The sequence below is a fragment of the Coregonus lavaretus genome (assembly GCF_964263955.1).
Source record: "Coregonus lavaretus genome assembly, contig: HAP1_SCAFFOLD_454, whole genome shotgun sequence".
Taxonomy (NCBI): domain Eukaryota; kingdom Metazoa; phylum Chordata; class Actinopteri; order Salmoniformes; family Salmonidae; genus Coregonus; species Coregonus lavaretus.
Genome location: NW_028167164.1, coordinates 165,306 through 309,484, shown reverse-complemented (window position 1 = coordinate 309,484; position 144,179 = coordinate 165,306). Strand labels below are relative to the sequence as shown.

The following is a 144,179-nucleotide window of genomic DNA, read 5'->3' as shown; positions in this document are numbered from 1 at the left end:
AGGTCTGAGCCATGATCAGAATTTGTCTCTGTGTCTATTTCCAGCCCTGCCATTTCTACCTGTCCTGATCTAGTGTTTCACCCCTGACCTCCTCACACCGTCTCACTGTCCATGTCTGCTTTTAGCTCCCACCTCTACTTCACTGTGTTATAATGGACCTTATGCTTGTTATGTCACCTCTGTAACCAGTTATCAAACATACTGACCTTTCTGACCCTATCCCATGGCCCTACTTTCTACAACTGAACATTTAAATTCCTCTATGAGTTTTGTTTAGTGTCCATTTACTTATCTATGTATTTGTTGTATATTGGGGTTGTGCCGCAGAGCATTATGGGGGTTTGTATGTGTTGAGATGATCATGTTCCAGATAAATGGTTGAATTGATTCCTGTCTCCTGTCTCATCATTATTGAATTGTTATACAGACGTGGTTATAAAACCCACGAGACATAACAAAAGATTGGTGATGAGTAAGTCTTAATCTACAGGAACTATTCTGTCTGGAAGAAGTGGGTTTTTACAACTGTTTAAAACTGTTATTTTCTGTGGTCCAGTCTAGGCTAATGTTAGCACAGTGTATTGCTAGCAGAGGCAAGTGCATAGTCCAGCTAGCTAAGAGAGAGAGTTAACATCGTCATGGACGGCAGAAAAGGACTGGAGACGGACATCGGAGCGGGAAAACAAAATGATTAAAAAGGGAGGAATATACATTGATTGAAGGAAAGGACATTTATTCAACTGTGAAGATGAACTTTGGGGAAAAAAATTGCTAAATGAGCGAACTTAGGAGGAAACGTCAGTGAGTGAAGTGAATGAAGTTCACGTGACTGAGGAAAATATTGCTGTGGTTGAGGACAATATTGAAGTGAGTGACAATCAGGAGCTTATTGAGAAATTAACAATTATTGGAATTGTTGGAAACATTGGACAGTTTGATAAAAGTATTGAGCAGTGGAGCTCATATACAGAACGGTTTGAATATTTTGTTCTTGTAAATGACATGGATGAGGACAACATTGTGCCTACATGTTTTAGTGTAATGGGGCCAAATACATTTAATTTACTAGGCAGCCTGCTACAGCCAGACAGAACAGGTAATAAGACGTATGGGGATATTGTGGAGATACTTAAAGGACATTTTTCACCACAACTACTAGTTAATGCTGAAAGGTTCAGGTTCCACAGGAGACATCAGGAAGAGGGAGAATCAGTAACAATGTTTGCTGCTGCATTAAAGAAACTACCAGAACACTGTGAGTTTAATGCTGTTCTAAATGACATCATTAGAGACAGACTAGTATGTGGGCTACGGAGTGAAGCTACACAAAAGAGACTGTTGACTGAAAGTCATCTGACCTTGGCAAAGGACATTGAAATCTGTGTGTCCATGGAACTAGCTGCTAAAGAGGCTCACCAGTTGAGTTCATCAGGAACTTAGTGGGTTCATCTAACAATCCTAATCATCAGCTGATACATTTTAATCTCATACACAGGGTAAACCTTCCACCTAGAAAACATCATTTAATAGAAATCACAACCGCTCCTCTGTGTGATCTATGTAATCAAGGTGCCTTGGGCTCCTTTAATCATATGTACTGGGAGTGACCAGGGGACCCATCTGTCTATCTCCTCATTTGAATTCCATGCTGTCACAGTCACTAGCCCATTTAAGCTTAATATCCTTGTCATCTATCGCCCTCCAGGTTCCCTTGGAGAGTTCATCAATGAGCTTGACGCCTTGATAAGTTCCTTTCCTGAGGATGGCTCACCCCTCACAGTTTTGGGGGATTTCAACCTCCCTATGTCCACATTTGACTCATTTCTCTCTGCCTCCTTCTTTCCACTTCTCTCCTCTTTTGACCTCACCCTCTCACCGTCCCCCCCTACTCACAAGGCAGGCAATACGCTTGACCTCATCTTTACTAGATGCTGCTCCTCTACTAATCTCACTGCAACTCCCCTCCATGTCTCTGACCACTACTTTGTTTCCTTTTCTCTCTCGCTCTCCTCCCACACTACTCACTCTGCCCCTACACAGATGGTAATGCGCCGCCGCAACCTTCGCTCTCTCTCTCCCACTACTCTCTCCTCTTCCATCCTATCATCTCTTCCCTCTGCTCAATCCTTCTCCCTCCAATCTCCTGATTCTGCCTCCTCAACCCTCCTCTCCTCCCTTTCTGCATCCTTTGACTCTCTGTGTCCCCTATCCTCCCGGCCGGCTCGGTCCTCCCCTCCAGCTCCGTGGCTTGATGACTCATTGCGAGCTCACAGAACAGAGCTCCGGGCAGCGGAGCGGAAATGGAAGAAAACTAAACTCCCTGCCGACCTGGCATCTTTTCACTCCCTCCTCTCTACATTTTCTTCATCTGTTTCCGCTGCTAAGGCCACTTTCTACCACTCTAAATTCCAAGCATCTGCCTCTAACCCTAGGAAGCTCTTTGCCACATTTTCCTCCCTCCTGAATCCTCCCCCCCCCCGCCCCCCCTCCTCTCTCTCTGTGGATGACTTCGTCAACCACTTTGAAAAGAAGGTTGACGACATTCGATCCTCGTTTGTTAAGTCTAATGACACTGCTGGTCCTACTCACACTGCCCTACCCTATGCTTCGACTTCTTTCTCCCCTCTCTCTCCAGATAAAATCCTGCGACTTGTGACTGCAGGCCGCCCAACAACCTGCCCGCTTGACCCTATCCCCTCCTCTCTTCTCCAGACCATCTCCGGTGACCTTCTCCCCTACCTCACCTCGCTGATCAACTCATCCTTGACCGCTGGCCATGTCCCTTCCGTCTTCAAGAGAGCGAGAGTTGCTCCCCTTCTCAAGAAACCAACACTCGATCCCACTGATGTCAACAACTACAGACCAGTATCCCTTCTTTCTTTTCTTTCCAAAACTATTGAGCGTGCCGTCTTTAGCCAACTCTCTTGCTATCTCTCTCAGAATGACCTTCTTGATCCAAACCAGTCAGGTTTCAGGACTGGTCATTCAACTGAGACTGCTCTTCTATGTGTCACAGAGGCTCTCCGCACTGCTAAAGCTAACTCTCTCTCCTCTGCTCTTGTCCTTCTAGACCTGTCTGCTGCCTTTGATACTGTGAACCATCAGATCCTCCTCTCCACCCTCTCCGAGCTGGGCATCTCCGGCGCGGCTCACTCCTGGATTGCGTCCTACCTGACCGGTCGCTCCTACCAAGTTGCGTGGCGAGAAGCTGTCTCAGCACCACGTGCTCTCACCACTGGTGTCCCCCAGGGCTCAGTTCTAGGCCCTCTCCTTTTCTCCCTATACACCAAGTCACTTGGCTCTGTCATATCCTCACATGGCCTCTCCTATCAATGCTACGCTGACGATACACAACTAATCTTCTCCTTTCCCCCTTCTGATAACCAGGTGGCGAATCGCATCTCTGCATGTCTGGCAGACATATCAGTATGGATGACGGATCACCACCTCAAGCTGAACCCTGGCAAGACGGAGCTGCTCTTCCTCCCGGGGAAGGACTGCCCGTTCCATGATCTCGCCATCACGGTTGACAACTCCGCTGTGTCCTCCTCCCAGAGTGCGAAGAGCCTAGGCGTGACCCTGGACAACACCCTGTCGTTCTCCGCCAACATCAAGGCGGTGACCCGATCCTGCAGGTTCATGCTCTACAACATTCGGAGAGTACGACCCTGCCTTACACAGGAAGCGGCACAGGTCCTAATCCAGGCACTTGTCATCTCCCGTCTGGACTACTGCAACTCGCTGTTGGCTGGCCTCCCTGCCTGTGCCATTAAACCCCTACAACTCATCCAGAATGCCGCAGCCCGTCTGGTGTTCAACCTTCCCAAGTTCTCTCACGTCACCCCCCTCCTCCGCACACTCCACTGGCTTCCAGTTGAAGCTCGCATCCGCTACAAGACCATGGTGCTTGCCTATGGAGCAGTGAGGGGAACGGCACCTCTGTACCTTCGGGCTCTGATCAGTCCCTACACCCAAACGAGGGCATTGCGTTCATCCACCTCTGGCCTGCTGGCTCCCCTTCCTCTGCGGAAGCATAGTTCCCGCTCAGCCCAGTCAAAACTGTTCGCTGCTCTGGCACCCCAATGGTGGAACAAGCTCCCTCACGACGCCAGGACAGCGGAGTCACTCACCACCTTCCGGAGGCATTTGAAACCCCACCTCTTTAAGGAATACCTGGGATAGGATAAAGTAATCCTTCTACCCCCCCCCCCCCCCCCCCCCCCCCCAAAATTGTAAAGTGGTTATCCCACTGGCTATAGGGTGAACGCACCAATTGGTGAGTCGCTCTGGATAAGAGCGTCTGCTAAATGACGTAAATGTGCCCTTGAGCAAGGCACCTAACCCTAATTGCTCCTGTAAGTCGCTCTGGATAAGAGCGTCTGCTAAATGACTAAAATGTAAATGTAAATGTATGTTTTGGGAAGAGGTATCCTCATACCTTGTTCCCCCAAACTGTTAATACTGAATGATAATTCACCATTGTCATTACAGCAAAGACGTATAATGTTGTCAGGTTGGACAGCAGCTAAAAATATGTTTTAACTAAGATGGCAACCACCACACCTCATTGGATCAGCACTTTTATATATATATAATGTATTTAGAACTATCCACTGCTAGGATCCATGGGGCTAGCCAAACAACAATTGCAGCTGAAACCATAAAATAACTCCTGTAGTGGGTTTTACCCAACAGATTGACCGTTAATGATCATTTTTGTGCAAATGTGTACCTTGATTTAGTATTTCATTTAATGGAGATCAGGTTGGGTGTGTTGGAGTGGTCCCAGGAGGGGTTGGAGGGTGGGTTGGGTTGGTCCCAGGAGGGGTTGGAGGGTGGGGTGGGGTGGTCCCAGGAGGGGTTGGAGGATGGGTTGGGGTGGTCCCAGGAGGGGTTGGATGGTGGGTTGGGGTGGTCCCAGGAGGGGTTGGAGGGTGGGTTGGGGTGGTCCCAGGAGGGGTTGGAGGGTGGGTTGGGTGGTCCCAGGAGGGGTTGGAGGGTGGGTTGGGGTGGTCCCAGGAGGGGTTGGAGGGTGGGGTGGGGTGGTCCCAGGAGGGGTTGGAGGGTGGGTTGGGGTGGTCCCAGGAGGGGTTGGAGGGTGGGTTGGGGTGGTCCCAGGAGGGGTTGGAGGGTGGGTTGATGCAGCTGAGGTGGGTGATTGTATATGTGGTTTATTATAATTGTATTTATCTGCAATAACTAGTTTCCATAATATACTGATATATATATTTTAACAGTATTGTGTCTCTAGCTGTAAAACCATTCCTGGTGCTATTTGTTCTGATATATATTTTAACAGTATTGTGTCTCTAGCTGTATAACCATTCCTGCTGCTATTTGTTCTTGTCTGTGTTCCTTTAAAATAAATAAAAAGTTCATCACAAAAAAAGTGCACAGAGTTTCAACTGAAAATCAGAGACAGGGAAATCAAGTCACATGTCGCAAGGTGGGACATCAAGTATCTACATGCTGGTGTATGAACATGGATTGTCCAGAGACATTCCAACAAATGAAAAAGAGATGTTCACACTGTTGAGCAGGAGAACACTGAGGTGAGTGACTCATCAGACCAAGAGAACACTTAGGTGAGTGACTCATCAGACCAGGAGAACACTGAGGTGAGTGACTCATCAGACCAAGAGAACACTTAGGTGAGTGACTCATCAGACCAGGAGAACACTGAGGTGAGTGACTCATCAGACCAGGAGAACACTGAGGTGAGTGACTCATCAGACCAGGAGAACACTGAGGTGAGTGACTCATCAGACCAGGAGAACACTGAGGTGAGTGACTCATCAGACCAGGAGAACAATGAGGTGAGTGACTCATTAGACCAGGAGAGAACACTGAGGTGAGTGAGTCATCAGACCAGGAAGTCACACTGAAAATCCTGACTGTTGCTGGGAGGCCGCACGGCTACTATGTCTCCCTTGCTAGAGGGACAGCTGGTGAGTATGGAGATTAACACAGGGCCAGCTGGTGAGTATGGAGATTGACACAGGGCCCGCTGGTGAGGATGGAGATTGACACAGGGCCAGCTGGTGCGTATGGAGATTGACACAGGGCCCGCTGGTGAGGATGGAGATTGACACAGGGCCAGCTGGTGCGTATGGAGATTGACACAGGGCCAGCTGGTGAGTATGGAGATTAACACAGGGCCAGCCGGTGAGGATGGAGATTGACACAGGGACAGCTGGTGCGTATGGAGATTGACACAGGGCCAGCTGGTGAGTATGCAGATTGACACAGGGCCAGCTGGTGAGTATGGAGATTGACACAGGGCCAGCTGGTGAGTATGGAGATTGACACAGGGACAGCTGGTGAGTATGGAGATTGACACAGGGCCAGCCGGTGAGTATGGAGATTGACACAGGGCCAGCTGGTGCGTATGGAGATTGTATCTTAGGCTATCAGACCAAAAGTCAAGGCTGACTTGGAGGCTTTAGTCAGAACAAAGTACTGGAGCTGGTCAGCGTGAGTCTCTATGGTGTGGAAGCAGTCTTGTCCCATATCATGCCTTCTGGTGAAGAAAATACTTTCACACCAAGGACATTGAACGAAGCAGAAAGTAACTAATGCACAGATAGAATGAGAAGCCCTAGGTCACCCTTCTTACAAATCATTGTTCGCTGACGAGCATCTTTGGACCTCATGCTAGGATTCTGTCACTTGCTGCCAGCAGAACGTAAAGGCAGGCTTTGTTGTCAGCACACACCTACGACATCAAGTACCGCAAGTCAGAACTGCACTGCAATGCAGATCAGTGGAGGCTGGTGAGGGGAGGACGGCTCATAATAATGTCTGGAATGGAGCCAATAGAATGGCATCAAACACATGGAAACCATGGAAACCATGTGTTTGATGTATTTGATACCATTCCCCTAATTCCGCTCCAGCCATTACCACGAGCCCGTCCTCCCCAATTAAGGTGCCACCAAACCCCTGTGATGCAGATGGACTCCAGGTTACCACTACCTGTGGTCAAGACAGAGTCAGATGGACTCCAGGTTACCACTACCTGTGGTCAAGACAGAGTCAGATGGACTCCAGGTTACCACTACCTGTGGTCAAGACAGAGTCAGATGGACTCCAGGTTACCACTACCTGTGGTCAAGATAGAGTCTGATGGACTCCAGGTTACCACTACCTGTGGTCAAGACAGAGTCAGATGGACTCCAGGTTACCACTACCTGTGGTCAAGACAGAGTCAGATGGACTCCAGGTTACCACTACCTGTGGTCAAGACAGAGTCAGATGGACTCCAGGTTACCACTACCTGTGGTCAAGACAGAGTCAGATGGACTCCAGGTTACCACTACCTGTGGTCAAGACAGAGTCACGCCAAGTAGACATCTTCTACAGTCACTTCAGCACAAGTGTGGAGAAACACCAGAAACGACCCAGTTTCATCTGAAGTGATGGACATCATCATCATCATCAAAGGTAAAGCCGCAGGAGATGCTCTGGAACTGAGATATCAATACAGTCCGTTGTCTGCTGTGGGAGAGGAGAGTTATCATTGCACCTTCACTGAGGAAACCGGTGTTGCAACAGTTACACTCAGGTCATTGTGGAATGGTTCACATGAAGTAAATCACACAAAGCTACTTCTGGTGGATTGGATTCTATGGAAGCATTGAGGAGAAAGAGAAAACGTGTTCCTCATGGCAGGAGGTTCTCAACGTACCTCAACTTGGAGAGAGAGAGGGGTGGAGACAGGGGGAGGAGGAGGAGAGAGAGGGGTGGAGACAGGGGGAGGAGGAGGAGAGAGGGGTGGAGACAGGGGGAGGAGGAGGAGAGAGAGGGATGAGACAGGGGGAGGAGGAGGAGAGAGAGGGGTGGAGACAGGGGGAGGAGGAGGAGAGAGAGGGGTGGAGACAGGGGGAGGAGGAGGAGAGAGAGGGATGGAGACAGGGGGAGGAGGAGGAGAGAGAGGGGTGGAGACAGGGAGAGGAGGAGGAGACAGGGGTGGAGACAGGGGGAGGAGGAGGATAGAGAGGGGTGGAGACAGGGGGAGGAGGAGGAGAGAGGGGTGGAGACAGGGGGAGGAGGAGGAGAGAGAGGGGTGGAGACAGGGGGAGGAAGAGGAGAGAGAGGGGTGGAGACAGGGGGAGGAGGAGGAGAGAGAGGGGTGGAGACAGGGGGAGGAGGAGGAGAGAGAGGGGTGGAGACAGGGGGAGGAGGAGAGAGAGGGGTGGAGACAGGGGGAGGAGGAGGAGAGAGAGGGATGGAGACAGGGGGAGGAGGAGGAGAGAGAGGGATGGAGACAGGGGGAGGAGGAGGAGAGAGAGGGGTGGAGACAGGGGGAGGAGGAGGAGAGAGAGGGGTGGAGACAGGGGGAGGCGGAGGAGAGAGAGGGATGGAGACAGGGGGAGGAGGAGGAGAGAGAGGGATGGAGACAGGGGGAGGAGGAGGAGAGAGAGGGATGGAGACAGGGGGAGGAGGAGGAGAGAGAGGGGTGGAGACAGGGGGAGGAGGAGGAGAGAGAGGGGTGGAGACAGGGGGAGGAGGAGGAGAGAGAGGGGTGGAGACAGGGGGAGGAGGAGGAGAGAGAGGGGTGGAGAGTGAAAACTCCAGACTATGAGGGGTCCAAACAAGCCAACTCTTAACAGAGATGGAGCCTAATGGTTTATGACAAGTCTCTACTTTTCATTTAAAATGTGTTTTGTTCAGAATTGTTTCCTTAAAGGACCAGTGCTGTCAAAAATGTGATTTTCCTGTTTTTTTAAAATACATATTTCAAGCTGAGGTTGGAATAATACTGTGAAATTGTGAAAATTATGATAATGCCCTTTTAGTGTAAAAGCTGTTTGAAAAGACCTCCTGAAAAATCAGCGTGTTTTGGTCGGCACCAACGATGTTAGGATGAAACAGTCAGAGGTCACCAAGTGCAACATAGCTTCAGCGTGTAAATCAGCTAGAAAGATGTGTCGGCATCGAGTAATTGTCTCTGGCCCCCTCCCAGGTAGGGGGAGTGACGAGCTCTACAGCAGAGTCTCAGCACTCAATCGCTGGTTGAAAACTGTTTTCTGCCCCTCCCAAAAGATAGAATTTGTAGATAATTGGCCCTCTTTCTGGGACTCACCCACAAACAGGACCAAGCCTGACCTGCTGAGGAGTGACGGACTCCATCCTAGCTGGAGGGGTGCTCTCATCTTATCTACCAACATAGATAGGGCTCTAACTCCTCTAGCCCCACAGTGAAATAGGGTGAAGGCCAGGCAGCAGGCTGTTAGCCAACCTGCCAGCTTAGTGGAGTCTGCCAATAGCACAGTCAGTGTACCCATTGAGACTGTGTCTGTGCCTCGACCTAGGTTGGGCAAACTGTGTCTGTGCCTCATCTTATCTACCAACATAGATAGGGCTCTAACTCCTCTAGCCCCACAGTGAAATAGGGTGAAGGCCAGGCAGCAGGCTGTTAGCCAACCTGCCAGCTTAGTGGAGTCTGCCAATAGCACAGCTCAGCCATACCCATTGAGACTGTGTCTGTGCCTCGACCTAGGTTGGGCAAAACTAAACATGGCGGTGTTCGCCTTAGCAATCTTATTAGGATAAAGACCTCCTCCATTCCTGACATTATTGAAAGAGATCGTGATACCTCACATCTCAAAATAGGGTTACTTAATGTTAGATCCCTCACTTCAAAGGCAGTCATAGTCAATGAACTAATCACTGATCATAATCTTGATGTGATTGGCCTGACTGAAACATGGCTTAAGCCTGATGAATTTACTGTGTTAAATGAGGCCTCACCTCCTGGTTACACTAGTGACCATATTCCCCGTGCATCCCGCAAAGGCGGAGGTGTTGCTAACATTTACGATAGCAAATTTCAATTTACAAAAAAAAAAATGGCGTTTTCGTCTTTTGAGCTTCTAGTCATGAAATCTATGCAGCCTACTCAATCAATTTTTATAGCTACTGTTTACAGGCCTCCTGGGCCATATACAGCGTTCCTCTCTGAGTTTCCTGAATTCCTATCAGACCTTGTAGTCATAGCAGATCATATTCTAATTTTTGGTGATTTTAATATTCACATGGAGAAGTCCACAGACCCACTCCAAAAGTATTTCGGAGCCATCATCGACTCAGTGGGTTTTGTCCAACATGTCTCTGGACCTACTCACTGCCACAGTCATACTCTGGACCTAGTTTTGTCCCATGGAATAAATGTTGTAGATCTTAATGTTTTTCCACAAAATCCTGGACTATCGGACCACCATTTTATTACGTTTGCAATCGCAACAAATAATCTGCTCAGACCCCAACCAAGGAGCATCAAAAGTCGTGCTATAAATTCTCAGACAACACAAAAATTCCTTGATGCCCTTCCAGACTCCTTCTGCCTACCCAAGGACGTCAGAGGACAAAAATCAGTTAACCACTTAACTGAGGAACTCAATTTAACCTTGCGCAATACCCTAGATGCAGTTGCACCCCTAAAAACGAAAAACATTTGTCATAAGAAACTAGCTCCCTGGTATACAGAAAATACCCGAGCTTTGAAGCAAGCTTCCAGGAAATTGGAACGGAAATGGCGCCACACCAAACTGGAAGTCTTCCGACTAGCTTGGAAAGACAGTACCGTGCAGTACCGAAGAGCCCTCACTGCTGCTCGATCATCCTACTTTTCCAACTTAATCGAGGAAAATAACAACAATCCAAAATGTATTTTTGATACTGTTGCAAAGCTAACTAAAAAGCAGCATTCCCCAAGAGAGGATGGCTTTCACTTCAGCAGTAATAAATTCATGAACTTCTTTGAGGAAAAGATCATGACCATTAGAAAGCAAATTACGGACTCCTCTTTGAATCTGCGTATTCCTCCAGGGCTTAGCTGTCCTGGATCTGCACAGCTCTGCGAGGGCCTGGGATCGGGAGAGACACTTAAGTGTTTTAGTACTATATCTCTTGACACAATGATGAAAATAATCATGGCCTCTAAACCTTCAAGCTGCATACTGGATCCTATTCCTACTAAACTGCTGAAGGAGCTGCTTCCTGTGCTTGGCCCTCCTATGTTGAACATAATAAACAGCTCTCTATCCACCGGATGTGTACCAAACTCACTAAAAGTGGCAGTGATAAAGCCTCTCTTGAAAAAGCCAAACCTTGACCCGGAAAATATAAAAAACTATCGGCCTATATCGAATCTTCCATTCCTCTCAAAAATTTTAGAAAAAGCTGTTGCGCAGCAACTCACTGCCTTTCTGAAGACAAACAATGTATACGAAATGCTTCAGTCTGGTTTTAGACCCCATCATAGCACTGAGACTGCACTTGTGAAAGTGGTAAATGACCTTTTAAAGGCGTCAGACCGAGGCTCTGCATCTGTCCTCGTGCTACTAGACCTTAGTGCTGCCTTTGACACCATCGATCACCACATTCTTTTGGAGAGACTGGAAACCCAAATTGGTCTACACGGACAAGTTCTGGCCTGGTTTAGATCTTACCTGTCGGAAAGATATCAGTTTGTCTCTGTGAATGGTCTGTCCTCCGACAAATCAACTGTACATTTCGGTGTTCCTCAAGGTTCCGTTTTAGGACCACTATTGTTTTCACTATATATTTTACCTCTTGGGGATGTTATTCGAAAACATAATGTTAACTTTCACTGCTATGCAGATGACACACAGCTGTACATTTCAATGAAACATGGTGAAGCCCCAAAATTGCCCTCTCTAGAAGCCTGTGTTTCAGACATAAGGAAGTTGATGGCTGAAAACTTTCTACTTTTAAACTCGGACAAAACAGAGATGCTTGTTCTAGGTCCCAAGAAACAAAGAGATCTTCTGTTAAATCTGACAATTCATCTTGATGGTTGTAAAGTCGTCTCAAATAAAACTGTGAAGGACCTCGGCGTTACTCTTGACCCTGATCTCTCTTTTGACGAACATATCAAGACTGTTTCAAGGACAGCTTTTTTCCATCTACGTAACATTGCAAAAATCAGAAATTTTCTGTCCAAAAATGATGCAGAAAAATTTATCCATGCATTTGTTACTTCTAGGTTAGACTACTGCAATGCTCTACTTTCCGGCTACCCGGATAAAGCACTAAATAAACTTCAGTTAGTGCTAAATACGGCTGCTAGAATCCTGACTAGAACCAAGAAATTTGATCATATTACTCCAGTGCTAGCTTCCCTACACTGGCTTCCTGTTAAGGCAAGGGCTGATTTCAAGGTTGTACTGTTAACCTATAAAGCGTTACATGGGCTTGCTCCTACCTATCTTTCCGAGTTGGTCCTGCCGTACATACCAATACGTACGCTACGGTCACAAGACGCAGGCCTCCTAATTGTCCCTAGAATTTCTAAGCAAACAGCGGGAGGCAGGGCTTTCTCCTATAGATCTCCATTTTTATGGAACAGTCTGCCTACCCATGTGAGAGACGCAGACTCGGTCTCAACCTTTAAGTCTTTACTGAAGACTTATCTCTTCAGTAGGTCATATGATTGAGTGTAGTCTGGCCCAGGAGTGTGAAGGTGAACGGAAAGGCTCTGGAGCAACGAACAGCCCTTGCTGTCTCTGCCAGGCCGGTTCCCCTCTCTCCACTGGGGTTCTCTGCCTCTAACCCTGTTACAGGGGCTGAGTCACTGGCTTGCTGGTGCTCTTTCATGCCGTCCCTAGGAGGGGTGCGTCACTTGAGTGGGTTGAGTTACTGACGTGATCTTCCTGTCTGGGTTGGCGCCCCCCCTTGGTTTGTGCTGTGGTGGAGACCTCTGTGGGCTATACTCGGCCTTGTCTCAGGATTGTAAGTTGGTGGTTGAGGATATCCCTCTAGTGGTGTGGGGGCTGTGCTTTGGCAGAGTGGGTGGGGTTATATCCTTCCTGTTTGGCCCTGTCCGGGGGTTTCTTCGGATGGGGCCACAGTGTCTCCGGACCGCTCCTGTCTCAGCCTCCAGTATTTATGCTGCAGTAGTTTATGTGTCGGGGGGCTGGGGTCAGTTGGTTATACCTGGAGTACTTCTCCTGTCTTATCCAGTGTCCTGTGTGAATTTAAGTATGCTCTCTCTAATTCTCTCGTTCTCTCTTTCTCTCTGAGAACCTGAGCCCTAGGACCATACGTCAGGACTACCGGGCATGCTGACACCTTGCTGTCCCCAGTCCGCCTGGCCTTGCTGCTATTCCAGTTTCAACTGTTCTGCCTGCGGTTACGAAACCCCTACCTGTCCCAGACCTGCTGTTTTCAACTCTTAATGATCGGCTATGAAAAGCCAACTGAGAGACCTGAGCCCTAGGACCATACGTCGGGACTACCGGCCGTGGTGACTCCTTGCTGTCCCCAGTCCGCCTGGCCTTGCTGCTATTCCAGTTTCAACTGTTCTGTCTGCGGTTATGGAACCCCTACCTGTCCCAGACCTGCTGTTTTCAACTCTTAATGATCGGCTATGAAAAGCCAACTGAGATTTATTCCTGATTATTATTTGACCATGCTTGTCACTTATGAACATTTTTGAACATCTTGGCATGGTTCTGTTATAATCTCCACCCGGCACAGCCAGAAGAGGACTGGCCACCCCTCATAGCCTGGTTCCTCTCTAGGTTTCTTCCTAGGTTTTGGCCTTTCTAGGGAGTTTTTCCTAGCCACCGTGCTTCTACACCTGCATTACTAGCTGTTTGGGGTTTTAGGCTGGGTTTCTGTACAGCACTTCGAGATATTAGCTGATGTACGAAGGGCTATATAAAATAAAATTGATTGATTGATTGATTGGTGGGATGGAGTTAATAGCCAATAGCCAATAACAACTCGTTTTCAGTTTTCCCCTTCCCACTCAGACCACTCCCAGACAGTCCTAGCAAAACACTTGCTTGACAAATTGCTCTTTGCTAATAGAAGTTATTTTTAAAAACCATTTTAATTCAAACCAATCACAGTAAGGTACTTAATTGTTACGCTGAAATTATTTGATATTGATATAAAAATGGCTGCATTAGTTTTTTTATATATACTGTATATAATTTACCTCCACAGCGACATGGACACCAGCATACTGGCACGTACACACCAGAGGAGGCTGGTGGAGGAGCTATAGGAGGATGGGCTCATTGTAAAGACTGGAATGGAATAATGGAATGGTATTTAACGCATTGTTTATTTATTCCATTCCAGCCATTACAATTAACCTGTTCTCCTATAGCTCTTCCCAACAGTCTCCTCTCGGAAACTTCTCGGTTCTGGTAAAAGAGAAGTTGAGAGTATCACATCATGTTTTATCTCAGCGAAGCTGTACAACAGCATATTTAAGAAGCATAAACTGCAACCATGTGATGTTGTTTTGAGAACTTACTCAGCTCAGCCTATTCAGTTATTGGGAAAGCTGGAGGTTAAAGTGAAATGTGGTGCTCAGGTGTTACCACTACCCCTATTAGTGTCAATAGGGAAGGGTTCTACGATAATGGGGAGAAACTGGATTCAGCACCTAAAATCAGATTGGTCAAGAGTGAACCATGTGTCAGACCCAGTTGCACAGCTGGGCGATAAATATGCTGAGGTGTTTAGTGGTGAAATGGGTGGGGTAAAGGGAGTTAAAGGTGTTTAGTGGTGAAATGGGTGGGGTAAAGGGAGTTAAAGGTGTTTAGTGGTGAAATGGGTGGGGTAAAGGGAGTTAAAGGTGTTTAGTGGTGAAATGGGTGTGGTAAAGGGAGTTAAAGGTGTTTAGTGGTGAAATGGGTGTGGTAAAGGGAGTTAAAGGTGTTTAGTGGTGAAATGGGTGTGGTAAAGGGAGTTAAAGGTGTTTAGTGGTGAAATGGGTGGGGTAAAGGGAGTTAAAGGTGTTTAGTGGTGAAATGGGTGTGGTAAAGGGAGTTAAAGGTGTTTAGTGGTGAAATGGGTGTGGTAAAGGGAGTTAAAGGTGTTTAGTGGTGAAATGGGTGTGGTAAAGGGAGTTAAAGGGGTTTAGTGGTGAAATGGGTGTGGTAAAGGGAGTTAAAGGTGTTTAGTGGTGAAATGGGTGTGGTAAAGGGAGTTAAAGGTGTTTAGTGGTGAAATGGGTGTGGTAAAGGGAGTTAAAGGTGTTTAGTGGTGAAATGGGTGTGGTAAAGGGAGTTAAAGGTGTTTAGTGGTGAAATGGGTGTGGTAAAGGGAGTTAAATGTGTTTAGTGGTGAAATGGGTGTGGTAAAGGGAGTTAAAGCCAACATTCAAGCGTCAGAGAAAGCCGTTCCACTGTGTTATAAGGCTAGACCTTATGCACTCAGAGAGGCAGTAGACAAACAGCTTACAGAGATAGAAAAACAAGGAGGGATCACACCATTAGAATATAGTGAATGGGCAGCACCTATAGTTTGCCTTCCAAAGACAAAACGGGGGTGTCAGAATATGTCATGATTACAAGGTGACTTTAAATGCATGGGTGGATGTGGACCAGTACCCCTTACCAAAGACCCAGGACTTGTTTGCTACTCTAGCCGGGAGGTAAACAGTTCACAGAGTTAGACCTTACACAGGAACTACCAGCAAGTGGAGGTAGATCAAGAGTCAAAGCATTTCCTGACTATAAACAAGGGTTTCTACCAGATGAATAGACTGCTTTATGGAGTATCAAGCGCTCCAGCTATATTCCAACGTATTATGGACCAGGTCTTACAGGGTTGACCTGGGGTTGGGTGCTTTCTGGATCCCATTCTTATCACAGGGAAATCGGCAGAGGACCACTTCCAGAACGTAGAAGCAGCAGTGTTACAGAGACTGCAAGAGCCTGGGTTAAGAGTAAAACGGGAAGTTTATGGAGAATCTCTCTACTCTCATCAAACCTGTGACAGAGCTCTTCCAGAGAGATAGACCTTGGGTGGGGTCAGAACAATGTCAGCGGGCATTTGAAACAACGAGGACGCAGCTGTCTTCCTCCTCAGTGTTAGTGCACTACGACCCTCACATGCCAGTAATATTGGCTTGTGATGCCTCACCATATGGGGTGGGTGCTGTCATCTCACATACAATAACCCACGGTAGTGAGAGGCGTACTGCATATACTTCACCTACACTCACATAGAGAAGACAGAGGTGAAGTATGCCCCAATAGAGAAGACAGAGGTGAAGTATGCCCCAATAGAAAAGACAGAGGTGAAGTATGCCCCAATAGAGAAGACAGAGGTGAAGTATGCCCCAATAGAGAAGACAGAGGTGAAGTATGCCCCAATAGAGAAGACAGAGGTGAAGTATGCCCCAATAGAGAAGACAGAGGTGAAGTATGTCCCAATAGAGAAGACAGAGGTGAAGTATGCCCCAATATTGAAGACAGAGGTGAAGTATGCCCCAATAGAGAAGACAGAGGTGAAGTATGCCCCAATAGAGAAGACAGAGGTGAAGTATGCCCCAATAGAGAAGACAGAGGTGAAATATGCCCCAATAGAGAAGACAGAGGTGAAGTATGCCCCAATAGAGAAGACAGAGGTGAAGTATGCCCCAATAGAGAAGACAGAGGTGAGGCATGCCCCAATAGAGAAGACAGAGGTGAAGTATGCCCCAATAGAGAAGACAGAGGTGAAGTATGCCCAAATAGAGAAGACAGAGGTGAAGTATGCACCAATAGAGAAGACAGAGGTGAAGTATGCCCAAATAGAGAAGACAGAGGTGAAGTATGCCCCAATAGAGAAGACAGAGGAGAAGTATGCCCCAATAGAGAAGACAGAGGTGAAGTATGCCCCAATAGAGAAGACAGAGGTGAAGTATGCCCCAATAGAGAAGACAGAGGTGAAGTATGCCCCAATATTGAAGACAGAGGTGAAGTATGCCCCAATAGAGAAGACAGAGGTGAAGTATGCCCCAATAGAGAAGACAGAGGTGAAGTATGTCCCAATATAGAAGACAGAGGTGAAGTATGCCCCAATAGAGAAGACAGAGGTGAAGTATGCCGAATAGAGAAGACAGAGGTGAAGTATGCCCCAATAGAGAAGACAGAGGTGAAGTATGCCCCAATAGAGAAGACAGAGGTGAAGTATGCCCCAATAGAGAAGACAGAGGTGAAGTATGCCCAAATAGAGAAGACAGAGGTGAAGTATGCCCCAATAGAGAAGTTAGATGTGAAGATGTACTTCCCATTTCAGAGCAATCCAAACTATCCAGTGTCATTTGTAGATGTACTTCCCATTGTAGCTAAGGACACAGCCAGGGAAAATACCAAGGACAAAGGGTTTGGCTAAAGTGAAGCACTTCCCACTTACAGGGTGACCTAACCACGTTACTGATCCTGAACTAAAGCCTGATTGGGTGAGAAGGGATGAGCTCACTGTAGACAGTGTGTTATGGGGTATGAGAGCGGTGGTGCCGGCTACTCTACAGAGGAACCTACTGAAGGAGCAACATGAAAACCACTGGAGCATGGTTCAAATGGAAGCTCTGGCAAGGAGACACTTTTAGTGGCCCAGGTTAGACTCAGACATAGAAGACATGGTAAGGAGATGGCCCAGGTTAGACTCAGACATAGAAGACATGGTAAGGAGATGGCCCAGGTTAGACTCAGACATAGAAGACATGGTAAGGAGATGGCCCAGGTTAGACTCAGACATAGAAGACATGGTAAGGAGATGGCCCAGGTTAGACTCAGACATAGAAGACATGGTAATGAGATGGCCCAGGTTAGACTCAGACATAGAAGACATGGTAAGGAGATGGGCCCAGGTTAGACTCAGACATAGAAGTCATGGTAAGGGGATGGCCCAGGTTAGACTCAGACATAGAAGACATGGTAAGGAGATGGCCCAGGTTAGACTCAGACATAGAAGACATGGTAAGGAGATGGCCCAGGTTAGACTCAGACATAGAAGTCATGGTAAGGAGATGACCCAGGTTAGACTCAGACATTGAAGACATGGTAAGGAGATGGCCCAGGTTAGACTCAGACATAGAAGTCATGGTAAGGAGATGGCCCAGGTTAGACTCAGACATAGAAGACATGGTAAGGAGATGGCCCAGGTTAGACTCAGACATAGAAGACATGGTAAGGAGATGGCCCAGGTTAGACTCAGACATAGAAGTCATGGTAAGGAGATGACCCAGGTTAGACTCAGACATTGAAGACATGGTAAGGAGATGGCCCAGGTTAGACTCAGACAGAGAAGACATGGTAAGGAGCTGGCCCGGGTTAGACTCAGACATAGAAGACATGGTAAGGAGATGGCCCAGGTTAGACTCAGACATAGAAGACATGGTAAGGAGATGGCCCAGGTTAGACTCAGACATAGAAGACATGGTAAGGAGATGGCCCAGGTTAGACTCAGACATAGAAGACATGGTAAGGAGATGGCCCAGGTCAGACTCAGACATAGAAGACATGGTAAGGAGATGGCCCAGGTTAGACTCAGACATAGAAGACATGGTAAGGAGATGGCCCAGGTTAGACTCAGACATAGAAGACATGGTAAGGAGATGGCCCAGGTTAGACTCAGACATAGAAGACATGGTAAGGAGATGGCCCAGGTTAGACTCAGACATAGAAGTCATGGTAAGGAGATGGCCCAGGTTAGACTCAGACATAGAAGTCATGGTAAGGAGATGACCCAGGTTAGACTCAGACATTGAAGACATGGTAAGGAGATGGCCCAGGTTAGACTCAGACAGAGAAGACATGGTAAGGAGATGGCCCAGGTTAGACTCAGACATAGAAGACATGGTAAGGAGATGGCCCAGGTTAGACTCAGACATAGAAGACATGGTAAGGAGATGGCCCAGGTCAGACTCAGACATAGAAGACATGGTAAGGAGATGGCCCAGGTTAGACTCAGACATAGAAGACATGGTAAGGAGATGGCCCAGGTTAGACTCAGACATAGAAGACATGGTAAGGAGATGGCCCAGGTTAGACTCAGACATAGAAGACATGGTAAGGAGCTGGCCCGGGTTAGACTCAGACATAGAAGACATGGTAAGGAGATGGCCCAGGTTAGACTCAGACATAGAATACATGGTAAGGAGATGGCCCAGGTTAGACTCAGACATAGAAGACATGGTAAGGAGATGGCCCAGGTTAGACTCAGACATAGAAGACATGGTAAGGAGATGGCCCAGGTTAGACTCAGACATAGAAGACATGGTAAGGAGATGGCCCAGGTTAGACTCAGACATAGAAGACATGGTAAGGAGCTGGCCCGGGTTAGACTCAGACATAGAAGACATGGTAAGGAGATGGCCCAGGTTAGACTCAGACATAGAAGACATGGTAAGGAGCTGGCCCGGGTTAGACTCAGACATAGAAGACATGGTAAGGAGATGGCCCAGGTTAGACTCAGACATAGAATACATGGTAAGGAGATGGCCCAGGTTAGACTCAGACATAGAAGACATGGTAAGGAGATGGCCCAGGTTAGACTCAGACATAGAAGACATGGTAAGGAGATGGCCCAGGTTAGACTCAGACATAGAAGACATGGTAAGGAGATGGCCCAGGTTAGACTCAGACATAGAAGTCATGGTAAGGAGATGGCCCAGGTTAGACTCAGACATTGAAGACATGGTAAGGAGATGGCCCAGGTTAGACTCAGACAGAGAAGACATGGTAAGGAGCTGGCCCGGGTTAGACTCAGACATAGAAGACATGGTAAGGAGATGGCCCAGGTTAGACTCAGACATAGAAGACATGGTAAGGAGATGGCCCAGGTTAGACTCAGACATAGAAGACATGGTAAGGAGATGGCCCAGGTTAGACTCAGACATAGAAGACATGGTAAGGAGATGGCCCAGGTTAGACTCAGACATAGAAGACATGGTAAGGAGATGGCCCAGGTTAGACTCAGACATACAAGGTTATCACTGGTTAAACCCAGCTTTTCAGCTGACATGCAGTCTAAGATACAGGACAAGGGGTTGGGCAAGAGGCTTCGTTTTTTACAGTCGGAACAAACAGTGCTTGTCCCAGATTACCGGGGAGGAGAGAGAGAGAGAAATGGAGACCCGGGGTTGTGAAAAGGCTACTTGGTCCTATAACCTACTTAGTGCAGACTGAGGGAAATACTGTGTAAGAAGCATGTGGATCAAATGATGATGCAACCCAATGAAAGAGAAGAGCTGAATGTGTCAGAGTGGAACATCTCTGATTGGGACTTGGACACTACGACTGGGACGGGTACCAATAGAGACACACAGATGGTTCCAGGCCGTGAGCCTGAGGGTCCAGAGCATCATGAGAGGCCAAAAAGGGTCAGAAGGCCTCCGGACCGATTGGATCTGTAAACAGGTTGTATATGAGTTGAGAAGTGAAAAACTGTTTTGGAAAACTCATGATGTTCGTCAAAGATGTTTTCAGAGAAAGTGAGAATTTCCTGAGGAGGAGTGTGGTGTATTGAGAAATGTATTATGTGTTAATGAGTTTAGATTTAAAATGGTTGCAAATAGCCAATGGGATTTGTATGCAGGAGTTTATTTGAATTAACAAATGACATTGGGTTTTCCATTCTTGCATTGAAGTGATTGGATTACGAGATGCAAGGGCGGTAAAAAGTTTAATGATGTATTGGTTGGGCTGAATACACTTTAGAGAGTGGTCCACTGGAATGTGTTAAGGAGAACATGAAATAAATCTGTTCAGTTTATTATAAGTACGCTTCGGAGTCTTCAGTAAAAGAACACAGCATCTTAGGATGCAACAATGATCCTTTATCATGTTTAGAAAATAACAGATTGAAAGACAACAAATAGCCTACTTTTATTTAATAAAAAATATGTTAGAGACATGGGACATGGCCTTGTGTTGCTGCACTGTCTAAATATGTTAGAGACATGGGACATGGCCTTGTGTTGCTGCACTGTCTAAATATGTTAGAGACATGGGACATGACCTTGTGTTGCTGCACTGTCTAAATATGTTAGAGACATGGGACATGGCCTTGTGTTGCTGCACTGTCTAAATATGTTAGAGACATGGGACATGGCCTTGTGTTGCTGCACTGTCTAAATATGTTAGAGACATGGGACATGGCCTTGTGTTGCTGCACTGTCTAAATATGTTAGAGACATGGTACATGGCCTTGTGTTGCTGCACTGTCTAAATATGTTAGAGACATGGGACATGGCCTTGTGTCTAACTACCTTAACAAACAGTGACACATTATGTTATTATTAATATTATTATTGACATTTAACATGGAAAACATGTGACCCCTTGACTTTTTACACATTTTGTTATGTTACGGCCTTATTATAAAATGGATTAAATAAAATAATGTCCTCATCAATCTACACACAATACCCCATAATGACAAAGCGAAAAACTGGTTTATAGAAAATTTTGCAATTGTATAAAAATTCCAAATGAAAAAAACGTAGTACATAAGTATTCAGACCCTTTGTTATGAGACACTAAATGGAGCCCAGGTGCATCCTGTTTCCATTGATCATCCTTGAGCTGTTTCTATCATCCTTGAGCTGTTTCTGAGTCCACCTGTGGTACATTCAATTGTTAGGACATGATTTGTAAAGGCACACACCTGTCTATATAAGGTCCCACAGTTGACACACCCCTCACTATAGTCATTTGTCTACATAACCTGGTTCAATCATTCATGACATCAGTTGATATACAGAGTGTGATACTCTCTCTCTATATATTTATAGCTTCCAGTTTATTCTCCGTTAGTCAGCACCTCTACACTAAATAATGTTCTCTGGGGGTGCGCCAGCTCATGCTTTTTATTAGAGACTTTAGTCCCCAGAGGTCTTAACCTGGAAAAGGACTATAGTATGTTTTAGAGACTTTAGTCCCCAGAGGTCTTAACCTGGAAAAGGACTATATTATGTTTTAGAGACTTTAGTCCCCAGAGGTCATAACCTGGAAAAGGACTATAATATGTTTTAGAGACTTTAGTCCCCAGAGGTCTTAACCTGGAAAAGGACTATAGTATGTTTTAGAGACTTTAGTCCCCAGAGGTCTTAACCTGGAAAAGGACTATAGTATGTTTTAGAGACTTTAGTCCCCAGAGGTCTTAACCTGGAAAAGGACTATAGTATGTTTTAGAGACTTTAGTCCCCAGAGGTCTTAACCTGGAAAAGGACTATAGTATGTTTTAGAGACTTTAGTCCCCAGAGGTCTTAACCTGGAAAAGGACTATAGTATGTTTTAGAGACTTTAGTCCCCAGAGGTCTTAACCTGGAAAAGGACTATAGTATGTTTTAGAGACTTTAGTCCCCAGAGGTCTTAACCTGGAAAAGGACTATAGTATGTTTTAGAGACTTTAGTCCCCAGAGGTCTTAACCTGGAAAAGGACTATAGTATGTTTTAGAGACTTTAGTCCCCAGAGGTCTTAACCTGGAAAAGGACTATAGTATGTTTTAGAGACTTTAGTCCCCAGAGGTCTTAACCTGGAAAAGGACTATAGTATGTTTTAGAGACTTTAGTCCCCAGAGGTCTTAACCTGGAAAAGGACTATAGTATGTTTTAGAGACTTTAGTCCCCAGAGGTCTTAACCTGGAAAAGGACTATAGTATGTTTTAGAGACTTTAGTCCCCAGAGGTCTTAACCTGGAAAAGGACTATAGTATGTTTTAGAGACTTTAGTCCCCAGAGGTCTTAGCCTGGAAAAGGACTATAGTATGTTTTAGAGACTTTAGTCCCCAGAGGTCTTAGCCTGGAAAAGGACTATAGTATGTTTTAGAGACTTTAGTCCCCAGAGGTCTTAACCTGGAAAAGGACTATAGTATGTTTTAGAGACTTTAGTCCCCAGAGGTCTTAACCTGGAAAAGGACTATAGTATGTTTTAGAGACTTTAGTCCCCAGAGGTCTTAACCTGGAAAAGGACTATAGTATGTTTTAGAGACTTTAGTCCCCAGAGGTCTTAGCCTGGAAAAGGACTATAGTATGTTTTAGAGACTTTAGTCCCCAGAGGTCTTAACCTGGAAAAGGACTATAGTATGTTTTAGATACTTTAGTCCCCAGAGGTCTTAACCTGGAAAAGGACTATAGTATGTTTTAGAGACATTAGTCCCCAGAGGTCTTAACCTGGAAAAGGACTATAGTATGTTTTAGAGACTTTAGTCCCCAGAGGTCTTAACCTGGAAAAGGACTATAGTATGTTTTAGAGACTTTAGTCCCCAGAGGTCTTAACCTGGAAAAGGACTATAGTATGTTTTAGAGACTTTAGTCCCCAGAGGTCTTAACCTGGAAAAGGACTATAGTATGTTTTAGAGACTTTAGTCCCCAGAGGTCTTAACCTGGAAAAGGACTATAGTATGTTTTAGATACTTTAGTCCCTAGAGGTCTTAACCTGGAAAAGGACTACAGTATGTTTTAGAGACTTTAGTCCCCAGAGGTCTTAACCTGGAAAAGGACTATAGTATGTTTTAGAGACTTTAGTCCCCAGAGGTCTTAACCTGGAAAAGGACTATAGTATGTTTTAGAGACTTTAGTCCCCAGAGGTCTTAACCTGGAAAAGGACTATAGTATATTTTAGAGACTTTAGTCCCCAGAGGTCTTAACCTGGAAAAGGACTATAGTATGTTTTAGAGACTTTAGTCCCCAGAGGTCTTAACCTGGAAAAGGACTATAGTATGTTTTAGAGACTTTAGTCCCCAGAGGTCTTAACCTGGAAAAGGACTATAGTATGTTGTAGAGACTTTAGTCCCCAGAGGTCTTAACCTGGAAAAGGACTATAGTATGTTTTAGAGACTTTAGTCCCCAGAGGTCTTAACCTGGAAAAGGACTATAGTATGTTTTAGAGACTTTAGTCCCCAGAGGTCTTAACCTGGAAAAGGACTATAGTATATTTTAGAGACTTTAGTCCCCAGAGGTCTTAACCTGGAAAATGACTATAGTATGTTTTAGAGACTTTAGTCCCCAGAGGTCTTAACCTGGAAAAGGACTATAGTATGTTTTAGAGACTTTAGTCCCCAGAGGTCTTAACCTGGAAAAGGACTATAGTATGTTTTAGAGACTTTAGTCCCCAGAGGTCTTAACCTGGAAAAGGACTATAGTATGTTTTAGAGACTTTAGTCCCCAGAGGTCTTAACCTGGAAAAGGACTATAGTATGTTTTAGAGACTTTAGTCCCCAGAGATCTTAACCTGGAAAAGGACTATAGTATGTTTTAGAGACTTTAGTCCCCAGAGGTCTTAACCTGGAAAAGGACTATAGTATGTTTTAGAGACTTTAGTCCCCAGAGGTCTTAGCCTGGAAAAGGACTATAGTATGTTTTAGAGACTTTAGTCCCCAGAGGTCTTAACCTGGAAAAGGACTATAGTATGTTTTAGAGACTTTAGTCCCCAGAGGTCTTAACCTGGAAAAGGACTATAGTATGTTTTAGAGACTTTAGTCCCCAGAGGTCTCAACCTGGAAAAGGACTATAGTATGTTTTAGAGACTTTAGTCCCCAGAGGTCTTAACCTGGAAAAGGACTATAGTATGTTTTAGAGACTTTAGTCCCCAGAGGTCTTAACCTGGAAAAGGACTATAGTATGTTTTAGAGACTTTAGTCCCCAGAGGTCTTAACCTGGAAAAGGACTATAGTATGTTTTAGAGACTTTAGTCCACAGAGGTCTTAACCGGGAAAAGGACTATAGTATGTTTTAGAGACTTTAGTCCCCAGAGGTCTTAACCTGGAAAAGGACTATAGTATGTTTTAGAGACTTTAGTCCCCAGAGGTCTTAACCTGGAAAAGGACTATAGTATGTTTTAGAGACTTTAGTCCCCAGAGGTCTTAACCTGGAAAAGGACTATAGTATGTTTTGTGAAGAATCCATTCCCTTGGTAGTCCAGTCCCCCCCCCCCAACTTGTTGTTGTTTATTTTCCAATACCTAACATATTGAACATGTGTTATATAGCAATGGTTTTACATCAATGATATCAACTGCAGTTGAAATATGTTTGCTCTTTCTCCCAAATTGTTTTAGTGGTTCCATTTGTGTAATTGACCACTAGGTGGAGACATTGACCACAGTACCGCTCACCCTGAGGACCAACCTGTATAGTCCACCACACCCTCTCTTATTAGCACCACCAGCTGAAGAGAGTTTCTCCCTCATTGAGTTCCCCATGCAGGCCCTGCGCCACGCGGGTGCAAAAGGGGGAAATGGCATTGTGTGCATGGAGCACTTTAACAATTCCATGTCCAAGGAGGTCTGGGTGCAGTGTTGGGAATGATGGGCTCACCAAGCCTGAACCCCAGGACAGCCATACCACTGTCACCAAGCCTGAACCCCAGGACAGCCATACCACTGTCACCAAGCCTGAACCCCAGGACAGCCATACCACTGTCACAACTGTGACTCTGATTAAATGAACATGTCCAACATTCAGTCACAGACACACACACACCCAGACACACACACACAGACACGCACATACAGACACACACACATACACAGACACACACATACAGACACACACACACACACACCACAAACGTTCAGGTGTTTAGTTTTGCCTTGATGTTGTTTGGTTGAGAAAGACCATTTAGTGGAGGGGAAAATAATAAAACATTTATTTTTTATATTTATTATTATTTCTGCCAAATGAAATGTTGAACATGGCAATGTTGCTCTCATGGTCTCAATAAAAGTGTACAATATTTAGTTGCATCTCATGATTTATGCACTTTTTCATTCTGTTCCAATTCAGCCCAAGCACTGTTACAATTAAGCCAGACCATGGGGAAAACTGGAACACTTCAATCCTTGTAGTTAAGACAACACCATTCATTTGCAGTTTGATTTACATATATAATAACCACACAAATTTGTAAAGGACAGATGTAGGTTGTTTGTATCAAGTTTTGGACACACCACCATAAAGGATCTCTGAGAAACTGACCAAAAGGTGAAAAGTGTAACAACCATCTCCGGTCTCCCCTACATGTTCAACTTAATAGACATGTTTTCCATCTCAAGAGGTCAAATAAAACACATGTCTATAGTGCCTGTTAAGCGCCACCAGGGGGCAGAAGGGGGCAATGCCCCCTTAGTTGGAATATTGTGCCTCCTCAGTTCTGTATCCATATTCTGTCCCACAATCTGCCCCCTCCGTCATGCCCAACCCATTTGTTGTGTATGCTTCGTTCATGCAACTCCCTTGCACGCATCATACCTACGTCATACACATTTTACCGGTTAGAGGGGCGGGGTCAATTTGACCATTTAGGTTTACTTCCAAAGTTACGTACTACAAAAAAAAAAAACATTCACTGCGCAGCTGGATGGAATGTAGCTAATGTTAACAGTTTGGTAGGTAGCTGATAGTATGATGGATATTAGAAAGTGGCTTCTCCAGGGCACAATGGCAGCATCGGATCAAAGCGGCGGGGAGGAGGAGAAGCCTGCCACAGTGGCCAAAGGCAAGGCCGCTGAGCCGACGCTAATCACCGAGGCCAAGGCTGCTGAGCCGACGCTAATCACCGAGGCCAAGGCTGCTGAGCCGACGCTAATCACCGAGGCCAAGGCCGCTGAGCCGACGCTAATCACCGAGGCCAAGGCTGCTGAGCCGACGCTAATCACCGAGGCCAAGGCTGCTGAGCCGACGCTAATCACCGAGGCCAAGGCTGCTGAGCCGACGCTAATCACCGAGGCCAAGGCTGCTGAGCCGACGCTAATCACCGAGGCCAAGGCCGCTGAGCCGACGCTAATCACCAAGGCCAAGGCCGCTGAGCCGACGCTAATCACCAAGGCCAAGGCCGCTGGTCGACGCTAATCACAGAGGCCAAGGCCGCTGGTCGACGCTAATCACAGAGGCCAAGGCCGCTGAGCCCAGCAGCAAAGACACCTGCTGAACCGTTTTGCAGCCTGGTGACATAGGAGGTAATCAACCCGGCCTGCAGCCTGGTGACATAGGAGGTAACCAACCCGGCCTGCAGCCTGGTGACATAGGAGGTAACCAACCCGGCCTGCAGCCTGGTGACATAGGAGGTAACCAACCCGGCCTGCAGCCTGGTGACATAGGAGGTAACCAACCCGGCCTGCAGCCGCCAAGACCGAACCTAGCAGCAGCACCTCCAGTATATTACAAGCACCGACGCCTCCGTTAGTGCCTGACGACCTCGGTGATGAGGAGCCAGCGCAGGTTTGTCTGGGGAAATACCCAACCCGCCTGTACTGTGGGAGAAAACAGACATTTTGTAGCACGTGGTTCAAAGGCAGAGAGTGACTGCTGCAAGGCAGATGCAGTTTGATGAGTTATGGGAGAAATACAAGCACACGGACACCCCCGCTCCATGCAAACGGCCAAGAGTAGTGAGTAGTAATCTGAAAGAATATGTGGTGGAAACACCAATGGGCCAGCTAGAAGAGGACAATGAGAGGGAGTGTAACAGACTGTCTTTCAGCACTCTGGATGCTGTACTGGGAGAAATGTCAGCAAGATTTAACCAACGAAACAGCCAACTTGCCTTGCACCCAGAGAATGAAACCTTTATGGATGTGGAAAAAGTGGAACCACTGCTGGACTGTGTTTACTGTCACACGCCAGTTTCTACAGACTGAAATCGCCCGATCTGGAGAAGAAAAATGGACAACGCAGAGCATTTTGGAGAGATTCTCAAGGCCTCTAACAGCAATGTCTACTGTGATGATGGCATTGAAGCTGGGATTAACATTTGGAGCATCCACGGCAACTTGCCAAAACTCCTTTTCAACATAGAAAAACGTATTCAGTGAGCACAGACGGAGCATGTTGCACAGGAGGAAAGAGCAGCTGATTCAACTGACATTTGAGAGGGATCTTACAAGCAAATTCTGTGGGGAGTGGAAGGAGAGACTGCTGAGGAGGTTCAACACAGCATCAAGGCGGCTGCAACTCTTTTGAATCTGGGTGAGAACAGGCAGCCTGGCTGGGCTTGGAGTATTTAGTTATTTGCTAGCTTTTGGAAATGCGTGGCAAATGTCAGAAATAGGCGTAGACGTGATTTTCTTTATTGGCCTTGCTGCCAAGTCTGCTGCTTGATTTCTGTGATTGGATTGGAAAAGTTTGGTTTATAATATATTCGGATTGTTTTTAATGTTGTTTTATAATGTAGAAGAGGTGCTTTGCATTACATTGATGAAGGTGGGCAGACCTTGACCAATGGTTGAGTAACGATGTAGCTATAGTGTTGCCATTAACAACTCGTTGCTATGGAATACTAATGTCTCTGTTATCATACGCAGCGTAGGACGGCACTCTTGTGGGAAGACAGCTTGGTAGCTGCGTCCAAGCTGCATTGTACCGATAAGTCCTGGTAGTGCATTGTACATTATTGTTTGCTTTCCGCGATTGGAAATGCATTGTATTGGCATGAGGAAGTGTTATTACGGTAATTAGCAACTGTTTTGCATAGGATTGATGGGTATTTTGCATGTAGCTGTGTAGCGTTGTCATAACTTGCAATTTCTCGAGCCGGTTATGAATTGTCAACGTTTGTAAAGCGGTGCAGTAGCCTGTATTCTTGCGGCAAGACAGCCGTGCGTGGCTGCAAATACATTGTGTGTAATTGTACTATCGATTATAATCCATCCTGTGTTATCAGCAAGCGAAAATAGTTGTGCCCCCGTAGTAATTTCTGATGCCCCCTTGCCGAGTTAATCCTACCGCCGGGCCTGGGTTACAGGTGAAATAAATTATGGTGAACGTGCAAGATGATGAGATTGATGCTCCTTTCCAATAAATATCGAGGGTCTTATTCTGGTGACATGTTGATCGATGCTTGGCTGCTAATGAAGGTAGTTATGTGGCACTACATTAGATCACTCAAATATGGTATCCTTCCGCGCTGCAGGATACATTCAGAGTAAGAATTAGTGATTAGTCCGGAGTCCCGGCTAGTGCTGCGGCTGACCCCCTTAAATACCTGCCGCCTCAGTACATCCACCTCTTCCTTTTCTCACCTCATTCATTCGTCTTGGAGATGAGAGGCTGGTGGTTGACAGAGGAAAAGGAAACCAGGTAGAAAGAGGAGGATACAGGGCATTCATAAAGCATTCTGACCCCTTGACTTTTTACACATTTTGTTACGTTACAGCATTCTACAATTGATTAAATAAATAACAGTCCTCATCAAATAAAATAAAATGTTATTTGTCACATACACGTGTTTAGCAGATGTTATAGCGGGTGTAGCGAAATGCTTGTGCTTCTAGCTCCGACAGTGCCGTAATATCTAACAAGTAATATCTAACAATTTCACAACATATACCCAATACACACAAAACTAGTAAGGAATGGGATTTAAGAATATATACATATATGGACAAGCAATGAAAGAGCAGCATGGACTAAGATACAGTAGAATATTATAGAATAGAATACAGTATATACATATGAGATGAGTAGTGCAAGATATGGAAACATTATTCATGGTTAACTAGTCTGTTTATTCCACTGATTCATATTGATACCAGTCCATTCATTGGCTGTAAAAGTGGGTAAAAACAAGACAAGCATATAACTGTAGCTATGTGGTCTTTACTTGAGTGTGTTTCATCAGGGTGAGGTCAGAGAGATGCTTCCAAGTCAGTATTTTTCTGAACTCATAAAATCCTTTATACAATCTGATGGGATGAATGTTCAACCCCATTAAAATAACCATAAGGTCTATATAGTACCTTTAAGTTAAGACCTCACAGATCTGTTCATGGCAAAGCAGTTCATTTAATTATATTAATTCATTCTTGAAGAATATAACTTATAAATCATGAGCCTCATCTTGAGGAGTCACCTGTGACAGTATTCATAAAGAGTAGGAGTACTGATCTGGGATCAGTTTAGCCTTTTAGATCATAATGAAACAGATTAGATGGACAGGGGGGACCTGATCCTAGATCAGCACTCCTCCTCTGAGACACTGCCTTTATGAATAAGGGCCCAGGAGTCACCAGGACCAAGAAACCGGACACATACTGTTGCAGTCTAGCTACAGCAGGTGTTTACTGCCATCTAGTGGAAGATACCAATAAAACACTTTATTATCAGGGTGGGGAGACCGCTGAGCTGAACGTAAAGACGCAGGGAAAGGAGCATCTCTTTATCAAATCCTCCTTCAGAGTCACATGCAGGTAAAACATTGTGATTTCTATATAGTGCTGTATCTGAAAGAGCTTATTCTGCAGTTTCTATGACACTTACCTTTATCAAATAACTCTCAACATTCAAGAGGTGCAGCTCTATTTCCAAATATCACTATTTTCAACAATATCTGTGCTGTCAATGTATTTTGCACATGACCACTCCAGCGTCAGCATTGCTCTGGCAACTAAGCAAAAACTAGTAACATAATCAAATTAAAATATGCTATTCTGTGGTAAAGCAACACTCACGGTGTGATGGAGAGTGGTAAAGCAACACTCACGGTGTGATGGAGAGTGGTAAAGCAACACTCACGGTGTGATGGAGAGTGGTAAAGCAACACTCACGGTGTGATGGAGAGTGGTAAAGCAACACTCACGGTGTGATGGAGAGTGGTAAAGCAACACTCACGGTGTGATGGAGGGTGGTAAAGCAACACTCACGGTGTGATGGAGAGTGGTAAAGCAACACTCACGGTGTGATGGAGAGTGGTAAAGCAACACTCACGGTGTGATGGAGAGTGGTAAAGCAACACTCACGGTGTGATGGTGTGTGTGTGTTCAGTGTGTGTGTGTGTGTTCAGTTTGTGTGTGTGTGTGTGTGTGTGTGTGTGTGTGTCCAGTGTGTTTGTGTGTGTGTCCAGTGTGTTTGTGTGTGTGTCCAGTGTGTGTGTTCAGTGTGTGTGTGTCCAGTGTGTGTGTGTGTGTGTGTGTTTGTGTGTGTCCAGTGTGTGTGTGTGTCCAGTGTGTGTGTGTGTGTGTCCAGTGTGTGTGTGTGTGTGTCCAGTGTGTGTGTGTGTGTGTTTGTGTGTGTCCAGTGTGTGTGTGTCCAGTGTGTGTGTGTCCAGTGTGTGTGTTCAGTGTGTGTGTTTGTGTCTAGTGTGTGTGTGTGTGTGTGTGTGTTTAGTGTGTGTGTGTGTGTTCCCAGTGTGTGTGTGTGTGTGTGTGTGTGTTTAGTGTGTGTGTGTGTGTTGTGTTTGACACAGAGACACTGAGGAGTGATTGTTACCATTGTTATTATTTACAGGGACACTGAGGTGTCAACAACATAAACCCTAAACCCTGGATAGAGGGGCTCAGTGAATGTGGAGTGGAATGTGTTCAGGTGGGTCAGTGTGTCAGAGGAGACTCTGTAGAAGGACAGAGTGCCGGCTGGCCAGTCCAGATACACTCCTACTCTGTGGGAGCTGGAGGAGGGGACGTCTATGGTAGTGGGGTTATTATTGTGAAAGGCAGAGTATCTGTTGTAGAAGCAGATCAGACTCCAGGACTTGTCATTGTATCCAATCCTACAGTCATTACCCCATCCTCTCCTGCTGATTCCTTTATATGTCACTCCTATACCAGCCCTTCTCCCACTCCACTCTACCTCCCAGTAACAGCGCCCAGTCAGACCCTCTCTACACAGCACCTGTGGACAGAACTCAAATCTCTCTGGGTGATCAGGATACGGCTGCTTCTCTCTCCTCCATGTCACCTTTCTGTTCTCCTCAGACAGAGAGAGGAATCTGTTTACTGTGTTTAGGTCCAGTGTGAGATCACAGACATCTGATGGATGAAACCAGACACAATATTAGAAATCATCATCATTCACATTAGAACGTTAACTCACTTTTCACTAATTCATTTAATGTAGATGTTTCTAGGTATCAAAAGGAGAAGTTAAGGTAACTTGAGACTTGTTGAATGATCATATGTTATACTGTATGGTAATATAAAACACACTTATTCCCATTAATTACACACACACACACACACACACACACACACACACACACACACACACACACACACACACAGGACACACACACACACACACACACTGGACACACACACACACACACACACACATCCTGAACACACACACACACTGAACACACACCCTGAACACACACACACACACACTGGACACACACACACACACACACACATTGGACATACACACACACACACACACACTGGACACACACACACACACACACACACACATCCTGAACACACACACACACTGAACACACACACACACAAACACACACATCCTGAACACACACACACACACACACACACACACACACACACACACACACACACACACACACACACACACACACACACACACAGGACACACACACACACACACACACACACACACACACACACACACTCACACACACACACACACACACACACACACACACACACACACACACATCCTGAACACACACCCTGAACACACACACACACACACTGGACACACACACACACACACACACTGGACATACACACACACACACACACACACTGGACACACACACACACACACACACATCCTGAACACACACACACACTGAACACACACACACAAACACACACATCCTGAACACACACACACACACACACACACACACACACACATTGTCAAAGCAACTCTTTGTAAACTTTGGTGTCCCTGATTTGTGCTTCTGTAGAACTACAGCTGATATTTAATATGACCAAGTAAGTAATGATGGTGGTCTTTGACTTTGACTTCACTTGAATTAAGACTTATTCTTAGTCATATTCTTCACAGCAGTCAACACTCACATTTTCTAAGTCCAGGTTTCATTGTGTTCTCTCCACCATGTTCCACACTGTAGCGGTAAGCAGAAGAACAGACAGTCATTGAGGGATACACCTGAACTCACACACAAAGTCAGCATATAACTTTGTCCAAGTGTGTGTGTGTCCAGTGTGTGTGTGTGTGTGTCTGTGTCCAGTGTGTGTGTGTGTGTTTCCTTTTTGTGTGTGTGTGTGAGTGTGTGTGTGTCCAGTGTTTGTGTGTGTGTGTGTTTCCTTTTTGTGTGCGTGTGTGTCCAGTGTGAGTGTGTGTGTGTGTCAACTCTGTGTGTGTGTGTGTGTGTTTCCTTTGTGTGTATGTTTCCAGTGTGTGTGTGTGTGTGTGTGTCTGTGTGAGTTTGTGTGTCCATTGTGTGTGTATGTGTGTGTGTGTGTGTGTCCAGTGTGAGTGTGTGTGTGTCCAGTGTGAGTGTGTGTGTGTGTGTCCAGTGTGAGTATGTGTGTGTGTGTCCAGTGTGTGTGTGTGTCTGTGTGTGTGTCCAGTTTGAGTGTGTGTGTGTGTTCACTCTGTGTGTGTGTCTGTCCAGTGTGTGTGTGTCCAGTGTGTGTTTGTGTGTGTGTGTGTTCACTCTGTGTGTGTGTCTGTCCAGTGTGTGTGTGTCCAGTGTGTGTTTGTGTGTGTGTGTGTGTGAGTCCAGTGTGTGTGTGTCCAGTGTGTGTGTGTGTCCAGTGTGTGTGTGTGTGTGTGTCCAGTGTGTGTGTGTGTCCATTGTGTGTGTGTGTGTGTCCAGTGTGTGTGTGTGTATCCAGTGTGTGTGTGTGTGTCCAGTGTGTGTGTGTGTGTCCAGTGTGTGTGTGTATGTGTGTGTCAAGTGTGTGTGTGTGTCCAGTGTGTGTGTGTGTGTGTCCAGTGTGTGTGTGTGTGTCCAGTGTGTGTTTGTGTGTGTGTGTGTGTGTGTGTGTGTGTTTGAGTCCAGTGTGTGTGTCTCCAGTGTGTGTGTGTGTGTGTGTGTCCAGTGTGTGTGTGTGTGTGTGTGTGTGTGTGTCCAGTGTGTGTGTGTGTCCAGTGTGTGTGTGGGTGTGTCCAGTGTGTGTGTGTGTGTATCCAGTGTGTGTGTGTGTGTCCAGTGTGTGTGTGTGTGTGTGTGTGTCCAGTGTGTGTGTGTGTGTGTCCAGTGTGTGTTTGTGTGTGTGTGTGTGTGTGTGAGTCAAGTGTGTGTGTGTCCAGTGTGTGTGTGTGTGTGTCCAGTGTGTGTGTGTGTGTGTGTCCAGTGTGTGTGTGTGTGTGTCCAGTGTGTGTGTGTGTGTATCCAGTGTGTGTGTGTGTGTCCAGTGTGTGTGTGTGTGTATCCAGTGTGTGTGTGTGGTTGTGTGTGTGTGTGTCCAGTGTGTTTGTGTGTCCAGTGTGTTTGTGTGTGTCCAGTGTGTGTGTGTGTGTGTTTGTCCAGTGTGTGTGTGTGTGTGTGTCCAGTGTGTGTGTGTGAGTCCAGTATGTGTGTGTCCAGTGTGTGTCCAATGTGTGTGTGTGTGTGTGTCCAGTGTGTTTGTGTGTGTGTCCAGTGTGTGTACTGATACACGTGCACACACACACACACACACACACACACCGGACACACACACACACACACACACACACATACACTGGACACACACACACACACACACAGGACCCACGCACTAGACACACACGCACACACACACACACACACACACACACACACACACACACACACACACACACACACACACACACAGTCAGCATATAACTTAGTCCAAGTGGTGGTCAGAATGTTTGTCTTAACTAGCCTGATAACTCCAACATGTCTGATATGAACATTGACATAAACCCTCTACATACTTGAGTTTCTCCAGTCTGCAGTGTGGATCCTCCAGTCCAGCAGAGAGCAGTCTGACTCCTGAGTCTCCTGGGTGATTGTAGCTCAGGTCCAGCTCTCTCAGGTGTGAGGGGTTTGACTTCAGAGCTGAGACCAGAGAAGCACAGCCTTCCTCTGTGACTAGACAGCCTGACAGCCTGCAAAGAGTCAAATCAAATTAAAACCACACTGCTGTTCTTTGGTGGTGAAAATATATTTTTTCAACATTTTCAGATAAATCAGAGTCCTGAAACCTGCCATATCTATTCATATATTTATGACCCTAAACCCTGTCTGTGTTTTATTTAGAATTCAAGGCACACTTAACCAGCATGGCTACCACAGCATTCTGCAGCGATACGCCATCCCATCTGGTTTGGGCTTAGTGGGACTATCATTTGTTTTTCAACAGGACAATGACCCAACACACCTCCAGGCTGTGTAAGGGCTATTTTACCAAGAAGGAGAGTGATGGAGTGCTGCACCAGATGACCTGGCCTCCACAATCACCCGACATCAACCCAATTGAAATGGTTTGGGATGAGTTGGATCGCAGAGTGAAGGGAAAGCAGCCAACAAGTGCTCAGCATATGTGGGAACTCCTTCAAGACTGTTGGAAAAGCATTCCAGGTGAAGCTGGTTGAGAGAATGCCAAGAGTGTGCAAAGCTGTCATCAAGGCAAACGGTGGCTATTTGAAGAATTTCGTTTAACACTTTCTTGGTTACTACATGATTCCAGATGTGTTATTTCATAGTTTTGATGTCTTCACTATTATTCTACAAAGTAAAAAATAGTAAAAATAAAGAAAAACCCTTGAATGAGTAGGTGTGTCCAAACTTTTGACTGGTACTGTATATACATGAATGAATGCATCATTATTAACAGTAGATAACATGTTTCTAAACACTACTAAATTAATCCTTGTGTGTGTGTGTCTGTGTGTCCAGTGTGTGTGTGTCCATTGTGTGTGTGTGTGTCCAGTGTGTGTGTGTCCTGTATGTGTGTCCAGTGTGTGTGTGTTCATTGTGTGATACAGGAATACTGACCTCAGAGTCTCCAGTTTACAATGGGGATTCCCCAGTCCAGCAGAGAGCAGCTTCACTCCTGAATCCTTCAGGTCATTGTTACTCAGATCCAGCTCTCTCAGGTGTGAGGGGTTTGACTTCAGAGCTGAGACCAGAGAAGAACAGCCTTCCTCTGTGACCAGACAGCCTGACAGCCTGCAAAGAGTCAAATCATATTAAAACCACACTGCTATTCTTTGGTGGTGAAAATAGTGGCAGTATATTTTTTCAACATTTTCAGATACATCAGTGTCCTGAAACTTAACATATCTATTAATAAATGAATGTATCACTATTAGAAATGACAAATTTTCAAAGTATTTCTTGTAGATAGAAACATGTATAGTACAAATATTTGAGTAGACTGACCAGAGCAGTTTAAAAAGCAGTATCAGTCAAAATACAGACAGTGAGGTATCAGATTTAGATTGTATTGAGTATACAGTCACACTATATCTATTTTGACAGTGAAGCTAACATTTTAAATGTGTCTCTGTACTCCAGCATTTAGGATTTGAGATCAGATGTTTCATATGAGGTGACAGTATATAATGTCACCTTTTATTTGAGGGTATTTTCATACATATCTGTTTCACCATTTAGAAATGAAAGCACTTTATGAATCTAGTTCCCCTATTTTAAGAATTCATAAGTATTCTGACAAATTCACTTATAGTGTATTAAAGTAGCCAAAAGTTTAGTATTTGGTCTCAAACTCGTTGGTTGCATTTGCAGTTTGTTTTGGTTGTGTTTTGGGTTATGTTTTGCCCAATAGTAACTGAATGGTGGATGATGACTGGATTCATCTTCTGTCTAAGAGAGTAGATAACATGTTTCTAAACACTACTAAAATAATCCTAGTGTGTGTGTGTGTGTGTGTGTGTGTGTGTCCAGTTTGTGTGTGTGTCCAGTGTGTGTGTGTGTCCAGTGTGTGTGTCCAGTGTGTGAGTGTTTCCAGTGTGTGTGTGTGTGTGTGTGTGTGTGTGTGTGTGTCCTGTGTGTGTGTCCAGCGTGTGTGAGTCAAGTGTGTGTTTGTGTGTCCAGTGTGTGTGTGTGTCCAGTGTGTGTGTGTGTGTGTGTGTGTGTGTGTGTGTGTGTGTGTGTGTGTGTGTGTGTGTGGTGTATCGGGTGTTTGGTGTTTGTGTGTCCAGTGTGTGTGTGTGTGTCCAGTGTGTGTGTGTGTGCATATGTGTGTGTGTGTTCTGTGTGTGTACTGATACACGTGCACACACAGAACACAAACACACACACACACTGGACACACACACACACACACAGTCAGCATATAACTTAGTCCAAGTGGTGGTCAGAATGTTTGTCTTAACTAGCCTGATAACTCCAACATGTCTGATATGAACATTGACATAAACCCTCTACATACTTGAGTTTCTCCAGTCTGCAGTGTGGATCCTCCAGTCCAGCAGAGAGCAGTCTGACTCCTGAGTCTCCTGGGTGATTGTAGCTCAGGTCCAGCTCTCTCAGGTGTGAGGGGTTTGACTTCAGAGCTGAGACCAGAGAAGCACAGCCTTCCTCTGTGACTAGACAGCCTGACAGCCTGCAAAGAGTCAAATCATATTAAAACCACACTGCTATTCTTTGGTGGTGAAAATAGTGGCAGTATATTTTTTCAACATATTCAGATATATCAGTGTCCTGAAACCTGCCATATCTATTCATAAATGAATGTATCATTATTACAAATTATCAAAGTATTGCTTGTAGAGAGAAAAATATAAAGTACAAATAATTGAGTAGACTGACCAGAGCAGTTTAAAAAGCAGTATCAGTCAAAAGACAGACAGTGAGGTATCATATTTAGATTGTATTGAGTATACAGTCCACACCACATCTAGTTTGACAGTGAAGCTAACATTTGAAATGTGGCTCTATACTCCAGCATTTTGGATTTTAAAACAAATGTTTCATATGAGGTGACAGTATATAATGTCACCTTTTATTTGAGGGTATTTTCAAAAATAAATGCACTTTATGTATCTAGTCCCCCTATTTGAAGAAGTCATAAGTATTCTGACCAATTCACTTATTGTGTTTTAAAGTAGTCAAATGTTTAGTATTTGGTCCCATATTCCTTGCCGACAACGAGGTGAACAATGAGTGCATTATTAATACATTTGAATGAATGTTAGGTTTAGGGTTTATATGGCAAAAAACAGTATGGGTTTATGGCACTCTTGCTCCTCCTTGTGGCCGTCTGTGGGTGCTACATAACTCATTCATGACACTTGCTAGGCTCATAATCTGAGGTAGCAACTGCCTCAGATCTACAAATCCATTAGCTAGACCACCCGATTAGACAACAATCACCCCATTATACCCATTTGGTTTGCAACTCAGTGAACCTGCGCAGCATTCGCTCAATTTGATGCCTACTAACAAAGATTTCGATGCATATCAAATTACCCAGCAGTCATTTAGAAACAACAAGTCGTCAAATAAATTGTTATTACTTAATTAAAAAATGTCTTCTGGCTGTTTAAATCGGCCACATCTTGAAAAAGTGGACAGGGACATGCGTTTTGTTTAGATTGTACACTTCTTTCTTAAAACAAATATGGTTAACCATGACCAAAATTTTTTTAATGTTTGATGGCTATCCGCCAGCCATCGCCTCTTAAACTGTGTCTCACCTCACTATTGGTGACCACAACATGTACTCAGGTGAACAGTGTGCGCACTCACCAAATAGCTGTAACCTTGTTAATAATCAGTTACCAGAGGTACACCTACAGGGTTAACACTCACCAAGTAGCCGTAACCTTGTTAATAATACGTTACCTGAGGTGAACCTACAGGGTTAATGCTCACCAAGTAGCCGAAACCTTGTTAATAATCAGTTACCTGAGGTAAACCTACAGGGGTAACGCAGGCAGGTCTCATTGATAACAATAGTGAAGCTGGCATTGTGACGCAGAACAATGGACTGGGAATAGAACGTTCTGAAGGCGAGTCGGTGTCACGGAGCTCAATAGAACTAATAGGAGCTGGTAGGGTGAAAAATGACCAAACATAAGGCCTGTTTTTTCGCGATTACTTCATAACTAGGGACAGAAGGTAATATTATGAAACTGGGCTCCATGGCGGATGCAATGAACTAATTTTATCAGAAATAAACGTTGTAAAAAATGTCACTTGAGGCTCCCCGAAAATAATATTCAAAAGTTCAGTCCTTGGACACAGAGGGGTTAAACACTAAAGTTACCGTCCATCTAGTGAAGAGAGGAGAACCGGACAGAGGGAGCGTAGGAAGCCAGCATCCGTCAACGAGAGAGGGAGAAGCCCTCCACGGTATTTAACAGGTGGAAGAAACAACCCGGGAGCTCCAATGGTCCACAAGAAATGCAGGCAGCCGGTGATGATGTAGTGGTAGCTAGGATAACTAGGATGCTGCTGGTAGAGTAGCTAGCTTAGCTAGCTGTACCGACTAGCTTGGCTAACTAGCAGGTCGTTTGTCTGTCCCTCGAGGATGATGACGAATCCGGTGAACCACACAATTAAACAAGAATAGCGAGTGAAAAGGATCTGGCTACACTCATACTGTCACTGACCAAAAAGGAAATTGAACAATAAACTTTGGCGTCTCAACACTGTAACAAACTACGTCGTTATTCCCCAACATCACCTCAGTCCACTCAGCGCGTAACTGGACAATATGCTTGGCGCCACACCGTACGTGGACGCGGACAGTTCTGGGCGTGGACGCGGACAGTTCCAGAACACGGACATGAGCAGAGCAACACAATACATTTACATTTACATTTTAATCACATAGCAGACGCTCTTATCCAGAGCGACTTACAGTTAGTGAGTGCATACATCACCCAGTCTTTACACTGGCTTACATTAGTAATATTCATTTATTTATTTTTATATGTAAAACAAACATTCAAAGTTTTTTTTATAACAATATTTTGAGATCTGTCTGGGCCCATATCCACAAAGTATTTTAGAGTAGAAAATTGGTCGTATAAGTGCTGAGAATTAAGACATTTTACTCTTATGGGTATAAATGAATGCATAGAATTTTGTCTTCATTTTGGCAGATTAACTCATGCTTATTTCTGAAGATAAACTCAGGTTTTCACCCAGCGGCTAAGGAGTTGGAGCAGTGGCAGGAGTTGGACCTATGGCAGAAAGGTGGCTGGTTCGAATCCCGGGCCGGGCGCTGGAAAAAACGGGCGGGCTTGATCTGACCACTGGAAGGCTGCTGGGTTCACATCCTCAAAACATTCACCTATCGTTGATCAGAACTCTAGAGGTTCTTCTTCACTGAACCCAAAAATATATCTAACTTTTAGTGGTTCCATATATTAAGGAAGTGATAGAAGCCTTTTTGGTTCTATAAGGAACCTTCTTTTCTAAGTGTATAATAAACACATTTTTCTTATGATTATTTAATTACATACATCATGTTTTTTCATGTTATCCCTTTGGAGCGCAACATCACGTTGTTAAAAATTGAATCATAAATTGGCCATGGCTATAAATTGGGCAATTGAAGGCATCTAGGGCGAAATATGTGTTCGATGAAAATGAACATTGTATGCAAAGTTGTATGCAACATTATTGACAAGGGACCATGATGCCTACGATGCCAAAGCTATTTAGAGTTGTTAAACGGGTGTGAAGAGTGTGTTGGTATAATGGTAATATTGTCAACATTCTGCTTGTAACAACCATCAGAATTGGTTAAAGAAATATGCATTCCATTATATTAGGCAATAATTAAGAGTAGGCAAAGTGGTCGTGTCGTATTAAAATTCTATCAAATGTCTTCCATTGCAACGAGTCCAGTCAGGGTGCTGCAGAACCCCTGCAGTACCTCCACTGACCCGGATTGAGAACTCCTGATTTAGCAGATGCTCTTATCCAGAGCGATTTACAGTAAGTGCATTCATCTTAAGATAGCTATTTATTTTGGAAATAAATGTAAATAAAATTGTCATCTCACCTCTTAGCTTTGGTGTCATGTTCCCCAGAGAGACTCATTTTAGAGGCAGGGCCCCCCTCCTCTCTCTCCCCAGAGAGACTCATTTTAGAGGCAGGGCCCCCCTCCTCTCTCTCCCCAGACAGACTCATTTTAGAGGCAGGGACCCCCTCCTCTCTCTCCCCAGAGAGACTAATTTTAGAGGCAGGGCTCCCCTCCTCTCTCTCCCCAGAGAGACTCATTTTAGACCACTGACCCCTAAACAGAGACGCAGCATGTTGGTTGTGGTGAACACAGTGACAACTAATTCTAGAATGTCAATTGTTCTCTTTTATCCATGATCTCTTAGAAATAAAACGTTTACTAACAGACATATCGAAACAGTCAGGTTATTTAATGCAATCAGATAAACATCTCTTAGAAATCTAAAATCTATTAACTTAAAATCTGAGATCAGTAACACTTTGAACACACCGACTGCGTCTTTGGATTTTGGTACACCAGAAGTATATTCATTTCCAATGGAACGCTGTGTTTGCCTTGCAGCATTGCGTTGCAGAGGCAGTTGCAGTGCGTTCTGTGTGGTGCATAAATTGGATTAATCGAAAGTATGCGTCAAACTGTATGCGTAAACAGGTTGACAGAAATGGTAGCAGAAGGTGAAAGTTTAACTTTTGCTGCACACATATTTAAATGATGCTGCATACTATTTTATCAATGACACAGTCGGTGTGTTCAAAGCGTAATATTGAAGGTACCCAGAATAAATAATTTCTGATGAAAAAACGAATGTAAAAAAATTGTCGACAAACTCACCTCTTAGTTTTGGTGTCAGGTTCCCCAGAGAGAGTTATTTTAGAGGCAGGGACCCCCTCCTCTCTCTCCCCAGACACACTCATTTTAGACCACTGACCCCTAAACAGAGATGCAGCATGTTGGTTGTAGTTAACACAATGACAACTCATTCTAGAATGTCCATTGTTCTCATTTAATAATTATCTCTTAGAAATAAAACATTTACTAACAGACATATCGAAACAGTCAGGTGATTTAATGCAATCAGATGAACATCTGGTTGTGACATCTCTTCTCCATGTTAACTGTCAATAATAATAATAAGTCACTGTTTGTTAAGGTAGTTATAGACAGTGCAGCAACACAAGGCCATGTCTCACACTTATTTGTATTCATTAAAAGTCGGCCATTTGTTGTCTTTGATTCTGAGAATGTAGACAGAAGGGCTAAAACAGGCATGATTGATCTGAGGGGAAATCATTGATCCATTCAGAAAGTATTTTTGCATCAAGTAAGATATGTTATATTATGTAAAGTAGGCTAGGTTATAATATATAACAGAGGTTTGTTAGTGATATGCAGATGGAGGTCTATACCTCAGCTATAGCCTACAGATGACCAGCCTAAACCTGTTCAGATCAGTTCCCATAACGTTACAGGCCTACCAGTAGCAGGACAGAGCATGTAGCCTTGGCATGACATGTTTCACATTTCCAACAGAGACCATCAGGTTGGTCATAATGATGAGTGATCATATATCTAACCTACTCTGACTATTGAATGTCTGTAAACAACCTAACTTTCTAATATAATAGTTCTATGTAGCCTAGACTTACCAGAGTCTGCCCGTCTTTCCTTCAAATCAACACATTTATCCTAATTTTAATGTTGCAGAGAAATGTGTCCCACAGTTTCAACAGCCATTTTGTAAGTGCGTAGGCTACACACTTACTTTTAATTTCATATGAGGAAACTGGTGCAAATATGTAAATAAATAAATAAAATATGTAAAATGGTCAAGAAACAATGGTCTAAAGAGAATCATGTCCTCCTAATATAGCAATGTACATTAAAGACAGGTATATTGCTACAGATGTAGGATCTTAATTTGAGCCCGTTTGCTACAGCAGGAAAATAATCCTGAAGCAACACGACATTTTGAATTATTATGTGGATTATAATGAATTGACATTTTTCAAAAGGGAAAGGTGGAAAAGTGGAAATTACAAACGTCAGAAGCCTTTTTAACCCTCAAATACACAACAAGTTTTAGTTCTCCTGCAACAGGCTGATTAAATTAAGATCCTTCATCTGTACAAAGCTTGTCTTTATCTAAACCAAGGCAGTTTGCATTATTAGCAATGACGTTGCAACTGTCAGCTGCTGTAAACCTATGTGATTGGATGTTATAGACCCCCATCTGAACAGTTTCTTTCCCCATGCTGTAGCCCTCACCAACTGGCCATCTGGCCCATAGAGACTAAAGGACAATGCACTCTATGGGAAAGTATTGGGAAGGTAGAAAGATAGCAGTGAATATGAGACATGGGGGAAGGTATTGGGAAGGTTGAAAGATAACAGTGAATATGAGACATGGGGGAAGGTATTGGGAAGGTAGAAAGATAACAGTGAATATGAGACATGGGGAAGGTATTGGGAAGGTAGAAAGATAACAGTGAATATAAGACATGGGGGGAAGGTAATGGGAAGGTAGAAAGATAACAGTGAATTTCTCCCAAGTATCTCAAACAGGAAGTAAAATTAGTCACAAGGTTGTGCTAACTAAAGTAGTGTTGCAAAAGCCTTTCCACCCCACTCTTCCCCATCAGTCACAAGAACAGGACCTGTGGTTTAATGTAGATACATGTAGATACAACATGTGATACTATCTACTTCTCTTTTACCAGAACAGAGACATTTCCCAGAGGATGCTGGTGGGAAGGGCTATAGGAGGACGGGTTCATTTTTATGGCTGAAATTGAATAAATAAATTAAGTGTTTGATACCGCTCCATTAATTCCATTCCAGTCCTTACAATGAGCCTGTCCTCCTATAGCTCCTCCACCAGCCTCCTCTGGTTATGTGACAGTATGCAGGTGTCCATGTTGCTGTGGAGGCAAACTATATATATATATATATTTTAAAAAAAAACTACCTTTAAAGGTCCAATGCAGCCGTAAAAATAAAAGAAGATCATATGTGAAAATTGATATGTGAAAAATGTTGCATTTCTAAGTTTTGTAGAAAAAAATAAAAAGTTAAAAAGTAATCCTCGAAGACCTAATTTAAAAGTTTAAACATTTTAAAACCAGAAATGTTCAAACCCAATCAGATTTGCAGTGGTGTGGGGAGCAATAAAATCCCCTCCATTGGACTGGAAACTAGAAACTCACTGCAGGTGGAAATCACTGGGTTTACTCCATTGGGCTGGAAACTAGAAACTCACTGCAGGTGGAAATCACTGGGTTTACTCCATTGGGCTGGAAACTAGAAACTCACTGCAGGTGGAAATCACTGGGTTTACTCCATTGGGCTGGAAACTAGAAACTCACTGCAGGTGGAAATCACTGGTTTTACTTTTATGTCACATTTTGTAAAGACTTTTCTTCTTGTCTTTTTAACTACAGATCATAGAAACGTGCTGTTTTCACAAATATAGACACTGTTTTGGTGCTGGAGAGGATGAATATGAGGTTGAAAAGTGGAGGAATTGCCTTTTAACACTAGAATCAGACCCTAAAAAAACCTATGTCCTGCTCCCTGACTTTTCCTCAATGTTTGTATTTTACACTGCTCATTTGTCCGAATTTTTTAACCACAAACAGAAAAGTATTCTATGCCCTGTTACCCGTTGTTTTCACACCTATTCCCAACTTAATCTGCCAAGACAATGCGCCACTAATGAGTCTCTCTTTCCTCACTGAATAAATGACAAATGGATGAATGGGCGATAGTTGTGCACCTTACTTCACAATTGAATTTAAATTAGGCCTAACTGAATGATAAGGAGGGTGCAGATGTTGAATTCATTTAGAACAATAGTGTAATGATGAGTTTGTGTTATGCCTGTTTATCAGCAGCAAATCATTTGACCACACGCCTTGTGGGTTGATACATTTCTCTTTTATGTTTTACTTTGTAAAAATAAGCGGTTATGTGACTGTTTTATATACTATAATTCTATTACTAATCAAATGTATTGGAAGGGAAATGAAAACATGCTACATGTTGCAGAATGCCTTTAGAATAATGCAAAACATATACTTGAGTCTATCAAAGTTGATGAGCGGGAAACGAACTGATGCCAGTCAGCCTCACAGCCGGCCCATCAAAACTACACCTGAACTATACCTCAACTCATTTCACACATGATAAGAGTTAGCCTATAGACCAGATTACATTGACAATAATCTGATGAGTGACAATATTATCAGTGGTCAAATTGTACATGAAGAGATGGACGCATCTTATAATTGACAGATGCAGGGAAAGGAGCATCTCTTTATCAAATCCTCCTTCAGAGTCACATGCAGGTAAAACATTGTGATTTCTATATAGTGCTGTATCTGAAAGAGCATATTCTGCAGTTTCTATGACACTTACCTTTATCAAATAACTCTCAACATTCAAGAGGTGAAGCTCTATTTCCAAATGTCACTTTTTCACCAACATCCCTGCTGTTCATTCATTTAGCACTTGACCACTCCAGTGCCAGCATTGCTCTGGCTACTAAGCAACAACTAGTAACATAATATTCTGTCGTCAATGGATGAATGGCCAATAGAAACCAGATAGAAACTGATAATGATGCATGTAACTTTAGTTTTGGTTAGCCGTGGATGTCGAAACCAACTTACTCAGTGTCTTTCCATATCTGGGGAAAGATGAAACCAGACCAGCCGAGTGGGAGACTGTCTGAGACTGTGGTTTTGAGACACGTGGAACCCCCAAAAATAATACACAATGTCAAGTCAGCAGGTCCTGCTCTCCCTCTTCCCCAAGCACCACAGCTCCCACTGGGGAAAAAGGAGACACAATGTCAAGACAGCAGGTCCTGCTCTCCCTCTTCCCCAAGAACCACAGCTCCCACTGGGGAAAAATACACAATGTCAAGACAGCAGGTCCTGCTCTCCCTCTTCCCCAAGCACCACAGCTCCCACTGGGGAAAAATACACAATGTCAAGACAGCAGGTCCTGCTCTCCCTCTTCCCCAAGCACCACAGCTCCCACTGGGGAAAAATACACAATGTCAAGTCGGCAGGTGCACACCGAACAAGGCCAATGAAAACTGTGTGCAGGGAACCGATTTGATTTGTTTGTGGAACCGAAGCATAAAGAGAAGACGTAATTGGTTCATGTGTAAAGGCTCGGTACAGTGTCTGAAACAATCAACACATTATTGTTTTTATATCTTGTCATCAATATATTTCCACAAATATTTATTTATGCAATTCATCCTTTACAATTGTTCATGCACTGGTGCTTTTGTTTAGGAATACAGCAAATCATTTCAACTGAACACCTGGCTGGTTATATTATTATTATACTTTTTTCATTTGTACTTTGTCAAAATAAACTATAAATCGGCTTTATTAACTCTATTACTAATTGAATCTACAAATAAAGTTGATTAAATGGTTTACACTGTAATGCTTTTATTGTAAGGGAAACAGAAATAGGCTATAGGCCTATTTTGTTTAATTAACTATTGTTGTTATTTTTTTATTGATATATTTTCACAAATATTTCTTCATGCAATTAATCCTTTACAATATATGATGCACTATTTATCAAGCGTTTATTTAACAAACCATGTTTGCACACCTTGCACCTTGCTGGTTGATATGCATCTGATGCATATGCTAAAGTGGACGCCTGGTAACTTTCTCTAGCGGGTTCTTATATGCTGAAAGAACAGGCGGTTCTAGTGTTAAGGACTGGTAGATGGGTGTTGCTCATGCATTCACTCATGCTGACCGGCCCCAGTACTTTGTTCTTGACTAAAGCCTCCAAGTCAGCCTTGACCTTTGGTCTGATAGCATAAGGTACAGGTCCTGCTTTCAGAAACGTTGGTTTGCTGTCTGGCTTAATGCTAAGCTTCCATGTAATGTCGTTCATACTACCCAGCTGTCCATTAAAGACTTCTCCATGTTTCTTTAAGATGGCAGGTAGGTCTGTGTCTCCATGTGTCATTGTATGCACTGATGGCCAGTCCAGTGTGATTTTCTCCAACTATGAACATCCCAGTAGTGATGCATAGTCTCCTTTCACAACATAGAGTGGCAGCTTTTCAGTTTGTCTGTTTACCTGAACTGTGACATCAGTGATGCCTCTCACAGCGACAGATTCACCTGTGTAAGTCTTTAACACGAGGTGCGCTGGTTGAAGTGGAAGATGTTTCAGTGTATTTTTTCTGACAAAAGAGATACAGCTGCCCCTGTGTCAATCTCCATGCCCACCGGCTCTCCCTCTAGCAAGGGGGAAACATAGTAGCCGTGCGGCCCGCCAGGAAAAAGTCAGGATTTTCAGTGTGACTTCCTGGTCTGATGAGTCACTCACCTCAGTGTTCTCTTACTCAACAGTGTGAACATGTCTATGTGTCTTTCGTTGGAATGCCTGTTTCTTGTTTCCCGTTTTTGTGATTTCTCTGTTCTCTTTTTGTTTCTGGAGACTTGTCCGATGTTGACCTTTTTACCACAGGCTGAACAATCCATGTCCTTACACCAGCATGTGACTTGATTTCCCGGTCTCTGATTTTCAGTTGAAACTCTGTTGAAACATTTTATTTATTTGAAAGGAACACAGACAAGAACAAATAGCAGCAGGAATGGTTATACAGCTAAAAACACAATACTGTTAAAACATATATCAGAACAAATAGCAGCAGGAATGGTTATACAGCTAGAGACACAATACTGTTAAAATATATATCAGTATATTATGGAAACGAGTTATTGCAGATAAATACAATTATAATAAACCACAGATACAATCACCCACCTCAGCTGCATCAACACACCCTCCAACCACTCCTGGGACCACCCCAACCCACCCTCCAACCCCTCCTGGGACCACCCCAACCCACCCTCCAACCCCTCCTGGGACCACCCCAACCCACCCTCCAACCCCTCCTGGGACCACCCTAACCCACCCAACCTGATCTCCATTAAATGAAATACTAAATAAAGGTACACATTTGCACTAAAATGATAATTAACGGTCAATCTGTTGGGTATAACCCACTACAGGAGTTATTTTATGGTTTCAGCTGCAATTGTTGTTTGGCTAGCCCCATGGATCCTAGCAGTGGATAGTTCTAAATAAATGATATCTATAAAAGTGCTGATCCAATGAGGTGTGGTGGTTGCCATCTTAGTTCCAACATCTTTTTAGCTGCTGTCCAACCTGACAACATTAAACGTCTTTGCTGTAATGACAGTGGTGAATTATCATTCAGTAATAACAGTTTGGGGGAACAAGGTATGAGGATACCTCTTTCCAAAACATGTCCCCTGGTCACTCCCAGTACATATAATTAAAGGAGTCCAAGGCACCTTTATTACATAGATCACACAGAGGAGTGGTTGTGATTTCTATTAAATGATGTTTTCTAGGTGGAAGGTATGAGATTAAAATGTATCAGCTGGTGATAATGATTGTTAGATGAACCCACTAAGTTCCTGATGAACTCAACTGGTGAGCCTCTTTAGCAGCTAGTTCCATGGACACACTGATTTCAATGTCCTTTGCCAAGGTCAGATGACTTTCAGTCAACAGTCTCTTTTGTGTAGCTTCACTCCGTAGCCCAGATACTAGTCTTTCTCTAATGATGTCATTTAGAACAGCATTAAACTCACAGTGTTCTAGTAGTTTCTTTAATGCAGCAGCAAACATTGTTACTGATTCTCCCTCTTCCTGATGTCTCCTGTGGAACCTGAACCTTTCAGCATTAACTAGTGGTTCTGGTGAAAAATGTCCTTTAAGTATCTCCACAATATCCCCATACGTCATATTACCTGTTCTGACTGGCTGTAGCAGGCTGCCTAGTAAATTAAATGTCTTTGGCCCCATTACACTAAAACATGTAGGCACAATGTTGTCCTCATCCATGTCATTTACAAGAACAAAATATTCAAACCATTCTGTATATGAACTCCACTGTTCAATACTTTTATCAAACTGTCCAACGTTTCCATCAATTCCAATAATTGTTCATTTCTCAATAAGCTCCTGATTGTCACTCACTTCATTATTGTCCTCAACCAAAGCAATATTTTCCTCAGTCATGTGATCTTCATTCACTTCACTCACTGACGTTTCCTCCTAAGTTCACTCATTTAGCAGATTTAATTAAAAGGTTTGTCTTCACAGTTGAATAAATGTCCTTTCCTTTAATCACTGTATATTCCTCCTTTTTAATCACGTTGTTTTCCCACTCCGATGTCCGTATCCAGTCCTTTTCTGCCGTCCATGACGATGTTAACTCCAGTGGTGGAAAAAGTCCCCAATTGTCATACTTGAGTAACAGTAAAGATACCTTAACAGAAAATGACTCAACTAAAAGTGAAAGTCACCCAGTAAAATACTACTTGAGTAAAAGTCTAAAAGTATTTGGTTTTAAATATACTTCAGTATCAAAAGTAAATGTAATTGCTAAAATATACTAAAGTATCAAAAGTAAAAGTACAAGTATAAATCATTTCAAATTCCTTACATAAAGCAAACCAGACAATTTTCTTGTTTTTAAAATATACGTTCAGCCAAGGCACACTCCAACACTCAGACAATTTACAAACAAAGCATTTGTGTTTAGTGAGTCCCCCAGATCAGAGGCAGTAGGGATGTTCTCTTGATAAGTGTGTGAATTAGACCATTTTCTGTCCTGCTAAGCATTCAAAATGTAACGAGTACTTTTGGGTGTCAGGGAAAATGTATGGAGTAAAAAGTATATAATTTTTTTTACGAATGTAGTGAAGTAAAAGTAAAAGTACTCAAAAATATAAATAGTAAAGTCAAGTACAGATACCCCAAAAAACGACTTAAGTAGTACTTTAAAGTATTTTTACTTAAGTACTTTACACCACTGGTTAACGCTCTTTCTTAGCTAGCTCGACTATGCACTTGCCTCTGCTAGCAATACACTGTGCTAACATTAGCCTAGAATGTACCACAGAAAATAACAGTTTTAAACAGTTGTAAAAACCCACTTCTTCCAGACAGAATAGTTCCTGTAGATTCAGACTTACTCATCACCAATCTTTTGTTATGTCTCGTGGGTTTCATAACCACGTCTGTATAACAATTCAATAATGATGAGACGGGAGACAGGAATCAGTTCAACCATTTATCTGGAACGTGATCATCTCAACACATACAAACCCCCATGATGCTCTGCAGCACAACCCCAATATACAACAAATACATAAATAAGTAAATGGACACGAAACAAAACTCATAGAGGAATTAAAATGTTCAGTTGTAGAAAGTAGGGCCATGGGATAGGGTCAGAAAGGTCAGTATGTTTGATAACTGGTTCCAGAGGTGACATAACAAGCATAAGGTCCATTATAACACAGTGAAGTAGAGGTGGGAGCTAAAAGCAGACATGGACAGTGAGACGGTGTGAGGAGGTCAGGGGTGAAACACTAGATCAGGACAGGTAGAAATGGCAGGGCTGGAAATAGACACAGAGACACATTCTGATCATGGCTCAGACCTGACCTGAGACACCCAAACAGAAGATGCCATAACAAAGTCCTGTCCAGAATGCTATATGGGATTTCCTTTCATCAAAATCCAGAACTTGGACATGAGGCATTTGTCAATTAAAAGTTACTTTAAAGCTTTAGTGAAAGGATGGAATGACTTAGTGTTACTAACATTTAGTGAAAGGAAGGAATGACTTATTGTTAGTAACATCATGTCAAACATAAAACATTTAGAACTGCTATTTTTTATTATACTGAACTAAAATATAAACACAACATGCAACAATTTCTAAGATTTTACTGAGTTACAGTTCATATAAATTGAAATACTAAATTCATTAGGCCCTAATCTCTGGATTTCACATGACTGACAGGAATACAGATATGCATCTGTTGGTCACAGACACTTTAAAAAAAGGTAGGGTCATGGATCAGAAAACCAGTCAGTATCTGGAGTGACCACCATTTGCCTCATGCAGCGCAACACATCTCCTTCGCATAGAGTTGATCAGGCTGTTGATTGTGGCCTGTGGAATGTTGTCCCACTCATCTTCAATGGCTCTGTGAAGTTGCTGGATATTGGCCGGAACTGGAACATGCTGTCGTACACGTCTATCCAGAGCATCCCAAACATGCTCAATGGGTGACATGTCTGGTGAGTACTCAGGCCAAGGAATAACTGTTTTTTTTTTTCAGCTTCCAGGAATTGTGAACAGATCCTTTCGAAATGGGGCTGTGCATTATCATGCTGAAACATGAGGTGATGGCGGCGGATGAATTTACAGCAATAAACTGGCCCAAACGTGTGTATGTGTGTGTGTGTGTGTCCAGTGTGTGTGTGTGTCTAGTGTGTGTGTGTGTGTGTGTGTGTGTCCAGTGTGTGTGTGTGTGTCCAGTGTGTGTGTGTGTCCAGTGTGTGTGTGTGTGTGTCCAGTGTGTGTGTATGTGTCCAGTGTGTGTGTGTGTGTGTGTGTGTGTGTGTGTGTGTGTGTGTGTGTGTGTGTGTGTGTGTGTGTGTGTGTGTGTGTGTGTGTGTGTGTGTGTCCAGTGTGTGTGTGTGTCCAGTGTGTGTGTGTGTGTGTGTGTCCAGTGTGTGTGTATGTGTCCAGTGTGTGTGTGTGTGTGTGTGTGTGTGTGTGTGTGTGTGTGTGTGTGTGTGTGTGTGTGTACTGAGTGTGTGTGTGTGTGTGTGTGTGTGTGTGTGTGTGTGTGTGTCTAGTGTGTGTGTGTGTCCAGTGTGTGTGTGTGTCTAGTGTGTGTGTGTGTGTGTGTGTCCAGTGTGTGTGTATGTGTCCAGTGTGTGTGTGTGTGTCTCCAGTGTGTGTGTGTGTCCAGTGTGTGTGTGTGTGTGTCCAGTGTGTGTTTGTGTGTGTGTGTGTGTGTGTGTGTGTGTGTGTGTGTCCAGTGTGTGTGTACTGAGTGTGTGTGTGTGTGTGTGTGTGTGTGTATGTCCAGTGTGTGTTTGTGTGTGTGTCCAGTTTGTTTGTGTCCATTGTGTGTGTGTGTGTGTGTGTCCAGTGTGTGTGCCCAGTGTGTGTGTGTCCAGTTTGTGTATGTCCATTGTGTGTGTGTGTCTCTAGTGTGTGTGTCCAGTGGGTGTGAGTGTCCAGTGTGTGTGTGTGTGTGTGTGTGTCCAGTGTGTGTGTGTCCAGTGTGTGTCCGGTGTGTGTGTGTCCAGTGTGTGTGTGTCCAGTGTGTGTGTGTGTGTGTGTGTGTGTGTTTGTCCAGTGTGTGTGTGTTTGTGAGTCCTGTGTGTGTGTGTGTGTGTGTGTCCAGTGTGTGTGTGTGTGTGTGTGTGTGTGTGTGTGTGTGTGTGTGTGTGTGTGTGTGTCCAGTGTGTGTGTGTGTGTGTGTGTGTGTGTGTGTGTGTGTGTGTGTGTGTGTGTGTGTGTGTGTTTGTGTGTGTCCAGTTGGTGTGTCCAGTGTGTGTGTGAGTGTGTGTCCAGTGTGTGTGTGTGTGTCCAGTGTGTGTGTGTGTGTCCAGCATGTGTGTGTCCAGTTGGTGTGTCCAGTGTGTGTGTGTGTGTGTGTCCAGTGTGTGTGTGTGTGTCCAGTGTGTGAGAGTGTGTATGTGGTTTATCTGACAGGATCACGGATAGAGACAGACACAGAGTTACCATGGTAATTATTTACAGGAATAAACTGGCCCAAACTGGTGTGTTACTCTGTGTATGTAAATGCCATATTCTAATCAAACATAAAAAACATGATTAGAGTGAAACATCATGATGTGTTTGACACAGAGACACTGAGGCGCCATCATACCAAAGATGAAACCCTGGATAGAGGGGCTCAGTGAATGTGGAGTGGAATGTGTTCAGGTGGGTCAGTGTGTCAGAGGAGACTCTGTAGAAGGACAGAGTGCCGGCTGGCCAGTCCAGATACACTCCTACTCTGTGGGAGCTGGAGGAGGGGACGTCTAAGGTAGTGGACTTATTATTGTGCCAGGCAGAGTAACTGTTGTCAGAGCAGTTCAGACTCCAGGACTTGTCATTACATCCAATCACACAGTCATAACCCCCTCCTCTCCTGCTGATTCCTTTATATGCCACTCCTATACCAGCCCAACTCCCACTCCACTCTACTTCCCAGTAACAGCGCCCAGTCACACCCTTTCTACACAGCACCTGTCCACAGTCCTCAAATCTCTCTGGGTGATCAGGATACGGATGCTCTTCTCTCCTCCATGTCACCTTTCTGTTCTCCTCAGACAGAGAGAGGAATCTGTTTACTGTGTTTGGGTCCAGTGTGAGATCACAGACATCTGATGGATGAAACCAGACACAATATTAGAAATCATCATCATTCACATTAGAATGTTAACTCACTTTTCACTAATTCATTTAATGTAGATGTTTCTAGGTATCAAAATGAGAAGTTAGGGTATTTTGAGACTTGTTGAATGATCATATGTTATACTGTAAGGTAATATAAAACACACTTATTCCCATTAATTACACACACACACACACAGACACACACAAACACACACCTGTATGCATGCATGAACACACACACACATTTCTAACGTAACACGAACACGCCACACAGACACAGACACACACATTGTCAAAGCAACTCTTTGTAAATGTTGGTGTCCCTGATTTGTGCTTCTGTAGAACTACAGCTGATATTTAATATGACCAAGTAAGTAATGATGGTGGTCTTTGACTTTGACTTCACTTGAATTAAGACTTATTCTTAGTCATATTCTTCACAGCAGTCAACACTCACATTTTCTATGTCCAGGTTTCATTGTGTTCTCTCCACCATGTTCCACACTGTAGCGGTAAGCAGAAGAACAGACAGTCATTGAGGGATACACCTGAACTTACACACACACTCACACACACACACACACACACGGTCAGCATATAACTTTGTAGAATGTTTGTCTTAACTGAACATGTCTGATATGAATGTGTGTCCAGTGTGTGTGTGTGTGTTTCCTTTTGTGTGTGTGTGTGTGGGTCCAGTGTTTGTGGTGTGTGTGTGTGTGTGTGTGTGTGTGTGTGTGTGTGTGTGTGTGTGAGTGTGTAGTGTGTGTGTGTGTGTGTCCACTGTGTGTATGTGTGTCCAGTGTGTGTGTGTCTAGTGTGTGTGACTTGTGTGTGTGTGTCCAGTTTGTGTGTGTGTGTGTCCAGTGTGTGTGTGTGTCTTGTGTGTGTGTGTGTGGGTCCAGTGTTTGTGGTGTGTGTGTGTGTGTGTGTGTGTGTGAGTGTTTAGTGTGTGTGTGTGTGTGTCCACTGTGTGTATGTGTGTCCAGTGTGTGTGTGTCTAGTGTGTGTGACTTGTGTGTGTGTGTCCAGTTTGTGTGTGTGTGTGTCCAGTGTGTGTGTGTGTCCAGTGTGTGTGTGTCTTGTGTGTGTGTGTGTGTCCAGTGTGTGTGTGTGTGTCCATTGTGTGTGTGTCCAGTGTGTGTGTGTGTGTGTCCAGTGTGTGTCCAGTGTTTGTGTGTGTGTGTCCAGTGAGTGTGTGTCCAGTGTGTGTGTGTGTCCAGTGTGTGTGTCCAGTGTGTGTGTCCAGTGTGTGTGTGTGTCCAGTGTTTGTGTGTGTGTGTGTGTATGTGTGTATCCTGTGTGTGTGTGTCAAGTTTGTGTTTGTCCTGTGTGTGAGTGTGTGTGTGTGTCCTGTGTGTGTGTGTTTCCAGTGTTTTTGTGTCCAGTGTTTTTGTGTCCAGTGTGTGTGTGTATCCAGTGTGTGTGTGTATCCAGTGTGTGTGTGTGTGTCCAGTGTGTGTGTGTGTTCAGTGTGTGTCCAGTGTGTGTGTCCAGTGTGTGTTCAGTGTTTGAACACACACACACACACACACATACACACACACACACACACACACACACACAATGTCAGCATATAACTTAGTCCAAGTGGTGGTCAGAATGTTTGTCTTAACTAGCCTGATAACTCCAACATGTCTGATATGAACATTGACATAAACCCTCTACATACTTGAGTTTCTCCAGTCTGCAGTGTGGATCCTCCAGTCCAGCAGAGAGCAGTCTGACTCCTGAGTCGCCTGGGTGATTGTAGCTCAGGTCCAGCTCTCTCAGGTGTGAGGGGTTTGACTTCAGAGCTGAGACCAGAGCAGCACAGCCTTCCTCTGTGACTAGACAGCCTGACAGCCTGCAAAGAGTCAAATCATATTAAAACCACACTGCTATTCTTTGGTGGTGAAAATAGTGGCAGTATATTTTTTCAACATATTCAGATATATCAGTGTCCTGAAACTTTACATATCTTTTCATATATTAATGTATCATTATTAGAAATGACAAATTCCAAAGTATTGCTTGTAGGGAGAAAAATGCATATTACAAATATTTGAGTAGACTGACCAGAGCAGTTTAAAAAGCAGTATCAGTCAAAAGACAGACAGTGAGGTATCAGATTTAGATTGTATTGAGTATACAGTCCACACCATATCTATTTTGACATTGAAGCTAACATTTTAAATGTGGCTCTATACTCCAGCATTTTGGATTTGAGACCAAATGTTTCATATGAGATGACAGTATATAATGTCACCTTTTATTTGAAGGTATTTTCATACATATCTGTTTCACCGTTTAGAAAAATGAAAGCACTTTATGTATCAAGTCCTCCTATTTGAAGAAGTCATAAGTATTCTGACCAATTCACTTATAGTGTATTAAAGTAGTCAAAAGTTTAGCATTTGGTCCCAAACCCGTTGGTTGCATTTGCAGTTTGTTTTGGTTGTGTTTTGGGTTATGTTTTGCCCAATAGTAACTGAATGGTGGATGATGACTGGAGTAATTTTCTGTCTAAGTGAGTAGATAACATGTTTCTAAACACTACTAAATTAATCCTAATGATGCCATGATTAATAAAAATAATGAATGAATCATGAATAATAATGAGTGAGAAAGTTACAGAGGCTACAACAAAACATGCTAACCTCTCACCATTAACCTCAAATAAAAGGTGATATTCTGTTCTGTTGCCTAATATGAAACATTATATCTCAAATCCAAAATGCTGGAGCATAGCACCAAATTTAAAACTGTAAGCTTCACTGTCCAAACACATATGGTGTGGACTATGTGTGCCTGGTAAACACATGTGGATCTGGTGAACAGTTATCACTTGTTGACCAACTACAGGAATACTGACCTCAGAGTCTCCAGTTTACAGTGGGGATTCCCCAGTCCAGCAGAGAGCAGCTTCACTCCTGAATCCTTTAGGTCATTGTTACTCAGATCCAGCTCTCTCAGATGTGAAGGGTTTGACTTCAGAGCTGAGACCAGAGAAGCACAGCCTTCCTCTGTGACTAGACAGCCTGACAGCCTGCAAAGAGTCAAATCATATTAAAACCACACTGCTATTCTTTGGTGGTGAAAATAGTGGCAGTATATTTTTTCAACATATTCAGACATATCAGTGTCCTGAAACCTGCCATATCTATTCATAAATGAATGTATCATTATTAGAAATGACAAATTATCGAAGTATTGCTTGTAGAGAGAAAAATGTATAGTACAAATATTTGAGTAGACTGACTAGAGCTGTTTAAAAAGCAGTATCAATCAAAAGACAGACAGTGAGGTATCAGATTTAGATTGTATTGAGTATCCAGTCCACATTATATCTATTTTGACAGTGAAGCTAACATTTTAAATGTGGCTCTGTACTCCAGCATTTTCGATTTGAGATCAAATGTTTCAAATGAGGTGACAGTGTATAATGTCACCTTTTATTTGAGGGTATTTTCATACATATATCTTTCACCATTAGAAAAATAAAAGCAGTTTACGTATCTAGTCCCCCTATTATAAACAAATATAAAAGTACAAATACAGTGGTGTGAAAAAGTGTTTGCCCCCTTCCTGATTTGTTATTTGTTTGCATGTTTGTCACACTTAAATGTTTCAGATCATCAAACACATTTAAATATTAGTCAAAGATAACACAAGTAAACACAAAATGCAGTTTTGAAATGAAGGTTGTTATTATTAAGGGAAAACAAAATCCAAACCTACATGGCCCTGTGTGAAAAAGTGTTTGCCCCCACTGTTATAACACAACTCAACTGTGGTTTATCACACCTGAGTTCAATTCCTCTAGCCACACCTAGGCCTGATTACTGCCATACCTGTTCTCAATCAAGGAATCACTTAAATAGGACCTGCCTGACAAAGTTAAGTAGACCAAAAGATCCTCAAAAGCTAGACATCATGCCGAGATCCAAAGAAATTCAGGAACAAATGAGAAAGAAAGTAATTGAGATCCATCAGTCTGGAAAAGGTTATAAAGCCATTTCTAAAGCTTTGGGACTCCAGCGAACCACAGTGAGAGCCATTATCCACAAATGGCGAAAACATGGAACAGTGGTGAACCTTCCCAGGAGTGACCGGCCGACCAAAATGACCCCAAGAGCGTAGCAACGACTCATCCAAGAGGTCACAAAAGACCCCACAACAACATCCAAAGAGCTGCAGGCCTCACTTACTCAGTTAAAGTCAGTGTTCATGACTCCACCATAAGAAAGAGACTGGGCAAAAATGGCCTGATGGCAGAGTTCCAAGAGGAAAACCACTGCTGAGCAAAAAAAACATTAAGGCTCGTCTCGTTTTTGCCAGAAAACATCTTGATGATCCCCAAGACCTTTGGGAAAATACTCTGTGGACTGACGAGACAAAAGTTGAACTTTTTAGAAGGTGTGTGTCCCATTACATCTGGCGTAAAAGTAACACCGCATTTCAGAAAAAGAACATCATACCAACAGTAAAATATGGTGGTGGTAGTGTGATGGTCTGGGCCTGTTTTGCTGCTTCAGGACCTGGAAGACTTGCTGTGATAAATGGAACCATGAATTCTGCTGTCTACCAAAAAATCCTGAAGGAGAATGTCCGGCCATCTGTTTGTGACCTCAAGCTGAAGCAAACTTGGATTCTGCAGCAGGACAATGATCCAAAACACACCAGCAAGTTCACCTCTGAATTGCTGAAGAAAAACAATATGAAGACTTTGGAATGGCCTAGTCAAAGTCCTGACCTGAATCCTATTGAGATGCTGTGGCATGACCTTAAAAAGGCAGTTCATGCTCGAAAACCCTACAAGGTGGCTGAATTACAACAAATCTGCAAAGACGAGTGGGCCAGAATTCCTCCACAGCGCTGTAAAAGACTCATTGCAAGTTATCGCAAACGCTTGATTGCAGTTGTTGCTGCTAAGGGTGGCCCAACCAGTTATTAGGTTGTAGGGGGCAATCACTTTTTCACACAGGGCCATGTGGGTTTGGATTTTGTTTTCCCTTAATAATATCAACCTTCATTTCAAAACTGCATTTTGTGTTTACTTGTTTTATCTTTGACTAATATTTAAATTTGTTTGATGATCTGAATCATTTAAGTGTGACAAACATGCAAACAAATGAGAAATCAGAAAGGGGGCAAACACTTTTTCACACCACTGCAAAATTGTAAGCTTCACTGTCCAAACACATATGGTGTGGACTATGTGTGCCTGGTAAACACACGTGGATCTGGTGAACAGTTATCACTTGTTGACCAACTACAGGAATACTGACCTCAGAGTCTCCAGTTTACAGTGGGGATACCCCAGACCATAAGAGAGCAGCTTCACTCCTGAATCCTTCAGGTCATTGTTACTCAGGTCCAGCTCTCTCAGGTGTGAGGGGTTTGACTTCAGAGCTGAGACCAGAGAAGCACAACCTTCCTCTGTGACTAGACAGCCTGACAGCCTGCAATAGTAAATTAATATTAAAACCACAGTGCTATTCTTTGATGGTGAAAATAGTGGCAGTATATTTTTTCAACATTTTCAGTTATACCAGTGTCCTGAAACCTGCCATATCTATTCATAAATTAATGTATCATTATTAGAAAAAATCATAATATTGTGTGTAGAGAGAAAAATGCATATTACAAATATTTGAGTAGACTGACCAGAGCAGTTTAAAAAGCAGTATCAGTCAAAAGACAGACAGTGAGGTATCAGATTTAGATTGTATTGAGTATACAGTCCACACCATATCTATTTTGACAGTGAAGCTAACATTTTAAATTTGGCTCTGTACTCCAGCATTTTGGATTTTAGATCAAATGTTTCATATGAGGTGACAGTATATAATGTTACCTTTTATTTGAGGATATTTTTATACAAGTCTCTTTCACCTTTTAGAAAAATAAAAGCACTTTACGTGTCTAGTCCCTGTAGTATATTAAGATTATGACTATTCTAGAGGAACAAAGAGGGGATGTTTATCTTAGTTCAAAAGTAGCCATTTGTAGGGTGACGCCCCAGGGGAGACAGGTGATTGGACAGCAGAGGGAGCAACCCATATTTTTACATTGTTTATAAGTATATGCTGGAGGCAGGGGGTGTTAGAAACAGACAGATTATTTTGGGACGCTGTTTCTCCAGACACTGCGGGTCTGTAAACTTATGCTGACATCTTGTGATATGAATAAAACTTCTAATCAAAGTGCAGCCTAAGCGGACTCTTTGTTTGACAGCAATGAGCACCAGCAGCGACAAGATACATTACAAACGGGGGCTCGTCCGGGATCTGTACGCATCGTTCTTTGTCCCATTCCTGAATCTCGAGGTGACTACCGCTCAAGCCGGCTATAAGGTGAGATTTCTCACAAAATTTGGGCATTAGTTGTTCCGCTGATTTATGAGAGGGCATTGAAGGGTGTACAGTGTAAATTACTTGGGTTTGTGCTGATGTGGTGTTATTGCTGTCGACTAAGGGTCTGTAATAATTATTCTAAAATTTGGTTGCATTGGTAAACGGCACAAATAATAGGAAGTCTAGAACAATTGATTGGTAGTGAATAAAGGCAGATATACGTATACATTAGGGCACTGCACCGTGTAAGACCCCGGGGTGGGCCATCCAGGATGGGCCTAAAATCCTCTTGCGCGTTAGATGTGTATTAGGTGTGTTTTAAAAACTCGGGTTGATGGAATTTATTGGATTGTGATTATTGCTCATCTTTAGTCCGACGGGATGTCTGCTTGGGGTAATCTCTCTGTAGATGGTCATTGAACTCACGGCATCACAAACGGTAGAGAATAAGACAAAGGAAAGGGCAGTGCAGGTTTCTTGTTACATGTTGCACGCCACATGATAAATGCTAATGCTAAATGCTGGTTGTGTTTCATTCCACATTGTACATAAAGGCTAAATGCTAATGCTAATGCTAAATGCTGGTTGTGTTTTATGCCACATTGTACATGACGGCTAATGCTAAATGCTAATGCTAATTGTGTTGCGTGCTACAGGCTAACGTGTGACCTAAGAGGGCCATTGCGATGGAATAAAGCCTCTTAAATTATGTCTGTGTGTGTAGAATTCAGGGTTCTATGCGATTGTGAGCTCTGTTAAGTGTTATTGTTTGATTATAAGGGGTAAAATAGAGGGGCTGTAGCGGAATGCTAACGTTCTATTGTCTGGGAATCGTATCGTTGAATGTATTGCGCATGCGTTTAATTTTACGACACTACACTACAAAACGTGGGAGTTTATGGCACGAGATTATGAGACGTTTGTTTTACGGTACTAAACTACAACACGTTGTTTACTAAAACTAACAAGGGGAATTTTGGGTAAATGGGTCATTCTTCTGTTACACTGCAGGGGGAGACAGAAACACAGACGAGGGAACAAAGAGGAGAGATTTTAACACGAATGGAATCTTCTAGTTGTTAAAGCGGCTGTTGTTTGAAAATGAAACTATTTCTTGAGACATATTGAATTGATAAATGAGAGAGATATGTTGACGGATTAAAAATAAAAATAATTAAATAAAATAAAATGACGGATTAAAATAAATAAAAATGTTATTGAGCTATATATATTTATTCCTGAGTTGATTCTTAGAGCGAATGTGAACGAAGAAATATTGAATGCTGGAATTAACTCAGTGATTGCATTAACTACTAAAACCTTTTTCTGTATCTCTGTTCTTTTGTCATATGAGAGGAACGATAGGACGAGACGAGAGGAGAGAGAGGGAGAAAGAAAGAGAGGTGCTGACGTGACATCACGTGACAAGGGGAGGATCGAGTCAAAAGGTTTTGAGGCTGGTTCTGTTTGCAAAATCTTCCCCTACAGGATATTTGATGTAATGACAATTTCACAGAGGCTTGGCAACAGACTGATCATTTGAATAAAATTAGCATTTTAGAGTCTCTGGGCATCACTTGGTTTGATTACAGTTGTGTTGGAAATCGAGTACTGACATTATTCTGTAAAATTAAAATAATTGGGTGCTTATAAAGCAAGGGGGTTTATGGGTATTGTAGTCTGAAGTTGACTACTTGCATTTTGCTTTCCGGATGGGTTGTGGTAAGAAAGCCACTAATTGATAAATTGGTAAGATAGGATATAGAAATTTTATTTTTATTTTATTATTCATAATTTTTAATTGATTTTTTAATAGATTTTTTATTTTAATTAAACATATTTTTTGATTAAAATGTTTTATTGAATTTTTTAATATTCATATTTTTGTTGATTGATTTGTATTAATAATTTGTTGTTTGGGGTTGTTTGGTTTATATTAATAATTAAATGGGGGAAGCCATAGGCTATATAGTCTAAAATAAAATACTTCACAATAAAGTAATATAAAATTGTTGTTACAATGGGGAGAAAGGACAGCAAGGCTATGAAGGTAATTACACCTGCTGGTATAGTACAAAATAGTAATCCTTTAACTAAAGTATTGCTAGGTTATCCGGCAAATGAAACAAAAGTTGCCCTTCATTCTCAAACAAAAACTGATAAAAGATTCCAGCGATAAGATAAACAAAGGTATAGAGAAAATGCTAAAGGAAGAGAAGGCGACAGAAAAACTAATGGCAGAAGTTAGTACACCTTTCTCACATACGGATTCAGCAAAAAGACCCCCACCTTATGAGAAGGAAGTAGAGCTTAGGGATGTTTATCCTCAGCTTCCAGTGATCATCCAGGAGGGTGATTATTGCATCAGAGATGAAGATGAACGAATAATAGATAGAGGACAAGCAGAAACGACAATGAAGATGAATCCAAAACTCCAGAAGTAAGAAAAAACCGAGATGTCTGGAAACTAAGAGAAGAATGAGGTTCGGGAAGATGAAGACTTAGAGATTAAAGGTGCTTTATGTTCAAGAGGATTTTATTCAACAATGATTAGCAAAGAAGAAATAGAGATATACACTGATGCGTATCATGCCTGGATAAAGAGAATAGTTTAGAAGAAGTAACACAACTGGATGAACAACTCAAGAAGAGAAGATACAGAAGGAGAAACTGCTGAGAAAAGGATCCCAAGAATTGGAGGAGAAGAATACATTGAGGCCACTAGTAAGAAGATGATGGAAGATGATATTTCGAGGACAGAACATAGAATATAAGCTGTTGAAGAATCCTGATATGTCAACAACAAGAAAGAACAGGACCAAGAAACTCTCAGAAAACTAAATCAAATACAGCTTACAACTGGTGGAGAAGGGGAAGAGAAGCTTTGGTTATGAAGAATCAGAGTGAACCAAATCAACAATCACTGCTACAGCTTCAACTGAACAAGGCCAACCGCAATTGTACCAGCCACCAATGGGGTACCAGTGGTTTCATATCCACAGACAGTTTCTGGACAGACACAGAATTGGAGAGGAAGAGAACAAGAAGGCTTAGAAGGAGGAGGAAGATTTCAGCCACACTTCCAGCAACTTTTAGAAGAGTGTTATAATTGTGGACAGGTTGGTTACTTTACCTGTTAATGCAATGCGCCAGGAGGAAACAACAGAGGACATTTCTGAGGAAGATAAAGGAGCAAGTGAAGATCACCTGTTCTCTAGGTGTACCCTTAAAGGATTCTAGAGTGCCTAGAAGATACGAAGGGGGGTGTCAGCTGATAGCACCGATTAGAGAAGAAGAGAAAATATCTAACAATTGATGTAAAAACAAAGGACTAGGAGAGGTGAATAGTGGAAAAACTTTTATCTGTGTTCAGCCTAAAGAGGTTAAACATCTCACTATGTAAAATTAACTAATTAGGATAGGGATTTGAGGTAGTACAACAGTTAATTACTCTTAAGGAACCAATTGAGCTCTGCTATAAAAATCAAAGAGAAATTAAAATAGACATACTAATATTAGAACATATACCTATTGCATTGTTGGAAAGAGATGCATTGTGTAAATTGAACTGTACAATAAGATGTACACTAGACGGCTGTCTGGTAGAAGATTTTTAAAAGAATAGGGTTTTTGGGAATCATATTTGCTTGTAAAAATATGGGTTGCTCCCTCTGCTGTCCAATCACCTGTCTCCCCTGGGGCGTCACCCTACAAATGGCTACTTTTGAACTAAGATAAACATATATATTTGCATATATCATAGGAAGGATGATAATCTATTTGACTGCCTATTAGACAATCTGTCTGAAAAATAAAGTTAATAGGGGTGACTGTTATTCTGGGTTACATTCCTACACCAAGAGATTTCAGACTAGGCTAAAAGGTGTTTAGTCGTTTGCCAAGTCTGTGTGTAAAGAAGTCAGAAGCAGGTGGGGACTTCCCAATCACATATTCAAAAAATTTGGTGGTAAAGGATTTTGTGAATAAATCAGTGGAAAAAGGTTTTAAAGGTTAGGAGAAAAGATTAGATTAAAAAGTTAAGAAAACTAAGATTGAAGGAACTCTAAGACAGTAAACTAAGTTTCAAAGTTAGTAGTAAGAGAGAGCGAACAGTGGTGAAGGACATTTTAGAGTTTAGTGGGAAGATAGATATGGTAGGAGTTTAGATCTGTTAGGAGCAGATGCATTGAGAAAGTATGCGTTGCTGAATGATAAGAGAAGATTGAGTGTAATTGAGTATCTATACTTACAGTTCCCAGCAGGAAGATCAAGGTAATTGTGGGTGTGTTTTTTTTTTTAATCAAAAGTTTGAAAGTCAGGGATTAGAGGTAGGACTGAGAGCTAAAAAAAGTGACACTAGTGGTGATAGAGGGAAATACAAGTAAGGAGTTAAAAAATAAAATAAAAAAATAAATGAGTGAGTTAAAAAAAATAGATGAAGTGACAACACTTCAGCATATTAAAACAACAGTGAGAAGCAATTTAACTCTTTCAACATTGATAGTTATTAAAGCCATAAATATATCGCATTTGATTATAAGGGAACCAATAGCTCCAGCACCAATTTTAGGGGGAAAAAGACTGTTATTAGGGTTAGGATGGGGACGTTCCTCCCACATGGAGAGATAATTAGGGAGAAGAAGTATTGTTATCAGGACCAGATGTAGAAGCTGTTGCACCTAGTCAAAGGAGGTATAGTTTGTACAACGATATGAAGTGGAAGAGGGTTATGAGTGATTGTTCATTTATTTTGCGTAAATGATAAGAGAAGATTAGGGAGAATATATGTGTACTTATCTAGTGCAAACATTAAAATTTGTTCCGGTTAAGAATTATTGGTTAAAAGGCTATGTAATTCGTAAAGTGACGCTTATAATGGAAGAGTTGAAGTCTGTTGAAGCTTCCACAGTCACCGAAGGAGTTCAGGAGAAGTATATTACAGTAGCCACTCCAACAGTAAATAATACACAGAGGATATCGGTAACTTTCCCACTAGAAGTAGTTAAGGGTGTTAATACATCAACTAAATCAACTACTTTAATGGTAACTTCAGAAAGGATTAATGGTACGACGGCAATAGCAAATGTAGGAAGTATGACACAGACACAAACAACAACCTTTCTGAAATGTTACGGATGGAGAGTGTTGTCAATGGTAGTAAGGATAGGGTTAAAATAGGAGAGCAGATGGTGGTAGAGAAGAATATAGATTCATCTGAAATATTGAAGGATACTATCATGGAGGTACAGGATGAGGTCTTTGATTTTAATGACAGACAAGGAGAGGTATCTGATCAGTACCGCTCGTTAGGGAAGAGAGAAACTAAATGCATATGGGTTTGATTCTTCTGTTGTGAAAATTAGAGATAGTTGGGCAGGTAGGAATCTTTGGTTCCAGCAGCTAGCTCATTCTCTAAGATCAGTGAGGAATCTTGAGGGTCCATGTCTGTTGAGAATTCCAGAACAGATAAAATAATGTCGTTGTCAAAACATTTGTTTAAGCCTAGGTTTAGGTGTTCTGGGTTAAATGAATTACCCTATGTGAATTTGTTAGATGGGAAGGAAAATCAGGTAACAGCGAACCCTGAAGCATTGAAGGTGAAACCATTGAGGGCTAAAAGTTGTTTTTATTCTAATAAAACATATGATGTAAGGGGTATGTTTATGGGAATATCAGATTGTGATGATTATATGATGACTTTGGGTAAGCGTGACCTTAAGGGTAGTAATGAGAAATATAATGTTACTTTTTATGTTCCAGTTAGTAAGAAGAGCAGGACTTTGATGGCAATGTGACTATTGGGAATTTTAGAGATATTTGGAGGGTTTGTGGTGATAAAGCATATATATTCTTACCCTATGGATGGACAGGATGTTGTTACATGTCAACGTTGAAGCTTCCATATGAGGCTTTTACCATTAAAAGAGGGGTAGCACCGGACACAGATAAATCTGAATCTAGGTTTGGAAGTAGGGTGAAAAGGGACATGGCGACATTTCATAGTCTTGAAGCCTATCATTGGAGGATAAGTCTAAGAGAGAAGGGGGGACTTTTTCCATGGTATGGTGTAACATTTTTGGCAGATAATATTGATAATATTACCTATACTTTGATTCCAGATAGTTATAGATGCATTGAAGAATATAAGGGATGCGTTTGGTAGATCTGAAGGAGCTGGATGGTCAGCGAAGTCTTGGTTGCAAGATCAGTTAGGCCCAGTAGGAGCAGTGATGGTTTACGATTTAATAGCAGTTTTGATAGCACTGTGTGTGATGTTTGTAATTTGTTACTGACCTTTGAGAAAGCTATGATATTGAGATAGGTTGGAGTAGTGATGCCTGGAGACAACACTCAGATGCCGTTGTTGACTGTTCCTGATCTGGATGAAGAGGGACAAGTGGGACTGGATGGAGTATTGATGATAAATATCCTTTTTGAATATTTGATCATTTTTCAAAACATTTTCAATATTAGTGTGATTTTAGTATGATGTTATGAATCAAAGGGGGGAAGTGTATGAATGAATCACATTATCATATTTCATTATTCTATCATTTATGTATAATTTTTATATTCTTAGTTGATATTGATGTTTAATTTGAAAGTGTTGTTTTGCAAAAGATACTGTTTGGTCTTTTCTTTTCTTCCAGAAGCATTTGGGGGAATATGTAGAGATTGAAATACTCAAACAAGGACAATATGAAGGGACAATATGAAAGGAGAATGACTGGAGGAGATGGAACAAGGAAGGGGTGGAAAGGTTCCGATTCCATCATCAACAATGCATTGGATGTCGAGACTACGGGGGAGATGAAGTGTAGTGGACTACATTCCAGTGTCTGCAATGAAATATAGACATATTTGCATGTGTAATACATAATTTGTGTCATAATCTTAGGTATTAATTTTTGTAGAATGATATTTGATGTTATTGGATACATGTGGGGATCTTAGATGTTTTTGTTTATTTCGTGAATGCTTAGGGACAGGGAGTCTAGGCAGGGATAGAAGTCCACTGTAGGGTCCGATGGGTTGACCAGCCTTAGAGTGGACATTTTTTTGGATAGTATTTTGTTTGCAGGGGCTTACATGTGTATTTAATTGCATCATAGTTTCAAATGCATTTATAAAGATGTATGACGTCATCGGGAGTACCTAGATGGTTGCCTGGGGCAGAGGGGCCGTGAGATAATTTTACTGTCTTGATTGATGGATGGATATCTGGAAAGATGGCTGCCAGACAGTTTTTTCGCTCTCACACTCCATAAAGATTTGTTCATTTTTCATAGTAATGTATTCACACTTTATAAACATTTGTTCATAGTTCATAGAAAGGTATTTACACTCTAGAGGAAAATGTTTTTGGTTTAATGTTAAAGATACTTAATAAGATAAATTGTTACTTGTCATAATCCTGTTCTTTTTGTTTTCGAGACTTTTAGTTCGTCTAGAAGGGGGGAATATGTAGTATATTAAGATTATGACTATTCTAGAGGAACAAAGAGGGGATGTTTATCTTAGTTCAAAAGTAGCCGTTTGTTGGGTGACGCCCCAGGGGAGACAGGTGATTGGACAGCAGAGGGAGCAACCCATATTTTTACATTGTTTATAAGTATATGCTGGAGGCAGGGGGTGTTAGAAACAGACAGATTATTTTGGGACGCTGTTTCTCCAGACACTGCGGGTCTGTAAATGTGTGCTGACATCTTGTGATATGAATAAAACTTCTAATCAAAGTGCAGCCTAAGCGGACTCTTTGTTTGACAGCAATGAGCACCAGCAGCGACAAGATACACTACATCCCCCTATTTCAAGAAGTCATAAGTATACTGACCAATTAACCTATTGTGTATTAAAGTAGTCAAAAGTTGAGTATTTGGTCCCAAACTCATTGGTTGCATTTGCAGTTTGTTTTGGTTGTGTTTTGGGTTATGTTTTGTCCAATAGTAACTGAATGGTGGATGATGACTGGATTAATCTTCTTTCTAAGTGGGTAGATAACACTACTGAATGAATCCTGATAATGCCATGATTAAGAAAAATCATGAATGAATCATGAATAATAATGAATGAGAAAGTTACAGAGGCTACAACAAAACAGCTAACCTCTCACCATTAACCTCAAATAAAAGGTGACATTATATACTGTCACCTAATATGAAACATTCTATCTCAAATCCAAAATGCTGGAGCATAGCACCAAATGTAAAACTGTAAGCTTCACTGTCCAAACACATATGGTGTGGACTATGTGTGACTGGTAAACACATGTGGATCTGGTGAACAGTTATCACTTGTTGACCAACTACAGGAATACTGACCTCAGAGTCTCCAGTTTACAGTGGGGATTCCCCAGTCCAGCAGAGAGCAGCTTTACTCCTGAATCCTTCAGGTCATTGTTACTCAGGTCCAGCTCTCTCAGGTGTGAGGGGTTTGACTTCATAGCTGATTCCAGAGAAGCACAATCTCCCAATGTAATTCGACAGCCTGACAGCCTGGAAAGAGAAAAATCATATTAAAACCACACTGCTATTCTTTGGTGGTGAAAATAGTGGCAGTATCTTTTTTCAACATATTCAGATATATCAGTGTCCTGAAACCTGCCATATCTATTCATAAATTAATGTATCATTATTAGAAATTACAAATTATCAAAGTATTGCTTGTAGAGAGACAAATATAAAAGTACAAATATTTGAGTAGACTGACCAGAGCAGTTTAAAAAGCAGTATCAGTCAAAAGACAGACAGTGAGGTATCAGATTTAGATTGTATTGAGTATACATTCCACACCATATCTATTTTGACAGTGAAGCTAACATTTTAAATGTGGCTCTATACTCCAGCATTTTGGATTTGAGATCAAATGTTTCATATGAGGTGACAGTATATAATGTCACCTTTTATTTGAGGGTATTTTCATACATATCTGTTTCACCATTTAGAAAAATAAAAGCACTTTGCCCGTCTAGTCCCCCTATTTGAAGAAGTCATAAGTATTCTGACCAATTCACTTATAGTGTATTAAAGTAGTTCAAAGTTTAGTATTTTGTTCCTAACTCGTTGGTTGCATTTGCAGTTTGTTTTGGTTGTGTTTTGGGTTATGTTTTGCCCAATAGTAACTGAATGGTGGATGATGACTGGAGTAATTTGCTGTCTAAGTGAGTAGATAACATGTTTGTAAACACTACTAAATTAATCCTGATGATGCCTTGATTAAGAATAATCATGAATGAATCATGAATAATAATGAATGAGAAAGTTACAGAGGCTACAACAAAACATGCTAACCTCTCACCATTACCAATAACAGAGGGGGATGATCCTTGTTCCTCTGTAACTTTCTCATTCATCATCATTCACGATTCTTCATGATTCTTCATGATCATGGTAGCATCCACATGAATGTAGAAGTGTTCAGTAAAATCTTCTGTTCTTACTGACAATACAAGTGAAGTGACTCCAAAATGACAGGACATTATTCACCATTCAGTTTATATTGGGGAAAACATCATCCAAAACACAACCAAGTCAAACTGCAAATGTATTCAACAAGTTTGTAGAATCACAAGCTTGATGTAATCACTGTGGGTAAGGAATATGGGACCAAATACTAAACTTATGACTACTTTAATACAATATAAGGTACTATGTCCAAATTATTATGACTTTTTCAAATGAGAGAACTAGACACATCAAGTGTTTTCATTTCTAAACAGTAACACAGATATGTATGAAAATACCTTCAAATACAAGGTGACATTATATACTGTCACATAATATGAAACATTATATCTCAAATCCAAAATGCTGGAGCATAGCACCAAAAGTAAAACTGTAAGCTTCACTGTCCAAACACATATGATGTGGACTCTGTGTGCCTGGTAAACACATGTGGATCTGGTGAACAGTTATCACTTGTTGACCAACTACAGGAATACTGACCTCAGAGTCTCAAGTTTACAGTGTGGATCCTCCAGTCCAGCAGAGAGCAGTCTGACTCCTGAGTCTCCTGGGTGATTGTAGCTCAGGTCCAGCTCTCTCAGGTGTGAGGGGTTTGACTTCAGAGCTGAGACCAGAGAAGCACAGCCTTCCTCTGTGACTAGACAGCCTGACAGCCTGCAAGAATAAAATCCTATTAAAATCACACTGCTACTCTTTGGTGGTGAAAATATGTTTGTTCAATATTTTCAGATACATCAGTGTCCTGAAACCTGGAATATCTATTCATATATGTATATACAGTTGAAGTCGGAAGTTTACATACACCTTAACCAAATGGGTTCTAGGATATTGTATTTCTGTGTTTGAGTGACTCCCAATCAGAGGTAACGAGTGTCAGCTGTTGGCTCGTTGTCTCTGATTGGGAGCCATATTTAACTATCTGTCTTTCACGTTGTTTTTGTGGTTTCTTGTTCTCAGTTTGGTTTGTGTATGTAACCAGAGACATCACGTTTTCGTCCGTTATTTTGATCGTGTGATCAGTTTAATAAATAATACTATGTTCACCTTCAACGCTGCGCATTGGTCCTCCTCCTCATTGGTAGACGATCGTGACAGAAGAAACCACCAAGATGGGACCAAGCAGCATGAAGAGGAGAGCGGAAGGACCTTGGATCAGGGGAGTAGGAGTTTCGGCTGGGCCACGCTTAGTGAAGAGGAGAGAGGCTGGTCGATGAAGCAATGGATCGAGGTTCTGGCGAGAACTAGGGAGGCCTGGTCCACGGGGAGAAGAGAACCCCAGAAAATTTTTAGGGGGGGACTCACGACGTGGACGACGGGGCAGCAGGAGGCCGCGATGGAGCGGTCCAGCGGGTGTGAAGAGGAGGCCGCCGGGTTACGGGGGCCACTGGTAGAAGAGGGGATGGAAGGTGTGGAGGCACGGCGAGAGGTACTGGTGTGTGTTGCCAGTCCGGTCCGGCCCGTTCCAGATCCCGGTGTAGAGCCAGTGGTGTGTGTCCCCAGTACGGTCCGGTCTATTCCTGCTCCCCGCACCGAACCTGCGGTGCGCGTCGCCAGTCCAGTCCGGTCCATTCCTGCTCCCCGCGTCAAGTCTGTGGTGCGTCTCGTCAGCCCGGCTCTGCCCGTTCCTGCTCTCCACACCAGGTCTGTGGTGTGCGTCGCCAGCCCGGTCCGGCCCATCCAAGCTTCCCGCACCAAGTCTATGGTGCGTTTCGTCAGCCCTGTCCGGCCCGTTCCTGCTCTCCGCACCAGGTCTGTGGTGCGCGTCGCCAGCCCGTTCCGGCCCATTCCTGCTCCCAGCACCAAGTCTGTGGGGCGTTTCGTCAGCCCTGTCCGGCCCGTTCCTGCTCCCCACACCAAGCCGGTGGTGTGCGTCGTCGGTCCGGCACGGCACATGCCTGGTCCACTGGAGCCGGATCCGCCGCCTAGGCGGAGTGCCCACCCAGTCCCTCCCCTGTTGTGTTTCGTTGGCGCGGTCGGAGTCCGCGCCTTTAGGGGGGGGTACTGTCACGCCCTGGCTCAGGGGACTCTAGTATGTTGAGCCAGGGTGTTAGTTTCTATGTTTTGGTTGTGGGTTCTAGGATATTGTATTTCTGTGTTTGAGTGACTCCCAATCAGAGGTAACGAGTGTCAGCTGTTGGCTCGTTGTCTCTGATTGGGAGCCATATTTAACTATCTGTCTTTCACGTTGTTTTTGTGGTTTCTTGTTCTCAGTTTGGTTTGTGTATGTAACCAGAGACATCACGTTTTCGTCCGTTATTTTGATCGTGTGATCAGTTTAATAAATAATACTATGTTCACCTTCAACGCTGCGCATTGGTCCTCCTCCTCATTGGTAGACGATCGTGACAGTATTTGGTAGCATTGGCTTTAAATTGTTTAACTTGGGTCAAATGTTTCGGGTAGCCTTCCACAAACTTCCCACAATAAGTTGGGTGAATATTGGCCCATTCCTCCTGACAGAGCTGGTGAAACTGAGTCAGGTTTGTAGGCCTCCTTGCTCGCACACGCTTTTTCAGTTCTGCCCACAAATATTATATAGGATTGAGGTCAGGGCTTTGTGATGGCCACTCCAATACCTTGACTTTGTTGTCCTTAAGCCATTTTGCCACAACTTTGGAAGTACGCTTGGGGTAATTTTCCATTTGGAAGACCCATTTGCGACCAAGCTTTAACTTCCTGACTAATGTCTTGAGATGTTGCTTCAATATATCCACATAATATTTTCCTTCCTCATGATGCCATCTATTTTGTGAAGTGCACCAGGCCCTCCTGCAGCAAAGCACCCCCACAGCATGATGCTGCCACCCCCGTGCTTCATGGTTGGGATGGTGTTCTTCGGCTTGCAAGCAACCCCCTTTTTCCTCCAAACATAACAATGGTCATTATGGCCAAACAGTTATATTTTTGTTTCATCAGACCAGAGGACATTTCTCAAAAAAGTACGATCTTTGTCCCAATGTGCAGTTGCAAACCGTAGTCTGGCTTTTTTATGGCGGTTTTGGAGCAGTGGCTTCTTCCTTACTGAGCAGCCTTTCAGGTTATGTCGATATAGGACTCGTTTTACTATGGATATAGATACATTTATACATGTTTATATAGGCCTCCTGTACCTCAGTTGGTAGAGCATGGCGCTTGCAACGCCAGGGTTGTGGGTTCGATTCCCACGGGGGACCAGTATGAAAAATTTATGCACTCACTAACTGTAAGTCGCTCTGGATAAGAGCGTCTGCTAAAATGTAAATATAGGACTTGTTTTACTGTGGAAATAGATACTTTTGTACCTGTTTCCTCCAGCATCTTCACAAGGTCATTTGCTGTTGTTCTGGGATTGATTTGCACTTTTCGCACCAAAGTACGTTAATCTCTAGGAGACAGAACACATCTACTTCCTGAGCAGTATGACGGCAGCGTGGTCCCATGCTGTTAATACTTGCGTACTATTGTTTGTACAGATGAACGTGGTACCTTCAGGCGTTTGGAAATTGCTCCCAAGGATGAACCAGACTTGTGGAGGTCTACAATTCTATTTCTGAGGTCTTTGCTGATTTCTTTTGATTTTCCCATGATGTCAAGCAAAGAGGCACTGAGGTTGAAGGTAGGCCTTGAAATACATCCACAGGTACACCTCCAATTGACTCAAATGATGTGAATTAGCCTATCAGAAGCTTCTAAAGCCATGACATAATTTTCTGGAATTTTCCAAGCTGTTTAAAGGCACAGTCTACTTAGTGTATGTAAACTTCTGACCCACTGGAATTGTGATGAAGTGAATTTTAGTGAAATAATCTGTCTGTAAACAATTGTTGGAAAAATTACTTGTGTCATGCACAAAGTAGATGTCCTAACCGACTTGCCAACACTAGAGTTTGTTAACAAGACATTTGTGGAGTGGTTGAAAAACAAGTTTAATGACTCCAACCTAAGTGTATGTTAACTTCCGTCTTCAACTGTTTACTCTACTGGCTGTGTAAGGGCTATTTGACCAAGAAGGAGAGTGATGGAGTGCTGCATCAAATGACCTGGCCTCCACAATCACCCGATCTCAACCCAATTGAGATGGTTTGGGATGAGTTGGAACGCAGAGTGAAAGAAAAGCAGCCAACAAGTGCTCAGCATATGTGGAAACTCCTTCAAGACTGTTGGAAAAGCATTCCAGGTGAAGCTGGTTGAGAGAATGCCAAGAGTGTGCAAAGCTGTCATCAAGGCAAATGGTGACTATTTGAAGAATCTCAAATATAAAACATATTTTAATTTGTTTAACAATTCTTTGGTTACTACATGATTCCATATGTGTTATTTCATAGTTTTGATGTCTTCACTATTATTCTACAATGTAAAAGTTTGTAAAAGTAAAGAAAAACCCTTGAATGAGTATGTGTGTCCAAACTTTTTACTGGTACTTTATATAAATGAATGAATGTATCATTATTAACAGTAGATAACATGTTTCTAAACACTACTAAATTAATCATTGTGTGTGTGTGTGTGTCCAGTGTGTGTGTGTCCAGTGTGTGTGTGTTGTCCAATGAGTGTGTGTCCAGTGTGTGTGTGTGTGTGTCCAGTGTGTGTATGTGTGTGTGTCCAGGTTGTGTGTCCTGTGTGTGTGTCTCCAGTGTGTGTGTGTATGTGTGTGTGTCCAGTGTGTGTTTGTGTGTGTGTCCAGTGTGTGTGTGTGTTGTCCAATGAGTGTGTGTCCAGTGTGTGTGTTTGTGTGTGTGTCTAGTGTGTGTGTGTCCAGTGTGTGTGTGTTCATTGAGTGATACAGGAATACTGACCTCAGAGTCTCCAGTTTACAGTGGGGATTCCCCAGTCCAGCAGAGAGCAGCTTCACTCCTGAATCCTTCAGGTCATTGTTACTCAGGTCCAGCTCTCTCAGGTCTGAGGGGTTTGAGACCAGAGAAGCACAGCCTTCCTCTGTGACTCCACAGCCTGACAGCCTGTAAATAGTACAATTATATTAAAACCACACTGCTATTCTTTGGTGGTGAAAAATGTGGCAGTATATTATTTAAACATTTTCAGATATATCAGTGTCCTGAAACCTGCCATATCTATTCATGAATGGATTTATCATTATTAGAAATAACAAATTATCAAAGTATTGCTTGTAGAGAGAAAAATATAATTATTTTAAAACCACACTGCTATTCTTTGGTGTTGAGTAATTTTCTGTCTAAGTGAGTAGATAACATGTTTCTAAACACTACTAAATTAATCCTGATGATGACATGATTAAGAAAAATCATGAATGAATCATGAATAATAATGAATGAGAAAGTTACAGAGGCTACAACAAAACATGCTAACCTCTCACCATTAACATCAAATAAAAGGTGACATTCTGTACTGTTGCCTAATATGAAACATTATATCTCAAATCCAAATTGCTGGAGCATAGCACCAAATGTAAAACTGTAAACTTCACTGTCCAAACACATATGGTGTGGACTATGTTTGCATGGTAAACACATGTGGATCTGGTGAACAGTTATCACTTGTTGACCAACTACAGGAATACTGACCTCAGAGTCTGCAGTTTACAGTGGGGATTCCCCAGTCCAGCAGAGAGCAGCTTCACTCCTGAATCCTTCAGGTCATTGTTACTCAGATCCAGCTCTCTCAGGTGTGAGGGGTTTGATCTCAGAGCTGAGACCAGAGAAACACAGCCTTCCTCTTTGACTCCGCAGCCTGACAGCCTGACAGAGAGATCATCATGATTTCACAAACACACTGTTAATTTAACACCAGTAGTGTAGAAGGAGTCAGGCGCCTGAAGGAGTGAGTAGTCATGCTGTACTTCGCTCCGCAGGTAATAAGACACATTACATTACAATGGAACGATTTGATTAGTGTAATGTTAGCTAGCTATATAGTTGTATTTGTATCAAAGATAAAGGTGTAGTATAGAGAAACTATCGAGGTTAGCTAGCCAGCTACATTCGTTCACAGCGACGCCGTTTTTCAAACAAAGTCAACACCGCAGCCATTGCTAGATAGCCAACACTACCAGCTAGCAGTACTGTAGCAACTAAATACAATATCCTTTTAGCCAGCTACATTCGTTCGCAGCGACGCAATTTTTCAAACAAAGTCAACACCACAGCCATTGCTAGCTAGCCAACACCACCAGCTAGCAGTACTGTAGCAGCTAAATACAATATAATTTTAGTCAATGAGAATTTTGCAACATAAAGCTTCCCTTTCTGAACATTCTAGATGTGTATTCCACTTGTGTAGCTAGCATGACTGACTTTGCGCTAGCTAGCCAACGTTTAATAATTTCTGCGTTATGAAAGGAACTAGACACGGACACGAATTATCTGTTTAGTGTGTTAACACACTATTGGTAGTTTGTTGTAACCAAGTATTGGTGCTAAACCGTGTGTTATTGGATGCTAGCATGCTAGTTAGCTATGGCGTCATAGGATACGGTGCCCAGGGCGGTTTTCATGGAAGAATACTGTACCAAGTTAGCTAGCTGAATAAAGTAAGTTAGAGTCTATTCCTAGAGACATTGAACCGCTGTAGTTTACAACAATTATAATTTCTAAAGTGGAAGTAGGGAGAGTTATATTCGGGTGTTTCAGTGAAACAATTATAGTTTCTGAGGTGGAAGTTGGGAGAGTTATATTTGGGAGTTTTGGTGAGGGAGGCCCACTCTCTCCTTTCCCAGATGTTTAGTTCATTTTATTCCGATCTCCTCTGCATTATTGTAGCCATTTACTGCAGCCTGTCAACGATGCCTCTGCCTATCCCTGTTCTCTCCTCTCCACACACGCTACACAAACGCCTCACACCGCGTGGCTGCTGCCTCTCTAACCTGGTGGTCCCTGCACGCACCACCCACCTGGAGTTCCAGGTCTCAGGCAGCCTCTGGAACTGCCGTTCTGCTGCCAACAAGGCAGAGTTCATCCCAGCCTATGCTACCCTCCAGTCCCTCGACTTCTTGGCGCTGACGGAAACATGGATTACCACTGAAAACACTGCTACTCCTACTGCTCTCTCCTCGTCTGACCATGTGTTCTCACATACCCCGAGAGCATCTGGTCAGCGGGGTGGTGGCACAGGAATCCTCATCTCTCCCAAGTGGACATTCTCAATTTTTCCCCTAACCCATCTGTCTATCTCCTCATTTGAATTCCATGATGTCACAGTCACTAGCCCATTTAAGCTTAATATCCTTGTCATCTATCGCCCTCCATGTTCCCTTGGAGAGTTCATCAATGAGCTTGACGCCTTGATAAGTTCCTTTCCTGAGGATGGCTCACCCCTCACAGTTCTGGGGGATTTCAACCTCCCTACGTCTACATTTTACTCATTTCTCTCTGCCTCCTTCTTTCCACTCCTCTCCTCTTTTGACCTCACCCTCTCACCATCCCCCCCTACTCACAAGGAAGGCAATACGCTTGACCTCATCTTTACTAGATGCTGTTCTTCTACTAATCTCACTGCAAATCCCCTCCATGTCTCCGACCACTACTTTGTATCCTTTTCTCTCTCGCTCTCCTCCAACACTACTCACTCTGCCCCTACACAGATGGTAATGTGCCGCCGCAACCTTCGCTCTCTCTCTCCCGCTACTCTCTCCTCTTCCATCCTATCATCTCTTCCCTCTGCTCAATCCTTCTCCCTCCAATCTCCTGATTCTGCCTCCTCAACCCTCCTCTCCTCCCTACATACACAACTCATCTTCTCCTTTCCCCCTTCTGATAACCAGGTTGCGAATCGCATCTCTGCATGTCTGACAGACATATCAGCATGGATGACGGATCACCACCTCAAGCTGAACCTTGGCAAGACGGAGCTGCTCTTCCTCCCGGGGAAGGACTGCCCGTTCCATGATCATCGCCATCACGGTTGACAACTCCGTTGTGTCCTCCTCCCAGAGTGCGAAGAGCCTTGGCGTGACCCTGGACAACACCCTGTCGTTTTCCGCTAACATCAAGGAGGTGACCCGATCCTCCGCACACTCCACTGGCTTCCAGTTGAAGCTCGCATCTGTTACAAGACCATGGTGCTTGTCTATGGAGCTGTGAGGGGAACGGCACCTCCGTACCTTCAGGCTCTGATCAGTCCCTACACCAAAACGAGGGCATTGCGTTCATCCACCTCTGGCATGCTGGCTCCCCTTCCTCTGCGGAAGCATATTTCCCGCTCAGCCCAGTCAAAACTGTTCGCTGCTCTGGCACCCCAATGGTGGAACAAGCTCCCTCACGACGCCAGGACAGCGGAGTCACTCACCACTTTCCGGAGACTTTTGAAACCCCACCTCTTTAAGGAATACCTGGGATAGGATAAAGTAATCATTCTACCCCCCCCCCCCCCCCCCAAAAAAAAAAAAAAAAATATATATATATATATATATATATATATATATATATATATATATATATATATATACAATTTTCTCTAAACTTAATATTTCTTCCTGATGATTAGTACTTAAATGTCATTTTATGTACTCACAGAGCAGCTCTGGAGGCCTTGACCACTGGCAGCAGCCTCAGAAGACCTTCCTCTGATCTGGAGTATTTCTTCAGGTCAAACACATCCAGCTCCTTTTCCGAAGTCAGCAACACAAAGACCAGAGCTGACCACTGTGCAGGTGACAGTTTGGCTTCTGGGAGACTTGCTGATCTCAGGTATCTTTGGATCTCCTCCACTAGAGAATGGTCATTCAGTTCATTCAGACAGTGGAACAGATTGATACACCTCTCTGGAGAGGGATTCTCCCTGATCTTCTCCTTGATGTACTTGACTGTTTCGTCATGGCTCTGTGAGCTGCTACTTGTCTTTGTCAGTAGACCTCGTAAGTGCTTCTGATTGGACTCCAGTGAGAGGCCCAGAAGGAAGCGGAGGAACAGGTCCAGGTTTCCTGTCTCACTTTTTAAGGCTTTATCCACAGCACTCTTGTAGAAGGTAACTTTACGCTTGTGTCTGATCCTCACAGAAAAGTTGCTGGACGTTGATTGAGGTTCTTCCATTAGATTCTCATTGTTGTTGATGAATGAGATGAACACATATACAGCAGCCAGAAACTCCTGAATGCTCAGATGCACGAAGCAGTACACCTTGTCCTGGTACAGCCCACATTCCTCTTTAAAGATCTGTGTGCACAATCCTGAGTACACTGAGGCTTCATTGACATCAATGCCAGCCTCTTTCAGGTCTTCTTCATAGAAAATCAGATTGCCCTTCACAAGCTGTTGAAAAGCCAGTTTTCCCAGTGACGGAATGCTCTCTTTATTCCAGTGTGGACCTGTCTCTTTTTCCCCAAGATACTTTTCATTCTTCTGTTTGGTATGAAACTCCACAAGGTTTGAGTACATCTCAGTCAGAGTCTTGGGCATCTCTTCTCTCTTATGTTTCAGCATGTGTTCAAGGACTATTGCAGAAATCCAACAGAAGACTGGAATGTGGCACATGATGTGGAGGCTCCTTGATGTCTTTATGTGTGAGATGATTCTGCTGGCCAGGTCCTCATCACTGAATCTCTTCCTGAAATACTCCTCCTTCTGTGGGTCATTGAACCCTCGTACCTCTGTCACCTGGTCAACACACCCTGAAGGGATCTGATTGGCTGCTGCAGGTCGGGTAGTTATCCAGAGGAGAGCAGAGGGAAGCAGATTTCCCTTGATGAGATTTGTCAGCAGAACATCCACTGAGGTTGACTCTGTGACGTCACAACAGATCTTGTTCTTCTGGAAGTCTAGGGGCAGTCGGCACTCATCCAGACCATCAAAGATGAACAGAACTTTGTACTTGTCGTAGTTGGAGATTCTTGATTCTTTGGTTTCCTTTGAGAAGTGATTGAGAAGTTCAATCAATGTGTGTTTTTCCTCTTTCATCAAATTCAGCTCCCGAAAAGGGAATGGAAATACAAATTGGACATCCTGATTTGCTTTTCCTTCAGCCCAGTCCAGAATGAACTTCTGCACAGAGACTGTTTTTCCAATGCCAGCGACTCCCTTTGTCAGCACAGTTCTGATAGGTTTGTCTTGTCCAGTTAAGGGTTTGAAGATGTCGTTACATTTGATTGCAGTCTCTGGTCTTGCTTGTTTCCTGGTTGTTGTCTCAATCTGTGTCAGCTCATGTTCATTATTGACCTCTCCTGTTCCACCCTCTGTGATGTAGAGCTCTGTGTAGATCTTATTGAGAAGTGTTGGGTTTCCTTGTTTAGCGATCCCCTCAAATACACATTGAAACTTCTTCTTTAGATTAGATTTGAGTTCACGTTGGCAAATCACAGCAAGATCATCTGAATCTAGAAATAACACAGAGGATATTAATATTACATCTGTTTTAATGCCTACAGTATTCTAGGACTGTTATAACATTTTTTTATTATAATAATTTATTCGCTTAACTGACTGTATAAATGTGTAAATGTTTTCATAATGCATTACAGACTGGTGTGACTGATTAAATTATTATTGGTATTATCTCTTTCTCTCTCTCTCTCTCTCTCTCTCTCTCTCTCTCTCTCTCTCTCTTAATTAATCAACACAACACATCCCTGCTGCTACTTGATGAGGTCACTAGTTGTTTTGTTAAGGCTGCTACAATATCACTGAGTTACACAGCTACTTTAGCTGTACTTTAGCTACAGCTTTTAAATGTTCTAAAACAGCATTCAACATGAGGCAGACAGCTCTTACTTTTCTCCAGTGTGTCAGCAAGCTCCTTCTGGTTCATTTTCCTCAGGACGTGCAGTGTGATCTTCAGAGCCCCCTCTCTGGCACTGCTCTCCTGCTTCTCATCTTCAGCATCCACCACTTCCTTATCCTGCTTCTGACTCTCAAAGCCTTCTGGGAGTTCTGGACTAAGAATCCTCTTGAACATCTTCAGCTCGTTCTTCACAAATGTCATAATATTCTCTTCAAGCAACTGAAATAAATCAAGTAAATAGGTTAAGCAAGAGACTAAATGCTTTCTCATTAACACATGAATGAATGATTGACAGATCAACTTTACTTGAGGTAAACAAAAACAAATGTACATAACAGGACCACATACACTGAATATGGAGGCCAGGTCTGTTTGATGATCCTGTGAAGACTGACCACTGAGAATCTCTGACTCTGATCTCTCCTGTTGGTTTCTGTGGACAAAACATGAGATTACATCTCCTCATCCAGGGAGTGCACACACACACACACACACACACACACACACACACACACACACACACACACACACACACACACACACACACACACACACACACACACACACACACAGGGAGGGAGGGAATGTTGTGTTTGTTAAATATTGTTTCAGGACTATGAAAATGGAAAAAAGGATTAGCCTATGGATTTTGAAAACAACAAAAAGAAATGGGAAAATGGGAGAGGAGAAATGACTAGATACAGTGTTGTTTAACTCACTGACCATGACCCATGAGTTCTTCTTACTTTTGTTCAGTAGAAAAGTCTCCCTCTCTGAAGTATATAGGAGGTTCCATAGACTTGTCACTCTTCATGGACACACAGCTGGGTACAGGGGAGGCTGGTCTCTCCTGCTTGATTGGGCTTCAACACAACAGAGACAAACATTACGTCTCTCATCTACTCTGAGCTCAGATGGGGGAACATGAGAAGAGTTTCATTCCAAAACACTATATATACATTTTCAGAAATGTTTGTAAATTAGCTTTTATAGTTTAAAGTAATTATGAAAGAGATTGGTGTGTTTTTTCACTATCTAATCATGGCAGGGGGTTGTTCAATGAAAGACATGTATTTGTTTAAAATCTATCACTTGATGTTTTTCTTTCAGAGAGACAAATAATCATGTTTTTGTGCAAAATGCTATATATATATAGAAAAAGGTATATCATACACTACAGTTGAGGAACAATGGGAAAGTAATTCTGCTTTGAAAGATGATAAACTTGTAACTTCACTTTTGAGAAAATAGCCTTTGTTTTCGTTCATCTACTGGAGAGCTCTTCTTTGTCTACAGTGGTGTTACTTTGGCATATATATATATATATATACAGTGGGGAGAACAAGTATTTGATACTTGGACATTTGGTTTTCCTACTTACAAAGCATGTAGAGGTCTGTCATTTTTATCATAGGTACACTTCAACTGTGAGAGACGGAATCTAAAACAAAAATCCAGAAAATCACATTGTATGATTTTTAAGTAATTAATTTGCATTTTATTGCATGACATAAGTATTTGATACATCAGAAAAGCAGAACTTAATATTTGGTACAGAATCCTTTGTTTGCAATTACAGCGATCATATGTTTCCTGTAGGTCTTGACCAGGTTTGCACACACTTCAGCAGGGATTTTGGCCCACTCCTCCATACAGACCTTCTCCAGATCCTTCAGTTTTCGGGGCTGTCGCTGGGCAATACGGACTTTCAGCTCGCTCCAAAGATTTTCTATTGGGTTCAGGTCTGGGGACTGGCTAGGCCACTCCAGGGCCTTGAGATGCTTCTAACGGAGCCACTCTTTAGTTGCCCTGGCTGTGTGTTTTGGGTCGTTGTCATGCTAGAACCCAGCCACGACCCATCTTCAATGCTCTTACTGAGGGAAGGAGGTTGTTGGCCAAGATCTTGCGATACATGGCCCCATCCATCCTCCCCTCAATACGGTGCAGTCGCCCTGTCCCCTTTGCAGAAAAGCATCCCCAAAGAATGATGTTTCCACCTCCATGCTTCACGGTTGGGATGGTGTTCGTGGGGTTGTACTCATCCTTCTTCTTCCTCCAAACACGGCGACTGGAGTTTAGACCAAAACGCTCAATTTTTTTTCTCATCAGACCACATGACCTTCTCCCATTCCTCCTCTGGATCATCCAGATGGTCATTGGCAAACTTCAGACGGGCCTGGACATGCGCTGGCTTGAGCAGGGGGACCTTGCGTGCGCTGCAGGATTTTAATCCATGACGGCGTAGTGTGTTACTTATGGTTTTCTTTGAGACTGTGGTCTCAGCTCTCTTGACCAGGTCCTGCCGTGTAGTTCTGGGCTGATCCCTCACCTTCCTCATGATCATTGATGCCCCACGAGGTGAGATCTTGCATGGAGCCCCAGACCGAGGGTGATTGACCACATCTTGAACTTCTTCCATTTTCTCTGTTCAAATATTTTTTATTGAACACACACAAGAATGGTGTATAGGTATGAAAGACATGTGTACAGTTGTTATCTAAACATAAGAGAACAGACATGAACAACAAGACCCAGAGTTCTGGACACAAAACAAATATTACAAAACACGACATACAGAACAGGGACAAATAGAAAGAAAAAGGTTAAATGTAACCCCCCCACTCAGAGTTCTGGACACAAAACAAATATTACAAAACACGACATACAGAACAGGGACAAATAGAAAGAAAAAGGTTAAATGTAACCCCCCCACTTATACCCCCCTTTATCCCCCCCCCCCCCTTATTCCACCCTATTCCCCTCCCGACTGCTCGAGTGTCGGGGCCAGCACACGCTGCCCAAATGTAGATTACAATATGACAATTGAGAGTGCGTTAAAAAGTACAAATTCACAGCGCCGACTGGTCCAGGTAAGAGAGGAAAGGCTGCCAGATTTGATAATTTATTGTTCAGAATATATCTAATTCTTTCTAAGTGTACAGTTTTTGCCAATTCGCTGAGCCATAATTTGGTAAAGGGCGCTTCCCTCCTTTTCCAAAACAACAAGATTAATTTTTTTGCCGAAATGAGACTATAAGAGATGAGTTGTTTTTGGGAGTTAGTTAATCCGTTTAGGGAATCGGACACTCCCAGGATTATCAGAAGCGGGTCTGGGTCTATTGAAGTCTCCAGAACTTCAGAGAGGACCCCAAAAATTCCACACCAATAACCATACAGACTAGAGCATAGGGCAAAGCAGTGGAGTAGTGTACCCTGCTCAGCCTGACATTTATCACACATAGGGGATGTATCAGGAAATGTCCTATGCAGTTTTGTTTTGGAATAGTGTAATCTGTGTAATACCTTCAATTGTATGAGACGATGTCTGGAGTTAATGGAGCAGGTGTGGATATACTCCAAGCTATCCTCCCAGTCTGCCACCGAAATATCAGTCCCTAGTTCTTCCTCCCATTTTGCCTTAATGGCATCAGTAGAGGGTGCGCTAACAGATTGAAAAGCGTCATATAGACGAGATATCAGCTTGTCTGAGGTGGGGCATATTTTTATGCATCCGTCAAACATGGAAGGTTTAGCATTCTCAAATGTTGGGAGGTGTTTTCTAACATAGTCTCTAATTTGTAGGTATCTGAAAAAGTTACTTTTGGGAAGGTTATAAGTTTCCCTCAGCGCTTCAAAGGAAGCAAAGGTCCCTCATATATATATATCCCCTATGGTACTTATCCCCAACTCTCCCCATCGCTCAAAGGTGTTATCAAGGTTAGAGGGGGCAAAGGAGGGATTCCTGGCAACAGGGAGCATGAATGATATTGGTCTAAGCTCAAAGTGGACTTTAATTTTCTTCCAGATTCGGACTGTGCTACGTATAATAGGATTGTTACAGTAAAGTGACATCCCCAGATTGACAGGTGACAAAATCACAGCACCAATAGAGAAGGGGTGACAATCCTCCCTCTCCATGCTAAGCCAGCTGGATGGCGGGGGTGCATAATCCAGCAAAAACGTAACAGCGCGGAGGTTGCGGCCCAATAGTAAAATATAACATTTGGGAGAGACAATCCTCCTTCCATCTTGGATTTACACTGGTGTTTTTTTACCTATCCTGTGTGTTTTATAATCCCAGATGAAAGGATTGATAATAGAGTCCAGTTGTTTATGAAAGGATTTAGGTATGAATACTGGTATAGGTAGAGCAGTTGTAGGAGGAAGACCATTTTATTCTGTATCCCGAGAAGGTACCAAACAAATTAATCACCTCATGAATAGCTGGAATACTAGCTTGGGGTTCTGTTACATAGAGGAGGATATCATCTGCATATAGGGAAATCTTATTTAGAGTATCTTTAGTATTATAGCCGTGTATTGCTGAATGAGATCTGATCGCTTGAGCGAGAGGTTCAATAATTAGGGCGAAGAGCATAGGCGACAGCGCACAACCCTGCCTTGTCCCTTTGTGAAGGTTAAATCGGGGCGACAGTGATTGGTTAGTGAGTATTCTCGCACAGGGGTTCCTATATAAAAGCTGGATCCAATTTATGAACCCATCTCCAATATTACATTTCTGTAGGACCTTGAATAGATAGGGCCACTCAACTTGGTCAAAGGCCTTTTCGGCGTCAAGAGATATAACGGCAAGGTCCACGTTAGGTAACCTCTGAGAATACATAATGTTGAAGAGGCGCCTGAGATTGAAGAATGAGTTTCTGTTAGGGATAAAGCCGGTCTGGTCCGAATGGACCAATTTGCCAATTAAAGTGCTAAGCCTGTTAGCCAGAGTTTTTGCTAAAATCTTTTGGTCTGTATTAAGGAGGGATATTGGTCTGTATGACCCTACCTCTTCCGGATCTTTACCCTTCTTATGTATAACTGTAATAAACGCCTCATCCAAAGCCGATGGGAGACCTCGATCCTCATTGGCCCGAACCAACATTTTGTGCAGGTAGGGCGAGAGCATGTTGCTGAATGTTTTATAGAATTCACCAGGGTATCCATCTGGGCCCAGGGTCTTGCCACTCTTTAGAGATTTAATTGTTTCTCTAATTTCTTCAAGAGATATTTCCTTATTCAGGAAGTTAGAGTCTTCCTGGTTTAGGGCAGGAAGATTACAGTCCTCCAAAAAGTTTTGCATAATTAAGTGGTTAGGATCCGCTTTAGATGTATATAGAGTCTCATAAAACTGACGGAATCTGTCATTGATGTCTTTGGGGGAGGAGAGTAATTCCCCAGATGCAGATTTAACTTTGTGAATCATTCGGTCACTCACATTTTTTCGAAGTTGTCTGGCGAGCAATTTGTGTGGTATGTCACCAAACTCAAAATATTTTTGCTTGGCATAGAGAAAAGATTTAGCAATTTTAGCTGAGAGGATCTGATTGTATTTAAATTTTAAAGACATAATTTGTTTATGTTTCTCCATAGATGGATGTCTAGCATTCTCCCTGTCCAGTAAGTGAATTTGTCCCTCCAGTTCTACCAATTTTTTCCTGTTTTGCCTACTCCTGGCAGTCTGAAAGGAGATGATACAGCCTCTCAAATAAGCCTTCAGCGTTTCCCACAATAATGCTGGGGAAGTCTCTGTGTTGTCGTTGGTATCAAAGAAAAATGTAATTTGGTCTTTAAGATGTTCACAGAATGTTGGTTCTGTGAGGAGCTGAGGGTTCAACCTCCAGACCCTCTCGTTTGGTATGATGTCACCCAATCTCAGGGAGAAGGTGAGTGGACTGTGGTCAGAGATTATAATAACATGATATCTCACATTACAGGTATAGGGGAGTAGTTTAGCATCAACCAAAAAGTTGTCAATTCGAGTATATACATTGTGAACATGAGAGTAAAAGGAGTATTCCCTACCCATAGGATTAGAGATCCTCCATATATCAAATAAGTTTTAAAAAATTATGTAGGTATTCAAGAATTTGCTTGAATAGGAGGTAGGGGTTCGCCGGGTAGAGGATCTATCCAAATATTGGTCTAGTACACAGTTAAAGTCCCCTCTAATGACCAGATTAGTATGGGAGATATCTGGAATCAGGGCAAGGACTCTTTTGAAAAAAGAGGGGTTATCAATGTTTGGCCCATAGATATTTAGTAGAGTTACAGAAGTAGAATGGATCTCTCCTATTACGATCACATAACAACCCTCTTTATCCACAATAGTGGTTTTATGTAGAAAGGGAACTCCTTTCCGTACCAGAATCGCTGTGCCTCTCGTTTTGGCAGAGAAGTTAGAGTGATACACTTGCCCCACCCACTTACATTTAAGTCTGTTATGAGATTTGTTTTTCAGATGGGTTTCTTGCAAAAATATAATATCAGACGAAAGTGCTTTCAAGTGGGCTAGGACCCTGCCTCTCTTAATTGGTTCGTTTAAACCCTTGACATTCCAGGAAGTGAATGTAAGTCCCGCCCTCCTCTCATTTGTAGTTCCTATGGTGGCCTGCATAACATGCAACTCACTAAAAAGGTAAGAAAGCGCACCAAACCATCATGATCAGCATATGTAGCACCTACACCCGAGCAGTATCCAACCCACCCCTCCCCCCCGCAAGCGCCTTTACTCTCCACCCTGTTCCCCTACTTTCCCCAACCTTTACCCCCCCCCCCCCCCCCCCCCATCAACCCACATTTAACAGGCATACACACATAGGACAGAAAAAAACATGAAAATAAAAATAACAAACACATTGTCTGGCTGATGCCAAAAAAGCACGGCGCGACCTCGAACAAGAGGTAAAACACAAATAAAATCCCAACTATGCGCTCACCTCTCACTATCCTAGAACTTCTACTAACATATGAACTGAGGAGGCTCCCGCACTTAAAGTGTTCAATTAGCATCTAATAAACCTTAACAGAATAAGTTGTAACTTAAACATATTGCGCACTTAAGGTTCATCTTGGGTCAATCCCTGAGATAAGCAAGATGTATCATCACAAGATTCTATTGCTAAGCAATGCCGGTCTAAACATAAACCATCAGTAACCGACATAGACAGCAGTACAGTTACATATTGTGGATTAGGAGATGGGAACAAGGATTTTGATAAATTGAAAGTACCCCTCAATAAAAAAAAAAAAAATGGAAATACAAAAATGGAAAAAAAAATTAAATAATAAAAAAACTATTTTTTATTTTCAAAAAAAAAAAAAAAAAAAGTGATTTATATATACATATGTGCACACATACACATATACATATCCAAACACACACACACACATACATACATGTGCATACCTACATACATTCACACACACATACGTATATATATACGCACACACACACACACATATACACACGTATACACACACACATACATACACACACACACAAACCCCCCAAAAAATATACATATAAAATAAATATTCTTAAATATATACAGATACATACACACGCATCCACACCTACATCCATACACACACAACTACATACACAAACATGCATACCCCAGAATAATAATCTATATTCATTTAAAATATACACATACATAATACTAAAATGCTAAGAGAAAATAATAATAAAGTACAAATAATTATTATTATATGTACGCACAGGAATAATGTAAGAATTGAAAAATAAATAACGAAACAAAACAAAAATGGGGGAATATAAGTATATCCATCCGAAAGTGTCAATGATCCGACCTGGAAGGCATCCCAAACAGGCATCACTCTAAACCCAGTCGTAATGAAAGTGAAATTAACGTTAAGTGAGAGCTCTGACCGCCCTCCATTGGTCAGCTCATCATCGTATTACATGTTTGGTAGCCCTTGCTGAGACCGTTTAATACGGTTTCACCCGTTATGGTATGGTATGGATTCGAGTCCATGAGCAGACCTTAACACACAATGACAAGGCACTCTAACCTGTACGGGGGGATTGGTGTATATTCCCGGATAAACTTCTCTGCGTCCAAAACCGAGGAGAGCCAAATCTTCTCCACGGAAGGCGGGGTAATTCTTAGTCTTGCAGGGAAGAGCAAGGCTGGGCGAAGATGGAGTTTGTAGAGTTTGGTCATGACATCTCTGTAGCCAGCGCGGTGTTTTGCCACATCGGGCGCATAGTCCTCATTGACACGAAAGGGGTGCCCTTTATGTAACAGGTTGCCCCTCATTCGAGCCTCACGCAGGATAAGATCCTTGGTCTTGAAACTGTGACAACAGATGATTACTGGGCGAGGACGCTGGCCTGGTCCAGGCACTGGGACAAGGGCGCAATGTGCACGGTCCAGTAGGGGATCCGACGCCAAAACATCCGGTCCCATTGCATCCTTCAGTAGCTTGGCGAAGAAGTCGGTGGGGCGAGAGCCCGCCTCCACCCCTTCCGCCAGACCCACAACGCGAAGTTTATGATCCCTGGATCTGCCCTCCAGGTCGACCACTTTCACAGAAAGCCTCTGCACATTATCCTGCAATGACGTGCATAGCTTCTCTAACTCGTCGATCCTACCAGCGTTGAATTCAGAAGCTTTCTCAAGGTCCACAATACTCTGGCCCTGTGAAGCGACCGTTCGAATGGTGCTCTCGATTTTAGTGTCCAGTTCAGCAATAGTAGCCTTAAGATCCTCCGCTATAGCAACACATAGTTCTCCCAAAGCCCGGGTAAGTTCTGTAAGTGTCACGTTGTTACCTGTGCCTTCCGCCATGTTTGTCTCATTGTTTGGTGGGGAGTAGGCCTCTGATGTGGATTTATTGTCCTTTGGTCGCTTATTACTAGGCATTTTCACATAGAAAGTTACAATATTGTATTAGAAAGCAAAGTTTGTTGTAACAAGTGCAATAAAGTAAGTTAGGTTAGATTATTTTGCAAAAAAGTTGCCGTTCACTCCAACATGCTAGCTCCGCCCCCCAACTTCTTCCATTTTCTAATAATTAAACCAACAGTTGTTGCCTTCTCACCAAGCTGCTTGCCTATTGTCCTGTAGCCCATCCCAGCCTTGTGCAGTTCTACAATTTTATCCCTGATGGCCTTACACAGCTCTCTGGTCTTGGCCATTGTGGGGAGGTTGGAGTTTGTTTGATTGATTGTGTGGATAGGTGTCTTTTATACAGGTAACAAGTTCAAACAGGTGCAGTTAATACAGGTAATGAGTGGAGAACAGTAGGGCTTTTTAAAGAAAAACTAACAGGTCTGTGAGAGACGTAATTCTTACTGGTTGGTAGGTGATCAAATACTTATGTCATGCAATAAAATGCAAATTAATTACTTAAAAATCATAAAATGTGAATTTCTGGATTTAGGTTTTAGATTCTGTCTCTCACAGTTGAAGTGTACCTATGATAAAAATTACAGACCTCTACATGCTTTGTAAGTAGGAAAACCTGCAAAATCGGCAGTGTATCAAATACTTGTTCTCCCCACTGTATATATGGTTAATTAACTAAATGTATGGATGGCGCCGGAGAAGATGGCTGCCGTTTTACAGCCCTCTAACCAATTCTACTATTATGTGTGTTTTTTCGTGTTATTTGAAATTTATTCTGTACATAATGTTTTTGGCATCATCTCTTATAACCAAAAAGAGCTTCTGGATATAAGGACAGCGATTACTCACCTCGTATTGGACTAATATTTTTTCTTCAACGAGTCGGACACGAAGGATATCCTACATGACACCTGACAAGGCCCATAACCCTGTCATTCGCAGGAGAAAGAGACACAGACATCGTGGACGTAGGGCGGGGTGCCTTGTAAGGATCCGACGGCGAACGAGTAAACTGCCTCTTCCATCAATCCTATTAGCCAATGTTCAATCATTTGAAAATAAATTAGATGACTTAAGATTATGGTTATCCTACCAACGGGACATTCAAAACTGTATTTTCTTCGTCGTGGCTGAACGACGACATGGACAACATACAGCTGACGGGATATACGCTACATCGGCAGGATAGAACGGCTGACTCCGGTAAGACAAGGGGTGGCGGTCTGTGTATATTTGTAAAGAACAGCTGGTTCACAAAATCAAATACTAAGGAAGTCTCAAGGTTTTGCTCGCCTGAGGTAGAGTATCTTATGATAAGCTGTAGACCACACTATTTACCAAGATACTTTTCATCTATATTTTTCATAGCTGTCTATTTACCACCACAAACCAATGCTGGCACTAAGATTGCACTCAACGAGCTGTATAAGGCCATAAGCAGACAGGAAAACGCTCATCCAGAGGCAGCGCTCCTAGTGGACGGGGACTTTAATGCAGGGATACTTAAATCCGTTCTACCTAATTTCTACCAGCATGTTAAATGTGCAAACAGAGGGAGAAAAAATACTCTAGACCACCTTTACTCTACACACAGAGACGCATACAAAGCTCTCCCTCGCCCTCCATTTGGCAAATCTGACCATAACTTTATCCTCCTGATTCCTACTTATAATCAAAAACTAAAGCAGGAAGCACCAGTGACTCGGTCAATAAAAAAGTGGTCAGATGACGCAGATGCTAAGCTACAGGACTGTTTTGCTAGCACAGACTGGAACATGTTCCGGGATTCTTCAGATAGCATTGAGGAGAACACCACATCAGTCACTGGCTTCATCAATAAGTGCATCGATGATGTCGTCCCCACAGTGACCGTACGTACATACCCCAACCAGAAGCCATGGATTACAGGCAACATCCGCACTGACCTAAAGGGTAGAGCTTCCTCTTTCAAGGAGCAGGACTCTAACCCGGACCCTTATACGAAATCCCGCTATGCCCCCGACGAACCATCAAACAGGCAAAGAGTCAATACAGGACTAAGATTGAATCGTACAGCCGCGAGCTGCCCAGTGACACAAACCTACCAGACGAGCTAAACCACTTCTATGCTTGCTTCGAGGCAAGCAACACTGAAGCATGCATGAGAGCACCAGCTGTTCCGGATTACTATGTGATCACGCTCTCCATAGCCGATGTGAGTAAGACTTTTAAGCAGGTCAACATTCACAAGGCTGCAGGGCCAGACGGATTACCAGGACGTGAACTCCGAGCATGTGCTGACCAACTGGCAAGTGTCTTCACTGTCATTTTCAACATGTCCCTGACTGAGTCTGTAATACCAACATGTTTCAAGCAGACCACCATAGTCCCCGTGCCCAAGGACACTAAAATAACCTGCCTAAATGACTACCGACCCGTAGCACTGACGCCTGTAGCCATCTATAATTGGTTATTTTATTCTAGCACAAGCGAGGGGCATGTTGAGGTACATTTGCTAACCGGGAGGGTTGCATGATGTATTTATTGGCGGGCTGGAAGACGCACTCTTGTCTTTTCTATTCCGAGGTTGTTTAATCGCAATATTAGATATTTCATAATGCATGTATACTAGGGTTGAGGTTAGTGCGTCTGACTAGTGATTATTTACCCGGGGTTCAACACCTGCTATAGTCACTATTTAATTGCTCTTCCAAAAGCATCGCAGGCCTAATACGAGATATATAGCTAACTAAAGTAATGAGTGACCATTTTAGAAAATCATGCATGCTATTCTGTGTCAATCATATTGCTGCTTGTAGCCTATAACTGATGCTTTGTGGTCTTATGCTGCCATCTATTGGAAATATTTAGCAATTAAAAGTTATTAATTCACATACAGACATTGGTGAGGCAGCTGAGAAATAAAGTGTATTAGATCAGTCTCAAACCTGTCCCACGCCAATTGCTGGACTTTCACACAGAGGTTACTAGGTCACCCAATTCAAACCACAATTGAAAAATAAAACAAATGTGTCTTATTTATCAAGTGTTCTGTTTTGCAATTATACATATAAGAAAATAACAACAAAATAATCAAAAACGCTATTTAATACTATAATTGTATTTACTAAGATAATATTATTACTAAAATAGTTTCTAAAAGTGTTCTAGGCTACCCTACCCTAGAATTAGGGGTTAGGGTTACGGCTAAAATAGGTTATAAGTAGGGTAAGAGTTTCTGTATAGCACTTTGTGACATCTGCTGGTGTAAAAAGAGCTTTATATATACATTTGATTGATTGTTAGGTTTAGGGTTTATATGGCAAAAAACAGTATGGGTTTATGGCACTCTTGCTCCTCCTTGTGGCCGTATGTGGGTACTACATAACTCATTCATGACACTTGCTAGGCTCATAATCTGAGGTAGCAACTGCGTCAGATCTACAAATCCATTAGCTAGACCACCAGATTAGACAACAATCACCCCATTATACCCATTTGGTTTGCAACTCAGTGAACCTGCGAAGCATTCGCTCAATTTGATGCTATGAAGGAAGAGTTCGATGCATATCAAATTACCCAGCAGCCACTTAGAAACAACAAGTCCTCAAATAAAATGGTTATTTCTTAATTAAAAAATGTCTTCTGGCTGTTTAAATCGACCACATCTTGAAAAAGATGACAGGGACATGCGTTTTGTTTAGATTGTACACTTTTTTCTTAAAACAAATATGTTTAACCATGACCAGAAAATGTTTAATGTTTGATGGCTATCCGCCAGCCATCAACTCTTAAACTGTGTCTCACCTCACTATAGGTGACCACAACATGTACTCAGGTGAACAGTGTGCATGCTCACCAAGTAGCTACAACCTTGTTAATAATAAGTTACCTGAGGTAAACCTACAGGGTTAACGCAGGCAGGTCTCATTGATAACAATAGTGAAGCTGGCATTGTGACGCAGAACAATGGGCTGGGAATAGAACGTTCTGAAGGCGAGTCGGTGTCACAGAGCTCAATAGAACTAATATGAGCTGGTAGGGTGAAAAATGCCCAAACATAAGGCCTGTTTTTTCGCGATTACTTCATAACCAGGGACAGAAGGTAATATTATGAAACTTGGCTCAATGGCGGATGCAATTAACTAATTTTATCAGAAAATAATATTCAAAAGTTCAGTCCTTGGACACAGAGGGGTTAAATGGTAAAGTTACTGTCCATCTAGTGAAGAGAGGAGAACCGGACAGAGGGAGCGTAGGCCAGCATCCATCAAGAGAGAGGGAGAAGCCCTCCACGGTATTTAACAGGTGGAAGAAACAACCAGGGAGCTCCATCGGTCCACAAGAAATGCAGGCAGCCGGTGATGATGTAGTGGTAGCTAGGATAACTAGGATGCTGCTGGTAGAGTAGCTAGCTTAGCTAGCTGTACTGACTAGCTTGGCTAGCTAGCAGGTCGTTCGTCTGTCCCTCGAGGATGATGACGAATCCGGTGAACCACACAATTAAACAAGAATAGCGAGTGAAAAGGATCTGGCTACACTCATACTGTCACTGACCATTACGCAAAAAAAGCAAATTGAACAATAAACTTCGGTGTCTCAACACTGTAACGAACTCTGTCGTTGTTCCCCAAGATCACCTCAGACCACTCTGCGCTTAACTGGACAATACGCTTGGCGCCAAACCGTACGTGGACACGGACAGTTTCAGAACGCGGTCATGAGCACTGCCACACAATAAACTAAAAGCAGTCTTTAAAGTCGGGTACATTAGTAATATTCTTTTTTTATTATGTCAAACAAAAAAAAATGTTTTTTAAAACAAGATTTTGAGATCTGGGCACGTATCCAAAAAGCGTCTCAGAGTAGAAAAATTGGTCCCCTCTCTCTCCCCAGATAGACTCATTTAATACTGGGTCGTTACAATATTTTGAGATCTGGGCCCATATCCAAAAAGCGTCTCAGAGTAGAAAATGTGTCGTATAAGTGCTGAGAATAAAGCCATTTTAGTCCTACTCTTATGGGTATAAATTAAAGCTATGCATGAAGCCTCTTTATTCATAAGTTTCCCACCTAGTTGGCAGATATTTAGGACACCTCATGAGCTGTACTAACCAGTTAAGAGGTACCAGCAGGTGTCTTGATAATAGAAACATGCAGTGAGTCAGTGGTTCCTGTGCAACATGTAATTGCTTTGGAGCAGTGGCGACCTGTCATTCAGGGCAGAGCCCCACCTGTTTAGCAAATGCTCTTACCCAGAGCGATTTACAGTAAGTGCATTCATCTTAAGATAGCTAGGTGAGACAACCAGATAATACAGTCAAATATACAGGATACAAACATTCAATTTCAGCTAAACAATGGATATATAGCGTTTTGCAATAAAAATAATAATAATGATATACATCTAAAATCTATTAATTAAACATCTGAGAACAGTAATATTGAAGGTACCCATAAGCAACCATTTCTGATTAAAAAACACATGTGAAAAATTGTGGAAATAGCATTTAGGAAATAAACTCTTAATAATTCTTAAACAAAATTGTCATCTCACCTCTTAGCTTTGGTGTCATGTTCCCCAGAGAGACTCATTTTAGAGGCAGGGCCCCCCTCCTCCCTCTCCCCAGAGAGACTCATTTTAGACCACTGACCCCTAAACAGAGATCCAACATGTTGGTTGTAGTTAACACAGTAATTCTTGAATGTGAATTGTTATCATTTATTAATTATCTCTTACAAAACATTTACTAACAGACATATCGAAACAGTCAGGTGATTTAATGCAATCACATGAATATGTAGTTGTGACATCTCTTCACCATGGCCATGTCACACACTTATTTGTATTCATTAAAAGTCGGCCATTTATTATTTTTGAATCTGTTCTTTTCTAAACATTTCTGAGAATGTAGACAGAAGGGCTAAAACAGCCTTGATTGATCTGGGGGGATCAGTGATCTATACAGAAAGGTTTTTTGCAACAATTAAGAGATGTTATATTATTTAAAGTAGGCTAGGTTATAATGTATAACAGTTTTTTTTGTGTAAAGCAGATCAAGGTCTATACATCAGCCAGTGGCAACCCGTCATTCAGGGCAGGTGGCCTTTCCTGTTTTGCATGTTATTGTGGCATTAATACATCAGTTTGCTAACAACGTAAAAAATATATACACTACCGGTCAAAGGTTTTAGAACACATACTCTTTCAAGGGTTTTTCTTTATTTTTACTATTTTCTACATTGTAGAATAATAGTGAAGACATCAACACTATGGAATAACACATATGGAATCATGTAGTAACCAAAAAAGTGTTAAACAAATCAAAATATATTTTATATTTGAGATTCTTCAAATAGCCACCCTTTGCGTTGATGACAGCTTTGCACACTCTTGGCATTATCTCAACCAGCTAGGCGTCATTAAGGGCAGGTGACCTTTCCTGTTTTGCATGTTATTTTGGCATTAATACGTGTCACATATCAGTTTGCAAAAAATGTTTAATGAAATATATACACATATCATTGAGTTAATGTAGCCGCATACAAGCATGGTCTCTTTTTTCTTGAGTAAGGCAGCTCCAAAATGCAGGTGTTTCAGCCTAGCTCAGTGCTTTCTGTGGTGGTGGGGCAAGCCAGAAGAAAATACGGAGCGCTGCGCCGTGATTGGCTCAGTGTTCTGTCACTCATGGGGACACTACGTCACCGCCAAGTCTAAGGGTAGAGCTAGAAAATTCAAGCCCCTTGGGTGCTGCCATAGAGTTACATTAGAAGTGCCCATCCAAGAAGGTCATTGGCCAACAGATAAAATGACGTCAAATCACATTATATCTACAGTAGCTTTGATTGAACTGATCAGGTCAACATCATACTTTCAAAATCTTAGCCAGCAGTCATCATCATGAATCAGGTCGACAATCTACAGGCAAATCCTTTTTAATCCTTGTCATATGAAGAGAAATAATGAAGAGAAATGATAGGACAGCTGTTGGGACTCTGCTGTTGGGACTCTGCTGTTGGGACTCTGCTGTTGGGACTCTGCTGTTGGGACTCTGCTGTTGGGACTCTGCTGTTGGGACTCTGCTGTTGGGACTCTGCTGTTGGGACTCTGCTGTCGGGACTCTGCTGTTGGGACTCTGCTGTTGGGACTCTGCTGTTGGGACTCTGCTTTATGTAGGCCCTAACAGTTTGTGGCCACCGTTTGTCACCGTTATAGTGCAATGAATGTATTGTTTAGTGTTGTGTTGTGGAGTGGCTTTGCTGGCATGCATCCCCCTTTATTAATGTTTTGCCCCACCAAGATTGACATGCTAAAATCCCCACTGACCTCAGCTATAGCCTAGATGACCAGCCTAAACCTGTTCAGATCAGTTCCCATAACGTTATAGACATAACAGTAGCAGGACAGAGCTTGTAGCCTAGGCATGGTATTTTACACACCATTTCAAACGGAGACCATCAGGATTGTCAGCATGATAAGTGATCATAGCTCAAACCTACTCTGACTATTGAATGTCTGACGTCGACCTAACCTTATAATAGTTTGTGGTTTAGCCTAGACCTACGAGAGTCTGCCCGTCTTTCCTACATATCAACACATTTATCCGACTTCTAATGGTACCGAGAAATATGTGCCACAGTTTCAACAGCCATTGTGTAACTGCGTAGGCTACACACTTACTTTCACGTTCATATGAGGAAATCACATAACTTCTGACAGTCGCTGGTGCAGCCGCCTGTTCTCTTGCAGATGAAGTAGCTTTTATAGGCGACTCATTCAACCAGCCTAAACAACAGTAAATAAAAGATGTCAAATGGTCAAAAGTCATTCCTGATATAGCCATGTACATCAAAGAGAGGTGTATTGCTACAGATGTAGGATCATAATTTTAGCCAGTTTGCTACAGCAGGAAAATAATCCTGCAGCAACAGGACATTTGAATTATTATGGGAATGGCCGGCAGGGATGTAGCTCAGTTGGTAGAGCATGGCATTTGCAACGCCAGGGTTGTGGGTTCGATTCCAGTATAAAAAATTAAAATGTATGCGCTCGCAATGTATGTAAGTCGCTCTGGATAAGAGCGTCTGCTAAATGACTAAAATGTGAAAAATCACCATGTAGAATTATGTGTACAGATGTAGGATCTTAATTTGATCACCCCCCACTGCAGAATAACTTTCCCTCAACGCAGTAAATGTAAAACTTGTAGTGTATTTGAGGTTTTAAAAGGCTTCTGAAGTTTGTAATTTCCACTTAGAAATGGCAGACTTGAGTTTCCCTTACTAAAAATGTATCAACCGATTCAAAAATGTCCATTAATTATAAATCACATTTCCTGTTGCTGCAGGAATATTTTCCTGCTGTAGCAAACTGGCTCAAATTAAGATCCTACATATGTACATGCAAATGTACTTGGCGAATAAAGGTGATTCTGATTCTGCAAAGGTTGAGTCTCTAGATTCCCTTGCTGCTCTGGGGAAATAATGAAATGGAAATCATGGGTGATTTAAACTGGGACTGGTTATCTCCCAACTCTGAGGCCATGTCATTTGTTATATTTCACCCAATTGATAAAGGAAGCTAGAAGGCTGAACCCAGAAGACAACTTTAAATCAACACTTACTGATATTATCCTAAAATCCTTTCACTCATATTGTTGTGTCTCTTTGTTCAACGGACGTCGGGTAGCCTGTGATATTAATATTGTAGCAAACAGCGGGGCAGGGCAGTGAACCCAGGTCGCTGGCCAAAACTAGGTTAACCCTATTGCTGCGATGGGAATTGTAACCTGTCTCACACTGCCCCCTATAAAAGCAAGTCTTGTGCTTCGACTACTCAGACCCCTCACACATCCGGGCCGTGCAATCTGATGGCCTCATAGACACCATACTACTTCTGACACCAATGTAGCAAACAGCGGGGCAGGGAAGTGAACCCAGGTTGCACTTGTAAAAAGGCAAACAACCTACGCATCGCGCCATTGGCGCCAATTGTGTTACTTGGTTGGAATTGCATCATAGTACATGGGAATAATGATGCATTTCATTTAGTAAAGTGGTTTCTTGCATCAAACACAACAACATTTTCAGTCACCTCCTCCTTGTGTGAAGGACAAGTAGATAAACAGGTTAATGTCAAGCTCTGCATGTTTTTTGGAATGTCTCATGGAATGTAGGCTTACATTGAACACCACACATTGGCTGCTACTGTAGGCTGAATGATAGAACAGCTATTTCCATGTTAAATGTTATTGTAGGCCTTTTTTACATTATGATCAAATAGCCTACTTGGTCTCTGTTAAAACTGTAACTTAAAGTGGGTACAGCCTCAGTGTTCACAGTAAACTCACGCCGGAAGTTGCACAGATTGCTACACTATAGTAGAACTATGATACAATTACATTTATCATACGAAATGTGAAATGTAGAACTATGACGAATGAATATTGATGTATTGAATTCACAGGAGGTTGGTGGCACCTTAATTGGGGAGGACGGGCTTGTGGTAATGGCTGGAGCGGAATTGGTGGAATGGTGTCATTAATATGAGCCGTCCTCCCCTCAGCAACCTCCACTGATTGAATTTGACTTGCCCACGTCCAGTTAGCGCCATTTTGTATGATTAAACTGTCATTCCGCACACTCCACTGGCTTCCAGTTGAAGCTCGCATCTGTTACAAGACCATGGTGCTTGCCTATGGAGCTGTGAGGGGAACGGCACCTCCGTACCTTCAGGCTCTGATCAGTCCCTACACCCAAACGAGGGCATTGCGTTCATCCACCTCTGGCCTGCTGGCTCCCCTTCCTCTGCGGAAGCATAGTTCCCGCTCTGCCCAGTCAAAACTGTTCGCTGCTCTGGCACCCCAATGGTGGAACAAGCTCCCTCACGACGCCAGGACAGCGGAGTCACTCACCACCTTCCGGAGACATTTGAAACCCCACCTCTTTAAGGAATACCTGGGATAGGATAAAGTAATCCTTCTACCCCCCCCCCCACTGGTTATAGGGTGAATGCACCAATTTGTAAGTCGCTCTGGATAAGAGCGTCTGCTAAACGACGTAAATGTAAATGTAAATGTAAGTCATTATATATTTTCCGTTCTGCTGAGAGCACCTTCCTGATGACTGGCACTCTGTACATTCCTATGGATGAGGCCTGAGCTGGAATGTGAAGATAACTGAAGCTAGCTAACTTTAGAAAACCAGTATATCTAGCTAGCATGATAGGCCACCCCTCAGGCTAAGTTCAGGTTACAGCATCAGGCAGACATCAACAGCCGAGTTGTAGGCTACTATCTGGGTCGTATTCATTAGTTTACACAGCAGCCAACAGTTTTGCAACAATGCATAAACAGTTTACTCCAAACGCTGTACAACGTGACGTAAACGGTTTCTGTTGCCAAACGTTTTTCTACGGTGGGCACTAATGAACACACACAACCTGTTTTGAGGAAGTGTAAATTGTTGTTAGTCTTTCCACAGTATTTATTAGTCTCTCTTTCACACAACATACCTTCCTGAGTGAAAAGAGTTAACAGTAGATTAGAAAGAGAAAATGTTGTTGCTTGTTGTGTTTTAAGCCTGTTTTGAGAAGACAAGTCTATAGACCTATGATACAGTACACTCTTAGAAAAAAGAGTTCCAAAAGGGTCCTCTGGCTGTCCCCATAGGAGAATGCTTTTGGGTTCCAGGTAAAACCCTTCTGGCTTCCATGTAGAACCCTCTGTGGAAAGGATTCTTCATGGAACCCAAAAGGGTTCTACCTAGGACCAAAAAGGGTTCTACAAAGGGTTCTCCTATGGGGACAGCCAAAGAACCCTTTTAGATTCAAGATAGTGTAGGAGCGATCACCCTGGGGCACACAGATGGAAACAGAATGAATTCATCCCACGCATCTAATTTATATCCAAAACATTTTAAGGAGAGTAGGCCTATTCTAACACTGTCTACAAAACATATCATCAACTATATTAATACACATAACAATATCATCAACTATATTAATATCATAACAATCGTCGTCTTACCTTTTATATGTCTCTCAATAGAAGTAGAGTCTGGAATGATCATTCGGTGGTGGAAAGTTCCTTTAGTTTGTTCTGCTCATTTCCATATCAGGTTCTACCTGTTCTCTCTCCCACTCCCTGTCTCTTTATAGCTCTTACAATGTGCCTTGGCATACATTCTACAAGTGTCTGGAACTCCAAATGTAGTTCTGATTTAGTGTTCCAAATGAAAACAATTTGATTAAACTGGTTAATATGGTTAAAATACATTAAAACTGAGTAATGCAGTGATTGTTTTTATTATTTTGTATTGAAATGTTTGACTTTATTTTCCCTATGTCCTTTCAATATAGGAACAATTTGTGAAATGACAGCCTTCTGTAAATATGGACAAAAGTCTATGGATTCATTTGATGGTATGTGTCTTGCAACATTATGTCCCGAGTGGCACAGTGGTCTAAGGCACTGCATCGCAGTGCTAGCTGTGCCACTAGAGATCCTGGTTTGAATCCAGGCTCTGTCGTAGCCGGCCGCGACCGGGAGACCCATGGGGCGGCGCACAATTGGCCCAGCGTCGTCCAGGGTAGGGGAGGGAATGGCTGGCAGGGATGTAGCTCAGTTGGTAGAGCATGGCGTTTGCAACGCCAGGGTTGTGTGTTCGATTCCCACGGGGGGCTAGTATGAAAAAAATTATAATAATGTATGCACTCACTAACTGTAAGTCGCTCTGGATAAGAGCGTCTGCTAAATAACTAAAATGTAAATGTAAAATGACAGGTTGAGACTCAAACTGTCTCCCTATGTGTGTGCCATCCCTAAACATCAAGTGTTTGTGGTTCATTAAAATGTTTATTGTCAAGGTTGAAAAAAGAAAACAAAAGTGTTTTGAACTCTATTGGAGGGATGTGACATCATTCTTCCACAAGAAATTCCATAATTTAGTGTTTTATTGATGGTTGTCTTCAATTGGGTTGAGACCTGGTGACTGAGACGGCCATGGCATATTGTGAAACATCAGCAAGTTCAGCAGTCTTCATCACTGAAGCTCCTGCCAAACGTTCCCCAACAATCACCAGTCGTTAAGCTCTTCCTGAGCTTAACCTGAGCTTAACCTCTTCCTGAGCCAGAGGTAGCAGCTCCTCTCTCCCCAGGGGTAGCAGCTCCTCTCTCCCCATGGGTAGCAGCTCCTCTCTCCCCAGGGGTATCAGCTTCTCTCTCCCCAGGGGTAGCAGCTCCTCTCTCCCCAGGGGTAACAGCTCCTCTCTCCCCAGGGGTAGCAGCTCCTCTCTCCCCAGGGGTAGCAGCTCCTCTCTCCCCAGGGGTAACAGCTCTTCTCTCCCCAGGGGTAGCAGCTCCTCTCTACCCAGGGTTAACAGCTCCTCTCTCCCCAGGGGTAACAGCTCCTCTCTCCCCAGGGGTAACAGCTCCTCTCTCCCCAGGGGTAACAGCTCCTCTCTCCCCAGGGTAGCAGCTCCTCTCTCCCCAGAGGTAGCAGCTCCTGTCTCCCCAGGGGTAGCAGCTCCTGTCTCCCCAGGGGTAACAGCTCCTCTCTCCCCAGGGGTAACAGCTCCTCTCTACCCTAGGATGTGAAGACATCGGTGGCTTAGCCAATAGCCAGTAGGAGGGTCCGGGAAGGAATTTCAACAGGTAAATCCATGAATACGTCACCAATGTATTGCCAAAAACCACTCAAGAACTTCAAACATAGACTCTGACCTGTCCAATAGGCCAAACTGATTAAAGAATCCCACAGTACCTAAAAACACACTCTCTCTCTCTCTCTCTCTCTCTCTCTCTCTCTCTCTCTCTCTCTCTCTCTCTCTCTCTCTCTCTCTCTCTCTCTCTCTCTCTCTCTCTCTCTCTCTCTCTCTCTCTCTCTCTCTCTCTCTCTCTCTCTCTCTCTCACACACACACACACACACACATTGCAGTAATTAGAATCCCTATATCAGCTTTAAGTGATAGTCTACTGTGTGTCTCCCCTCCTCTCTCTCTCTCCATCACTTTCTCTGTGTCGTCTATTGATGTCTCTCATCTTGTCTGGTGTCTCTCTCCATCATATCCTATTCTTCTGTTGCTGTCTCTGTGTCTTGTCTGGTGTCTCTCTCCATCATATCATATTCTTCTGTTGCTGTCTCTGTGTCTTGTCTGGTGTCTCTCTCCATCATATCCTATTCTTCTGTTGCTGTCTCTGTGTCTTGTCTGGTGTCTCTCTCCATCATATCCTATTCTTCTGTTGCTGTCTCTGTGTCTTGTCTGGTGTCTCTCTCCATCATATCCTATTCTTCTGTTGCTGTCTCTGTGTCTTGTCTGGTGTCTTTCTCCATCACTTTCTCTGTGTCGTCTATTGATGTCTCTCATCTTGTCTGGTGTCCCTCTCCATCACCAGAAATATTGGTGAGGGTTAGGCCTACTCCAATACAACATTGAAAACATGAAAACACGTCTACATAACACCATTAAATACAGTTGGAATATAGTTACAAAACTCAAACTATTTCCATCAAACAGAAAAACAACAAGAAAGCTGGATAAACGCATTTAGATTTTTACATACTGCACTTTGTTTTTGCATGATCCATACAGCTGTTCAAGGTCGTACAAAGGCAGAGTGCAGTATCAGAATGTAAGGGGTCATAGGTCAGATCAGTGGTCATGGTTGATATGATTGGACAAAAAACCCAACTTTAAAGCCATTTTTCTCAGATTCACTGTTTGCGTAGACTGCTCTTTGCCTTTGTAGGGCAGTAGTTCAGGTGGCTTCCCTTGCCCTTAGTCTGCCTCCTGTCCCTCCTATCGCCATGGAGACACATTCCTGAAAACAATGACTCCATACTTTGCTGAAACCTGTTCTGCCAGTTCATGTCCTTAAAGATGAATGTTGGAATGTTCCAATGTGGTTACCCAAAAAGATGCCAAGATAGATCACGCATCCATAACTTGTTTCCTGCTTGTAGCAGGCCGCGTTTACAGGAATCATTTTCTCTAACTATAGATCATATGATTTCATGAGAATATTTTTCTGGAGTGAGAGTGTAATGCAAGTCAAGGTGTCCTTGGATGAATGTCAACAAGATTTATAACCAGCATTGTTAAATTAACTGTTGTAATAAATAAATACAATATTTGTAAATGTATTGTCACAGACACCGGATAGATGCAGTGAAATGCGTTGTTTTACAGGGTCATAGTAGTACGGCGCCCCCTGGAGCAAATCAGGTGTAAGTGCCTTGCTTAAGGGCACAGACAGATTTTTACCTTGATGGCTCAGGTATTCGAACCAGCAACCTTTCAGTTACTGTCCCCACTAGGTAATCATACCATACCAGTTCACACCCTAACAGAAGACACTGTTCAAGTGTTCAAATGTAGTCCATGAAGAGGTATTAGGATTATGTGCACAGCTATACTGCCGTACAATTGCAAACTGCTGCTACACATTTGGTCAAAAATGAGTTCAGACTGAAATCAGGCTTCGTAGTATCTGTTATATCTTGTGACAAAGTGTCCTGGTTCAATTATCTTCTGTTTCAGAGAAAATGGAGGGTCAAATTTGCTGTAACTACAAAATCCCAGTAAAAACCAAGGAAACAGCAGTAAGTGAGGTTACTGCCATCTGGCCATGTTCTACTGCAGTTACTACGGTTTTCCTTGGTATTCTATCAGGCTCTGAGTTCAGGCCATCCCGACCATGACACTCACCCTCACACACTCCATGAGACAGCCAGTGATCCAGTTATCACCAGAATAAACACGGCACAATCACGCAGATACATTATGGTTTAACTCGCATTGAAATGCAAATACCCAGATAACGGTAAGAAAGATAGCAAACAAAATATTGAAACGCTCGCTAACATAAAGAAAAGGACAGCATTGATAGTAATACAAAGTCACATAAGTATAAACATTCTCCGTGATGAAATAGTTCTTAACTTATGGGGGGAAAAAGCTTGAGGGTTGCTACAATACAACATTCAAAACATGAAAACACAACTACTTAACACCATTAAAAACAACAAGAAATCTGGATAAACACATTTAGATTGTTTTAAAATGCAGTTACAACTGGAGTATCAAGCATGGTTTAAGATCATTCACAACAGAGCTCTTAAAGGGGCAATGGCATCTTAAAACTGGAGTATCAAGCATGGTTTAGGAACATTCACAACAGAGCTCTTAAAGGGGCAACGGCATCTTAAAACTGGAGTATCAAGCATGGTTTAGGATCATTCGCAACAGAGCTCTAACGATGTCACAACATTCAGTTCAGTGTTAGTGGTTGTTGCTGTGGTTGAATGATGTTACTTGCAGAATGCAGCCTTGGTGCACCATGGTCTCCCTGTTGGGATCCTGCACTCAGTAGGAGGTCAATCCTGTGATGATGGTGCCGGGTTTTGTGCCATCATTTGCATGAATGCCTCAGAGGCGTTGTGGTCAAGTTCAGTCCAGTCTCTTTTACTGTCATCCACTGAACTTTTCCTTGTTTACGTTTGAGGTTTTAACCTTGGAGTGTGTGACTGTCACCGGCCCCAGTATCACCAGGTGGTGTCTCCAGTATGACCAAATCAAATCAAATCAAATGTTATTTGTCACTTACACGTGTTTAGCAGATGTTATTGTGGGTGTAGCGAAATGCTTGTGCTTCTAGCTCCGACAGTGCAGTAATATCTAACAAGTAATATCTAACAATTTCACAACATATACCCAATACACACAAATCTAAGTAAGGAAAGGAATTAACAATACAGTTGAAGTCGGAGGTTTACATACACCTGAGCCAAATACATTTAAACTCAGTTTTTCACAATTCCTGACATTTAATCGTAGTAAATATTCCCTGTCTTAGGTCAGTTAGGATCACCACTTTATTTTAAGAATGTGAAATGTCAGAATAATAGTAGAGAGAATGATTTATTTCAGCTTTTATTTATTTCATCACATTCCCAGTGGGTCAGAGGTTTACATACACTCAATTAGTATTTGGTAGCATTGCCTTTAAATTGTTTAACTTGGGTCAAACGTTTCGGGTAGCCTTCCACAAGCTTCCCACAATAAGTTGGGTGAATTTTGGCCCATTCCTCCTGACAGAGTTGGTGTAACTGAGTCAGGTATGTAGGCCTCCTTGCTCACACACGCTTTTTCAGTTCTGCCCACAAATTTGCTATAGGATTGAGGTCAGGGCTTTGTGATGGCCACTCCAATACCTTGACATTGTTGTCTTAAGCCATTTTGCCACAACTTTGGAAGTATGCTTCGGGTCATTGTCCATTTGGAAGACCCATTTGCGACCATGCTTTAACTTCCTGACTGATGTCTTGAGATATTGCTTCAATATATCCACATCATGTTCCTTCCTCATGATGCCATCTATTTTGTGAAGTGCACCAGTCCCTCCTGCAGCAAAGCACCCCCACAGCATGATGCTGCCACCCCCGTGCGTCACGGTTGGGATGGTGTTCTTCGGCTTGCAAGCACCCCCTTTTTCCTCCAAACATAATGATGGTCATTATGGCCAAACAGTTCTATTTTTGTTTCATCAGACCAGAGGACATTTCTCCAAAAAGTACGATCTTTGTCCCCATGTGCAGTTGCAAACCGTAGTCTGGCTTTTTTATGGAGGTTTTGGAGCAGTGGCTTCTTCCTTGCTGAGCGGCCTTTCAGGTTATGTCAATATAGGACTGGTTTTGCTGTGGAAATAGATACTTTTGTACCTGTTTTCTCCAGCATCTTCACAATGTCCTTTGCTGTTGTTCTGGGATTGATTTGCACTTTTCGGACCAAAGTACGTTCTTCTCTAGGAGACAGAACGTGTCTCCTTCCTGAGCGGTTTGACGGCTGCGTGGTCCCATGATGTTTATACTTGCGTACTATTGTTTGTACAGATGAACGTGGTACCGTCAGGCATTTGGGAATTGCTCCCAAGGATGAACCAGAATTGTGGAGGTCTACAATTTCTTTCTGAGGTCTTGGCTGATTTCTTTTGATTTTCCCATGATGTCAAGCAGAGAGGCCTTGAAATACATCCACAGGTACACCTCCAATTGACTCAAATGATGTCAATTAGCCTATCAGAAGCTTCTAAATCCATGACATCATTTTCTGGAATTTTCCAAGCTGTTTAAAGGCACAGTCAATTTAGTGTATGTAAACTTCTGACCCACTGGAATTGTGATACAGTGAATTATAAGTGAAATAATCTGGCTGTAAACAATTGCTGGAAAAATTACTTTTGTCATGCACATAGTAATGTCCTAACCGACTTGCCAAAACTATAGTTTGTTAACAAGAAATTTGTGGAGTGGTTGAAAAACAAGTTTTAATGACTCCAACCTAAGTGTATGTAAACTTCAGACTTCAACTGTATATGCTATACTATATAGAGAGAGTCTACTATACTGTATATATACTATATAGAGAGAATATATTATACTGTATATATACTATAAAATAGCGAGAGGGTCTACTATACTGTATAAATACTATACAATAGAGAGAGCGTATACTATACTATATATATACTAGACTATAGAGAGAGAGTCTACTATACTGTATATATACTATACTATAGAGAGAGAGTCTACTACACTGTATATGTACTATAGTATATAGAGAGAGAGTCTACTATACTGTATATATACTATACTATAGAGAGAGAGTATACTATGCTGTATATATACTATACTATAGAGAGAGTCTACTATACTGTATATATACTATACTATAGAGAGAGAGTCTACTATACTGTATATATACTATTCTATAGAGAGAGAGTATACTATGCTGTATATATACTATACTATAGAGAGAGAGTCTACTATACTGTATATATACTATACTATAGAGAGAGTCTACTATACTGTATATATACTATACTATATAGAGAGAGTCTACTATACTGTATATATACTATACTATAGAGAGAGAGTCTACTATACTGTATATATACTATACTATAGAGAGAGTCTACTATACTGTATATATACTATACTATAGAGAGAGTCTACTATACTGTATATATAATATACTATATAGAGAGAGTCTACTATACTGTATATATACTATACTATAGAGAGAGTCTACTATACTGTATATATACTATATTATAGAGAGAGAGTCTACTATACTGTATATATAATATACTATAGAGAGAGAGTCTACTATACTGTATATATACTATACTGTAGAGAGAGAGAGTATACTATACTGTATATATACTATACTATAGAGAGAGAGAGTACTATACTGTATATATACTTTACTATAGAGAGAGAGTACTATACTGTATATATACTATACTATAGAGAGAGGGTCTACTATACTGTATATATACTATACTATATAGAGATAGTCTACTATACTGTATATATACTATACTATAGAGAGAGAGAATACTATACTGTATATGTACTATACTATAGAGATATATACTATACTGTATATATACTATACTATAGAGAGATTATACTATACTGAATATATACTATACTATAGAGAGAGTCTACTATACTGTATATATACTATACTATAGAGAGATAGTCTACTATACTGTATATATACTATACTATAGAGAGAGTCTAATATACTGTATATATACTATACTATAGAGATAGTCTACTATACTGTATATATACTATACTATAGAGAGAGAGTCTACTATACTGTATATATACTATTATATAGAGAGAGAGTATACTATGCTGTATATATACTATACTATAGAGAGAGAGTCTACTATACTGTATATATACTATACTATAGAGAGAGAGTCTACTATACTGTATATAAACTATACTATAGAGAGAGAGTCTACTATACTGTATATATACTATTCTATAGAGAGAGAGAGTCTACTATACTATATATATACTATACTATAGAGAGAGTATACTATACTGTATATATACTATACTATACTATAGAGAGAGTCTACTATACTGTATATATACTATAATAGAGAGAGAGTATACCATGCTGTATATATACTATACTATAGATAGAGAGTCAACTATACTGTATATATTCTATACTATAGAGAGAGAGTCTACTATACTGTATATATACTATACTATATAGAGAGAGTATACTATGCTGTATATATACTATACTATATAGAGAGAGTATACTATGCTGTATATATACTATACTATATAGATAGAGTATACTATACTGTATATATACTATACTATAGAGAGAGAGTCTACTATACTGTATATATACTATTCTATAGAGAGAGAGTATACTTTGTTGTATATATACTATACTATATAGAGAGAGTCTACTATACTGTATATATACTATACTATAGAGAGAGAGTCTACTATACTGTATATATACTATACTATAGAGAGAGAGTCTACTATACTGTATATATACTATACTATATAGAGAGAGTCTACTATACTGTATATATACTATACTATAGAGAGAGAGTCTACTATACTGTATATATACTATACTATAGAGAGAGTCTACTATACTGTATATATACTATACTATAGAGAGAGAGTATACTATGCTGTATATATACTATACTATATAGAGAGAGTCTACTATACTGTATATATACTATACTATAGAGAGAGTATACTATACTGTATATATACTATACTATAGAGAGAGAGTCTACTATACTGTATATATACTATAATATAGAGAGAGTATACTATGCTGTATATATAATATACTATAGAGAGAGTCTACTATACTGTATATATACTATACTATAGAGAGATAGTCTACTATACTGTATATATACTGTTCTATCGAGAGAGAGTATACTATGCTGTATATATACTATACTATAGAGAGAGAGTCTACTATACTGTATATATACTATACTATAGAGAGAGTATACTATACTGTATATATACTATACTATATAGAGAGAGTCTACTATACTGTATATATACTATACTATAGAGAGAGTATACTATACTGTATATATATATACTATACTATAGAGATAGTCTACTATACTGTATATATACTATACTATATAGAGAGAGTCTACTATACTGTATATATACTATTCTATAGAGAGAGTATACTATACTGTATATATACTATACTATACTATAGAGAGAGTCTACTATACTGTATATATACTATAATAGAGAGAGAGTATACTATGCTGTATATATACTATACTATAGATAGAGAGTCAACTATACTGTATATATTCTATACTATAGAGAGAGAGTCTACTATACTGTTTATATACTATACTATACTATAATATAGAGAGAGTCTACTATACTGTATATATACTATACTATATAGAGAGAGTATACTATGCTGTATATATACTATACTATAGAGAGAGAGTATACTATGCTGTATATATACTATACTATAGAGAGAGAGTCTACTATACTGTATATATACTATACTATATAAAGAGAGTCTACTATACTGTATATATACTATACTATAGAGAGAGTATACTATACTGTATATATACTATACTATAGAGAGATAGTCTACTATACTGTATATATACTATACTATAGAGAGAGTATACTATGCTGTATATATACTATACTATAGAGATAGTCTAATATACTGTATATATACTATACTATAGAGAGAGAGTCTACTATACTGTATATATACTGTTCTATCGAGAGAGAGTATACTATGCTGTATATATACTATACTATAGAGAGAGAGTCTACTATACTGTATATATACTATACTATAGAGAGAGTATACTATACTGTATATATACTATACTATATAGAGAGAGTCTACTATACTGTATATATACTATACTATAGAGAGAGTATACTATACTGTATATATATATACTATACTATAGAGATAGTCTACTATACTGTATATATACTATACTATATAGAGAGAGTCTACTATACTGTATATATACTATTCTATAGAGAGAGTATACTATACTGTATATATACTATACTATACTATAGAGAGAGTCTACTATACTGTATATATACTATAATAGAGAGAGAGTATACTATGCTGTATATATACTATACTATAGATAGAGAGTCAACTATACTGTATATATTCTATACTATAGAGAGAGAGTCTACTATACTGTTTATATACTATACTATACTATAATATAGAGAGAGTCTACTATACTGTATATATACTATACTATATAGAGAGAGTATACTATGCTGTATATATACTATACTATAGAGAGAGAGTATACTATGCTGTATATATACTATACTATAGAGAGAGAGTCTACTATACTGTATATATACTATACTATATAAAGAGAGTCTACTATACTGTATATATACTATACTATAGAGAGAGTATACTATACTGTATATATACTATACTATAGAGAGATAGTCTACTATACTGTATATATACTATACTATAGAGAGAGTATACTATGCTGTATATATACTATACTATAGAGATAGTCTACTATACTGTATATATACTATACTATAGAGAGAGAGTCTACTATACTGTATATATACTATTCTATCGAGAGAGAGTATACTATGCTGTATATATACTATACTATAGAGAGAGTATACTATACTGTATATATACTATACTATATAGAGATAGTCTACTATACTGTATATATACTATACTATAGAGAGAGTATACTATACTGTATATATACTATACTATAGAGATAGTCTACTATACTGTATATATACTATACTATAGAGAGAGAGTCTACTATACTGTATATATACTATTCTATAGAGAGAGAATACTATACTGTATATATACTATACTATACTATGGAGAGAGTCTAATATACTGTATATATACTATAAATAGAGAGAGAGTATACTATGCTGTATATATACTATACTATAGATAGAGAGTCAACTATACTGTATATATTCTATACTATAGAGAGAGAGTCTACTATAATGTTTATATACTATACTATACTATAATATAGAGAGAGTCTACTATACTGTATATATACTATACTATAGAGAGAGAGTCTACTATACTGTATATATACTATACTATAGAGAGAGTCTACTATACTGTATATATACTATACTATAGAGAGAGTCTACTATACTGTATGTATATACTATACTATATAGAGAGAGTCTACTATACTGTATATATACTATACTATAGAGAGAGAGTATACTATGCTGTATATATACTATACTATATAGAGAGAGTCTACTATACTGTATATATACTATACTATAGAGAGAGTATACTATACTGCATATATACTATACTATAGAGAGAGAGTCTACTATACTGTATATATACTATAATATAGAGAGAGTATACTATGCTGTATATATACTATACTATAGAGAGAGTCTACTATACTGTATATATACTATACTATAGAGAGAGAGTCTACTATACTGTATATATACTATTCTATCGAGAGAGAGTATACTATGCTGTATATATACTATACTATAGAGAGAGAGTCTACTATACTGTATATATACTATACTATAGAGAGAGTATACTATACTGTATATATACTATACTATATAGAGAGAGTCTACTATACTGTATATATACTATACTATAGAGAGAGTATACTATACTGTATATATATATATATACTATACTATAGAGATAGTCTACTATATTGTATATATACTATTCTATAGAGAGAGTATACTATACTGTATATATACTATACTATAATATAGAGAGAGTCTACTATACTGTATATATACTATAATAGAGAGAGAGTATACTATGCTGTATATATACTATACTATAGATAGAGAGTCAACTATACTGTATATATTCTATACTATAGAGAGAGAGTCTACTATACTGTTTATATACTATACTATACTATAATATAGAGAGAGTCTACTATACTGTATATATACTATACTATATAGAGAGAGTATACTATGCTGTATATATACTATACTATAGAGAGAGAGTATACTATGCTGTATATATACTATACTATAGAGAGAGAGTATACTATGCTGTATATATACTATACTATAGAGAGAGAGTCTACTATACTGTATATATACTATACTATATAGAGAGAGTCTACTATACTGTATATATACTATACTATAGAGAGAGTATACTATACTGTATATATACTATACTATAGAGAGATAGTCTACTATACTGTATATATACTATACTATAGAGAGAGTATACTATGCTGTATATATACTATACTATAGAGAGAGTCTACTATACTGTATATATACTATACTATAGAGAGAGAGTCTACTATACTGTATATATACTATTCTATCGAGAGCGAGTATACTATGCTGTATATATACTATACTATAGAGAGAGAGTCTAATATACTGTATATATACTATACTATAGAGAGAGTATACTATACTGTATATATACTATACTATATAGAGATAGTCTACTATACTGTATATATACTATACTATAGAGAGAGTATACTATACTGTATATATACTATACTATAGAGATAGTCTACTATACTGTATATATACTATACTATAGAGAGAGAGTCTACTATACTGTATATATACTATTCTATAGAGAGAGAATACTATACTGTATATATACTATACTATACTATGGAGAGAGTCTAATATACTGTATATATACTATAAATAGAGAGAGAGTATACTATGCTGTATATATACTATACTATAGATAGAGAGTCAACTATACTGTATATATTCTATACTATAGAGAGAGAGTCTACTATAATGTTTATATACTATACTATACTATAATATAGAGAGAGTCTACTATACTGTATATATACTATACTATAGAGAGAGAGTCTACTATACTGTATATATACTATACTATAGAGAGAGTCTACTATACTGTATATATACTATACTATAGAGAGAGTCTACTATACTGTATGTATATACTATACTATATAGAGAGAGTCTACTATACTGTATATATACTATACTATAGAGAGAGAGTATACTATGCTGTATATATACTATACTATATAGAGAGAGTCTACTATACTGTATATATACTATAATATAGAGAGAGTATACTATACTGTATATATACTATACTATAGAGAGAGAGTCTACTATACTGTATATATACTATAATATATAGAGAGTATACTATGCTGTATATATACTATACTATAGAGAGAGTCTACTATACTGTATATATACTATACTATAGAGAGAGAGTCTACTATACTGTATATATACTATTCTATCGAGAGAGAGTATACTATGCTGTATATATACTATACTATAGAGAGAGAGTCTACTATACTGTATATATACTATACTATAGAGAGAGTATACTATACTGTATATATACTATACTATATAGAGAGAGTCTACTATACTGTATATAATATACTATAGAGATAGTCTACTATACTGTATATATATATACTATACTATAGAGATAGTCTACTATACTGTATATATACTATTCTATAGAGAGAGTATACTATACTGTATATATACTATACTATACTATAGAGAGAGTCTACTATACTGTATATATACTATAATAGAGAGAGAGTATACTATGCTGTATATATACTATACTATAGATAGAGAGTCAACTATACTGTATATATTCTATACTATAGAGAGAGAGTCTACTATACTGTTTATATACTATACTATACTATAATATAGAGAGAGTCTACTATACTGTATATATACTATACTATATAGAGAGAGTATACTATGCTGTATATATACTATACTATAGAGAGAGAGTATACTATGCTGTATATATACTATACTATAGAGAGAGTCTACTATACTGTATATATACTATACTATATAGAGAGAGTCTACTATACTGTATATATACTATACTATAGAGAGAGTATACTATACTGTATATATACTATACTATAGAGAGAGAGTCTACTATACTGTATATATACTATACTATAGAGAGAGTATACTATGCTGTATATATACTATACTATAGAGAGAGTCTACTATACTGTATATATACTATACTATAGAGAGAGAGTCTACTATACTGTATATATACTATTCTATCGAGAGAGAGTATACTATGCTGTATATATACTATACTATAGAGAGAGAGTCTACTATACTGTATATATACTATACTATAGAGAGAGTATACTATACTGTATATATACTATACTATATAGAGATAGTCTACTATACTGTATATATACTATACTATAGAGAGAGTATACTATACTGTATATATACTATACTATAGAGATAGTCTACTATACTGTATATATACTATACTATAGAGAGAGAGTCTACTATACTGTATATATACTATTCTATAGAGAGAGAGTATACTATGCTGTATATATACTATACTATAGAGAGAGTATACTATACCGTATATATACTATACTATACTATAGAGAGAGTCTACTATACTGTATATATACTATAATAGAGAGAGAGTATACTATGCTGTATATATACTATACTATAGATAGAGAGTCAACTATACTGTATATTTTCTATACTATAGAGAGAGAGTCTACTATACTGTATATATACTATACTATACTATAATATAGAGAGAGTCTACTATACTGTATATATACTATACTATATAGAGAGAGTATACTATGCTGTATATATACTATACTATAGAGAGAGAGTATACTATGCTGTATATATACTATACTATATAGATAGAGTATACTATACTGTATATATACTATACTATAGAGAGAGAGAGAGTCTACTATACTGTATATATACTATTCTATAGAGAGAGAGTATACTTTGCTGTATATATACTATACTATATAGAGAGAGTCTACTATACTGTATATATACTATACTATAGAGGGAGAGTCTACTATACTGTATATATACTATACTATAGAGAGAGTATACTATGCTGTATATATACTATACTATAGAGAGAGAGTATACTATACTGTATATATACTATACTATAGAGATAGTCTACTATACTGTATATATACTATACTATAGAGAGAGAGTCTACTATACTGTATATATAATATTCTATAGAGAGAGAGTATACTATGCTGTATATATACTATACTATAGAGAGAGAGTCTACTATACTGTATATATACTATACTATAGAGAGAGAGAGTCTACTATACTGTATATATATATACTATACTATAGAGAGAGTGTACTATACTGTATATATACTATACTATTAAGAGAGTATACTATACTGTATATATGCTATACTATAGAGAGAGTCTACTATACTGTATATATACTATACTATAGAGAGAGTCTACTATACTGTATATATACTATACTATAGAGAGAGAGTCTACTATACTTTATATATATACTATACTATATAGAGAGTATACTATACTGTATATATACTATACTATAGAGAGAGAGAGTCTACTATACTGTATATATACTACACTATAGAGAGAGTCTACTATACTGTATGTATATACTATACTATTGAGAGAGAGTATACTATACTGTATATATACTATAATATATTGAGAGAGTCTACTATACTGTATATATACTATACTATATAGAGAGAGTCTACTATACTGTATATATACTATACTATAGAGATAGAGTCTACTATACTGTATATATACTATACTATAGAGAGAGTCTACTATACTGTATATATACTATACTATATAGAGAGAGTATACTATACTGTATATATACTATACTATAGAGAGAGTCTACTATACTGTATATATACTATACTATATAGAGAGAGTCTACTATACTGTATATATACTATACTATAGAGAGAGAGTATACTATCCTGTATATATACTATACTATAGAGAGAGTCTACTATACTGTATATATACTATACTATATAGAGAGAGTCTACTATACTGTATATATATACTATACTATAGAGAGAGTATACTATACTGTATATATACTATACTATAGAGAGAGAGAGTATACTATACTGTATATATACTATACTATAGAGAGAGAGTCTACTATACTGTATATATACTATACTATAGAGAGAGAGTCTACTATACTGTATATATACTATATAGAGAGAGAGTCTACTATACTGTATATATACTATACTATAGAGAGAGAGTCTACTATACTGTATATATACTATACTATAGAGAGAGTCTACTATACTGTATATATACTATACTATAGAGAGAGAGTCTACTATACTGTATTTATACTATACTATAGAGAGAGTATACTATACTGTATATATACTATACTATAGAGATAGTCTAATATACTGTATATATACTATACTATAGAGAGAGAGTATACTATACTGTATATATACTATACTATAGAGAGAGATAGTATACTATACTGTATATATACTATACTATAGAGAGAGTCTACTATACTGTATATATACTATACTATAGAGAGAGTCTACTATACTGTATATATACTATACTATAGAGAGAGTCTACTATACTGTATATATACTATACTATAGAGAGAGAGTCTACTATACTGTATATATACTATACTATAGAGAGAGTCTACTATACTGTATATACACTATACTATAGAGAGTATACTATACTGTATTTATACTATACTATAGAGAGAGAGTCTACTATACTGTATATACACTATACTATAGAGAGTATACTATACTGTATATATACTATACTATAGAGAGAGAGTCTACTATACTGTATATATACTATACTATAGAGAGAGTCTACTATACTGTATATATACTATACTATAGAGAGAGTCTACTATACTGTATGTATATACTATACTATATAGAGAGAGTCTACTATACTGTATATATACTATACTATTGAGAGAGAGTATACTATGCTGTATATATACTATACTATATAGAGAGAGTCTACTATACTGTATATATAATATACTATAGAGATAGAGTATACTATACTGTATATACACTATACTATAGAGAGTATACTATACTGTATATATACTATACTATAGAGAGAGAGTCTACTATACTTTATATATACTATACTATAGAGAGAGAGTCTACTATACTGTATATATACTATACTATAGAGAGAGTATACTATACTGTATATATACTATACTATAGAGAGAGAGTCCACTATACTGTATATATACTATAATATAGAGAGAGTATACTATACTGTATATATATACTATACTATAGAGAGAGTCTACTATACTGTATATATACTATACTATAGAGAGAGAGTCTACTATACTGTATATATACTATATTGAGAGAGTCTACTATACTGTATATATACTATACTATAGAGAGAGTATACTATACTGTATGTATACTATACTAGAGAGAGTCTACTATACTGTATATATACTATACTATAGAGAGAGAGTATACTATACTGTATATACACTATACTATAGAGAGAGTCTACTATACTGTATATATACTATACTATAGAGAGAGTCTACTATACTGTATATATACTATACTATAGAGAGAGAGTCTACTATACTGTATATATACTATACTATAGAGAGAGAGTCTACTATACTGTATATATACTATATTGAGAGAGTCTACTATACTGTATATATACTATACTATAGAGAGAGAGTATACTATACTGTATATATATACTTTACTATAGAGAGAGTCTACTATACTGTATATATACTATACTATATAGAGATAATCTACTATACTGTATATATACTATACTATAGAGAGAGAGTATACTATACTGTATATATACTATACTATAGAGAGAGTCTACTGTACTGTATATATACTATACTATATAGAGAGAGTCTACTATACTGTATATATATACTATACTATAGAGAGAGTCTACTATACTGTATATATACTATACTATAGAGAGAGAGAGTATACTATACTGTATATATACTATACTATAGAGAGAGAGTCTACTATACTGTATATATACTACACTATAGAGAGAGTCTACTATACTGTATGTATATACTATACTATTGAGAGAGAGTATACTATACTGTATATATACTATACTATAGAGAGAGAGTCTACTATACTGTATATATATTATACTATATAGAGAGAGTCTACTATATTGTATATATACTATACTATAGAGAGAGAGTCTACTATACTGTATATATACTATACTATAGAGAGAGAGAGTATACTATCCTGTATATATACTATACTATAGAGAGAATCTACTATACTGTATATATACTATACTATATAGAGAGAGTCTACTATACTGTATATATATAATATACTATAGAGAGAGTAGACTATACTGTATATATACTATACTATAGAGAGAGAGAGTATACTATACTGTATATATACTATACTATAGAGAGAGAGTGTACTATACTGTATATATACTATACTATAGAGAGAGAGTCTACTATACTGTATATATACTATACTATAGAGAGAGAGTCTACTATACTGTATATATACTATATAGAGAGAGAGTCTACTATACTGTATATATACTATACTATAGAGAGAGTCTACTATACTGTATATATACTATACTATAGAGAGAGAGTCTACTATACTGTATATATACTACACTATAGAGAGAGTCTACTATACTGTATGTATATACTATACTATTGAGAGAGAGTATACTATACTGTATATATACTATACTATAGAGAGAGAGTATACTCAACTGTATATATATACTATACTATAGAGAGAGTCTACTATACTGTATATATACTATACTATATAGAGAGAGTCTACTATACTGTATATATACTATACTATAGAGAGAGAGAGTATACTATCCTGTATATATACTATACTATAGAGAGAATCTACTATACTGTATATATACTATACTATATAGAGAGAGTCTACTATACTGTATATATATAATATACTATAGAGAGAGTAGACTATACTGTATATATACTATACTATAGAGAGAGAGAGTATACTATACTGTATATATACTATACTATAGAGAGAGAGTGTACTATACTGTATATATACTATACTATAGAGAGAGAGTCTACTATACTGTATATATACTATACTATAGAGAGAGAGTCTACTATACTGTATATATACTATATAGAGAGAGAGTCTACTATACTGTATATATACTATACTATAGAGAGAGTCTACTATACTGTATATATACTATACTATAGAGAGAGAGTCTACTATACTGTATATATACTATATAGAGAGATAGTCTACTATAATGTATATATACTATAATATAGAGAGATAATCTACTATACTGTATATATACTATACTATAGAGAGAGAGTCTACTATACTGTATATATACTATACTATAGAGAGAGAGTCTACAATACTGTATATATACTATACTATAGAGAGAGAGTCTACTATACTGTATATATACTATATAGAGAGAGATTCTACTATAATGTATATATACTATACTATAGAGAGATAGTCTACTATACTGTATATATACTATACTATAGAGAGAGTCTACTAAACTGTATATATACTATACTATAGAGAGAGTCTACTATACTGTATATACACTATACTATAGAGAGTATACTATACTGTATATATACTATAGTATAGAGAGAGAGTCTACTATACTGTATATATATATATATACTATACTATAGAGAGAGTATACTATACTGTATATATACTATACTATAGAGAGAGTCTACTATACTGTATATATACTATACTATAGAGAGAGTCTACTATACTGTATATATACTATACTATAGAGAGAGATAGTCTACTATACTGTATATATACTATATTATAGATGTAGTCTACTATACTGTATATATACTATACTATAGAGAGAGTCTACTATACTGTATATATACTATACTATAGAGAGAGAGTCTACTATACTGTATATATACTATATAGAGAGAGAGTCTACTATAATGTATATATACTATACTATAGAGAGAGTATACTATGCTGTATATATATACTATACTATAGAGAGTCTACTATACTGTATATATACTATACTATAGAGAGAGAGAGAGATAATATACTGTATATATACTATACTATAGAGAGAGAGTATACTATGCTGTATATATACTATACTATAGAGAGAGAGTCTACTATGCTGTATATATACTATATAGAGAGAGTCTACTATAATTTATACATACTATACTATAGAGAGAGAGTCTACTATACTGTATATATACTATACTATAGAGAGAGGGTCTACTATATTGTATATACACTATACTATAAAGAGAGAGTCTACAATACTGTATATATACTATATAGAGAGAGAGTCTACTATAATGTATATATACTATACTATAGAGAGAGTATAATATACTGTATATATACTATACTATAGAGAGAGAGTCTACTATACTGTATATATACTATACTATAGAGAGAGAGAGAGAGATAATATATTGTATATATACTATACTATAGAGAGAGAGTATACTATGTTGTATATATACTATACTATAGAGAGAGAGTCTACTATGCTGTATATATACTATACTATAGAGAGTCTACTATACTGTATATATACTATACTATAGAGAGAGTCTACTATACTGTATATATACTATACTATAGAGAGAGAGTATACTATACTGTATATATACTATACTATAGAGATAGTCTACTATACTGTATATATACTATACTATAGAGAGAGAGTCTACTATATTGTATATACACTATACTATAGAGAGAGTCTACTATACTGTATATATACTATACTATATAGAGAGAGTCTACTATACTGTATATATACTATACTATAGAGAGAGTCTACTATACTGTATATATACTATACTATAGAGAGAGAGTCTACTATACTGTATATATACTATACTATAGAGAGAGTATACTATACTGTATATATACTATACTATAGAGAGAGAGTCCACTATACTGTATATATACTATACTATAGAGAGAGAGAGTATACTATACTGTATATATACTATACTATAGAGAGAGAGTCTACTATACTGTATATATACTGCACTATAGAGAGAGTCTACTATACTGTATGTATATACTATACTATTGAGAGAGAGTATACCATACTGTATATATACTATGCTATAGAGAGAGAGTCTACTATACTGTATATATACTATACTATATAGAGAGAGTCTACTATACTGTATATATACTATACTATAGAGAGAGAGTCTACTATACTGTATATATACTATACTATAGAGAGAGTCTACTATACTGTATATATACTATACTATAGAGAGAGTCTACTATACTGTATATATAATATACTATAGAGAGAGAGTCTACTATACTGTATATAAACTATACTATAGAGAGAGAGTCTACTATACTGTATATATACTATATTGAGAGAGTCTACTATACTGTATATATACTATACTATAGAGAGAGAGTATACTATACTGTATATATACTTTACTATAGAGAGAGTCTACTATACTGTATATATACTATACTATAGAGAGAGAGTCTACTATACTGTATATATACTATACTATAGAGAGAGTCTACTATACTGTATATATACTATACTATATAGAGAGAGTCTACTATACTGTATATATATATACTATACTATAGAGAGAGTCTACTATACTGTATATATACTATACTATAGAGAGAGAGAGTATACTATACTGTATATATACTATACTATAGAGAGAGTCTACTATACTGTATATATACTACACTATAGAGAGAGTCTACTATACTGTATGTATATACTATACTATTGAGAGAGAGTATACTATACTGTATATATACTATACTATAGAGAGAGAGTCTACTATACTGTATATATACTATACTATATAGAGAGAGTCTACTATACTGTATATATACTATACTATAGAGAGAGAGTCTACTATACTGTATATATACTATACTATAGAGAGAGTCTATTATACTGTATATATACTATACTATATAGAGAGAGTATACTATACTGTATATATATACTATACTATAGAGAGAGTCTACTATACTGTATATATACTATACTATATAGAGAGAGTCTACTATACTGTATATATACTATACTATAGAGAGAGAGTATACTATCCTGTATATATACTATACTATAGAGATAGTCTACTATACTGTATATATACTATACTATATAGAGAGAGTCTACTATACTGTATATATATACTATACTATAGAGATATTATACTATACTGTATATATACTATACTATAGAGAGAGAGAGAGTATACTATACTGTATATATACTATACTATAGAGAGAGAGTCTACTATACTGTATATATACTATACTATAGAGAGAGAGAGTCTACTATACTGTATATATATACTATACTATAGAGAGAGAGTCTACTATACTGTATATATATACTATATAGAGAGAGAGTCTACTATACTGTATATATACTATACTATAGAGAGAGTCTACTATACTGTATATATACTATACTATAGAGAGAGAGTCTACTATACTGTATATATACTATATATAGAGAGAGTCTACTATAATGTATATATACTATAATATAGAGAGATAGTCTACTATACTGTATATATACTATACTATAGAGAGAGAGTCTACTATACTGTATATATACTATACTATAGAGAGAGAGTCTACAATACTGTATATATACTATACTATAGAGAGAGAGTCTACTATACTGTATATATACTATATAGAGAGAGATTCTACTATAATGTATATATACTACACTATAGAGAGATAGTCTACTATACTGTATATATACTATACTATAGAGAGAGAGTCTACTATACTGTATATATACTATACTATAGAGAGAGAGTCTACTATACTGTATATATACTATACTATAGAGAGAGAGTCTACTATACTGTATATATACTATACTATAGAGAGAGTCTACTATACTGTATATACACTATACTATAGAGAGAGTCTACTATACTGTATATATACAATAATATAGAGAGAGAGTCTACTATACTGTATATATACTATTCTATAGAGAGAGAGAGTATACTATACTGTATATATACTATACTATAGAGAGAGAGTCTACTATACTGTATATATACTATATAGAGAGAGAGTCTACTATAATGTATATATACTATACTATAGAGAGAGAGTCTACTATACTGTATATATACTATACTATAGAGAGATAGTCTACTATACTGTATATATACTATACTATAGAGAGAGAGTCTACTATACTGTATATATACTATATAGAGAGAGAGTCTACTATAATGTATATATACTATACTATAGAGAGAGTATACTATGCTGTATATATACTATACTATAGAGAGTCTACTATACTGTATATATACTATACTATAGAGAGAGAGAGAGATAATATACTGTATATATACTATACTATAGAGAGAGAGTCTACTATGCTGTATATATACTATACTATAGAGAGAGAGTCTACTATGCTGTATATATACTATATAGAGAGAGAGTCTACTATAATGTATACATACTATACTATAGAGAGAGAGTCTACTATACTGTATATATACTATACTATAGAGAGAGGGTCTACTATATTGTATATACACTATACTATAAAGAGAAAGTCTACAATACTGTATATATACTATATAGAGAGAGAGTCTACTATAATGTATATATACTATACTATAGAGAGAGTATAATATACTGTATATATACTATACTATAGAGAGAGAGTCTACTATACTGTATATATACTATACTATAGAGAGAGAGAGAGAGATAATATACTGTATATATACTATACTATAGAGAGAGAGTATACTATGTTGTATATATACTATACTATAGAGAGAGAGTCTACTATGCTGTATATATACTATACTATAGAGAGTCTACTATACTGTATATATACTATACTATAGAGAGAGTCTACTATACTGTATATATACTATACTATAGAGAGAGAGTCTACTATATTGTATATACACTATACTATAGAGAGTCTACTATACTGTATATATACTATACTATAGAGATAGTCTACTATACTGTATATATACTATACTATAGAGAGAGAGTCTACTATATTGTATATACACTATACTATAGAGAGAGTCTACTATACTGTATATATACTATACTATATAGAGAGAGTCTACTATACTGTATATATACTATACTATAGAGAGAGAGTCTACTATACTGTATATATACTATACTATAAAGAGAGAGTCTACTATACTGTATATACACTATACTATAAAGAGAGAGTCTACTATACTGTATATATACTATACTATAGAGAGATAATCTACTATACTGTATATATACTATACTATAGAGAGAGAGTATACTATACTGTAGATATACTATACTATAGAGATATAGTCTAATATACTGTATATATACTATACTATATAGAGATAGTCTACTATACTGTATATATACTATACTATAGAGAGAGAGTCTACTATACTGTATATATACTATACTATAGAGAGAGAGTATACTATACTGTATATATACTATACTATAGAGATAGAGTCTAATATACTGTATATATACTATACTATAGAGAGAGAGTCTACTATACTGTATATATACTATACTATAGAGAGAGAGTCTACTATACTGTATATATACTATACTATAGAGAGAGAGAGTCTACTATACTGTATATATACTATACTATAGAGAGAGAGTATACTCTACTGTATATATACTATACTATAGAGATAGAGTCTAATATACTGTATATATACTATACTATATAGAGATAGTCTACTATACTGTATATATACTATACTATAGAGAGAGAGTCTACTATACTGTATATATACTATACTATAGAGAGAGAGTCTACTATACTGTATATATACTATACTATAGAGAGAGGGTCTACTATATTGTATAGATACTATACTATAGAGAGAGAGTCTACTATACTGTATATATACTATACTATAGAGAGAGAGTCTACTATACTGTATATATACTATACTATAGAGAGAGAGTATACAATACTGTATATATACTATACTATAGAGAGAGTATACTATACTGTATATACACTATACTATAGAGAGATAGTATAATATACTGTATATATACTATACTATAGAGAGAGAGTATACTATACTGTATATACACTATACTATAGAGAGAGAGTCTACTATACGTTATATATACTATACTATATAGAGAGAGTACTATACTGTATATATACTATACTATAGAGAGATAGTCTACTATACTGTATAGATACTATACTATTGAGAGAGAGTCTACTATACTGTATATATATTATACTATAGAGATAGAGTCTACTATACTGTATATATACTATACTATAGAGATATAATCTACTATACTGTATATATACTATACTATAGAGAGAGAGTCTACTATACTATATATATACTATACTATAGAGAGAGTATACTATACTGTATATATACTTTACTATAGAGAGAGAGTCTACTATACTGTATATATACTATACTATAGAGAGAGAGAGTCTACTATACTGTATATATACTATACTATAGAGAGAGAGTCTACTATACTGTATATATACTATATAGAGAGAGAGTCTACTATACTGTATATATACTATACTATAGAGAGAGTCTACTATACTGTATATATACTATACTATAGAGAGAGAGTCTACTATACTGTATATATACTATATAGAGAGAGAGTCTACTATAATGTATATATACTATAATATAGAGAGATAGTCTACTATACTGTATATATACTATACTATAGAGAGAGAGTCTACTATACTGTATATATACTATACTATAGAGAGAGAGTCTACAATACTGTATATATACTATACTATAGAGAGAGAGTCTACTATACTGTATATATACTATATAGAGAGAGATTCTACTATAATGTATATATACTATACTATAGAGAGATAGTCTACTATACTGTATATATACTATACTATAGAGAGAGAGTCTACTATACTGTATATATACTATACTATAGAGAGAGAGTCTACTATACTGTATATATACTATACTATAGAGAGAGAGTCTACTATACTGTATATATACTATACTATAGAGAGAGTCTACTATACTGTATATACACTATACTATAGAGAGAGTCTACTATACTGTATATATACAATAATATAGAGAGAGAGTCTACTATACTGTATATATACTATTCTATAGAGAGAGAGTATACTATACTGTATATATACTATACTATAGAGAGAGAGTCTACTATACTGTATATATACTATATAGAGAGAGAGTCTACTATAATGTATATATACTATACTATAGAGAGAGAGTCTACTATACTGTATATATACTATACTATAGAGAGAGAGTCTACTATACTGTATATATACTATACTATAGAGAGAGAGTCTACTATACTGTATATATACTATATAGAGAGAGAGTCTACTATAATGTATATATATACTATACTATAGAGAGAGTATACTATGCTGTATATATACTATACTATAGAGAGTCTACTATACTGTATATATACTATACTATAGAGAGAGAGAGAGATAATATACTGTATATATACTATACTATAGAGAGAGAGTCTACTATGCTGTATATATACTATACTATAGAGAGAGGGTCTACTATGCTGTATATATACTATATAGAGAGAGAGTCTACTACAATGTATACATACTATACTATAGAGAGAGAGTCTACTATACTGTATATATACTATACTATAGAGAGAGGGTCTACTATATTGTATATACACTATACTATAAAGAGAGAGTCTACAATACTGTATATATACTATATAGAGAGAGAGTCTACTATAATGTATATATACTATACTATAGAGAGAGTATAATATACTGTATATATACTATACTATAGAGAGAGAGTCTACTATACTGTATATATACTATACTATAGAGAGAGAGAGAGATAATATACTCTATATATACTATACTATAGAGAGAGAGTATACTATGTTGTATATATACTATACTATAGAGAGAGAGTCTACTATGCTGTATATATACTATACTATAGAGAGTCTACTATACTGTATATATACTATACTATAGAGAGAGTCTACTATACTGTATATATACTATACTATAGAGAGAGAGTCTACTATATTGTATATACACTATACTATAGAGAGTCTACTATACTGTATATATACTATACTATAGAGAGAGTCTACTATACTGTATATATACTATACTATAGAGAGAGAGTCTACTATATTGTATATACACTATACTATAGAGAGAGTCAACTATACTGTATATATACTATACTATATAGAGAGAGTCTACTATACTGTATATATACTATACTATAGAGAGATTCTACTATACTGTATATATACTATACTATAGAGAGAGAGTCTACTATACTGTACATATACTATACTATAAAGAGAGAGTCTACTATACTGTATATACACTATACTATAAAGAGAGAGTCTACTATACTGTATATATACTATACTATAGAGAGATAATCTACTATACTGTATATATACTATACTATAGAGAGAGAGTATACTATACTGTAGATATACTATACTATAGAGATATATATTCTAATATACTGTATATATACTATACTATATAGAGATAGTCTACTATACTGTATATATACTATACTATAGAGAGAGAGTCTACTATACTGTATATATACTATACTATAGAGAGAGAGTATACTATAGTGTATATATACTATACTATAGAGATAGAGTCTAATATACTGTATATATACTATACTATAGAGAGAGAGTATACTATACTGTATATATACTATACTATAGAGAGAGAGTCTACTATACTGTATATATACTATACTATAGAGAGAGAGAGTCTACTATACTGTATATATACTATACTATAGAGAGAGAGTATACTATACTGTATATATACTATACTATAGAGATATAGTCTAATATACTGTATATATACTATACTATATAGAGATAGTCTACTATACTGTATATATACTATACTATAGAGAGAGAGTCTACTATACTGTATATATACTATACTATAGAGAGAGAGTATACTATACTGTATATATACTATACTATAGAGATAGAGTCTAATATACTGTATATATACTATACTATAGAGAGAGAGTCTACTATACTGTATATATACTATACTATAGAGAGAGTCTACTATACTGTATATATACTATACTATAGAGAGAGAGTCTACTATACTGTATATATACTATACTATAGAGAGAGGGTCTACTATATTGTATAGATACTATACTATAGAGAGAGAGTCTACTATACTGTATATATAGTATACTATAGAGAGAGAGTCTACTAAACTGTATATATACTATACTATAGAGAGAGAGTCTACTATACTGTATATATACTATACTATAGAGAGAGAGTATACAATACTGTATATATACTATACTATAGAGAGAGTATACTATACTGTATATACACTATACTATAGAGAGAGAGTATACTATACTGTATATATACTATACTATAGAGAGAGAGTATACTATACTGTATATACACTATACTATAGAGAGAGAGTCTACTATACTTTATATATAATATACTATATAGAGAGAGTACTATACTGTATATATACTATACTATAGAGAGATAGTCTACAATACTGTAAATATACTATACTATAGAGAGAGAGTCTACTATACTGTATATATATTATACTATAGAGATAGAGTCTACTATACTGTATATATACTATACTATAGAGAGATAATCTACTATACTGTATATATACTATACTATAGAGAGAGAGTCTACTATACTATATATATACTATACTATAGAGAGAGTATACTATACTGTATATATACTATACTATAGTGAGAGTATACTATACTGTATACATACTATACTATAGAGAGAGAGTCTACTATACTGTATATATACTATACTATAGAGAGATAGTCTACTATACTGTATATATACTATACTATAGAGATAGTATACTATACTGTATATATACTATTCTATAGAGAGAGTATACTATACTGTATATATACTATACTATAGAGAGAGTATACTATACTGTATATATATACTATACTATAGAGAGAGAGTCTACTATACTGTATATATATACTATACTATAGAGAGAGAGTCTACTATGCTGTATATATATATACTATACTATATATAGAGCGAGTATAATATTCTGTATATATTATATACTATAGAGAAAGAGTCTACTATACTGTATATATACTATACTATAGAGAGAGAGTCTACTATACTGTATATATATATACTATACTATAGAGAGAGAGTATACTATACTGTATATAAAATATACTATAGAGAGAGAGTATACTATACAGTATATATACTATACTATAGAGAGAGAGTCTACTATACTGTATATATACTATACTATATAGAGATAGTCTACTATACTGTATATATACTATACTATAGAGAGAGTCTACTATACTGTATATATACTATACTATATATAGAGAGTACTATACTGTATATATACTATACTATAGAGAGAGAGTCTACTATACTGCATATATGATATACTATAGAGAGAGAGTCTTCTATACTGTATATATACTATACTATAGAGAGTCTACTATACTGTATATATATACTATACTATAGAGAGAGAGTCTACTATACTATATATATACTATACTATATAGAGATAGTCTACTATACTGTATATATACTATACTATAGAGAGAGAGTCTACTATACTGTATATATACTATACTATAGAGAGAGTATACTATACTGTATGTATACTATACTATATAGAGAGAGTATACTATACTGTATATATACTATACTATAGAGAGAGAGTCTACCATACTGTAGGATATAACCCCACCCACTTTGCCAGAGCACAGCCCCCACACCACTAGAGGGAAATCAACAGACAACCAACTTACGACCCTGAGACAAGGCTGAGTATTGCCCACGAAGATCTCCTCCTCCGCATGAGCCAGAGGGGGCGCCAAATAAACAAATTATCTTTAAATGTCGAAAAATCCAACTTTATTATATTTACTAGAAGAATAAATAAAATAAATAAAAAATTCAAAAAAAAGCCAGAATCTCAATTGGTGGGAATGAAATGGAACACGTCACATCCACTAGATTCCTCTGAGTTCTAATTGATGGAAAGTTATCCTGGAAAGATCGTATTCAATTTGTCTGTAGCAAAGTGATGAAATCGGAAAGACTAGTGGTTTGGTTCTTCAGGCTTGCTTCCTAACTCTATACTATAGCTTAATTTACCCATATCTAATTTACTGTAATATTGTCTGGGCCAGTACATATGCCTCCTACCTACACAAATTACTCATCATACAAAATAAATGTGCACCACCAGCCACCTCCTCTAATTACTAGGCTCCATCTGCACCTTTGTTTAAGAAACTCAATATCTTGTCTATTTACGCCATCAATGTACAGAAATTACGCACTTTCATCTACAAATACTCACACCTCCCAGACAGTTTACCTAAACCCTTCAATGGATTCTTCCAGGTTCATTCTGAAATCCATCTATATAACTGTGATAACCTTCACCCTCCCCACTGCCACATCTCACATACTCAATTCTCTGTCAGATACAGAGGTACAATACTCTGGAATTCTTATCTTCACATCGTCAAAACATCATCAACCCTCAATATCTTCCAGCGAAGACTGGGGGTCAGCCTGATGAACCAAACTACCCAATAATCCCCTCCATGAAGACTGGGGGTCAGCCTGATGAACCAAACTACCCAATAATCCCCTCCATTGTCACGATCGTCTAATGAGGGAGACCAAGGCGCAGCGTTGCGAGTGAACATATTCTATTTATTAAATGCTCACATGAACAAAACAATAAACAACGAATGCGTGACGTCTATGGTACAACACGAACACACACGAACAAAATCCCACAACCCGAAAGAAAAACAGACAGATTAAATATGGCTCCCAATCAGAGACAACCAGCCGACAGCTGACACTCGTTGCCTCTGATTGGGAGTCACACCGGCAAACATAGAAAATAAACCACCTAGAACACCCACCAAAGAAACAGAAAACATAGAATGAACACACCCTGGCTCAACATAATGAGTCCCCGAGCCAGGGTGTGACATCCATGAAGACTGGGGGTCAGCCTGATGAACCAAACTACCCAATAATCCCCTCCATGAAGACTGGGGGACAGCCTGATGAACCAAACTACCCAATAATCCCCTCCATGAAGACTGGGGGTCAGCCTGATGAACCAAACTACCCAATAATCCCCTCCATGAAGACTGGGGGTCAGCCTGATGAACCAAACTACCCAATAATCCCCTCCATGAAGACTGGGGGTCAGCCTGATGAACCAAACTACCCAATAATCCCCTCCATGAAGACTGGGGGTCAGCCTGATGAACCAAACTACCCAATAATCCCCTCCATGAAGACTCGGGGTCAGCCTGATGAACCAAACTACCCAATAATCCCCTCCATGAAGACTGGGGGTCAGCCTGATGAACCAAACTACCCAATAATCCCCTCCATGAAGACTGGGGGTCAGCCTGATGAACCAAACTACCCAATAATCCCCTCCATGAAGACTGGGGGTCAGCCTGATGAACCAAACTACCCAATAATCCCCTCCATGAAGACTGGGGGTCAGCCTGATGAACCAAACTACCCAATAATCCCCTCCATGAAGACTGGGGGTCAGCCTGATGAACCAAACTACCCAATAATCCCCTCCATGAAGACTGGGGGTCAGCCTGATGAACCAAACTACCCAATAATCCCCTCCATGAAGACTGGGGGTCAGCCTGATGAACCAAACTACCCAATAATCCCCTCCATGAAGACTGGGGGTCAGCCTGATGAACCAAACTACCCAATAATCCCCTCCATGAAGACTGGGGGTCAGCCTGATGAACCAAACTACCCAATAATCCCCTCCATGAAGACTGGGGGTCAGCCTGATGAACCAAACTACCCAATAATCCCCTCCATGAAGACTGGGGGTCAGCCTGATGAACCAAACTACCCAATAATCCCCTCCATGAAGACTGGGGGTCAGCCTGATGAACCAAACTACCCAATAATCCCCTCCATGAAGACTGGGGGTCAGCCTGATGAACCAAACTACCCAATAATCCCCTCCATGAAGACTGGGGGTCAGCCTGATGAACCAAACTACCAAATAATCCCCTCCATGAAGACTGGGGGTCAGCCTGATGAACCAAACTACCCAATAATCCCCTCCATGATGACTGGGGGTCAGCCTGATGAACCAAACTACCCAATAATCCCCTCCATGAAGACTGGGGGTCAGCCTGATGAACCAAACTACCCAATAATCCCCTCCATGAAGACTGGGGGTCAGCCTGATGAACCAAACGACCCAATAATCCTCCATGTAGCCTGATTCTCTCTCACACACACATACATAATCAAACATGGTTTTTCTTCCAGCCTCCCCATAACACCGTTTTTACCTGTTTATTTTCATATCAGCCCTTTTGTGCTTCCAGCCTCACCTGAACACCGTTTTTACCTGTTTATTTTCATATCAGCCCGTTTGAGCTTCCAGCCTCACCTGAACACCGTTTTTACCTGTTTATTTTCATATCAGCCCTTTTGAGCTTCCCATCCTCACCTGAACACCGTTTTTACCTGTTTATTTATCTGCAGTGTTTTGTCTTTCACTTCTGTTCTTTGGTGTGAATAAATAAAACCTAAAACCTAATTGAGAAATGTTTTCACTTGCAATGACATGTTATGTTTAAACCGTGATTTAAACTGAGACTCAGTGATATGACATGTAAGGCTGTGTGTCTGCTTGATTTCATATATGTACCTGATTTCCATTCAGACTGCTTTGTCCAGCCAAGTGGCACTTTGTGGGATACATTGAATGTAATGGAGTTGAAGTTGTGTTCCCAGCTGTCCACAGGATGGCGCCAGAGCAGCATAACTGGACTGGTGAGACCTGAGTAATATACCAGGGAAATACACAATTTATACAAAAGTATGTGGACACTCTTCAAATGAGTGGATTCTGCTATTTCAGCCACACCCGTTACTGACAGGTGTATACAATCGAGCACACATAGTTACACAGTGCTTTCGGAAAGTATTCAGACCCCTTGACTTTTTCCACATTTTCAGCCTTATTCTAAAATTGATTAAATTGTTTTTTTTACTCATCAATCTACACACAACATCCCATAATGACAAAGTTATGGGTTTTTAGAACTCCTGCATTGTCTTGGTTGTGTGCTTAGGGTCGTTGTCTTGTTGGAAAGTGAACCTTCACCCCAGTCTGAGGTCCAGAGCGCTCTGGAGCAGGTTTTCATCAAGGATCTCTCTGTACTTTGCTCTGTTCATCTTTCCCTCGATCCTGACTAGTCTCCCAGTCCCTGCCACTAAAAAACATCCCCACAGCATGCTGTCACCACCATACTTCACCGTAGGGATGGTGCCAGGTTACCTCCAGATGGACGCTTGGCATTCAAGCCAAAGAGTTCAATCTTGGTTTCATCAGACCAGAGAATCTTGTTTCTCATGGTCTGAGAGTCTTTAGGTGCCTTTTGGCAAACTCCAAGCGGGCTGTCATGTGCCTTTTACTGAGGAGTGGCGTCCGTCTGGCCACTCTACCATAAAGGCCTGATTGGTGGAGTGCTGCAGAGATGTCCTTCTGGAAGGTTCTCCCATATCCACAGAGGAACTCTGGGGCTCTGTCAGAGTGACCATCGGGTTCTTCGTGGGTTCTTGGTCACCTCCCTGACCAAGGCCCTTCTCCCCCGATTGCTCAGTTTGGCCGGGCGGCCAGCTCTAGGAAGAATCTAGGTGGTTCCAAACTTCTTCCATTTAAGAATGATGGAGGCCACTGTGTTCTTGGGGACCTTCAATGCTGCAGACATTTTTTGGTACCCTTCCCCAGATCTATGCCTCGACACATTCCTGTCTCGGAGCTCTACGGACAATTCCTTCGACCTCATGGCTTGGTTTTTGCTCTGACATGCACTGTCAACTGTGGGACCTTATGTAGACAGGTGTGTGCTTTTCCAAATCATGTCCAATCAATTGAATTTACCACAGGTGGACTCCAATCAAGTTGTAGAAACATCTCCGGGATGATCAACTGAAACAGGATGCACATGAGCTCAATTTCTAATCTCATAGCAAAGGGTCTGAAAACTTCTGTAAATAAGGTATTTCTATATATTTGCAAACATGTCTAAAAACCTGTTTTCACTTTGTCATTATGGGGTATTGTGTGTAAATTGATGAGGAAAAATAGCTAATTTAATATATTTTAGAATAAGGCTGTAACTTAACAAAATGTGGAAAAAGGGAAGGGGTCTGAATACTTTTTGAATGCACTGTAGATATGGTGTGGACTGTATACTCAATACAATCTAAATCTGATACCTCACTGTCTGTCTTGGACTGATACTGCTTTTTAAACTGCTCTGGTCAGTCTACTCAAATATTTGGACTATACATTTTTCTCTCTACAAGCAATACTTTGATAATTTGTCATTTCTAATAACGAAACATCCATTTATGAATAGATAGTGCAGGTTTCAGGACACTGATATATCTGAAAATGTTGAAAAATATAATGCCAATATCTTCCCCACCAAAGAATAGCAGTGTGTTTTTATATGATTTGACTCTTTGCAGGCTGTCAGGCTGTCTAGTCACAGAGGAAGGCTGTGCTTCTCTGATCTCAGCTCTGAAGTCAAACCCCTCACACCTGAGAGAGCTGGACCTGAGCTACAATCACCCAGGAGACTCAGGAGTCAGACTGCTCTCTGCTGTACTGGAGGATTTACACTGCAGACTGGAGAAACTCAAGTATGTAGAGGGTTTATGTCAATGTTCATATCAGACATGTTGGAGTTATCAGGCTAGTTAAGACAAACATTCTGACCACCACTTGGACAAAGTTATGCGATGTCCGTCTCCAGTCCTTTTCTGCCGTCCATGACGATGTTAACTCCAGTGGTGGAAAAAGTACCCAATTGTCATACTTGAGTAAAAGTAAATATACCTTAATAGAAAATGACTCAACTAAAAGTGAAAGTCACCCAGTAAAATACTACTTGAGTAAAAGTCTAAAAGCATTTGGTTTTAAATATACTTAAGTATCAAAAGTAAATGTAATTGCTAAAATATACAAAAGTATCAAAAGTAAAAGTACAAGTATAAATCATTTCAAATTCCTTACATAAAGTAAACCAGACGATTTTCTTGTTTTTTAAATTTACATTCAGCCAGAGGCACACTCCAACACTCAGACAATTTACAAACAAAGCATTTGTGTTTACTGAGTCTGCCAGATCAGAGGCAGTAGGGATGTTCTCTTGATAAGGGTGTGAATTGGAACATTTTCTGTCTATGGAGTAAAAAGTACATTATTTTCTTTAGGAATGTAGTGAAGTAAAAGTAAAAGTAGTCAAAAATATAAATAGTAAAGTCAAGTACAGATACCCCCAAAAAACTACTTAAGTAGTACTTTAAAGTATTTTTACCTAAGTACGTTACACCACTGGTTAACGCTCTTTCTTAGCTAGCTCGACTATGCACTTGCCTCTGCTAGCAATACACTGTGCTAACATTAGCCTAGACTGGACCACAGAAAATAACAGTTTTAAACAGTTGTAAAAACCCACTTCTTCCAGACAGAATAGTTCCTGTAGATTCAGACTTACTCATCACCAATCTTTTGTTATGTCTGGTGGGTTTCATAACCACGTCTGTATAACAATTCAATAATGATGAGACAGGAGACAGGAATCAGTTCAACCATTTATCTGGAATGTGATCATCTCAACACATACAAACCCCCATGATGCTCTGCAGCACAACCCCAATATACAACAAATACATACATAAGTAAATGGACACGAAACAAAACTCATAGAGTAATTTAAATGTTCAGTTGTAGAAAGTAGGGCCATGGGATATGGTCAGAAAGGTCAGTATGTTTGATAACTGGTTAAAGAGGTGACATAACAAGCATAAGGTCCATTATAACACAGTGAAGTAGAGGTGGGAGCTAAAAGCAGTCATGGACAGTGAGACGGTGTGAGGAGGTCAGGGGTGAAACACTAGATCAGGACAGGTAGAAATGGCAGGGCTGGAAATAGACACAGAGACACATTCTGATCATGGCTCAGACCTGACCTGAGACACCCAAACAGAAGATGCCATAGCAAAGTCCTGTCCAGTAGGCTATATGGGATTTCCTTTCATCAAAATCCAACACATGGAAATGTGTCCAGTGTGTGTGTGTCCTGTGTGTGTGTGTCCAGTGTGTGTGTGTGTGTGTGTGTGTGTGCCCAGTGTGTGTGTGTGTGTGTGTGTGTCCAGTGTGTGTGAGTGGTGTGTGTGTGTGTGTTCAGTGTGTGTATGTCTAGTGTGTGTGTGTGTGTGTCCAGTGTGTGTGTGTCCAGTGTGTGTGTGTGTGTGTGCCCAGTGTGTGTGTGTGTGTGCCCAGTGTGTGTGTGTGTGTGTGTGTGTGTGTTCAGTGTGTGTATGTCTAGTGTGTGTGTGTGTGTGTGTCCAGTGTGTGTGTGTGTATGTGTGTGTGTGTTCAGTGTGTTTGTGTTCAGTGTGTGTGTGTGTGTGTGTGTGTGTCCAGTGTGTCAGTGTGTGTCTAGAGTGTGTGTTCAGTGTGTGTGTCCAGTGTGTGTGTGTGTGTGTGTTTGTGTGTGTGTATGTGTGTGAGTTTGTGTGTCCTGTGTGTGTGTGTGTGTTCAATGTGGGTGTGTGTGTTCAGTGTGTGTGTGTCCAGTGTATGTGTGTGTATGAGTGTGTGTGTCCTGTGTATGTTTGTGTGTGTGTTCAGTGTGTGTGTCCAGTGTGTGTGTGTCCAGCGTGTGTGTGTGAATGTGTGTTCAGTGTGTGTGTGTACAGTGTGTGTGTGTGTCCAGTGTGTGTGTGTGTGTCCAGTGTGTGTGTGTGTATCCAGTGTGTGTGTGTGTCCAGTGTGTGTGTGTGTGTGTGTGTGTGTGTGTGTGTGTGTTTGTGTGTGTGTGTTTGTGTGTGTGTGTGTGTGTCAAGAGAATGTGTGTGTGTCCAGTGTGTGTGTGTGTGTGAGTGTGTTCAGTGTGTGTGTGTGTGTGTGTGTGTGTTTCCAGTGTGTGTTTGTCCAGTGTGTATGTGTTTATGTGTGTATGTGTGTGTGTGTGTGTGTTTTCAGTGTATGTGTGTGTGTCCAGTGTGTGTGTGTGTGTTCAGTGTGTTTGTGACCAGTGTGTGTGAGTGTCCTGTGTGTGTGTGTGTGTGTGTGTGTGTGTTTGTGTGTGTGTGTCAAGTCTATGTGTGTGTGTCCAGTGTGTGTTTGTGTGTGTGTGTCAAGTGTATGTGTGTGTGTCCAGTGTGTGTGTGTGTGTGTGTCCAGTGTGTGTGTGTGTGTGTGTGTCCAGTGTGTGTGTGTGTGTGTGTTTCCAGTGTGTAAGTGTGTGTGTGTGTGTGTGTGTGTGTTCAGTGTGTTCAGTGTGTGTTTGTCCAGTGCGTATGTGTTTATGTGTGTATGTGTGTGTGTGTTTTCAGTGAATGTGTGTGTGTCCAGTGTATGTGTGCGTGTGTCCAGTGTGTGTGTCCAGTGTGTGTGTCCAGTGTGTTTGTGTGTCTGTCCAGTGTGTGTGTTTGTGTGTAGACTGTGTGTGTTTGTGTGTGTGTATCCAGTATGTGTGTGTTTGTCCAGTGTGTGTGTGTGTCCAGTGTGTGTGAGTGTGTGTGTCCAGTGTGTGTGTGTCCAGTTTGTGTGTGTGTGTGTCCAGTGTGTGTGTGTTTATCCAGTTGGTGTGTGTCCAGTGTATGTGTGTGTCCAGTGTGTGTGTGTGTGTGTGTCCAGTGTGTGTGTGTGTGTGTGTGTTCAGTGTGTCCAGTGTGTATGTGTGTGTGTGTGTATGTGTGTGTGAGTGTGTGTGTCCACTGTGTATGTGTGTGTCCAGTTTGTGTGTGTGTGTGTCCAGTGTGTGTGTGTGTGTGTGTGTGTGTGTGTGTATCCAGTGGGTGTGTGTCCAGTGTTCGTGTTTGTCCAGTGTGTGTGTGTGTGTGTGTGTGTGTGTGTGTTTGTGCGTGTGTGTCCAGTGTGTGTGTGTGTGTGTGTGTGTGTGTGTCCAGTGTGTATGTGTGTGTCCAGTGTGTGTGTGTGTGTGTGTGTGTGTACAGTGTGTGTGTGTGTGTCCAGAGTGTGTTTGTGTGTTCAGTGTGTCCAATGTATATGTGTGTGTGTGTATGTGTGTGTTTCCAGTGTGTGTGTGTGTGTTTCCTGTGTGTATTTGTGTGTGTGTCCAGTGTGTGTGTGTGTGTCCAGTGTGTGTGTGTGTTTGTGTGTGTGTGTGTGTGTGTCCAGCGTGTATGTGTGCGTGTGTCCAATGTGTGTGTGTGTGTGTGTGTGTCCAATGTGTGTGTGTGTGTGTGTGTGTGTGCATGTGTCCAATGTGTGTGTGTGTGTGTGTGTGTGTCCAGTGTGTGTGTGTGTTCAGTGTGTGTGTGTCCAGTGTGTATGAGTGTGTGTGTATGTGTGGGTTTCCAGTGTGTGTGTGTGTGTCCAATGTGTGTGTCTGTGTGTTCAGTGTGAGTGTCCAGTGTGTGTGTGTGTCCAGTGTGTGTGTGTGTGTGTGTGTGTGTGTGTGTCAGTGTTACCATGGTTATTTTTTACAGGGACACTGAAGAGTCATACCAAACCCTAAACCCTGGATAGAGGGGCTCAGTGAATGTGGAATGGAATGTGTTCAGGTGGGTCAGTGTGTCAGAGGAGACTCTGTAGAAGGACAGAGTGCCGGCTGGCCAGTCCAGATACACTCCTACTCTGTGGGAGCTGGAGGAGGGGACGTCTATGGTAGTGGACTTAGTATTGTGCCAGGCTCTGTAACTGTTGTCAGAGCAGTAAAGACTCCAGGACTTGTCATTCCATCCAATCACACAGTCACCACCCACTCCTCTCCTGCTGATTCCTTTATATGTTACTCCTATACCAGCCCCTCTCCCACTCCACTCTACCTCCCAGTAACAGCGCCCAGTCAGACCCTCTCTACACAGCACCTGTCTACAGTCCTCAAATCTCTCTGGGTGATCAGGATACGGCTGCTCCTCTCTCCTACATGTCACCTTTCTGTTATCCCCAGACAGAGAGAAGAATCTGTTTACTGTGTTTAGGTCCAGTGTGAGATCAAAGACATCTGATGGATGAAACCAGACACAATATTAGAAATCATCATCATTCACATTAGAATGTTAACTCACTTTTCACTAATTCATTTAATGTAGATGTTTCTAGTTATCAAAAGGAGAAGTTAAGGTAACTTGAGACTTGTTCAATGATCATATGTTATACTGTATGGTAATATAAAACACACTTATTCCCATTGATTACACACACTCAAACACACACACACACACACACACATACACACACACCTGTATGGATGCATGCATGAACACACACACACATTTCTAACGTAACACGAACGCGCCACACACACACACACCCATTGTCAAAGCAACTCTTTGTAAACTTTGGTGTCCCTGATTTGTGCTTCTGTAGAACTACAGCTGATATTTAATATGACCAAGTAAGTAATGATGGTGGTCTTTGACTTTGACTTCACTTGAATTAAGACTTATTCTTAGTCATATTCTTCACAGCAGTCAACACTCACATTTTCTCAGTCCAGGTTTCATTGTGTTCTCTCCACCATGTTCCACACTGTAGCGGTAAGCAGAAGAACAGACAGTTATTGAGGGATACACCTGAACTCACACACACATATATACACACACACACATTCAGCATATAACTTTGTACAAGCGGTGGTAAGAATGTTTGTCTGTGTGTGTGTGTCCAGTGTGTGTGTGTGTGTGTGTGTGTGTCCAGTGTGCGTGTGTGTGTGTCCAGTGTGTGTGTGTGTATCCAGTGTGTGTGTGGTGTGTGTCCTGTTTGTGTCTGTGTGTGTCCAGTTTGTGTGTGTCCAGTGTGTGTGTGTGTGTGTGTCCTGTTTGTGTCTGTGTGTGTCCAGTTTGTGTGTGTCCAGTGTGTGTGTGTCCAGTGTGTGTGTGTGTGTGTCCAGTGTGTGTGTGTCCAGTGTCCATTGTGTGTGTCCAGTGTGTGTGTGTGTCCAGTGTCCAGTGTGTGTGTCCAGTGTGTGTCCATTGTGTGTGTGTGTGTTTGTGTGTGTGTGTTCAGTTTGTGTGTGTTTGTCAAATGAATGTGTGTGTGTGTCCAGTGTGTGTGTGTGTGTCTGTCCAGTGTGTCCAGTGTGTGTGTGTCCAGTGTGTTTGTGTGTGTGTGTGTGTGTGTGTCCAGTGTGTTTGTGTGTGTGTCCAGTGTGTGTGTGTTTGTCCAGTGTATGTGTTTGTGTCCAGTGTGTGTGTGTGTGTGTGTGTGTGTCCAGTGTGTGTGTGTGTGTGTGTGTGTGTGTCCAGTGTGTGTGTGAGAGTCCAGTATGTGTGTGTCCAGTGTGTGTCCAATGTGTGTGTGTGTGTGTGTCCAGTGTGTTTGTGTGTGTGTGTGTGTCCAGTGTGTGTGTTTGTCCAGTGTTTGTGTGAGTCCAGTGTGTGTACTGATACACGTGCACACACACACACACACAAACTGGACCCACACACACACACACACACACACACTGGACACACACACTGGACACACACACTGGACACACACACACAGTCTTTATATAACTTAGTCCACGTGGTGGTCAGAATGTTTGTCTTAACTAGCCTGATAACTCCAACATGTCTGATATGAACATTGACATAAACCCTCTACATACTTGAGTTTCTCCAGTCTGCAGTGTGGATCCTCCAGTCCAGCAGAGAGCAGTCTGACTCCTGAGTCTCCTGGGTGATTGTAGCTCAGATCCAGCTCTCTCAGGTGTGAGGGGTTTGCCTTCAGAGCTGAGACCAGAGAAGCACAGCCTTCCTCTGTGACTAGACAGCCTGACAGCCTGCAAAGAGTCAAATCATATTAAAACCACACTGCTATTCTTTGGTGGTGAGAATAGTGGCAGTATATTTTTTTCAACATTTTTTTCAACATATTCAGATACATCAGTGTCCTGAAACCTGCCATATCTATTCATATTTTAATGTATCATTATTAGAAATGACAAATTATCAAAGTACTGCTTGTAGATAGAAAAATGCATATTACAAATATTTGAGTAGACTGACCAGAGCAGTTTAAAAAGCAGTATCAGTCAAAAGACAGACAGTGAGGTATCAGATTTAGATTGTTTTGAGTATACAGTCCACACCATATCTATTTTGACAGTGAAGATAACATTTTAAATGTGGCATTTTGGATTTGAGATCAAATGTTTGATATGAGGTGACAGTATATAATGTCACCTTTTATTTGAGGGTATTTTCATACATATCTCTTTCACCGTTTAGAAATGAATCACTTTATGTATCTAGTCCCCCCATTTGACGAAGTCAAACGTATTCTGACCATTTGACTTATAATGAATTAAAGTAGTCAAAAGTTTAGTATTTGGTTGTAAACTTGTTGGTTTCATTTGCGGTTTGATTTGGTTGTGTTTTGGGTTATGTTTTGCCCGATAGTAACTGAATGGTGGATGATGACTGGAGTAATTTTCTGTCTAAGTGAGTAGATAACATGTTTCTAAACACTAGTAACTATACTAGTTATTAGCTATACTAGTAAAGGCTAGTGGGTAAGGAATATGGGACCAAATACTAAACGTATGACTACTTTAATACAATATAAGTGAATATGTCCAAATAAAAAATAATTTTTCAAATGGGAGAACTAGATACGTAAAGTGCTTTCATTTCTAAACTGTAAAACAGATATGTATTATATACTGTCACCTAATATGAAACATTTTATCTCAAATCCAAAATGCTGGAGCATAGCACCAAATGTAAAACTGTAAGCTTCACTGTCCAAACACATATGGTGTGGACTATGTTTGCCTGGTAAACACATGTGGATCTGGTGAACAGTTATCACTTGTTGACCAACTACAGGAATACTGACCTCAGAGTCTCCAGTTTACAGTGGGGATTCCCCAGTCCAGCAGAGAGCAGCTTCACTCCTGAATCCTTCAGGTCATTGTTACTCAGATCCAGCTCTCTCAGGTGTGAGGGGTTTGACTTCAGAGCTGAGACCAGAGAAGCACAGCCTTTCTCTGTGACTCCACAGCCTGACAGTCTGACAAAGAGATCATCATGATTTCACAAACACACTGTTAATTTAACCAGTAGTGTAGAAGGACAATGGCAGATGCATTTTGTTTATTCTCTTAAACAACATATAGATTCATCTTCCGTCTCCTAGAATTGTATGGTCATATTGTTATACTAATGTGAAAATCAATGCATTTATTCAATATGTTTTTCAATAGAATATTTTATACACATTATAATACATATTTTACTCTAAACTTAATATTTCTTCCTGATGATTAGTACTTAAATGCCATTTTATGTACTCACAGAGCAGCTCTGGAGGCTTTGACCACTGGCAGCAGCCTCAGAAGACCTTCCTCTGATCTGGAGTATTTCTTCAGGTCAAACACTTCCAGCTCCTTTTCTGAAGTCAGCAACACAAAGACCAGAGCTGACCACTGTGCAGGTGAAAGTTCTTCTTCTGAGAGACTTCCTGATCTCAGGTAGCTTTGGATCTCCTCCACTAGAGAATGGTCATTCAGTTCATTCAGACAGTGGAACAGATTGATGCACCTCTCTGGAGAGGGATTCTCCCTGATCTTCTCCTTGATGTACTTGACTGTTTCTTCATGGCTCTGTGAGCTGCTTCTTGTCTTTGTCAGTAGACCTCGTAAGTACTTCTGATTGGACTCCAGTGAGAGGCCCAGAAGGAAGCGGAGGAAAAGGTCCAGGTTTCCTGTCTCACTTTGTAAGGCTTTATCCACAGCACTCTTGTACAAAGTAACTTCAGGCTTGTCTCTGAACAGTGCAAAAAAGTTCCTGGTTGATTGAGGTTCGGCCATTAGATTCTCATTGTTGTTGATGAATGAGAGGAACACATATACAGCAGCCAGAAACTCCTGAATGCTCAGATGCACGAAGCAGTACACCTTGTCCTGGTACAGCCCACATTCCTCTTTAAAGAGCTGTGTGCACAATCCTGAGTACACTGAGGCTTCATTGACATCAATGCCAGCTTCTTTCAGGTCTTCTTCATAGAAAATCAGATTGCCCTTCATAAGCTGTTGAAAAGCCAGTTTTCCCAGTGACAGAATGCTCTCTTTATACCAATGTGGACCTGTCTCTTCTTTCCCAAGATACTTTTCATTCTTCTGTTTGGTATGAAAAACCACAAGGTGTGAGTACATCTCAGTCAGAGTCTTGGGCATCTCTTCTCTCTTATGTTTCAGCATGTGTTCAATGACTATTGCAGAAATCCAACAGAAGACTGGAATGTGGCACATGATGTGGAGGCTCCTTGATGTCTTTATGTGTGAGATGATTCTGCTGGCCAGGTCCTCATCACTGAATCTCTTCCTGAAGTACTCCTCCTTCTGTGGGTCATTGAACCCTCGTACCTCTGTCACCTGGTCAACACACACTGAAGGGATCTTATTGGATGCTGCAGGTCGGGTAGTTATCCAGAGGAGAGCAGACGGAAGCAGATTTCCCTTGATGAGATTTGTCAGCAGAACATCCACTGAGGTTGACTCTGTGACGTCACAACAGATCTTGTTCTTCTGGAAGTCTAAGGGCAGTCGGCACTCATCCAGACCATCAAAGATGAACAGAACTTTGTACTTGTCGTAGTTGGAGATCCTTGATACTTTGGTTTCGATTGAGAAGCGATTGAGAAGTTCAATCAAAGTGTGTTTTTCCTTTTTCATCAAATTCAGCTCCCGAAAAGGGAATGAAAATACAAATTGGACATCCTGATTTGCTTTTCCTTCAGCCCAGTCCAGAATGAATTTCTGCACAGAGACTGTTTTTCCAATGCCAGCGACTCCCTTTGTCAGCATAGTTCTGATAAGTTTGTCTTGTCCAGTTAAGGGTTTGAAGATGTCGTTACATTTGATTGCAGTCTCTGGTCTTGCTTGTTTCCTGGTTGTCTCAATCTGTCTCAGCTCATGTTCATTATTGACCTCTCCTGTTCCACCCTCTGTGATGTAGAGCTCTGTGTAGATCTTATTGAGAAGTGTTGGGTTTCCTTGTTTAGCGATCCCCTCAAATACACATTGAAACTTCTTCTTTAGATTAGATTTGAGTTCACGTTGGCAAATCACAGCAAGCTCATCTGAATGAAGAAATAACACAGAGGATATTAATAGTACGTCTGTTTTAATGCCTACAGTATTGTAGGACTGTTATAAAGTTTTAAATACAAATAATTGATTCACTTAACTGACTGTATAAATGTGTAAATGTTTTCATAATGCATTACAGACTGGTGTGACTGATTATATTATTATTATTCGGTGTTACTGATGGTATCTTTAATGTTGTCTATCTCTCTCTTTCTCGCTCCTCTTCTCTCTTTCTAAATTAATCACTTGATGAGGTCACTAGGTGTTGTGTTAAGGCTGCTACAATATCATTGAGTTACACAGCTACTTTAGCTGTACTTTAGCTACAGCTTTTAAATGTTATAAAACAGCATTCAACACGAGGCAGACAGCTCTTACTTTTCTCCAGTGTGTCAGCAAGCTCCTTCTGGTTCATTTTCCTCAGGACATGCAGTGTGATCTTCAGAGCCCCCTCTCTGGCACTGCTCTCCTGCTTCTCATCTTCAGCATCCACCACTTCCTTATCCTGCTTCTGACTCTCAAAGCCTTCTGGGAGTTCTGGACTAAGAATCCTCTTGAACATCTTCAGCTCGTTCTTCACAAATGTCATAATATTCTCTTCAAGCAACTGAAATAAATCAAGTAAATAAGTTAAGCAAGAGACTAAATGCTTTCTCATTAACACATTAATGAATGATTGACGGATCAACTTTACTTGAGGTAAACAAAAACAAATGTACATAACAGGACCACATACACTGAATATGGAGGCCAGGTCTGTTTGATGACTCTGGGAAGACTGACCACTGAGAATCTCTGACTCTGATCTCTCCTGTTGGTTTCTGTGGACAAAACATGAGATTACATTTCCTCATCCAGGGAGTGCACACACACTCACACACACACACACACACACACACACACAACACACACACACACACACACACACACACACACACACACACACACACACACACACACACATACACACACACACACACACACACACACACACACACACACACACACACACACACACACACACACACACACACACACTCACTCACACACTCACACACAGGGAGGGAATGTTGTGTTAGTTTAATATTGTTTTAGGACTATGAAAATGGAAAAAAGGATTAGCCTATGGATAATGAAAACAACAAAAAGAAATGGGAAAATGGGAGAGGAGAAATGATTAGAGACAGTGTTGTTTAACTCACTGACCATGACCCATGAGTTCTTCTTACCTTTGTTCACTAGAAAAGTCTCCCTCTCTAAACACTATAGGTTGTTCAATAGACCGGTCACTCTTCATGGACACACAGCTGGGTACAGGGGAGGCTGG

At 40.2% G+C, this 144,179-nt stretch overlaps 1 protein-coding gene across 1 annotated transcript; it reads right to left on the bottom strand.

Annotated features, from left to right (window-relative positions):
- Window positions 1-30,972: 30,972 nt before the first annotated feature.
- On the bottom strand, window positions 30,973-143,352 carry LOC311113821 (NACHT, LRR and PYD domains-containing protein 12-like; the record flags this gene model as incomplete). The annotated part of the gene is made up of 14 exons (XM_084189118.1): window positions 143,231-143,352; window positions 76,940-78,737; window positions 73,996-74,169; window positions 73,249-73,410; window positions 68,954-69,127; window positions 67,331-67,504; window positions 57,942-58,115; window positions 55,526-55,699; window positions 54,344-54,517; window positions 36,828-37,001; window positions 35,429-35,602; window positions 34,366-34,539; window positions 32,535-32,581; window positions 30,973-31,499 (listed from the first exon to the last, which is right to left on the bottom strand). The coding sequence occupies exons 1-14, from the start codon at window positions 143,265-143,267 to the stop codon at window positions 30,973-30,975; spliced, it is 4,137 nt and encodes a 1,378-aa protein (XP_084045244.1). The 5' UTR covers window positions 143,268-143,352.
- Window positions 143,353-144,179: the final 827 nt, after the last annotated feature.